At 45.3% G+C, this 143,156-nt stretch overlaps 5 protein-coding genes across 12 annotated transcripts; 1 reads left to right on the top strand and 4 right to left on the bottom strand.

Moving 5' to 3' along the window:
- Positions 1-5,213: 5,213 nt before the first annotated feature.
- On the bottom strand, positions 5,214-32,582 carry ADNP2 (ADNP homeobox 2). 3 transcript variants are annotated; one of them, XM_060310038.1, is made up of 5 exons: positions 32,034-32,053; positions 24,281-24,401; positions 13,680-13,769; positions 6,805-9,959; positions 5,214-6,335 (listed from the first exon to the last, which is right to left on the bottom strand). In XM_060310038.1, the coding sequence occupies exons 2-5, from the start codon at positions 24,386-24,388 to the stop codon at positions 6,254-6,256; spliced, it is 3,435 nt and encodes a 1,144-aa protein (XP_060166021.1). In that variant the 5' UTR covers positions 24,389-24,401; positions 32,034-32,053; the 3' UTR covers positions 5,214-6,253. The 3 variants fall into 3 exon arrangements, with proteins under 3 accessions (XP_060166021.1, XP_030724133.1, XP_030724134.1); XM_030868273.3 differs by lacking the exon at positions 32,034-32,053 and adding an exon at positions 32,452-32,582 and having other exon boundaries at positions 5,214-9,959; XM_030868274.2 differs by lacking the exon at positions 32,034-32,053 and adding an exon at positions 30,106-30,203 and having other exon boundaries at positions 5,214-9,959.
- Positions 32,583-73,030: 40,448 nt separating this feature from the next.
- On the bottom strand, positions 73,031-97,554 carry RBFA (ribosome binding factor A). Its single transcript, XM_030868258.3, has 7 exons — positions 97,211-97,554; positions 94,440-94,482; positions 92,999-93,175; positions 92,327-92,439; positions 89,090-89,174; positions 84,720-84,790; positions 73,031-83,649 (listed from the first exon to the last, which is right to left on the bottom strand). Exons 1-7 carry the CDS (start codon positions 97,525-97,527, stop codon positions 83,274-83,276), a joined length of 1,182 nt encoding a protein of 393 aa, XP_030724118.1. The 5' UTR covers positions 97,528-97,554; the 3' UTR covers positions 73,031-83,273.
- On the top strand, positions 97,519-131,416 carry TXNL4A (thioredoxin like 4A). Of its 5 annotated transcripts, none has more exons than XM_070047083.1 (4): positions 97,519-97,538; positions 119,235-119,475; positions 126,959-127,062; positions 131,010-131,416. In XM_070047083.1, the coding sequence occupies exons 2-4, from the start codon at positions 119,251-119,253 to the stop codon at positions 131,179-131,181; spliced, it is 501 nt and encodes a 166-aa protein (XP_069903184.1). In that variant the 5' UTR covers positions 97,519-97,538; positions 119,235-119,250; the 3' UTR covers positions 131,182-131,416. The 5 variants fall into 5 exon arrangements, with proteins under 5 accessions (XP_069903184.1, XP_030724127.1, XP_030724125.1 ...); XM_030868267.2 differs by lacking the exon at positions 97,519-97,538 and adding an exon at positions 118,860-118,938 and having other exon boundaries at positions 119,235-119,403; XM_030868265.2 differs by lacking the exon at positions 97,519-97,538 and adding an exon at positions 118,860-118,938.
- Positions 98,449-130,854, bottom strand: LOC115859363 (putative 2-hydroxyacid dehydrogenase SE_1879). The gene is given in 9 exon segments (XM_030868271.2): positions 98,449-98,903; positions 102,815-102,908; positions 104,351-104,365; positions 104,368-104,528; positions 105,988-106,159; positions 107,672-108,053; positions 113,396-113,485; positions 119,272-119,494; positions 125,553-130,854. Coding segments are annotated over 7 exon segments (1,047 nt in total). The 5' UTR covers positions 113,462-113,485; positions 119,272-119,494; positions 125,553-130,854; the 3' UTR covers positions 98,449-98,746.
- Positions 131,004-142,924, bottom strand: HSBP1L1 (heat shock factor binding protein 1 like 1). 2 transcript variants are annotated; one of them, XR_009566460.1, is made up of 5 exons: positions 142,481-142,924; positions 141,438-141,504; positions 140,313-140,431; positions 139,336-139,478; positions 131,004-132,436 (listed from the first exon to the last, which is right to left on the bottom strand). XR_009566460.1 is itself a non-coding variant. In XM_030868269.2 (3 exons), the coding sequence occupies exons 1-3, from the start codon at positions 142,529-142,531 to the stop codon at positions 140,322-140,324; spliced, it is 228 nt and encodes a 75-aa protein (XP_030724129.1). In that variant the 5' UTR covers positions 142,532-142,924; the 3' UTR covers positions 139,496-140,321. The 2 variants fall into 2 exon arrangements, 1 of the variants encoding a protein (XP_030724129.1); XM_030868269.2 differs by lacking the exons at positions 131,004-132,436; positions 139,336-139,478 and having other exon boundaries at positions 139,496-140,431.
- Between the last annotated feature and the right edge of the window lie 232 nt (positions 142,925-143,156).

Below are 143,156 nucleotides of genomic sequence, written 5' to 3'. Positions count from 1 at the left end.
ACGTAGTGAAAAGGCCTCTGCTAACATGCCTGGAGTCATGTGACTGGAGTGGGGAGGAGCCACTGGCCCGGCTAAACTTAGGCTTCCCCAGTGAGCTTCAGAAATTCCTGCATCAGCTGCCCTCCTTCTTTTGTGTAAGTTGTCTTATTGATGTACGTAGCCACTCCAGTTAGTTATTTGAAAGCACATATAAAATCTAGACAAAATTAAATTTTAAAAATAACCAAAAATTACCTTCCCTGCAAAACGCATAATTTCTTTAAAATGATCTCATGACTTTCCCAGTGTTAAGAATTCTTAAGTCATCTTCCACAAGACAACAGCAAACTGAGGATAAATCTCCTGTCCTTTTCAGGACCAAAGGTGCTTTCCTTGTAATGAGAAGACCTTGAATCTAAGTCTGCATGGAAACTCCTTCTAGAATCTGTGAGATGTAGTCCAAGTTTGATATCATATTAACTTGTGTGTGTGTTTGTGTGTGTGTATGTGTGTCAGTATCACTATTTCATAGTCAATGTAGGATTTTCCGGGTCTTCAGTCTAACAATTCTGAAAGCTGCTCCACAGAGGACTGGGGAGGCAGAATGAGTCAACTTATCTATAAACTCTAGCAAAACTGTTGTTTTTACGGATTTTACAACTCAACTAACGCTCAAGATAGATCTATATAGAAACATTGTTTTAAGAAAAACTACCGAATCATTATTCGTTGCTATTATTCAATTTTCTCCAGATTATGTTTAGGCAAATGGTAAATTAATATATTAAACTTTCCATATCGTGGACTGTAAACTGTAAGCAACTAATTTCTGAAAAAATATATTCATTTATGACAACTAATTCTGAATTTGCATTTGATAGTATGACCACATGATCTGTCTTAGTTTGTTCATAGCAAACATACCTATATAGCTGGTTTGATTTATAATTTAAACATTGATAAAATTCTAAATTTTAATTGTTAAAGTTTTCCTTCTGAAAAGGAATTTATGTAATTTTTTGTTTGTTTAAAAGTAAACGAACACTGCTCATGATTTTATGAGTCGGATAAAGAAAAGTGGTTTGGGAAGCACCTCCTTTAACGGGCTGTGGAAAACGTGTTAGCTACTGTTTAGCAGCGTTATATACATTTTCCCTCTCAAAACGTGAGCTAGGGGACTTCCCTGGCAGTCCAGTAGTTAAGACTGCCTTCCAATGCAAGGGTTTGAGCCCTGGTCAGGGAGCTAAGATGCCACATGCCTCCTGACCAAAAAACCAAAACATAATACAGAAGCAATGTTGTAACAAATTCAATAAGGACTTGGAACAAAAAAAGTGAGCTAGGCCATCTGAGTGAATGGCGTTAGTGTTTGTTTTCCACCTGCCAACATGGTGGCCTTAAGAGATCCCTGTCAGATACAACAGATTTGGATTTGGATTTTAATCTACTTTACAAGGTAACCCTCCCAGATATCTGATTTTTAACTTTTAAATTTTAAAAACTAAGTAGTAATTAGGACAGGTTATCAAAAACTAGAAAAATTCTAAAGCTGAGATTTAATAACTGCATAACAGAAAAAATAGATTCCAGAAGTATAAATCAGCAGGTGTGCTACAAGGTGAAGCTTTATGTTAAGGAATGCATGTTTAGATATTTACTCTCAGCACCTATGAAAAAGGAATTGGTTTGAGAACATTAAAATTATAACTATCAGTAAGAGAATGAAATTAAGTTTAAGTTTTTAAGACTAAAGAAAAGTGGGACTTCCCTAGTGGTCCAGTGGCTAACTCTGCGCTCCCAATGCAGGAGGGCCGAGTTCAATCCCTGGTCAGGGAACTAGATCCCTCATGCTGCAACTGAGTTCACATGCCGCAACTGAAGATCCCAAATGCCTCTGCAAAGATCCCGCATGCCACAACTAAGATCTGGCCCAGCCAAATAGATAAATAAATAAATACATATTTAAAAACTAAAGAAAAGTTTTCTGGCAGTACCTCATAGTTGGAATTTTTATTCCTTAGTTGATAGTTCAGCAGGGACTCTATTTAGTAACATGGGGAGACATTATAAGATATCTAAATAGCAAATCTGTGTGTACTTCTTTTATTGTTGTTCTAACCAGGACTTCCCTCCTCTCACTTTTCATTCACAACACATCATGTCATTGAGTTCATTACGCAAAGCATTTAGAACAACACCTGGCACACAGAGGGCACTGTTACTGTTGGTGCTGTAACCATCTAGGATCAGGATGCCCTGTATATCTCGACACCCTAAAGGGCTACGTGTGCGTCTAGAGAGAGCAGACAGAGATTTATTACAGACAGTACTGCATCAGTTAAGGGCCATGTCACCGTGGGGGGTGAACTGACCTCTGAGTAGGGTGACCAACTTATCCCCACCTGCCTGGATGCTCCCAGTTCGGGTACTGAAAGTTCAGAGAAATCCCTCAGTCCTGAGTAAACTGGTACAGCTGGTCACTCTACCTTGGATCCCATTTCTTCATCTTTAAAATGCAGGTAAAATAAACCCTACATCCTAAGAGTATTATGAGGCTTAAATGGGGAAATACGTGAACATAGGAATGAATCACACCAGCTAAGAGCATGGCGCTCGGCCCTCAGGTATCGCCCTAGCTCTTTTCACCTAACTAGCTCCCTGCCTTGGCCAACTTACTTAAGCTCTCCATGCCTCGGTTTCCTTTTAGGCAAAACGAGATACTACCGTTTACCTTGTAGGATGGTTGAGAGTTAAAATGCATGTCAGCTGTGCACAGCTGAGTAAGCGCTAAATAGATCCTTATCATTGTCGTTAAAATACTCAGCCCATTTCCTAGCAATAGTAAACTGTGGATAAATGTTTATTATCTACTAGGAAGGTCTGTTTAAAAACAATGTAAAAACTAGGTTAGTGTTTTGGGGCTGTTTTTTCTTTTCTTAATTGGTCGGGGTTGTTGCTTTCTTTAGTGAACTCTTAGAAAGTTGCACATAATCATCATATGTGAAGAGCTGTTGGAAAAGGGTAACAGGAGGTGGGCGACTGCCCTCCCTGGCCACACACCCCTGGGAACTCGGGGGCAGAAGAGCAACTGTCTACTGCAGGCCTGGCCCAGCTGCTGCCCAACTACAGCACAGCGTAGGATTTCCAGAGGTCTTATTTCAATACTCAATGAAGAACCAGAACCACATGGCTTCTGCAAGGGAGACTGAACCGGCCTGAGCTTGAGGGAGAGGATGATGTGTCCACAACACCAGGGAGGCCAACTGACAAGTCTCATATGAGCAACAGCCCTTTCCTGAGAACCACCCAGACCAGGAATTCCTGGGCGAGCTCCTTGGCCCGGGAATGCCAGTCCAGTGCGGTGGTGCAGAAGCCTAGTTTCTGTGGTTACCTGGTGGTACGTGGATGAGGGTCTTCTGGCCCCTGTGGGCTTTTCAGGACCGGCCTGGCCTCTTCACTGATTGGCTATGTTTTGTTTGATCTCATTGATGAGGGGGAAGGGGGAAGAGTGGGCGGACACCACCTATACCATGTAGTCTTCAAGCTACTGTGGTACCAACACTGCCCTTGTACCCAGCACTGTCCTCGACACGGCCACCTCTGCTGTCTGCCTGCCCTCATGCCAGCCCTGTAGCCCACATCACAGAAACTGCAGGCAGGTACTCCTGCCGTTGTGTCGGACTCCGAGGCCTACTGTCCTCGAGAGCTGTAGGGTCCACACTCAGCCCTTCCTACCTCACTCGCCTGCAGCTTTCTAGAGAAAACATTCATGGGCCTTAGGACAAGGTGAAATCAAAGCCAACTTGCTCCTCAGCTGAGTTGCTAAGGCAAAATCCGACAGACTGAGATTTGCTAGCAGTTTCACTCTGGAAGCAGCATGCTGAGGGATGCGTGGGAGAGCAGTGATCAAAAGAAGAAATAACCAAAGGTGTGGGTGGTGAAGGTGCTTATCCTGTCATTTGGTGGATGAAAAGCTTTCTGGAGCACTCCTGAATTACTGTCTCTCATTTATTAGTCACTGTAACAAATGAAGTGATGTGGTTCCTAGTTATTAAAAAATAACACATCCAAAACAAGGATGTGTTAACAGAATTCAGAAGCTAAAATAGTATCCTACATTCTAATTTGTCTTTCACTGAATAGACTTCAAATATGTAATCTGGGGGGGAGAGGGTAGGAGAAGGGAGGCTTTACTACGTGCAGCAAGGAGAACACGGAGGATCTTTCCTAAGCAGTGTCTCCAAATATGAAATATTTTTAGAGTTCATGCTACATAGATTACAAAATGTTTTAACGTATACAATTATTCGTAACTGTGGTAATAAAAAGGATTGTCTCCTTTCCTTCTCAATTTCTAATCTTTTAATGGAGTAGTTTAAAAAACCTCCACCACTATTAATCTATAGTTTAGTTTTTCATTTTCAAATTATACATTTAGGGACTTCCCTGGCAGTCCAGTGGTTAGGACTCCACGCTTCCACTGCAGGGGGCACAGGTTCGATCCCTGGTCAGGGAACTAAGATCCCACATGCCGCACAGCAGAGGCAAAAACAGTACTAAATTTACTCATTTTTTACATTTGCAAGAACTCCCATGTACTTTTTGAAGCTCAACTTATATCAAATTTTGATCCATAAGCCTAAAACATTATTTAATAACCAGTAACTAGCGTAGCATAAAAAGACTCCACATCGAAAGCTGAAATACAATTAGAAATCAGAATTCCTTCATCACAGTGGTTCTCCTCAGGGGCTGATGCTGCCCCACAGGGACACCTGGCAGGGACACATCTGCCAGCCCGGGGGGCCCGGGGGCTGGGTGGAGGTGCCACTGACTTGGAGGGTAGAGACCGGGGATGCTGCCCCGATCCTGCAGTGGACAGGACAGTCACCCGAGCAAAGAATGATCAGGCCCCAATGCCAACAGAACCCCTAACGTGCACAACTGAAGAAGGGAGGGTCAAACCATGCACACGGCAAGCTGCGCCGTTCAGCAGAGCACAACCTGGAGAAAGGCCGACTCCCAGCCGCTGCCAGACACGGCAAGGATCTCTAGCCACATCTATTTTGTGACCCTGTAATTAGTTAGCCCTTTTGGGTTGTGCTTATTTTCACAATGACAAGTAATGTTTTTTAGAAAATAAATATGGTATCTACTTCTACGTTTAGATTGTTCCTGAGTCACCGTGATGTTTTAACAGTTTAAAGAATTAAACAGTTCTACTTGCAGTGGTGTAACAAGTTTTAATTCAAAATAGACACTCTGAAAACAATAGGTAAAAAAAAAATAAACTTGAACAAGCTCTTTGAATTTACAACAGAGCACACCAACAATCACACACCAGTTTCACGACTGCCTCAGAAACGCACATTACAGCAATGACATGCAGCTATATTTTAAAAATCCATACGGTAACATTATCTTATTTCCCAGAGACTGTCTTATCTTCTGCGTATGTTGCACAGGTGCCTCTGCTGTGTATCACCAGCACTACGACTTAAGGTCTAAACTGGATGGTCTCCATTACTGCTTCTGGTGCTTTAAGTTATTTTATATTGTGTGAAAAAACCGAGGCTTAGCTGTCCAAAGGAGAGTAATACACTTGAGCTCCTTAGCAATACCCCATCCCAGTAACCTGGACAACTCGGCTATGGGAAAGCCCATTTCCCCCAAATGAATACATTTACCTCTAGGAGACTGTCAGAGATTTAATACACCAACCGGGAGACTAGCTCCGGTCTACTCATTTCACCTTGTCCCCTGAAAACCTGTGTTTATATTTCAGTTAGTAGCCACACCCAGGGGTCAACATTTTGTTCCTGAGTAACACGGTCCTTCCCTTTCACTGGCTTATGAACAGTTAGGTTAGGAGGAGAGCTTGTGTGTGTTTCCAGTGTTTGTTCTAAAGGCACTGAAGATTTACTGTCATACCTTTGAATGGAGAGAAGACTTATCAGCGTATCAAAAGGGGGAGTCTACACTGAGAAGTATTTTTGTACCTACAGAATTACTTTATTTGTAAAATAACTCTTGACTTATGAGCTTTAATACCAGACTTCAGGTTCAGTATATTTTTAACAAATGAAAACATTTGGTTTTCTGAGTTACAATCAAAAACAGCTGTTAGGACAAACCTGAAAAAACGTAAATCGAAAGTATAATCTAATGAGCAAATACCTTACAAGAAGAAATCAGCATAAGTTAATGCAGTGCATCCTTAAGGAACCAGACATGTCACAGGGGCTTCTACTCACTTCTCTAAACATTTACTGTATCATCTGCTGCTACTTGTGAAGCTGAGGGAGAGCAGTTTTAATTCGCAGTTAATCAAGTATTCTGAAACAAGCTGAAATTTCCTTAAATGAAAAACAAACATATATAGATTTCAGTTTTTATCATACGATACTGACACTACTGGGAAAACAAGGCATGCATGAAATATCAAAAGATTTAATTTACATGACAGAGGAAAAAATGAAAAACAACTGTTACAAAATCAAGCTGCAGGAAACAATAAATTTGAAAGAACTATTCAGTTCTTTATATAAAAGTCTTTCTGAGCACCTGAAATAAATCTAAAGAGCAGCATAAAGACCACTGAAATTGATTAGTTCAACATACTGTGAAGAAAATAACATTTTTAAAAATCTCAGTTGAAAAAGACTACTAAGTATCTAGTACTTCAGATTTCCTAATTTTTTTTTTTACAAGTTTTGTGGTTCATAGTCAAAGTTCAATCTGTGTTTAACATTTTTAAGTTCAGACATATCAAAGCCTAAAAGTACAGAAGGCTTGTGATTTTTTATTGCTTTCATGCAAATATACCTTCTTTTTCCAAAAAATGAAGCCACGTCAATTTTCCACACCCATAAGAGTGAGGATAACAGTTCTATTTCCTTTTTACTGGGATATGGTCTCTTGTGGAAATAATCTCTAAGAAACTGCTTTTTTTCTTCGTAAGAACGGTCTTCGTATCTTTTAGGATTTAACGCTAAAACCTGGAGAGCGTCGTCGTGAACAAGGGGCGCCTCCGTCCTGCTTTCGCTCCTCTGTCTTTTAGAAGGCACGGCGCTCGTCGCCTTCTCCGGGGATGGCTCTCTGTCAGCGCTCGTGGGGACAGGCCGCGCCTCGCCCTCCCTCTGCTCCTCAGCCCCAAACTGGCCGTCAGGCATCTTTCTCTTTACAGAAAAACTGGAGTCGTGTATCACCTCACCATTGACTAAAAGCAGTTCACTGTTCTCAATAAAATTGGGCTGGACCTGCAGGCCTGAGCTGCTGTCCTTCGGAGCACTCCGACAGCGCAGCAGGTGTATGGCAATGGCTGCCAGAGTCATGTTGCCCGTGTAAACCCCACAGCAGTGGATGCACTTGAAAGCCGGGGATTTCAAAATCGTGTGCACCGTTGGCATGATGTGGTGCCGCTCCTTCAGATGCAGCTCGTACGCCTCAGCCGTCACGAAGGTGCCGAAGCAAAAAGGGCAGGTCAGCGCCTGGTTGCCAGGCCTCCCGGGCGCACCCTCGGTCTGCGGCCTCACTTTGATGTACACGGGCACCAGTGACTTGGAGTGTATCCCAGCCAGCACGGCCAAGTAGACCTCCCGCTCACCCAGCTCCTCCCTGGGCAAGATGGTGATGAAGTCGAGGTGGGGAAACAGCAGGCTGCCATTGGCATCGACATCCAGCTGAAATCCTTTGTCGCTATAGTCCACGGGCAGTCTCCTCTTCCCTAGGTGCATAGCCCTACTATGCTCTGAGAGGCCTTTAATATCGTGGAAAGTGCACGGGCAGAACAAGCACCCCAGGCCGTGCACCAGCAAGTGGCGGATAAGCTCCTCCTCTGAGACTAAGCACTTACAGGACAAACACCGCACTGTTTTCTCTCTCATCCACTTTAGAAACGGTGCACATGCCGCCAGCTTTTCCGGCTCCAGTGTTTCAGCGGATTTGGATTCGCTGTGCTTATGTGCCACTTCCATGTGGACCTGGTAGACATTGGAAGGGAAGAGCTCGTTGCAAACTGGACAGGTTTTCCACTGCTTTGCCTGTTTGAGCACCTGATTTGCCTCTGCCACAGACGAAGAAGGCTGAACGAACATATTCTGAGTGGCATTTACCACCACTGGTGGGGAGGGCAGGCTGGCCATGGAGCTGGCCATCTGTGCAGCCGTGCCCGACTGCAGGAGCTGGATGGGCATCTGGGGGGGGGCAACAGTGGCGACACTTCCAGGGGGCACAGGCAAAGTGACAGATACTGGGGCAAGTGTGTATGTGGGAATCCCATTCACTTGTTTCCCTGTGGGTATCAGCTGTCTGAGAATAGAGCCTGATGTTAGGAAAGCGGTGTTTGGCGAAGCCCCGGGTCTGATGGGCTGATGAGCAGGCAGGATGTTGGTACTCACAGACTGATTAAGCTGCAGGACCCCCGGCCTCACTGGCTGGCCCACAGGAAGGACCCCTGACACGACAGGCTGACTGAGCTGAAGAACACCAGAGTTAATACCCTGGTTCACAGGGAGAACACCTGACGAGACCGTCTGGTTGGGAGGAAGGAGCCCAGGTGGGACTACCTGGCCTGCAGGGAGAACCCTCAGTGGGACCGTCTGGCCAGGAGGGAGGACCCGCGGCGGGACTGTCAGCCCAGTGGGGAGCACCCCCGATGGCGCTGTCTGGCCAATGGGGAGAACCCCTGACTGAACCACCTGGCCAGCAGGGAGAACCCCAGAAGTTGCTGTCTGTCCTGAAGGGATAACCCCAGCAGGGGTCATCTGTCCCGCAGGAAGGACCCCTGACGGGACTGTCCGACTCACAGAAATCACCCCTGGCGAGACCGCCTGAAGAACTCCAGGGGTGACAGAGGGATTGACAGGAAGGACACCGGACGCAACAGGTCTATTTACCGAGAGAACTCCAGGCCCGACTGGTCTGCTTATGGGCCCAACAGGCTGGCTGAGGGGCAAAACCCCCGGGCGGATGGTCTGCTTTATGGGGAGGACGCCGGTTCCGACCGACTTATTTACAGGTCCCACTGGCTGACTCAAGGGCAACGCAGGAGGGTTTGCTGCCTGATTAAGTGGAACTCCATGAGAGAGAAAGACAGGCTGAGGTGTTGAGGGCGGCAGAGTGAGGTTGCTCTGGCCCACTGGCAGAGGACTGGAGACCAGAGTCACATGAGACTGGGCAACGGCAGGCGGGGAGTGGGTGAGGCTTCCAGAAGCGCCCGAGGCCCCAGTCACCGGGGGGGGCGCACCCTGAACTGGCTGTACCACAGTTTGGCTCTGACTGTTCTGTGGCAAGGCCAGGTGGAAGCAAGGAGATGTGGCTGGGATGCCCGGAGCACTGCTGTTGGGTGGTACAGCCACACGTGCAGCTGGTTTTGGAGCAATATGCATTTGCTTCAAAAGTCCAGTCTTCTTAATATGTTCTGAGATCACAGACCTAAGCTTATTCTCCAAATCCCTGTGTATATCCGACGTCAAGATGTGGTACATTAAAGCATCCTGGCTGCTGGCGTTGGCGCTGCACTTTTTACAGTAATACCTGTCGGATGGGGGCATCTTCTCTGTAGAACGGGGGTCGTCAGCTCTTGGTTGCTCACCCATCTCCTCAGTTCTCAGGCCAAAGTAGGAATTAATTAAGTAGTGAAAATGGGCTACCAGCACATGCTTCTTCATGCTGTAGTACAGAGTGTTTGAAAAGTTACATTTTAAACATGTAAAACTTATCACATCACTCCTAGATGATTTAGTTTCACCTAAAATATTCACAGTGTGGTTCTGGGCTTTCCGAGCAGGTGCATGAAACATTCTGAAGTGCCTTCCCACAACTCTGGGTTGAGAGGAAAACACACAGTTTGGACAAGGGATCACCAGCTCTTGGTCAATTTCATCTTCATGGTAACGATGTAAATGATTTTTGAATGAAGTAAGCACTTTTGTGGAGTATTTACAGAGGCTACAACAGTATGGTTTTGTTCGATATCTCTGTTAAAAGAAAAGAAAGTCAAGCATAGTTTAATAAAACTATCAGATGCTACACCTTCTACAGTTGACAAGTATATGATTCTTTTTCTTCTAACTGGCTAGATCTAGTGCTGTGTTGTAAGGGGAAAGTACCCACAGATAACGTGTAAGTAACACTAGAGACCCTAATTCAAATTTTCACATGTCACAAAACAGTATTCTTTTCAATTTCTTTCCTTCTCAAACATTTAAAAATGTAACAACTATTCTCAGCATGTAGGCCATACAAACACAGTTTGGCCCCAAAATCACAGTTAGCTGAACCCTGTTTCCAAGCCAGCCATTAAACCACAAATCTCATTACTTAGTCCTATACTTTGAATTGATGCAGTCCTAACTGCATTAATTAAAATAAACTCAATTTTCTGCACGAAAAAGTTATTGTCTCCCCTTCTCATCCCACTTCTCTTAGTTCCAATGCTGTTTTTACTCCAAATTCTAAAACTTCTGGAATTTATCTAATATAACCAAACTTGCAAATTGTTAACCCCATCATCACTGTCTTCCATTTCCCAGATTCCTGGAGAAGGCAGGAGACACACAGACAGCGCATGGCACAAGCAAGTAGCCAATAAACCATGCGACAAGCACTGAAGAAAGAGGGGCTGTGCCTAACTCACTGTGAATAATCCTGAGGTAAGTTCAGGCCACAGACTGTAACTCTGACAGTACGGTATTTCTTTGTAAGGCAAATACGGGAAATTCAACAAGCTTGGGGCACAAGAACAGACATTTGTACAGCAGCTGGCCAACTGAGGAGCACAGTCTGTTCTAGCATCCAGGAAACCTTGCTGGTCTGACAACCTGGAGCAGTATGACAGCCTCCGGACCCCAGAGCTGGTGCCCCAGGAAACACGGGCCCTAGTTTCACAAAGGAGGGAGGTTAAGGTGCGGACAGGTTAAACACTGGGGCAGAGGCCTTCCCGTTCTGCAACCCTTTTTCCAGCTACTGTAGTGGCCACAGGCCACCCCGCTCCTTCCCAGATCTGTGCTCTCGTGACCGCTCTCTCTCATACACACATACACATACTCCCCTCCAGTGGGTTTTGTCACCTTCTCTCCTAGTCATGCAGTTTTCCTCTTGGGTCACTGGTCAGAGAAATCACCCAAACTCATTCAACAACATGTTACTACTGCCTTCCCAGCAATTAGAAATCCCGGGTTCTGGCACTTCAAGGAGGATCTATAATAAACCTAGGGCAACAGCCAACCACAGATCACAAAGTAAAAAAACATTTTTCACTAACTCTGACACACTCTTCCCCCCATATTTTAATATCTCTGAAATCTGAAAACACCTTACAACTGACAGTTCAATGCTGCAACACAGCTTAAGTGTGAAGTATTACTTTAGTTTCATTAGTGGTTCATTTTAAAATGGTGCATCTTATACTCCACAAAATGCTGTACTGAAAAACCAGATACTTAACGAAAATTACACCCAATTAAAGAGTCAATAGCACTTACTAACAACTTGTTACTATCTGTTAGTATTGAACAGATCTTTGGGCTAAGAAAAGATTTCTTAAATATGACACCATAAGTATGATCCATAATAGAAAACAATGATAAACAGGACTTCATCAAAGTAAGAAATCTGCTCTTTGAAAGACACTGTTTAAAAGATAAAAAGACAAACCACAGGCTAGGAGACAATATTTGCAAACCACATATCTAATAAAGGACTTGTGTCCAGAATCATTTTTGTGGACATGTTAAAGTCTCAGTAAGAAAACATATAACCCAATTTTTAGAAAACTGGCAAAACATTTTAAGCATCAAATGCTTTAAAGTAAAGAGGGTATCCAGATGCCAAACACACGAAAAGATGCTCAACATCATCAGTCACTAGGGAAATGCAAACTAACACCAGAGCAGATACCACTACAAACCTATTAAAATGGAAAATAAATAGTAAGTCCATAAGCACAAAATCCCTGACAAAATGTTCAGAGAAAAACTTGTATGTGAAAGTTCTAGGACAGTGACCAATCAGAAACAATTTGAGCGTGAGACCTTGGTTCACTGTAACAGAGTTAGAAAAAATAACCAAGGAGAGAAGCAGAAAAGAAGGGGAGTCAGGTGTTCTGGGTGCTGGTGGAAATCCTGTCCCTGTGATAGTCCCTGTCTCTCTGTCAGCCTAAGGCCTCGTCCTCAGGTCCCACAACAGCTGGGCTCCATCACCTGATATAACCTGAGCGTCTCAGTCCCAAACCCAAAAGTCCAACACATCTCACTTCTGTGCAGCATGAGCCACATAATCCAGCAGGGTCACACTTTTCTGCTATGGTGCCCGAAACTGTCTCTGTTCACATATCCTATTACCCAGAGACAAATTAAAGCAAGAAGCTACCTACGGCACAGAGAGGGGCAAGGTACTACAACGAGCAGACAACACAGCCTCCACCATGCCAGGCAACAGTGGTTTATTGGTTTTTTTTCTCAATATGGTATCTACTTAACAAATTCAATCTCCACTCTTTCATATTGTTATTTAACTTTTTATGCTAGGCCCTATTCACCCGAACAAAAACATAAACTCCCTGAGGAAAAGAACCCTAACTTTCACCTCTTTGTATCAAGCACTCAAAGTTTTACCTAGTTTGTAACAGGAATTCAAAATATGTTTATTGATGAAAAGCATAAATTATAAATTATATTGCATGTTATGTTACAGAATCTTTTAAGAATTTGGATGAGAAAAATCAGGGAGGCCCAAGAAAATATTCACAAAGCCAAGATCTTCAAAACAAGGCATATTTGAATAGCTATGAGCTGTTCTGAGCAGAATAACCAAATCAAAGCAGTTTCAAGGAACCCTGTATCTGTGGGTAGAGAGGGGAGTTTCGGGTTAAGGAGGATAAGAGACACAAAACAGGGCAGAAAGCAGGACTCAGGAGGACAAGGTGACAACGGAAATTTTTTTAAGTAAAATTCTGACGGAGAAATGACTCACTGGCTACAGGAATTTGTTGTTAAAGCCAGAATTCCCAAGGTCAACACGGTCTGGCCAAATGGGGTGGGGGAGCGGTGAGGGGAGGCAGTGACATCATATCTGGGACGCACGATCTGGCCAAATGGGGGTGGGGAGCGGTGAGGGGAGGCAGTGACGTCATATCTGGGACGTGCTGGTTTGACGCTGATGAAGGTGCTATAGTCCAGTGGCTGGGGGGCAGGAAGGGTGTTCCAGAAGAAAACACTTTAAGAAGGAGAATTCAGCGGTATGTCACATATTTTAGCTCGAATCTGCCTAAGTGTGAGGCTTCAAATTATTATAAACTGTGTTCCTCGATTCAAACTCCATATTCTTATTTTAATTTTTGAAACCAGGATGTACCTTCGTTACATATAAAGTCATGACATTTCTTTTTACTGAGAATAGTTATATAAATCAGAAGCCCTTCTTACATCAGAGACAAATAATAATCAAGGACAAATAATAGTTTCACTACATCACCTTACCAACTTGATAGGCGGAAAACTCTCAAAGCATCAATAATCCTATATCACAAAACGTTTAACTTTGTTTTTCTTTCTACTTCCCTGAATATTTACACTACACCTCCTCCTCCTCCCATTCATTCATCTGCAACCCCAAAACATATGATGTTCCTCAGAACTAAATTGACACTTACCCCCAAGTTCTTAGGAAACATGAAAATCAAAAATGAAAATACATACCACTTTCTTTCCAGAAGGTTCCCAGAGAGAAATATCTCCCCATGATGTGTTATAAAAGTACTTCTCTCCTGGATCAAAGCCTTTAAGGTCCTTTTAAAAAGGGAGAAAAAGAGAGATTATTACATAATTTCAGAAGATAAAGAAATATTTAATTAGAACCTGATGGGATTACTTGGCACCTAAGAAATCTACTTGGGAAGAGTGAAATGAAAATGCAGCCCAGGGCAAGTTGTGACAGAGTTCCCATCAAGTTGGAGACCTGGGGAAAATGTTGAAATAATCCAAGTTAATATTACAGTTTTTGTACCTCAGCAGCGGCCTTTTAATTTACACCAAGTACTTACTGAGTTTACACTTGAATAATAAATGAATATGTCTTCCGAGTTTTTACAGTGTCTTAAATTCAATGCACATTTTTTTCTTCCTTTCCCATCCTTTCTTGATTGTAGTTCATTAAACCATCCTATTACAGAGCTGATTTCCTTCCTGGCCGTACTTGTTAGGGTGCTGGATTTTTTTCCATGTATTTAGTCTTCCGTAAATTCAAAAATATATATATATATTTTTTTAAGTTACAGTTTTATAAGAAATAAACAGATGAGATTTCCACAAGTAAGTTTTGAAAGACAGAAACTGCATGAGCAGACACTGTCTTCCATCAGCGCGAGCACCACGGAGAAGAGTGTCAGGGTGGGGAGTGACGTAGGGGCTCAAGTGTGTGGCTAACAACACCACAGGGACGGCAAGACGGAAAGGGACGTGACTCTGAGACACTAAAGCCAGATGCAGCAGGGTTCAGACTGAATTCCGCTTCAAAGAGACAGAGTGTGAAAAATATCTGGGGGCAACTGGAGAAATCTGAATATGGACTGGGTATTAGATAGGATGAACATTTGATGACACAGAAAGATGAAGGTAACTGAAAAAGCATGCAATAAGGAAGAGTGACCGCTATGAGCTCACTGTGGTAAATACTACACGCATTTATATGTTTACACACACAGAGAAAGCTAAATCTCTGAACGGTAGGTACGTGGCATTTAATATTTCTATTTTCTAAAGAAATGATAACCTGTACTTTCTAACTTTCACAGTATATATTACTGGGTTTTTTTAATAATTAAAGACTATTTTAATATAAAATAAAGAATTAGTTAAGCCAGAGAATGACAATTAATATCACATCTGCCTTGGACTATACCTAGGCTAATACATTGCTACCAGGTCAATTCAGAACTAGAGAAAAGTGCAAATTATTACAAGGATTTAAATTGGGTATGGGGCTTCCCTGGTGGCGCAGTGGTTGAGAGTCCGCCTGCCGATGCAGGGGACACGGGTTCGTGCCCCGGTCCGGGAAGATCCCACATGCCGCGGAGCGGCTGGGCCCGTGAGCCATGGCCGCTGGGCCTGCGCGTCCGGAGCCTGTGCTCCTCAACGGGAAAGGCCACAACGGTGAGAAGCCCGCGTACCGCAAAAAAAAATAAAATAAAAAAAAACTGGATAGAACACTGCTTTTATTGTGAGGTTTGTAACATATATAGAGGTAAAATATATGACAACAATAGCACAAAGGCTGGAAGGGGAAATGAAAGCATGCTGCTGTATACTATATGTGAAGCAGTATTATATGAGGAAGGTACCCACAAAGTATAGCTAATAAGCCAGAAATGGAGATAATATGTAATCATAAAAATATTCATCCAAACGAAAGCAGAAAAAGAATAAAAAGAACAAAGAACAGATAAGATAGGTAAAAACAAACAGTGAGATGGGAGATTTAAACCCAATCATGTCAACAATCACATTAAATAACAGGGGCTGGTAAACTGTTTCTGTAAAGAGTCAGATGATAAATATTTAAGGCTTTGACAGCCATGCAGTCTCTGTTTGATACAACTACTCAATCCCACCATTGTGCACAAAAGCAGCCATAGACAATATGTAAACACTAATAAGCATGGCTGTATTCCAAGAAAGTTTATTTACAAAACGGGCAGCAAGCCAGATTTGGCCCATGGGCCATAGTTTGCCTACCTCTGGTCTAAACACTCAAATAAGAGGTAGAGAATGTCATATTGGGTTAAAAACCACGATCCAATTATATGCTGTCTACGAAAGTCTCACTTCAAATACAAAAACAGCAAATTTATCAATGCCTGCAACTTTCTTTGAAATGCATCAAACAATAAGATAAAATGATGAGTGTAGATACATATTCATGTTAATTTTGCAGACTTTACGTGGTAGGTACATGGGTTTTCACAGTACAAGCCTTTCAGTATCTCTGTAGGCTTAAATTTTTCATAAGAAAATACTGGAAAAGGAAGAGGGAAGCAGTAATGTTCTATGACAGGCGATGAGAAGGGTTTAAAGGAAAGAGTGCTTTCCATTGTCAGATGCAGGAAAAAAAAGAGCTAGTAAGAAAAAAACCACAATCATTAGGAAATAAATGGATTAAGAATATTTCAATATATTTTTGTACATGAGATGTAGAAGCATAGGTTAACACATTTTTAAAAATCTGTTTGTACATATATAGGTCTCAGAAGATTGACATGGGGTGGGTTCAGTGCACTCTTTTTGTTTAAGCTTCCCTAATTTAGATGCAGCAACCCCAAATTTGTAAACATTGGTTGAAATGTTCTCATCTAATCTGTAACTTGATGCAAAGAAGTGCACTAGTTGCCTCAGAAATGGCAGCTCTGAGCAGAAAGCACAGAAAGGAACGTGGTGCAGTGCAGTGAGAAGCAAGAGCTAGAGTAGTCAAGCTTTTGCACCAAAGGCAAGACTGGGAGGAAAAAAAGGCTTACAAGGTAATAACCCACAAGGTGACAAAAAGGCGAAAATGATCATGGATCCAAACTTCTACTAGACAGTCAACATTAATTCCTTCTATCTCTAACTCACTCAATAAATCTGATAGATACTTTGACACTCTAACCTAGGGACCTTCTTTTTTTAATCCCCTTTTTCCCTACCGCTTCTTCAAAGCTTTCTGGCCTCCATGTGACAGTATTTGTATCTCTGATAGCTGTTAATTGAGAAAACAGAGGATGACAAAAGCTGATAGGAAGAGTAATACTTTTAAATAAATTTGGATAATATTAATCACCTCAGTATCTATGAACATTTGATATATAACAGTAATTTAATGGGAGAGATTACTTTCAATTCTCAGACAATGCTTCATTTGAATTTGCAGCCACCAGAGAAATTGTAGTACTCCCTAATAACTTCATGATTCCTCAAGGGTCCACATCATACATTAGAAATCTCTCCTCTAAGCAACACACACATCATACACAGAAAGAACATCCAATGTCTCTTCCACTTTCCCACTGATTACATGTGTTTTTTTGTTTTTTTTAATCAAGCAACCCAGTACTAGTTTCCTCTACACTTTAATGAGATTCAAGGGATGGGCCTGCCTAACGAGGCTGACCAAGCAATGAAAAGGATGGTCAGGACCGATCCCTGATGTGGGTCCAGCACACTCAAGACATGCCACATACTCTCCTAGCGCGAGTTCTGAAAAAAAACTTCTTTTAGGGTTTTACATGGGGAAACCTGAGTAAAATAATGAAGGTAATCGAAAACACACTAAGGGCAAGTGCAGAAGAAACTAACACACCATTGTAAAGCAATTATACTCCAATAAAGATGTTAAAAAAAAAAAAAGAACAGAGTTGGAGAGCTCACACTTCCCAATTTCAAAACTTATCACAAAACTAGGGTAATCAAAAGTGTAATACTAACATAAGGATAGACATAAAGATTAATGGACTAGAATTGAGAGTTCAGAAATAAATCCATGCACCTATGGCCAAATCATTTTCTACAAGGCCGCCAAGTCCATTCAATGTGGGAAAAATTAGTCAAATAAATGGCACTGGGACAACTGGATTTCCACATGCAAAAGAATAAAGTTAGACCCCTATATCACACCATATACAAAATTAATTCAAAATGGATCAAAACCTAAACAAAAAGAACTACAACCATAAAACTCTTAGAAAACAACAAAGGAGAAAATCTTCTTGGCTTGAATTTGGCAATGGATTCTTAGATACTACATAGAAAGCATTGCAAACACAAAAATAAATTGGACCGGGCTTCCCTGGTGGCGCAGTGGCTGAGAGTCCGCCTGCCGATGCAGGGGACACAGGTTCGTGCCCCGGTCAGGGAAGATCCCACATGCCGCGGAGCGGCTGGGCCCATGAGCCATGGTCGCCTGAGCCTGCACGTCCGGGGCCTGTGCTCTGCAACGGGAGAGGCCACAACAGTGAGAGGCCCAGGTACCGCAAAAAAAAATAAATAAATAAACAAATAAATTGGGCCTCATCAAAATTTAAAACTTTTGTGCATCAAGATATTATCAAGAAAGTAAAAATGGGAGGAAATATCTACAAAACATATCTAATAACGGTTTAATATCCAGAATACATAAAAAACTACAACTCAACAACAAAAAGACAAACAATCCAATTTAAAAATGGGCAAAAAAGTACAATAGGCACATGAAAAGATGCTCAACATCATTAGTGGCCACAATGGTGAGGGAGGGAGAGAAAGAGGGAGAGACTGAAAGAGAGAACAAATGTTAGCAAGGCTGTGGGTAAACTGGACCCCTCATGCATGGCTGGTGGCAACTGAAAAAGGTGCAGCCACTGTGGAAACAGTTAGGTGGTTCCTCAAAAAGCTAAACAATTATTACATGACCCAGCATTTCTCTGAGGTATATACCCTAAAACTGAAACAGGGACTCAAACAGATACCTGTGACGCAAAGTTCACCACAGCATTATTCACAACTGCCAAAAGATGGAATCAACCTGTGTGTATCAACAGATGAACTGATAAAATGTGGTATATGTCTACGTAATGGAATATTACTTAGCCATAAAAAGGAGTTAAGATTTTGACACATGCCACATTGAAAACATTAAGCTAGTGAAATAAACCAGTCACAAAAGGACCGATACTGCATGACTCCACTCACATGAAATATTTTTAATAGGCAAATCTATAGAGACATAAAGTAGATTAGAGGTTATCAGAGGCTGGGGTGGGACATGGGGAGTTACTACTTCAGGGTTACTGAGTTTGTTTGAGATGATGAAAATCTAGTTGCAAAACAGTGTTAATATCATTAATGCTACTGAACTATACACTTAAAAATAGCTAAAATGCAGAATTCCTTGGTGGTCCAGTGGTTAAGACTTGGCGCTTTCACTGCCGGGGCCCAGGTTCAATCCCTGGTCAGGGAACTAACATCCCACAAGCCGTGCAGCGTGGCCCAAAAAAAAGGCTAAAATGGCAAATTTTATGTTATATATATCTTACCATAATAAAAAAATTCTATAAATACACTTGGAGGATTTAAGAGAAAAAAGAGGTTAAAATATTTCATTACTTATTTTATACTGATTACATACTGAAATAATATTTTCAACATGAGGTTAAATAACTAAATTTTTTTTTAACTAAATTAAAAAAATAAAGAACTGGGAAAGTTTTGAAAACGACCGATGCAGTTGCACAGAGCCCTGTGCTCAGACAGGCCAGTGCTGGGGTGTAATCCCTGTTGTCAGCATTTTGAAAGTGTTAATAATTTCACCTTTGAATTTATTTTATAAAGTGAAGTCTGATAGGACCGTGGAGCATGTGTCAGGGGCCTGAAGCGTCAGCTCACGCGTGATCCTACCTCCACTGTCCTGGGACAGATTCTGTCCCTGCCCTCAGTCTCCACAACCCTCCAAACTCCCCTCACCCTGCAACCACTCCTAGACTCTTGTCCACCACCTGGGGCAACAACCAAGTTGTCAAGAGGTCCATATTCCCCAGTCGCCCTGGTGGGAGCCAGGCAGACCTGGGGAGAGGAGGAGGAAGGTGGTAACCAGCCCAACCCTGGACTGGCAGCACCAAGGTGTTTGGTAGATAACTTGGGGCCTTGAGCCCACCCTGGATCCAGGCAACAGAAGCATCCTGGCACAGAAGTTGCAATCTCTTGGGAGTCACCCATCTGCTGTGGGTTGGGACAGTACGCCTGTGGGGCCTGTCCATGGCCCTGCATTATCGTTTTGCACAGTGTCCTCCAAATTATGTAGGTAGCCTTTAATTTAACTGATCAAATGTTAACTTTTTTTTGAGTATCTTGATCTAATTTATTTTATTTTATTTTATTTTGCGGTACGCGGGCCTCTCACTGCTGTGGCCTCTCCCGTTGCGGAGCACAGGCTCCAGACGTGCAGGCTCAGCGGCCACGGCTTACGGGCCCAGCCGCTCTGCGGCATGTGGGATCCTTCCGGACCGGGGCACGAACCCGCGTCCCCTGCATCAGCTGGCGGACTCTCAACCACTGCGCCACCAGGGAAGCCCTATTTTATTTTTTAAATTTTTATTTTATTTATTTTTGGCTGCATTGGGTCTTCATTGCTGCACGTGGGCTTTCTCTAGTTGCAGTGAGCAGGGGCTACTCTTCGTTGTGGTGGGCAGGCTTCTCATTGCGGTGGCTTCTCTTGTTGTGGAGCATGGGATCTAGGCGTGCGGGCTTGTGGCATGAGGGCTCAGTTAGTTGTGGTTCACGGGCTCTAGAGCGCAGGCTCAGGAGTTGTGGCACATAAGTTAAGTTGCTCTGCGGCATGTGGGATCTTCCTGGACCAGGGATCGAACCCATGTCCCCTGCTTTGGCAGGCGGATTCTTAACCACTGGGCCACCAGGGAAGCCCCAAATGTTAACTTTTTAAAAAACTCCTCAAGATACTCTAAGGAGTAGCAGGGTTTAGATCTATTTTTAGAAAAGGAGATAAGGTTCTTGGAAGAGCTTATTTCCCCTAAGATTCACTTTTCTCAGCCAGGCTTTTGACAAGAACTGTACAGCCTACGATTTGAGGGCCTAACTCTTAGGATAAGTGGAGTCATATATACCTTGGAAATCAGAGAAGGCAGAGTGATTTCTCACTACGAAATCTGAAATGCTGGCTAAGGAAACGGAAAGGACCACATGGACAGGTGTCCCCAGGGCTGACTCTCTGTAAGCACCCACAGACTTCAGATAAATTCCCTCTTGCTTAACTTAACTTGGTCAGTACTGGTTTTCGTTGCTTGAGACCAAGAGACTCTAAATAATACAATGGATTAAGAATAAATGCATTTGACGTGGAAAGAAGTTCTTCATAGGAGATTCAGAGAAAAGTAAGAACAAAGCTACTAGTATAGTATTTTATAGTTAGATCATGTCCTGTTTCTAAAAATCTGGAAAGATATAACAGTGTTTACCATGGAGATTCTGGGGTAATGGTTTACAATTGAGTCATTTTTTTCCTCTAAGTTTGTGTATATTTTCTAATTTTTCTATAATGAACTTCTACATTGCTTGAATTTTCAAAAATTTTGCAAAATATAGGACCAACTACAAATTAATAAAACAAAAATTTTCCCCCAAAAGAAATAGTAAAATTTAACCTAATAGTTAATTAACAATTCTGGTACGCCATTCAAATCTCTTACTTTTCTCTTGTGAAGTATGTATGTTTCTGTGTCACTATAGTCTTGGAAAGAAAAAGTAAACAGTCCTGAACAAATTCAGATGAGTAAACAATTCTTAGGCTGACTGAGGAAGCAAGTTAGTGAGGAATGTCCAGTTTTACGCCATGTCAAAAACAAAGGACTCCAGGATGAAAAATTTTAGTTGTTTCTGGCATTTTACCTAAAAATAAAACTAATTCTGTAAAAATTCCATTTAAAAAGTAAATTCACATTAAAGGAGACTAAAGAGAGATGACAACCAAAGGCAATACCTGACCCTAAATTGGGTCCACCACTGACAGGGGGAAAAAATGCTATAAACGATTAGACAAAAATGTCATATCCATGTTAAATTTACCTAAGTTCATAACCATCCTGTGGCAATATAAGAGACTAATCTTATTCTTAGAAAACACACACTTTAAGTATTTAGGTAATAAGGGTCATGAGATAAGCAACCTACTTAAGTGGCTCAGGGAAAAATACTACACACACACAGCACAGGCAAGAGTGTGCAAATATTAAAGCAAATGGGAGAAAATGTTAACAACTGGTAAGTCTGGGTAAAGGGTAATGAGTGTTCCCTGTACTATTTTTATTCTTGTAACTATTCTGTAAGTTTGAATTATTATTTCTAAATAGAACAGTTTTTTAAAAAACTGAATTCACTTAGCCTAGTGTGATGGGGATTAATCAACTGGGTTGTGATTCTAAATTCCATGTTCCTGAAATATTCTTTCTAATTCCACTGGAGAATCCTACCCTATCTTTAAAAACATGGGGACTTCCCTGGCGGTCCAGTGGTTAAGACTCTGTGCTTCTATCGCAGGGGGCACAGGTTCTATCCCTGGCTGGGGAACTAATATCCCTCATGCCATGCGGCACGGCCAAAAATAAATAAATAAATACACAAATAAAAACAAACAAAAAACAGTTCAAATCTCATCTCCTCCATAAAGGCTGTTCTAGCCTCCTCAGCTAGAAGTGATCTGTCTGTTTCTCACTATGACTGTTTCAAGTTTGTCTCAGCTCCTGCTAGACTGTCAACCCCTTTCAAGGGTAAGTATCCTGACTAATTCTCTACATTCCTTGGAACGAGGACACCGAGGCCCAAAGAGTCACAGATGTGCCCAAGGCCACACCGCTAGCTGCTAGCCAGGACTAAAGTGAAAGCCACGCCTTCATCCCCCAAATATTCCAGAGAGTTTCAGTCTGTTACTGAAGGCACTGCTATACCTTCAGGGCACATTTTTTGAGCATCTACTGCGTGCCAGGCACCATTCCAAAAATTTTCTCATACATTATCATTTGAAATTTCCTCAGTCTATATATATTGTGCTCTTAGCTTGTTATTTTTATATTCTCTGCAAATATTACTTAAACTCACATACTTATCTATTATTAATGGACTATGTGTCCACTATCTACCTTCTCAAACCTGTCTCCAAAAGATTATCCTGCTTTCTTCCTCATGCATAAAATATGACTTACAGACAGAGCTGCAGGAACAATGACCGTGCTCTCACTTTAAGACTGTTCTTGAACAACAGCGTCTAAGAGCTTCCAATTCAGTATCTCCTCCAACCTTTTATTTCCAAATAAACTTTCAGGCACAGTCTGTTATTGAAAGTACTTCTCTACTTGGGTTTTACTTTCATTCATTCACTTGAAAAATATTTGTTAAAAAAAATATATATGTTAAGCATGTACAGGTAATAGAGTGGATAACAAAACAATGTGGTCCATGCCTTCTTACATTCGAGTGAGGGATACAGATAAACAAATAACATCAGGTATTGCAGGAGCTCTGAAGAAAGAACAGGTAAGATAACAAAGTGAAAAGGGCAGCATTTTAGGGGGAAGATCTCTCTGGGGTGGTAATGTTTGAAGATAACTATTTGAGGTCTACCTTTGAGAAATTTTACTTTAGAGCAAAAATCAATTCTGACCATTAATGAGAATCCTGGTTACGTATTGGTCTTTCAGCATCAGAACACCTGAACACCTTTTTATAAATAAAAGTCAATCTGGTTCAAAGTCTGAGATTTGAAAATTAAGAAACTGAACTCTTCCCAGGCCAGTAACACCTTGAATCGAATTCTTCACAAGTCTGAAAAATTCAAAGCAGACACGGTCCCTATTTCAATAGCTATGCTATGAATTAAACATGCATAGAATTATAAGTGGCTATAAAGCTACAAAGCAAGCTTTATTTAACAATTTTTATTTCTTTATGCCAGCCATATATTCTCCAGTTATAAGAAAAGATAAAATTATATGAGACCATAATTTATCAATAAAGTGTGTGACTGTGACCTGAATTTTTAAACTTTTGTAAGACTGAATGTATTAAATTCACAAATCAGAAAAAAACAAAAGAAAACAAACAACCCTATCATACAAGAATGCATCCCCATTTGACGATCACTCTAACAAAATTGAGTTAGTTTTCTTCTGATAAAATAATTTATGTAATTCAAGACACTCCCCTCAAAGATCAAAAACAAAAATATGTTGCAACTAATGACTATAAACAGTCCCTCCTAAAAGTAATGTTAAAAACTGGAAGAGGGCTTCCCTGGTGGCGCAGTGGTTAAGAATCCGCCTGCCAATGCAAGGGACACGGGTTCAATCCCTGGTCCGGGAAGATCCCACATGCCACGGAGCAACTAAGCCCGTGCGCCACAACTACTGAGCCTGCACTCTAGAGCCCATGTGCCGCAACTACTGAAGCCCACGTGCCTAGAGCCCGTGCTCTGCAACAAAAGAAGCCCCTGTTCACCACAACTAGAGAAAGCTGGCGTGCAGCAACAAAGACCCAACGCAGCCAAAAATAAATAAATAAAATAAATAAATTTGTAAAAAAAAAAAAAACTGGAAGAGCCTAAAGTAGCCCACTTTAAGTCAAAGACATGAATAAAAACGAATGCTATTCCCACGCCTCATTTCAAGAGTCGGCAATTTCCATCTTGAGGCATCTTACCCAGTCTCCAAAACCTCCCAGTTCAAATCTCACCACCCCCAGTATCTCCAATATTACTGTCTTCTCTTAATCTGTTACTTATGTCTTCTTACCTTCAGCAACTCCTTGCAGCTGTCAAGCCCAATATCCATAAGAATGCTTTTCACCTTTTTCCGTACCTTCCTGATGTTGTCAAGATTCTCCACGGGAATTTGAAACATTTTTGAAATTTTCCTTAAAAGGGAAGAAAACAAAACTGTAATAAGTACATATACACATACACACATAAAATTTTTTAAAACAGGGCTGGTAAAGCAGAGTAATTTTTACTCTGGGACAATCAGATTTCCACATACAAAAGAATGAAGTTGGACTCTTCCCTTATACCATATACAAAAATTAACTCCAAATGGATCATACATGCACATGGTGAAATTTTAAAACTCTCGGAAGAAAACATAGGCATAAATCTTCATGACCTTGGATTTGGCAATGGATTCTTAGATATGACACCAAAAAGCACTAGCAACAAGAGAAAAAATAGATAAGTTGGACTTCATCAAAATTAAAGACCTACCTGCTTTGAAGGAAACCATCAAAAAAGCAAAGAGAATCCACAAAATGGGAGAAAATATTTGTAAATCTTATTTCTGATAAGAAACTTATATCCAGAATACATAACAATAATTAAAAGGCAAATAAAAAACCCAACTTAAAAATAGGCTAAGGGGACTTCCCTGGTGGCGCAGTGGTTAACAATCTGCCTGCCAATGCAGGGGACATGGGTTCAATCCCTGGTCTGGGAAGATCCCATAAGCCGTGGAGCAACTAAGCCCGTGGGCCACAACTACTGAGCCCATGAGCCACAACTAAAGAGAAGCCCTGGTGCCTCAACGAAAGCTCCCACATGCCTCAACAAAGATCCTGTGTGAGGGAACATTATGCTATGTGAAAGGAGCCAGACACCAAGGACCACATATTATATGATTCAATGTATATGAAGTATCCAGAACAGACAAATCTATAGAGACAGAAAGGAGAATACTGGTTGCTTAAGGCTGAGGTGGACTGGAAGGTGATGGCTAAGGGGAACAGGGTTTCCTTTTGGAATAATGACAATATTCTAAAATCGACTGTGGTGATGTATGCACAACTCTGTGAACCTACTAAAAGCCACTTAGTAAGTACACTTTAAATAGGTGAACTGGGGACTTCCCTGGTGGTCCAGTGGTTAAGACTCCACGCTCCCAATGCCGGGAGCCTGGGTTCGACCCCTGGTCAGGGAACTAGATCCTGCATGCCGCAACTAAAGATCCCGTGTGCCTCAGTGAAGATCCCACGTGCCGCGACTAAGACCCGGCAGAGCCAAATAAATAAATAAGTAAATAATTTTCTTAAAAAAAGGTGAAGTGTATGGTATGTAAATTACATCTCCATAAAGCTGTTTTAAAATACCTGAAAAAGCATAAAATTAAAATAAATCCTGTGGTACTTGACCATGATAAGAGGTATAGCTGTGACCTCATTATTTTTAACACATACATAGATTAAAAATAAATACATTTGTTAATGTGTCTGTGTATATTGTATAGCTCTGTCCACTGCAAGAGCCTGGAAGCAGTTACACACCCCAGTAGCAGTGAGCACTCCTTGGGCCCAAATCTTACTTTTCTTTTCTTTTTTAATTTTATTTATTTATTTACTTATTTTTGGCTGCGTGGGGTCTTTGTTGCTGCGCCCAGGCTTTCTCTAGTTGCGGACAGAAGAGGCTAGTCTTCATTGCAGTATGGGGGCTTCTCATTGCGGCGACTTCTCTTGTTGCAGGGCATGGGCTCAGTAGTTGTGGCACACGGGCTCAGTTGTTGTGGCTCACAGGCTCTAGAACGCAGGCTCAGTAGTTGTGGCTCATGGGCTTAGTTGCTCCACAGCATGTGGGATCTTCCCAGACCAGGGCTCGAACCCGTGTCCCCTGCATTGGCAGGCAGATTCTTAACCACTGTGCCACCTGGGAAGTCCCTCAAATCTTACTTTCTAAATACCACTTTCCATTAAAAGGAAACAGGGCTCCTTGGAAAAAACGGCTGATTCTAGGGCTGGAGCACATAAAAGACAAGATGAGCCTAGAATGTCTTATGCCAGAAAATAACGAAGTTGCTCAAAGAATGGTGAGACATGTCAAAAGGACTCAAAAGAAGTCAAGCGCTTGAAGAAGTTCCCACAAGCCAAATGTGGGACAATGTGGGTACCAAATAAGTAATGACAATAACAGATTAATCTGTGGCACTGAATTTTCCAAAGATAGCGTAACAGGATCTCCCATCCCACATGCTTTCCTTAAAATATGTCCTTGACACTCCTCCCAAAAAGTAGGGGCATCTATGCTCCCACCCTTAGAACCTGGGCAGAACTTTCTGGCAACCTCAACCAATAAAGTGTGGCAGAAGTAATGCCATGTGAATTCCAAAGGTAGACCATAAAAATGCCACATGCTTTTGCCTGCCCTCTGGGTACCATTACTCTTGGAATCTAGACTCCTTATTGTAAGAAGTTCAACTAGCCCACATGGAGAGGCTCCGCATCAACTAGCAGACACAAGAGTGAAGATGCTCTAGAGCCTGCAGCTGTCCAGTCACCCTGAGCCTTTGAGTCTTTCCAGATGAGGCCCCAGACATTGTGGAATATAAACAAGCCAGCTTCCCTGCTCCCACCTGAACTCCTGACCCAAAGAATTACTGAGTTTTTTTAATAAAATGTTTCATTCTACAAAGTTTTGGGGTGGTTTGGTATTCAGAAATAGTAACCAAAATATAACCCACTAGAATGTAAACTTAAGTCCATGGTAACATAAACAATTTAATAAATTGAAAGTTTAGTGAGGAATGGGATATTTTACATGGTTTCCAAGCATCTCCCCACAAAATACTTGTTAATAACCGAAGGGGAAAGTGTAATTCACAGAAGTCTGGCAGACATTCAGTTAAGAGACACTGTACAAAATATCTAAACTGCAATCTTCAAAAGTGTCCAGATGATACAAGGGCGCACTATTCATAATAGCCAAAATGTGGAAACAACCCAAGTGTCCACCAAATGTTGACTGGATGAACAAAATACGGCATACCCATACCACAAAATAGTATCTGGCAATAAAAGTAACTAGGTACTGATGCACGCTACAACATGAATGAATCTCGAAAACATGACGCTAAGTGAAAGAAGCCAGACGCAAAAGTCCTCATACTGTCTGATTCCATTTACATGAAATGTTCAGAAAAGACAAATCTACAGAGATAGAAGGTAGATTAGCAGTCAGCTGCGGGTGGGAACGGGTAGTAACTGCACATGGATAGGTTTTTGGGGAGAGTGCTGGAAATGTTCTAATATTAGATTGCGCTGTTGGTTGCACAACTCTATAAATTTACTAAAAATCAACTAATTATACACTTAGAAAAAGATCATGGAAGGAAAAACTAAGAACTGTTCCAGATGGAGAGAGACTAAAGATAACTGAATTCAATGCGCAATTCTAACTAGATTCTTTACTATAAATGATGTTATTGGAACAACTGGCAAAATTTCAATGGAGTCTGAGGATTAGATGGTAATAAATTGATCTCCTGATTTTGATGGTTGTGTTCTGGATATATATGAGAATGTTCTTATTGTAGGAAACAGACAATATTGGGGGTAATGTGGCATCATTTTTGTCAACTTAGTTTCAAATGATTCAGGGGAAGAAGTTCTTTGTACTGTACTTGCAACTTTCTATAAATCCGAAACTATTTCAAAAAAAGTTTTAATGTGCAAGCTATAAAACAAAATCAGTTAAACTCGAGTTAAAGAAATGCCAGGTAAAAAAATGAATGCCAATTTTTTATTATCAAAACAGTAACTTAAAGATTGATAATGTCCACTGGTAGTGAGGATAAGTAGAAAAACTGTACTTTCTGCATGTTTACAGGACAACTGGCAGTACCTCCCAAGATCTTAAATAATTTCTGTAAGCCCGCAATTCCGCTTCTATACCCTCTTATAACCCCTCCTCCCTCAAGGATAAGCTTGGTGCCCCTCCGAGGAATTCCCAGAGTGGCCAGTTTATACTTATTTCATTGCACTCACCTCACTACGTTGTAATTATCTACTTCTACACCTATTTTCCCTATTGGACTGAACTTCTTCAGGGCAGGAATCATGTTTTCTTTGCACATCTGGGCCTATCACTGAGGTTCAAAATGGAAAGGCTATGGAGGGTTGGTGACTTGGAGTCCAAGACATTCCAAGTGAATAGATCAGCATCAGAAAATGACTGAGGTAAGGTAGTAAGAGTCTGAATATACTGGGCAAAAGGTAAGTAAAACCAAAAGGTGGACTGGAATAAAACGAGAGATGAGCGGGGCAGGGAGGGTTAACAGTGGGAGGAACTTTTCGTGGGTAATAAAGAAACATGAAGTGTTTGAGAAGCTGATTTGGAACAGACACGCTTTTCAGACAAGTTATCTATGTGAAAAGTATATCTCAGGCTCAGTAGAAAGTGAGCTTGAAGGATCATTTAGCATTTTAGAACTGGGAGATATAAAAATCAGAGGAAGTAAAGTTAAAAATAATAAAATTAGGGCTTCCCTGGTGGCGCAGTGGTTGAGAGTCCGCCTGCTGATGCAGGGGACACGGGTTCGTGCCCCGGTGCGGGAGGATCCCACATGCCGCAGAGCGGCTGGGCCCGTGAGCCATGGCCGCTGAGCTTGCGTGTCCGGAGCCTGTGCTCTGCAACGGGAGAGGCCACAGCAGTGAGAGGCCCGCGTACAGCCAAAAAAAAAAAAAAAAACTAATAATAAAATTATTAACAATAAAATTCACTGAATTGGGTTCTAGCCTTCAAAAGCATAATTTAACAGAGGAGCTGTCAAGAACCTCGTGGTGGCATTCCTAAGTATTAAGCACAAGGTCACTTTCAAGCCCAGACTGGCTTCCTCGGCCAGAGCATGCCTCAACAAAAATCCTTCTTTATGCTTTCCACTCACTTTATCAGACTTGCCGTTATTTCCTCCTTAAAGTCCCACTATCCTCTCTATCCTTTGGGGTTCTTCTTTCCCCAAAGCTGGTAAATAGAACTGTCCAAGGTTAAGACCACCATCCACATATATCCAAAACAAAAAAGCTGAATTTTTTGCTTGCAAAGAAATCTGGCCTTACAAAGCAAGTGCTGATCTTATCACAGTTTTGAGAAGCAAGGAGTACAGGGATTGGTGCACTCTCAGAAGCAGTTTAGGGATTGGCCAATTTTCACAGGATGGTTCCCAAGGCTGCTACCGACAGGCCGACCCTCAGGAGGAAGGCACTGAAAAGAGGCTTCCAGTGACTGGGCAAGTTTTAAAAGGCTCGGCAGTTACTTGTTCAAGGCTTGGGAGGAGGGCCAAGGAAGTTTGTCTTCTTCAATTTGGAGAATCAGAGCTTTTTATTCTCAACTGTAAGTGCCCCATTCCCTCATCATCGCGATTGTGGTTCCCCGCCCCCTTCCAAAACAAGTACACAGATCCATGCTTAATTAAAAAAAAAAGTTTCCCCTTTTCAGCAGTTTGCTGTTTTAGGGAAACCAAGTAAAGATAATAAAAAATAAAACGTAGGTAAATCACAGAAGTTTCATAACCTTAAAACAATTCTTTCAAAATCCTTGGTCTACTGTTGCCAATCACTTTGGGGAACAGAAGGTGACTTTTACCATTATTTCTCCATTCTAAGAGATGCAAGATTTCATAAAGAGGACCTAGTGGATTAATTAACTAGGAAAGAAGTTGTTCAGTGCTTCCATATCTATAGATCCTTTACTGATGCTGTTCTCTATATATTCTTAGTACTCGGTTAAACCTGTATCTTCACCATTAGAAAACAGCAGGCTAATGCAGCTGCACTAATCTATCCACCTCTGTTCATAGTAAATTACCTTTAATTTCACAGTGTGTGGTAGACACGGGATTACCAAAAACTGTGCTGATGTGCACAAGAAAATATTACTTCCCAAAGAGGCACTTAAAGGGTTTCTTTTGTTGCTTTTTAGTATCATGATTATTTAAGAATATTCCATTATTGAAAAAATACACTGCAAAAAAGAAAATCATTCAGGTAATATAATACTTTTTAAAGCCACAGAACTTTCTTTTCAGTTCAGTTCAGTTCTTTTCAGTTCAGTTTCTTTTCAGTTCTAAAAAGATTTCACTTCAGAAGCAACCCCACACAATCATCTCACGAGCAAAAGATTCTGGAGCTGCACTGCCTGAGCTCAAATCAGCTCCACATCTGACTAGCTGTGTGATCTTCGACAAGTCACTTAATCCTGGGGCCTCAGTTCCTTCTGCACAACCTACTCTGAGAAGCACTTTTGAGAAAAGAACAGTTTAACACAAGAAAAGCACTTAGAACTGTGAGTTGCCATTATCTAACTCCAAAAAATCTACATGAAATGTCCCAACTATTGGAATACAGGTTTGTTGTTTTTTTGTTTTTAAGTAACTTTGAAAACACATAATATTCAGGGATTTCCCTGGTGGCGCAGTGGATAAGAATCCGCCTGCCAATGCAGGGGACACGGGTTCGAGCCCTGGTCCGGGAAGATCCCACATGCCGCGGAGCAACTAAGCCTGTGCGCCACAACTACTGAAGCCCGGGAGACACAACTACTGAAGCCCGCACGCCTAGAGCCCGTGACCCACAACAAGAGAAGCCACTGCAAGAAGAAGCCCACGCACCGCAAGGAAGAGAAGCCCCGGCTCGCCGCAACTAGAGAAAGCCCGCGCGCAGCAACGAAGACCCAACGCAGCCATAAATTAATTAATTAATTTTAAAAAGAACACACACAGTATTTGTACAATGCATGAAAGCAAGATTCAAAGGTCTGGGTTCAAACACAGGAAGACCCCTTCTCAGACTTGTGGCCTTCAGCAAGTCATCATCTTTCAGTCAGTCTCCCCACTTGTTAAACACTGCCCTAACAGGTGTGTGACATCCAGAGTGGCGGCCACGGCAGAAAGCTGGGGCGTGACCCCTCAAAGAGACTTCAACCACAAATTCACCAAAAGCACATCGCAAACCTGGGTTCAAGTTAAAAAGGTGTCCCAGATCTCTGCAGCTAAAAATCTTTTAACAACTCCACCTTCACCTCCCGTCACCGACCTTCAATTCCTAACCCTAAATCCAGCTCTCACGTCCTCACCACTGCTCAGACGGACGGGTGAGCATCTCCGCCCCACCCTCCAGGCCAGCACCAGTTCCCTTCCTGCACACAGGTCTGTCACTTCCACGCCTAAAGACCACTGGCTCAACACAGCTGCATCTCCAACCGGAATATCAAAGTTCGTTCAGCTCTAAATAAGTCACGCACGCATTACTTCACTTCCAAAGATGAACACGCACTTCCCAGAAGCCGCACTTTTCACGCGGTCCTCTCCCCACAACCTTGACTCCCCGCCCCACCTATCTGGCGAGACCGGGGTACCCGCCGCTGTCTGCCGGCACTTGCCCATCTGCATTGTAAATCACCACACAGAAGAGTCCTTCAGGTCTCAAGAGGCTGCCATCACCCATTCCATTCAATCAGAACGAGTTTTAAGAGCATTCAGGTAAGCCTCCCATTCAAATTCAAAGAAAATACTTTAAATATTTAACTACTTATCATTTTGCAACTGTGTACAGGGTGAACTGGTGGCTACAGGTTTGGACGTTCCAAAGCCAAGTGAGAGGAGAAATTCTGCACCCAGACTGTACGTCAACGCAGGAAGCGACGACATATGAAAAGTTAAAACGTTCATGTCAACAACTGCATGTGGTCAATATTCACACCAAACGCTCAGGGGTGAAGGAACTGGGCTTTGCTACCGGCTGTTCTCTCCTCCCGAGACAGCCGCCACAGCGCAGGCCGGGTGAGCTCGCATCCGCTCGGCCCGCGTCCGCACTCGCTCCGGGCGGCTCCCCGGGTCCCCGTCCCGCCGCCCTCCGCACGCCCGGCCCTCCCCTGCCGCCGCCCAGTCCCCTTGTCCCCCTCACCCCGGTCCCGTCCCCCCGCCCCGCCCCCCGAACCCCCATCCCCGCCCCCTCCCCACCCCCGGCCCCCACGTGACGCGGAGGAACGACGGGCGCCCTTCTGGCGGCTACCCCGCGCCGGGAGAACGTCGCGGGATTCATGAGGCGGCCCCGGGCCGCGGGGTGTGGGCGGGATGGGGCGGGGCCGCCGCCGGGACTTCGCGGGCCGGGCCGGGCCGGGCCAGGGGCGTCGGCGCAGGCCAGGGTTACCTACCGCTGGGCGACCGCAGCGCCGCCGCGTCCCCCGCCGCTCTCGCCGCGCCCGCTGGGGCCCCGCGCCCGCCCGCCTCAGCCCCGCGCGGCGGGACCCCGGCTCGGCGCGCGCCCACCCCGCGCGACCCCGTCCCCTCCTCCCAGCTCGGCCAGAAAGAGAAAATGGCGCTCGATTGGCCTCCGGAAGTGACGCGCGCCCTCATTTGCATGCCGGAGCAGCCAGCCAATGGGGGAAGAGTGTGCATGGGACCCCTGGGCACTGCCCCACAGGCCCCTAGGGGCCCCTGTCTTAAGCTGGACTGGAGACTCAGCAGTGGGAATGGGGGTCTGTATTGAAGCTCCCTCCCCTGACCCCCCCCCCTCCTGCCACAGTGGACTGGCCTGCCAGCCTCTCACCAGCATCTGTGCAAACTCTCGTGAGAGTTTGAGAGGGTGATGATGTCATTTGAGGGGGTGGGGCGAGTGTGTCGTGCCACGTGACCAATCACGTGGCTTCACCAAAGCTTTGATTTCATTTGCATGGGGTGGGGTGGAGCTAGTGGCAGCAGCAGGAATGGGTGGCCCCGCCCACATCTCAGAGCCAATGGGAAACCAGATGTGAGGAGAAGCCTGCCCTGCCATTGGAGGATAGAACTTGGACTATCAGAACTTTGACAAGTATGCCCTTGATTGACACATCTTGGTGAACTGACTGGATAGGGTCTCCTGACTTTGTAATTATTTTCTGAGAAAATTAATGTCACACCTTTTCTTGAGAATTCTGATTTTTAAGTTAGAGCTACTACATGTTGTGTAGGAGAAAAGTTAATTGCATACATGTGTTAAATCTCTTAAACGGCCTAGAAGTTCACTGATGCCCAACTCTTTAAAAAATTGTGAGGCAATAATTATTTTTCAAAATGAATGAAATCATGGAGTAGGAGGCTTTCAAAATGCCTTTGGGTCTTCCTTCGTGGAGTCAAGCGCCCAAGGGGGAAGAAAAGGGCCACATCGCCCTCAGAGAACTTGCAGTTTAACGAGAGGCCTGGTGTGTCTGCACACAGCTACTTTAATTTATCGCTCCTCAATAACTATTCCAGACCTTTCTCACTTCATTGAAGCTGCCGGAATAATCCTCAGCTTCCTTTTCAGCAGAAGACCAAGTCTCCTCCTTCTTCCAGAACACCAAGACCATCAGACCTGGTCTCCCTGGAACCCGCTCCTGGCCCCACGCACACGCCTGTTTCCTGAGCAACCGTCCTGATCAGAGGCTGCGTCTGCTCACACCCATGGCCAGCACCTTCACCCCTGGCCTGTTTGCCCTGCCCAGCACCTCATTGTCCAGCCCTCCCTCTCCCATAATTCCAGCTTCTCTCTTTCTACTGGTAACTTCTGTTCAGTTTAGCCCAGTGACTAAAAACATGACAGGCACTAAATAAATGTCTGAGTTAATTTAAAAATTGTGTTGAGGGCTTCCCTGGTGGCGCAGTGGTTAAGAATCCGCCTGCCAATGCAGGGGACACGGGTTTGAGCCCTGGTCCGTGAAGATCCCACATGCCGCGGGATCCCACATCCCACATGCAACTGAGCCCGTGCGCCACAACTACCCAGCCTGTGCTCTAGAGCCCGCGAGCCACAACTGCTGAAGCCCACGCACCTAGAGCCCGTGCTCCGCAACAAGAGAAGCCACAGCAATGAGAAGCCCACTCACTGCAAAGAAGAGTAGCCCCCGCTCGCCACAACTAGAGAAAAGCCCGTGTGCAGCAACGAAGACCCAACGCAGCCAAAAATAAATACATACATACATAAAATTTATTTTTAAAAATTGTGTTGAATGCTGGGCTGATGTTACTTAGCCACAATTTGCTTTTTTCCTACAGGAATACAGGCCATAATTGAAGGAGAATTTGCTCTTTATAGTTATTTATGAATCATGATTTAATTTGATAATAAATCACAGCAGTAAATGGGTATGACGTCCCTAGATATCCTTCTTCAAGTAATTATGGGTGTGATGAAAAGTTAAAGCCTTCCAGTCACCCTTGATCTAGACCACGGCGCTCCAGTATGGAGGAATTGTGTCACATTTCTCCCGATGCCTCAGCTGCTTCCACTCCTCACCCTGTGCTCTCTTGTCCCCACCCTCTGCACTCTGTAGATATCCCTTGGCTACCAGTGACCTCCCGACTGTTACACCCATGAACAGATTTTAGCCTCATCTTTTATTTGTAACCTCCTCCCTGTCCTGAAACACTTCCTTCCCAAACATGACCTTTAATCTTCTCCACCCTCTTTGATCGGTCCTTACACCTTTACCAGCTTCCCTTTCTCAGCCCATCCTTGAATGTTTGTCCCAGAATTCTTCCCACTTTTGTTCATATTCATCACCACGTCCTATGTGCCAGGCACTGTTCCAGGTATTGGAAACCCCATCCCTTTCAGTTATCACTCTCCATACTCTCCCTTGTTAGTCTCAACTGCAGATTCAAACTTCATTATTTCGATTCCAGTAATGAAGTGTATCCACCTCTTCCCTAAGTTTCAGCTTTGTTTTCTGGCTGCCAACTTGGCAGCTCCACTTGGGTGCCCCAGGTGTTCAAGGCTGAGCCCATCATCCCTCAACAGCCCCTCTAACTGTAAGCAGCGTGCTTACCACCCTTCATCTTTCCCATCTCCAGTTTTCTAATTTTACATCCTAATGCTCCTCAAATCTGTTCCCCCACCTACAGCCCTCTTGCCATGTGTGCATCTCCTGACAGGAACACCTGCACAGTCAGGCACCGACCTGACCTCCAGCTTTGGTGTCTCAGGGATGCTCTGCAGTCAGCTAGGTAGAGACGCAGCAAAAAGCGAATCTGACCCTGCCGTTTCCATTCTTACCTTCAGCCATTCCACCTCCCCCCACCACCAAGGAGCAAGCCCAGCTGGCCAGCTTGGAACACAAGCTCCCCAGAGCTGACCAGTCCAGCCCATCTCCCGCTGCTGCAAACACTATACAGGGTTTGTTCATGGAATTCCTTCCTTCCCTACTACCTGACCTGATCTCTATCCCATTGCCATTCGAGGCTGAGTTCTGGTGGCTTCTCTTCCAGGAAGATCTCCCTGACCAACACCACCGCACAAATACACATGGCGAAATGTGGTGGGTTCTTCTTGACACGCCCAGAGAAGTCTGTGTGTATCTATCACTTCACTCACCATGCTGTTTGATCATCACCTGCTGACGTGTCTGTCTCTCCCAGCGAGTGCTGTACCAAGAGGAGCCATGTCTTCTGATCATCACTGTATCCCTGATGCCTAGGTTACTTTAATAAAATTTATATTCATAAATATTTTAATAAATATCACAAGGTTTTAATAAATGTTGAATTTTCTCCCAACATCTTATGCAAAACTTTGAACATACTGAAAAGTTGAAATAAATGCACAGTGAACACCATCACCTAGATCCTTTTTTTAACAATTATTTTTAAGAGTATCCAGTATTCTTTTCTGTTTTTAATTAATTTATTTATTTTTTGCCTGTATTGGGTCTTCGTTGCTGCACGTGGGCTTTCTCTAATTGCGGCGAGCGGGGGCTACTCTTTGTTGCAGCGCGCGGGCTTCTCATCGCGGTGGCTTCTCTTGTTGCGGAGCACGGGCTCTAGGTGCGCAGGCTTCAGTAGTTGTGGCACACAGGCTCATTAGTTGTCGCTCAATGGGCTTCAGAGCTTGGGCTCAGAGCTTGAGCTGTGTCACACGGGCTTAGTTGCTCTGCGGCATGTGGGATCTTCCCGGACCAGGGCTCGAACCCGTGTCCCCTGCATTGGCAGGCGGATTCTTATCCACTGCGCCATCAGGGAAGCCCATCACCACCTGGATCTTATAATGAACAATTTTACTCTATTTGCTTTATCACCCAGCTATCTAACTATTCATCTCTTTCAATTCTTTTTTTTATTGAGGTATAGTTGATTTACAATGCTGTGCCAATCTCTGCTGTACAGCAAAGTGACTCAGTTCTACACATACAGACGTTCTTTTTTTATATACTTTTCCATGATGGTTTATCACAGGGTATTGAATATAGTTTCCTGTGCTCTACAGGAGGACCTTGTTGTTTATCCAACCTGTATACAACAGTTTGCATCTGCTAATCCCAAACTCCCAGTCCTTCCCTCCCTCACCTCCCTCCCCCTTGGCAACCCCGAGTCTGTTCTCTACGTCTGTGAGTCTGTTTCTGTTTCGTAGATAGGTTCATTTGTGGTATATTTCAGATTCCACATATAAGTGATATCGTATGGTATTTGTCTTTCTCTTTCTGACTTACTTCACTTAGTGTGATAATCTCTAGGTCCATCCATGTTGCTGCAAATGGCATTATTTCACCCTTTTTAATAGCTAAGTAATACTCCACTGTATATATATACCACATCTTCTTTATCCATTCATCTGTTGATGGACATTTAGGTTGTTTCCATGTTTTGGCTAATGTGAATCAACTATTCATCTCTTGTTCCATCTTTTTTTTGTTGTTTTTTGGATGCATTCAAAGGAAATTGCAGACATTGGTCTACTATGTCGCTAATGTCGCTAAACACTTGAGTATGCATGGATATGTGACAAATGACATTTAAAACTACAATCAAGGGCTTTGATGTTGAAAGGACTGTCCCTCCCCATGACAGAGGAATGAGCAATATGACCCAGAGGGACTCAGTCATCAAATCATTCAAAATCAGAAGGTAGACCTGAGGACTTATATGCTGGGCACGTCGTAGCACAAACAAGTTTGTTCTGCTTCTTCTCAACCTACTTGGTGTCAGTACGAGTACAGATGCTTTGATTTTAGCTTCAGTTGAGTCTACAGATGTGCTGGGCTTTTCCTACTCTCTCATCTGGTTCCTTCTATAAAATCAGCATCAGCTTTTGCAAAACTCACTGTCCACCGTAAAAAGAGCAAAATCTGGGTGACCACAGAACGGAGAGAAGTCTTAAACTGGCCCCAGAGCCTGACACGTTGGCCCACAGAGGGAGCCCTTGGGCGTGTGCTGCCCTGAGGGCCCCACCCAGCTTCCAGACAAAGAAAGAAAGAGAAAGGAGTGTCCCTTCCTCTGGGCGGAGCTGGGCTAGCACCCTCTGCAACTGCATCTGGCAACACACAGAGACAACTGTCCACGTGCTCACCTACAATAAAATTAATTGCTACGCTTAATCCAAAACCGCTGAAATGTCTATAGAAGGGGAGATGATATTCCTTGTGAACCCGACATGGGATCTTCCCTTTCTCACCTTGGTTTTACGTTTATTTGTGTGTCTACTAGACGCCAAGGAGACGGCGATGAGCAGAAAACAAAAGAAGCTCAATCCCTGCTTTCACAGAGCTTAGAGAACAGTGAGGGAGATTGTCATTAGTGAAATAAGTACACAGTGAAAGTTTAATTACCAGCTGAGTAGAAGGTAGGCTCTCCAGGTATCTATAGCCCAGAGACCTGATCCGGCTGAGCAATCCTGTTGCAGTGGCAACCTGAGGTCAGAGGGCAAGGAGGCATGAGTTGATCAAGGCAGAGAGAGGTGGTGAGGGGAGATGACTCCAGGCAGTGGGAACAGCCCTGCAAAGCCCGGTGCCTGGGGCAGGTGTGGCACAGGCTGACCAAGGAAACCAGAAGGACTGAATTACAGGTCAGGTCACAGGAAGAAAGTACATTACGAGGGGAAGCTAGGAGCCAGATCAGTAAACCATTTGGGTCTTTTTTAAGACCAGTGAGAAGCCAGTGAAGTGTTTTCAGTGAGTGGGATGACAGCGTGCGATTTGCTTTTGGAGAGTACAGCTGGCTCTAGTGTGGAGGAGAGCAGGTGTGGGAATCAGAGGAGAGTGCCGGAGAGGTGCAGGGGGAAGACGATGGCCATTTGGAACCGGGATTTGGCGGGTAGCCCTGGAGATGGAGAGCAGATAGCTCCAAGAGGTATTTAGGAAGTGAAGGGAACCAGACCTGACAGTGTGGACGGGGCTGTGAGTGAAGTGTCAAGAACGAGGGCAGTGAGGACAGATAGTGGAAACACTGGAAAGAGAATGAAGGGATCACAAGGTTGGTCTTGACATTGTTGAAGAAGGCTGTTGAGACCTCTAGATGCTAAAATCAAATAGTTGGAAATACAGGTCTGGATCTAAGAATGCAGGTCTGCGTTAGAAATATAAAGTCACCATAATACAGATAATAATCGAAGCTGTTACTGAACCAAAGTTGGGTCAGCCGGCCTACGCACAGCAAAGCCAATCCACTGCCACTGGGCTGCGGTGAAGGAAAGGGCAGCGTTTATCGCAGGCACCGTACAAGGAGTCCAGGGTAGCTAGTGCTCAAGAAACCCGAACTCCCTGAAGGGTTTCAGCAAAGCATTTTTAAAGGCCAGGTGAGGGAGGGAGTGGGGGTCGCAGGGTATGTGATCAGCTCGTGCACAATTCTCTGACTGGTTGATGATGGGGTACCAAGGTGGTGTCACAGGGGTTCACCTTAGGCTCAATCCTTAGGCTCCAGGAGGCCTGGGGGCTATATGCTCATGGTCATCAGGTAGTTAATTTCTCCCACTTGGTGGTGGTTTTAGCATCTGTAAAACAACTCAGGAAGCGTGCATCAGATACTATTATTCAGAGAGGAGCTGCAGCAGAGGATATGGGGGAGGGGTCTGTCCCGAGAAGACCCCATAGGGTCCTGCTCAGTTACAAAGCCATGAACATGGGTGAGAGAGAGTAAAGAGTGAACCAGCACAAAGGAATGTACTAGATGGGACTTGTTCTTGAAGTCACTTCTACCCTGAGATTCTATGATTTTAATATAATAATAAAGTTAAAATACAAAACACTTTGTAGACAACTGCCTTCCTAGGTTAGTTATGACAAATAAGATAACGGAAAAGTTGAACTGTACAGTCAGTTGGTGGTACTATGTAATCAGCGAAGCATTAGATCCCATACTGATAGAAAATAATTCTAGAAATAATTTCTTCAGAGGAAACGTTTCAGATATGTTCATTCAGATTATCTAGATAAGGAATTGCAAAACTACTGTGAGGGCTGATGGGATTAGGCTTGGTGTGGTGTATGACCACTATAATTTAGCTTACAGTTGAATGGTGAACACAACCAAATAATCAGCGGGAAAATGGTCTGTTACGGTAACAAGAGGAGGAGCAATTAACACAGGCCGGCATGGAGGCGAGCTGGCCAGACAAAGTGATGTCCGTGCGCACACCTGAGGGGCAGTGAGGATGCATCCAGTTGAAGAGAGAAATAGGGGAGAAATCCAGGTGGAAGAAGCTGCCTGTCCCAAAGCCAGGAAGGAAAAGAAAGCAAGCACGTTCCAGAAAATAAAAGGTCAGTTTGGTTACCAGTGTAAGGGAGAGAGGCTGGAAGCCAACCAAGATAGCTTAGAAGAGCAGCGGCAGGGGAGGCAGTAAAGCTCTAAAGCAGGGCGGGGGCGGGGATCTAAATAGCACAGGCTTCGGAAAGGCCACTCCAGGTTCAGTTGTCAGCATCCTTCTTTTTCAGACTGTTTCACAATCTACATAAGTCCAGTTTGTCACGTGGAAAGAAATGAAGATCCCCCAAATGAGAACAAACAGAGGCTGTTTATCTGGGTCTGGCTGTAGCAGGCGTGTCAGCCGCCATCACCTGTGTTTGGTAGAGACTCAGAGGCAGGCAGATGAGTGAGAAACCTTCGGAGCGAAAAGGGAAGGCTTCAGGCAGGTGCCCTGGGGAGCTGCAGGCGGCTAAGTAGAGTTGGGACCCCTCGTGTTTGTGGAGCAGACCGGGCTAGGGAGCGCATTTGGCTTTTTCTGGCTGGTCCTAAGTTGGAAGTGGAAGCAAAAAATAATAATAATAATAATAATAAGGAAGCTGGCAGTCACTGACGAAGTCCTGATCATTCCGGGCTGATCGCTGCAGAGGCTGTGAGTCAGAGACTGTCAAAAATGGTCTGACCCTTGTCCATTTGTGTATTTAGTCTCTCAGTCCCCTTCCCACTTGGGTCTCTGTCTCACCTGTGGGAAGCTGATCAGTTCAGGGAAGGTGAGGGATCCAGGTCTTCACAGCTTGGGGATTCTCTAGCTGTCTCCATCAACAATCATATCACGGGATTTATTTTTTCTTTTAGTTGTCCCGTCATGGCAATCATCTGAGCTGATGAGGGAGCAGCTGCACAGAAGCCTGTGAGGCTGGATAGAACGTCGTGACCACAACAAAAACAAGAGCCGTCAGTAGTCCCTGTAGGTTGCTTTGAACTAGGAATAGCAGCTGCCCAACCTAGGGCGAGAGAAGAAAGTCCCGTAGACCATGAGGATTAACCCTAAAGAGACAAATGGCTTTTTCTTTAAGGTGACATACCATGTGTTCTGCCTGTTTCATTGATCCAAGCACAGCAAGTACTAGCAGTGGCACATGACTGGCCAACCCGAAATCTAGAGCACTGTGGTCATCTCTCTCTGCCCTGCCAGTCTGCAGTTCCCGGGGGTGGGGAGGCGGGGGTGGGGGGGGGGTGGTCATAGCTTCCCCAGAGTTAATGGTAACTCTCTTAGAGCCTCTCTCTTTGTATGGTCCCACATTTGGGAACACTGTTCTGGTTGTTGGCATCACAATGAGTCTGATTCCTCCAGGAAAATTGTCTGAGTAATCAAGGTGGCCTCATTTCAGAGCTCATGTCTCAGTTAGAATTTCCAGCCTTAGTGACTTCTAGATTTAGGGCCTCTGTGTATAGACAAGTCTGAGAAACTCTTCCTAAAGTTCATGAGGATTTGGTCTGAGGCAGCAGCACCTAAGGTCCTGGTCCCCCAAAACTAGTGCCCAGGAGGGGCCCATGGAGACCCAGTTAAAGAGAAGTTGTCTGGGACGCAAGGCCTTACCTCAGCTGCTTACATGCTTTGGGCTCTTTCAGGTGGCAAGTGTTTGGCCCATTGCTCTATGAAGGTTGTTAAATTCAAATTTATAATTACCTAGAATCTGATCAATAGATTGTTATAGGGCTTCCCTGGTGGCGCAGTGGTTGAGAGTCCGCCTGCCGATGCAGGGGACACGGGTGTGTGCCCCGGTCCGGGAAGATCCCACGTGCCGTGGAGCAGCTGGGCCTGTGAGCCATGGCCGCTGAGCCTGTGCGTCTGGAGCCTGTGCTCCGCAACGGGAGAGGCCACAACAGTGAGAGGCCCGCGTACCACAAAAAAAAAAACTAAAAAAAAAACCCAAAAAGTTAGCTGTTTTCAGAAACCCTGAGGTCCTTGGACCAAGAGCACTCCAATAGCCCTATGGGCATATGGTTGACTCCTCCAGGGATACATCAGTCACCCTATGATCTGATAACAGGGAAGGCCGATGCATTTAGGGGTTTCACCTCCAACACTAGACTCCGCCTTCCTGCACACAGGTCACGGCGAAACATTGCAAAGGACTCTCTACTACACCCAGCCCCGTCATCAGCGGCTGAGGCCGCCTCCCCGCAGCATCATCCTAAGCCGTCCCTTCATGATCTTCAGCTCAGGGGGCCCGTCTGTTGGAAGAGACACCTGAGAAAACTGCTCCTAAATTTCACTGAAAGGCCCCTTACCACCCACTGTTAACAACAAAAGCCGGCAGTTAAACTCCAGAGTCCCATTTCACAGCTCGGTTCATGATTCCCAACTAGAGAAGCAGTCCGGAATTCCATCTAGCTGGAAGACTATTTCAAAAGGGACCTCAAAATCCAGGGATTCCTTAGAAGCAGCCCATTCAGACAAGACATTCAGAGTGAGCTGATGACCTCGACAGTGGAGCAATTCTGCCCAGGTCTCTAGTGAGTGATGGGTTTGCTGGTTCCCAGGACGCCGAGTTAAAATTCCAAGGGCTCGTCCAGACTGCTTCTCCGCAAACAGACAATGGGGAGTTTGTAGCCAGGATGTGCAGGGAAGGAGGCTGGTGAAGAGCTTTCTTCAGGTTCTGAATGCCTGTTGATGTTTGGCTCCAAGAGGAAAAGGACCCTCACTGAGGACTTGCTTCGTAAAGACATGATACAATCTTAGAAAGATTTGGCCCCCATTGTCTGCAACATCCAGTTAAGCCTAGAAGTCCTCCCCAGTGTCCTCTGGTGAGGGGTCTGGGATAAGTGCGGCCCGTCTTTAGTCTGCCAGGAGTGAGCCTTCCTCTTTAGATAGGTCATACCCTAAATAATGGACTGTTTTGGTAAAATTTGGTAACTTATCTTTCAAAACCTTAAGTCCCTTTCCTTCCAAAGCTGAGAGAAAGTGAATGGAGTCCTTCTCACAGGCTTTGTTCTCTGAGAAAAGTAGGAAATCGTGTACATGTTGCGCCAGCACTAAATCATGAGAGAACTTTAGATCCTTCAAGTCTTGATTCAGGATCCGGGGGGCAGCCTGAAAGGGGCAGAGGTTCACCACAGTGGCCAAGTGGCTTCCAGAGGAATTGGACGTAGGATGGTATCTGGGCTCTACTGGGAACTGAGAAATCACAATTTTGCTGATGGCCCTGAGGCCTTGAACAAAGCAGTGGCCTCACTCATTCGGCTCCTTTGCTTGCAGGACGGAGTGTTGCGAAGGCTAGCGCAGGATGTGAGAAGCCTGTGGACGTAAGGCCTTCCACAGAGGTTTGATCTCTTCCTTTGCTTCTTGCTTCAGGGAATATGGGGGAAGCTTAGGAACGGTTTGGTAGGTCTGGTCCAGTTATGTTTATCCTTGTCAGGTACTGCATCGAGACCTCTATCTGGGGTCTGCATAAATATCATGGGGGAGGCAAAGGTATACCCAGGGCAGACACAACTTGATTGTGAATACAGGAGTCTTTGGGGCTCAAGAAATAGTCCCTGTGGTGTGCATTTCACCTTCCAATTCCATTAGCAGAATACGTCGCTCCCTATGGCATTTGCTGGAGTGGTACCACAGAGCAGGAAGGAATGCTTCTCAGCCAATGGCTCAGACATTACAGTTAAGGGCTGAGAGATCTGGAAACTCTGGGGGTCATCAGAGATACCTCCCACCTGTTGTGATGTGTTGACTAAAAGGTAGCAGAGTTTAATGTAGGAAGGGTAGCACCCGTATGGACCGGGAACTGATGAAGTTGACCATAACCTCCGTGATCTTAACTGAGTTAATTCACCTTGTTTCAGGGCACTGCTCCCTCCTTGCAGCACCCTCAGGGATCTGAGTCGAGGCTTGGGCTTGGTCTTGGTCTTTCTTTTGCAAGAAGGGATGATCTTTGTTCGAGTGTCCCTCTGTGTACGGTATCTACACACGTTCCGTCAGGAGATGGTTGGTTGGGGGGTGGGCCAGCTGGCTCTTTGATCTGCAGGGTCCCAGGTTTATTCTGGGTCCTGCCTCATTTTTGTTCTAAAGCCAGGTGCTGTCGTTCAGGTGAAGGGCTATTTCCCGTTCTGATTTCTGTTCTTGAATTAGGCCTCCAATCTCAGGTCTAACTGCATAGACCAGATGAGACAAAAGAGCTGCTGTTTCATCAGCACCTTCTTTAACTCCAGAATGTCCTCAAAATCTCCTATAGTTTCACCTTTCTTTGTTTGCATGATGAATTTCGTCCAGTAAATTTTTACAGCAAATGTTTCCTGTATGGCTTTTAGGAAACTCTGGCCTACTTATCTGGCCTTCTTTGCACCCTCAGGTTTATTCTGCAGATCCCTCTCCAAGTCAGTCCAGTCAGCTTTTGCCATCCAGGATTTAGAACCTGAGGTTCTGTTGATATGGGTCAGGCAACCCTGGCTCATATGAGTCCAAAAGAATTTGTTTATTTTTAAAATATTTACTTATTTATTTATTTAGCTGCGACATGCGGGATCCAGTGCCCTGACCGGGGATGAACCCGGGCCCCCTGCACTGGGAGAAGGACCGCGGGGCCACCGGGGGGCCCCTGAATCTGAAAGAACTTAAATCCTATGAAGAGTTGCTGGTTTTATCTGGGTTCAGGGAAATCCTTAATTATAGTTTTTAATTTGGCTTGAGTCCATGGTTTACAGTCTACAGCTGCCTACATATTTGGCTTATGAAAGGTACCTGCCAATTTGGGGTTTTAGGAGAGTTTTGGGGAAAGGCAGGGGGCCTGGACGGGGGAAGAGGCAGGGAGAGTGGATGCAGGTGCGGAAGGGAAGTGATAGGAGTGGGGGAGGGAGACCTGGGTGCAGGAGGCCCCTCGGGACGGGGCTTCCTAGGGAGGTGAGTAGTTGGTGGGAGCTGAAGTTTGTCAAGTTGTTCATTAGCTTTGGCCAAATACACTTCCAGCGAAAGAATTTGGATTCAGAATTTAATTGGGAGGCCTCTACTAAGCAAACAGTGCTGAGATCTCTCAGCACCATTTGAGCCTGAGAAATCCGGCTCCCTTTCTCTTCTACATACCTCTCAAATGGACTTCTTTTCAAGCCGGATGTTCTCCAGAGGGGCCACTGAAGGCCCAAGTTGTCCTTGGTGAAGTGATGTCATTGAGAATGACAGGTGCAATAACTGTAGCTACAATGAGAGGACATGTAAGAAGCAGGGGTTGTCCTGGAAGCGGGGTGGGGCGGGGGATGTAGACTTGGATGAGCCACAAGAGCTGCTGACAGTCGGAAGGAATGTGATGCTCTTGAACATGGTGCCTTTAGCTCCCCCCTGACCGTTGGCCCCAGCAGGTGGAAACCAGAGAGAACCGCTGTCTCTGGACCAAAGCCAGGCTCTCAGGACACAAGCTTGAGATGAAAGAACAATCTCATCCTATGTCGCTGCCGACCCCAAGCAGAGTTTGCCCAAGAGGACGCTGGTCCACAGGAATCACAGACCGCTGGTCTGGGAGGCCAGCTCCAGCCACAGGTTCATGGGACCTATGCCAGGTTCTACCCTGTGATTATAATTATGACCAAATTACTTTTAGTCAGCACAGCGCAAAACAGCAACGCCAAGACGGCAAAAAGGGACAGAAAGGAATGGTCTGATTCCAGCAAGGATGCCGCACAGATGGGAACCAATAACAAGACCTGGGCACCAAGCGCAGTAAACGCTTAGGAACTCACATCAAAGAGAGTGGGACCTCCCGCAAGGGTTTCTGTGGGGACCACAGCTGGTCAGAGGCAGGGGTCCGCGGTGACAGGCAGGACAGACTGGAAATGAGAGCAAGCAGAGGCTGGGTATCAGAGCTGCTGTGGCCAGGGGTCAGCCGCCCCCGTCACAGGCTGGTGGGCCGTGGGAGAGCCTTGGAGTGGGTCAAAGGGAAGCCTCTGTGTGTTGCAAGGAGGCTCCGGGACCAGGGCGCAGCAGGTGGCTCCTTGAAGCAGGGCGCCCCGTGTCTCAGGCTTCGCCTTCTCTGAGCTGGAAGCAGGGTGAGCGACCAGGCGGCTGCATCACTGGCCACGTCCCACCTCCTCTCTCAGGCCCTGGAGCTGGGGCTGAAGCTCGGGGTCTTTGCGCTCACCTGACCTGTGCGCAGACAAAGGAGCGTAAGTCAGGGGAACCTGGCCTCCCCTGAGGCGTCTGTGCTTCAACCCCAGAAAGTCCTTAAGACGCAGGGAGTGAAGTTGTGACGGTGGACTGGTGGCTCTCGGGACCTGCTCACCTGAGAAAGGGTCCGTTCCTCCTGACCCCTAGGGCCGTCCAGGCCCCTTTGCGGCCACGCACTAACAGCCCGGGGACAGGCAGCCTCACCCTGGGCGTCCAGTCCCCCGCCTTGGACGCCCCTCTGGGCAGTGACTGCGGCGGGACCCCACTGCCACCGCCACATTTATGAGCTGGCGATCAGATTTATCTCAGGATTTTGTGTGAAGGTGGAATGAGATGTCGTTTCTAAGCATCTGGGCACAGTGCCTGAAACCAGCCAGCACTCGGGTGACCTGTCTCTCTGCTTGCAGACGTGTATCTGTGTCAGCTGAGTGCTATCAGCCTTACTTCTAGAGAATGGTAGCATCAAAGATAAGTTGTAATTGTCCATTACTGATTGGAAGATGGCAAAAGAGTCCCAATAATTTACTTTATTACCTGATTTTACAAGATTATGTAGATGGAGAAGGGAGAATGGGGGGGGCTTCAACACATAGCAATATGTCACGGCAGTGTGTACGTAGGGTCAAAAATCTAAGCGAAATTGTCATTTTTGAGTGAAGATGATGAGAGGAAGGCAGAGGGTGATCCACGGATCACTCATGTTTGCTTTCACTGTGGTGAAGTTTATACAATGTACACTGAATCATTTCAAAGTGCACAATTCAGGAGCACTTAGTGCATTCAGAGTGCCATGCAGCCACTACCTCTTTCTTGTTTAAAAACATTTTCATCCCCCCAGGATCACGTTCGTATCCATGAAGTAGTCACTCCCCCTCCCCCACCCCCAGCCCCTGACAACCACTGGTCTCTTCTGTCTACGGGTTTGGCTATTCTGGACACTCATATAGAAGGAATCAGACAATATGTGAGCTTTTGTAACTGGCTACTTACGTTTAGAATAATGTTCTTGAGGTTCGTCCGAATTATAGCATCTATAGCATCTATCATAACTCATTCCCTTTAACGGCTGAATAATATTCCACTGTACATATGCACACTTTTTAATCCATTCATCCACTGATGAACGTTAGAGGTATTACCATGTTGGGCTATTAGGAATAATGATGTTATAAACATTCATGTGCAAGTTTTTATGAGGATATATGTTTTTATATCTTTTGGTTATATATACAGGAGTGAAATTGCTGGATCATGTGGTAATTCTGTGTTTACCTTTTTGAGGAACTGCCAAACCCTTTTTCTATAGTGGTTTCACCATTTTACAACAATTTAGGAAAGTTCCAATTTATTCACATGCTGCCAATACCTGCTATTTTTCATTGCTGTTATCGTTGCTGTTGCTGTTTTTGTTGTTGTTACCATCCTCATGGATGTGAAGTTGTATCTCATTATGGTTTTGACTTGCATTTCATTAATGACCAGTGATGTTGAACATCTTTTCATGTACATGTTGGCCATTTATATACTTCTTTGGAGAAATGTCTACTAAGATTCTTGACCCATTTTTTAAAATGTGATTTATTTATTTTTGGCTGTGTTGGGTCTCCATTGCTGTGCACAGGCTTTCTCTAGTTGTGGCAAGCAGGGGCTACTCTTCGTTGTGGTGCACAGGCTTTCCCTTGCAGTGGCTTCTCTTGTTGTGGAGCATGGGCCCTAGGCACATGGGCTTCAGTAGTTGTAGCACTCAGGCTCAGTAGTTGTGGCTCATGGGCTCTAGAGCGCAGGTTCAGTAGTTGTGGCACACGTGCTTAGTTGCTCCACGGCATGTGGGATCTTCCCAGACCAGGGCTCGAACCCGTGCCCCCTGCATTGGCAGGCGGACATTTAACCACTGCATGACCAGGGAAGCCTGTCTTTACCCATTTATAAACTGGGTTGTTTGCCTTTTGTTGTTGAGTTGTTAGAATTCTTTATGTGTTATGAATACTAAACTTATCAACACATGATTTGCAAATATCTTCTCTACTCCGTACTTTTATTTTTATTTGTTTGATGATGTCGTTTGATATACGAAAGTTTTGATTTTGATGAAGTCCAGTTATTATTTCTTATGTTGCCCATGTTTTGGTGTCAAACCTAAGAATGCCTTTTTCCAAATCCAAGGACAAAGAGATTTACCCCTATATTTTTTACAAAGAGTTGTATGGTTTTAGCTTTCACACTTTGGCTGTTGATTTTGAGTTGATTTTTGTATACGGAGTGAGGTAGGAATCCAACTCTATTATTTCCTGTGTGCACATCCAGTTGCTGCATCACTATTTGTTGAAGAGACTCTTCTTTCTCACACTGAAGGGTCTCAGCACCCTTGTCAATTGGCCATAAATATATAGGTTTATTACTGGACTCTTCTATTCCATTAGTACATGTGTCTATCCCTATGCTAGTACCAATACCGTTTTGATTACTGCAGCTTTGTGATCAGGTTTAAAACCAGAAGTATGAGTCTCCCAAATTTTTTTCTATTTGTTGTTGGTTATTTGGGAACCCTTGCAATTCTTTTGAATTCTAATGAATTTGAGTAGTGGCTTTTCCATTTCTGCAAAAAAAAAAAAGGCCATTGGAATTTTTATAGGGGTTGCATTGAATATGTAGTTTGTTTCTGGAGTATTGTCATCTTAACAGTATTGTCTTCCAATTCAAGAATATGGCATATTTTCCCACTTATTTAGGTCTTCTTTACTTTCCTTCATTAATGTTTTGTAGTTTTCAATAAACAAGTCTTTTACCTCCTTGGGTAAATCAGATCCTAGGTATTTTGGAGAGATGCTATTGTAAATAGAATTGTTTCTTAATTTTCTTTTAGACTGTTCATTATTGATGCAGAGAAACACAACTGCTCTTTGTATATTAATCTACAAGCAACTTTGCTAAATTTATTTATTAGCTCTACTTTTTTTTTATTATTCTTTGGGATTTTCTATATGTAGAATCATCTGCAATTCGAGATAGTTTTACTTCTTTCTTTCCAATTTGGATGCCTTTTATTTATTTTTCTTGCATAATTGCTCTGGCTAGGACATACAGTACAATGTTGAATAGCAGTAGTGAAAGGGAGTATCCTTGTTTTGTTTCTTATCTTTGGGAGAAAGTCTTTTACCATTGAGTAGGACGTTGATTTTTAGTAGCTGTGGATTTTTCATAAATGTCCTCTATCATGTTAAGGAAGTTTCTATTTCTAGTTTGCTGAGCATTTTTATCGTGAAAGAGTGTTGAATTTTGTCAAGTGTTTTCTCTGCATCTATTAAGGTGATCATATGGGAGGGGGGGTTCCTTCATTCTATTAATATGGTGGGTTACATTGATTGATTTTCTTATGTTGAGCCACCCTCACATGCCTAGAATAAATCCCACTTGGTCTTGGGGTATAATTCTTTAATGTGCTTTTGGACTCAATTTGCTCAATTTTTAGGTTATGAATTGAATTCTGTTCCCCTGAAGAAAAGGTATGTTGAAGTCCTAATCCCAGATACCTATGAATGTGACCTTATTTGGAAATGAGCTCACTGCAGATGAAATTAGTTAAAATGAGGTCATACTAGAGTTGAATGAACCTCTAATTCAATGTTCCAGATGTCCTTATAAGAAGACAGCCATGTGAAGACAGAGACACAGAGGGAGAATGCTATGTAAAGATGAAGACAGAGACTGAAGTTATGCAGTGCAAACCAAAGAACACCAAAGATTTCTGACAAACCACAAGAGACTAGGAAGAGGAAGGAAGGATTCCTCTACAGGTTTTGGAGGGAGCATGGCCCTGCTGACACTGACTTTGGATTTCTAGTTTCCCAAACTTTGAGACAATGATTTGTGTTGTATTAAGCTACTTAGTTTGTGGTACTTTGTTACGGAAGGCCTAGGAAACTAATACACTATACTCATAAGAGACATTGGTCTGTAGTTTTCATTTCTTGTGGTATATTCATCTGGCTTTGGAATCAAGGTAATAGTAGCCTCAGAAAATGTGTTAAGAAGTGTTCCCTCTTCTGTTTTTTGGAAAAGTTTAAGTATGATTGGTGTTTAAGTCTTATTTAAATGCTTGGTACAATTTATCAGTGAAGCCATCTGGTTCTGGGCTTTTTTTTTTTTTAACTAACTAACTAATTAATTAATTAATTAATTTAGTTTTGGCTCTGTTGGGTCTTCATTGCTGCACGTGGGTGTTCTCTAGTTGTGGTAAGTGGGGGCTACTCTTCATTGCGGTGCGTGGGCTTCTCATTGCGGTGGCTTCTCTTGTTGTGGAGCATGGGCTCTAGGCACGTGGGCTCAGTAGTTGTGGCTCATGGGCTCTATAGCACAGGATCAGTAGTTGTAGTGCACGGGCTTGGTTGCTCTGTGGCATGTGGGATCTTCCCAGACCAGGGCTTGAACCCATGTCCCCTGCGTTGGCAGGCAAATTCATAACCACTGTGCCACCAGGGAAGGCCTGGGCTTTCCTTTTGGGGAGAGATTTTTGTTTATTGATTCAATCTTTACTTGTTATAGGTCTGTTGAAATATTCTATTTCTTCTTGAGTCAGTATTGGTAATTTGTCTGTTTCCATGAATTTGTCAAATTCCCCCAGATTATCTAATGTGTTGGCATACAGTTGTTCATAGTATTCTCTTCTAATCATTTTTATTTCTATAAGTTAGGTAATAATGACCTCCCTTAATTTGTAATTTTCGTTATATGCATCTTCTCTGTTTTTTCCTTTGTTGATCTAGCAAACGTTTGTCAGTTTTGTTTTTTTCAAAGAACCACCTTTTGGTTTCATTGACTTTATCATGTTTATATTCTCTATTTCATTTAAATCTGCTCTAATCTTCATTATTTTCTTCCTTCTGCTGGCTTTGGGTTTGGCTTGCTCTCTTTTTCCTCATTCCTAAGGTGTATAAGTTAGACTGTTGATATCTTTCTTTTTTTAATAATGTAAGCATTTGTAGCTATAAATTTCTCTGTGAGCACTATTTTCACTGCAGGCCATGAGTTTTGGTATATTGTGGTTTTGTTTTCACTCATCTCACATTATTTTCTAATTTGCTTAGCTATTTCTTCTTTGGTCCATTGGTTGTTTAGGAGTATGTTGTTTAATTTCCATATATTTTTGAATTTTCCAGTGTTCCTGTGTTATTGATATCTAGCTTCATTCTACTGTAGTCAGAAGAGATACTTTGTATGATTTCAACCTTTTAAAATTTATTGAGAATTGTTATATGCCTTACATATGATCTATCCTTGGAAAAGTCACTGTACAGATGACTGAACCCCTCAACAAGCAACATCACCAATCCCTGTGGAAGGGGAAGAAGTTGATTTTCAGAATTACCACATAGCAATGTTCAAAATATCCAGTTCTCAACAAAAAATTTACATGGCATACAAAGCAACAGAAAAATGTGGTGTATTCACAGGGGGAAAAAAGCAACTGGCCATAAACATCTCTGAAGAAACCAAGACACTGGATTTACTAGATGAAGACTTTAGCTGTCTTAAATGTGCTCAGGAAGCAGAAAAAAAACATGCACAAGGAACTAAGGGCAATCAGGGGAACAATGCACAAACAGTAGGAAATATCAATAAAGAGATAGAAATTACAAAAAAGGAACCAAATGGAAATTCTGGAGCTGAAAAGTACAATAGCTGAAATTAAAAATTCACTAGAGGTACTTCCCTGGTGGTCCAGTGGTTAAGACTTTGCCTTCCAATGCACGGGGGTGCGGGTTTGATCCCTGGTTGGGGAGCTAAGATCCCACATGCCTCGTGGCCTAAAAAAAACATAAAATAGAAACAATCTTGTAACAAATTCAATGAAGACTTTAAAAATGGTCCACATCAAAAAAAAAATCCACTAGAGAGATCTAGCAGCAGATTTGAGCAGGCAGAAGAAAGGATTAGCAAACTTGAATACAGGGCAACTGAAATTACCCAGTCTGAGGAGCAGAAAGAAAAAAAGACCTACAAGACATCAAGTGTATCAATATCCACATTATGGAGTCCCAGAAGAAGAAGTAGGATAGAAAGGAAGCAGAAAATATTTGAAGAAATAATGGCCAGAAATTTCCCAAATTTGAATCTACACACTCAAGTTCCATGAACTCCAAGCAGGATAAACTCTAAGAGATGTCACTGAAACATGTTACAATCAAACTGTCAAAAGACAAAGACAAAGAGAGAATCCTGAAAGCAGCAAGAGAGAAGCAACTTGTAAAAGCACTCTTCAATAAGCCAATAAGTCAATTTCTCTTCAGAAACCACTGAAGCCAGTAGGTAATGGGAAAATATATTTAAATTACTGGGGAAAAAAAACTGTCAACTAAGAATTTTATGTCCAGCAAAATTATCCTTCAAGAAGGAGAAATTAAGAAATTCTCAGAGAAACAAAAGCTAAGAGAATTCATCACGGGTAGACCTCCCCTACAAGAAATTCTAAAGGAAATTCAGGGTGAAATTAAAGGAACCTAGATGGTAACACAAAGTCATACAAAGAAATAAAGATCTCTGGGAAAGGTAAATATATACATAAATATAAAAGTTAGTATTATTGTGTTGTTGGGTTATAACTCCTCTTCTTTTTTTCCTATATGATTTAGGAGACACATGCATAAAACAATTATTCTACATCTATGTTAATGGGTACACAACATATATAGATGCAATTAGTGATGACAGCAACACAAAGGGGAGATGATGCTGGATCGGAGCAGAGTCAACATATGCTGTTGAAGCTAAGTCTGTGTTTATTCAGTCTAGAGTCATGTAAATTTAGAATTTCACTCTAATCCCCATAGTAACCACTAAGAAAAAACCTAAAAATTATACAGAAAAAAAAAGGGAACCAAAATCAATCCCAAAAAAAGGTGGCAGTATCAGAGGAATTAAAGAACAAAAATAATAACAAATATAGAAAAGAAATAGCAAATTGGCAGAAGTAAATCCATCATTGTAAGTAATCACTTTAAATGTAAATAGATTAAACTCATCAATTAAAAGGCAGATATTGGCAGAATGGATTTTAAAACATGATCCAACTATGTGCTGCCTACAGGAGACTCACTTTAGATGCAAAGAGAAAAATAGGCTGAAAGTGAAATGATGGGAAAAGATATTCTATACAAATATTTACCAAAAGAGCCAGGGTGGCTGGTTATACTAATATGAGACAGTAGATTTAAGTCAAAAATTATTACAAGAGACAAAGAAGGGCGTTACATATTGATAAAACAGTCAATTCATCAAGAAGATATGAGTAATATTTACAATAGCCAAGACATGGAAGCAACCTAAATGTCCATTGACAGATGAATGGATATAGAAGATATGGTATATATATAGATATAAAACGGAATACTATTCAGCCATTAAAGAGAATGAAATAGGTTGGCGCTGCTGCCGGTGGGTGACATGTAGGCCATGCCTGCTCCAATCCCTCCCTCCTCGCCAGGTCTGTGGATCTGTCAGCGGTCAGGCTGTCTTTGCGGACACTGCCCCATGACTGGGAGGGACCTGGCAAGCCTGGTGTGTGGTGCGGACGAGGACGCGGTGGGGCAGCTGCCTGCTGGCATTCTCTGCACTGCCCTCCGCCCCCCGACCTGGCATGGGAAGTAAATATCAAACCGAAAGTGAGGAAAGCACAGAGGCAGGAGCTGGCAGAGTGATGGGAAGTGCAAGAACCAGGGCCGAGAGCCACGTGGCTTACAGGGTCTTGGTGCTCTGGCCGGTTGTCAGGCCTGAGACTCTGAGGTGGGAGAGCTGAGTTCAGGACATTGATCCACCAGAGACCTCCCATTCCCTCATAATATCAATCAGCAAGAGCTCTCCCAGAGATCTCCATCTCAACACTAGGACCCAGCTCCACTCAACGACCAGCAAGCTACAGTGCTGGATACCCCATGTCAAACAACTAGCAAGACAGGAACACAACCCCACTCATTAGCACAGAGCGTGCCGAAAATCATAATAAGTTCACAAACACCCCAAAACGCATCAACAGATGCAGTCCTGCCCACCAGAAAGACAAGATCCAGCCTCATCCACCAGAACACAGGCATCAGTCCCCTCCACCAGGAAGCCTACATAACCCACTGAACCAACCTTGCCCACTGGGGGCAGACACCAAAAACAATGGGAACTACGAACCTGCAGCCTGCAAAAAGGAGACCCCAAACACAGTAAGTTAAGCAAAATGAGAAGACAGAGAAACAGAGCAGATGAAAGAGCAGGTAAAAACCCACCAGACCAAACAAATGAAGAGGAAATAGGCAGTCTACCTGAAATAGAATTCAGAGTAATGACAGTAAAGGTGATCCAAAATCTTGGAAATAGAATGGAGAAAATACAAGAAACGCTTAACAGGGACCTAGAAGAACTAAAGAGCAAACAAACAATGATGAACAACACAATAAATGAAATTACAAATTCTTTAGAAGGAATCAATACCAGAATAACTGAGGCAGAAGAACAGATAAGTGACCTGGAAGACAAAATAGTGGAAATAACTACCACAGAGCAGAATAAAGAAAAAAGAATGAAAAGAATTGAGTATAGTCTCAGAGACCTCTGGGACAACATTAAACACACCAACATTCGAATTATAGGGGTCCCAGAAGAAGAAGAGAAAAAGAAAGGGACTGAGAAAATATTTGAAGAGATTATAGTTGAAAACTTCCCTACTATGGGAAAGGAAATAGTCAATCAAGTCCAGGAAGCACAGAGAGTCCCATACAGGATAAATCCAAGGAGAAGCATGCCAAGATACAGGCTAATCAAACTATCAAAAATTAAATACAAAGAAAAAATATTAAAAGCAACAAGGGAAAAGCAACAAATAACATAAAAGGAATCCCCATAAGGTTAACAGCTGATCTTTCTGCAAGCAGAAGGGTGTGGCAAGACATATTTAAAGTGATGAAAGGGAAAAACCTACAACCAAGATTACTCTACCCAGCAAGGATCTTATTCAGATTTGACAGAGAAATTAAAACCTTTACAGACAAGCAAAAGCTAAGAGAATTCAGCACCACCAAACCAGATTTACAACAAACGCTAAAGGAACTTCTCTAGGCAGGAAAGACAAGAGAAGGAAAAGACCTACAATAACAAACCCAAAACAATTTAAAAAATGGTAATAGGAACATACATATTGATAATTACCTTAAATGTAAATGGATTAAATGCTCCAGCCAAAAGACACAGACTGGCTGAATGGATACAAAAACAAGATCCATATATATGTTGTCTACAAGAGACCTGCTTCAGACCTAGGGACACATACAGACTGAAAGTGAGGAATGGAAAAAGATATTCCATGCAAATGGAAATCAAAAGAAAGCTGGAGTAGCAATTCTCATATCAGACAAAATGGGCTTTAAAATAAAGACTATTACAAGAGACAAACAAGGACACTACATAATGATCAAGGGACCAATCCAAGAAGAAGATAGCGGGGCTTCCCTGGTGGCTCAGTGGTTGAGAGTCCGCCTGCCGATGCGGGGGAAACAGGTTCGTGTCCCAGTCCGGGAAGATCCCACATGCCGCGGAGTGGCTGGCCCCGTGAGCCATGACCATTGAGCCTGCGTGTCCAGAGCCTGTGGTCCACAGTGGGAGAGGCCACAACAGTGAGAGGCCCGTGTACCACACACAAAAAAAAGAAGATATAACAGTTGTAAATATTTATGCACCCAACAGAGGAGCACCTCAATACATAAGGCAAATGCTAACAGCCATAAAAGGGGAAATCAACAGTAACACAATAATAGTAGGGGACTTTAACACCCCACTTTCACCAATGGACAGATCATCCAAAATGAAATAAATAAGGAAACACAAGCTTTAAGTGACACATTAAACAAGATGGACTTCATTGATATTTATAGGACATTCCATCCAAAAACAACAGAATATAATTTCTTCTCAAGTGCTCATGGAAAATTCTTTAGGATAGATCATATCTTGGGTCACAAATCAAGCCTTGGTAAATTTAAGAAAACTGAAATTGTGTCAAGTATCTTTTCCAACCACAACGCTATAAGACTAGATATCAATTACAGGGAAAAAAAACTATAAAAAATACAGATACATGGAGGCTAAACCATATACTACTAAATAACCAAGAGATCATTGAAGAAATCAAAGAGGAAATCAAAAAATACCTAGAAAGAAATGACAATAAAAACACAATGACCCAAAACCTATGGGATGCAGCAAAAGCAGTTCTAAGAGGAAAGTTTATAGCAATACAATCCTAACTCAGGAAACAAGAAAAATCTCAAATAAGAAAGAAATTAGAGAAAGAAGAACACAAAAACACCAAAGTTAGCAGAAGGAAAGAGATCATAAAAATCAGATCAGAAACAAATGAAAAAGAAATGAAGGAAACAACAGCAAAGATCAATAAAACTAAAAGCTGGTTCTTTGAGAAGATAAACAATATTGATAAACCATTAGCCAGACTCATCAAGAAAAAAGGGAAAAGACTCAAATCAATATAATTAGAAATGAAAAAAGGAGAAGTAACAACTGACACTGCAGAAATACAAAGGAAAATGAGAGATTACTACAAGCAACAATATGCCAATAAAATAGTCAACCCGGAAGAAAAGGACAAATTCTTAGAAAAGCACAGCCTTCCCAAACTGAACCAGGAAGAAATAGAAAATATAAACAAACAAATCACAAGCACTGATATTGAAACTGTGATTAAAAATCTTCCAACAAACAAAAGCCCAGGACCAGATGGCTTCACAGGGGAATTCTATCAAACATTTAGAGAAGAGGTAACACCTATCCTTCTCAAACTCTTCCAAAATATAGCAGGAGGAGGAACATTCCCAAATTCATTCTTCAAGGCCACCATCACCCGGATACCAAAACCAGACAAAGATGTCACAAAAAAAGAAAACTACAGGCCAATATCACTGATGAACATAGATGCAAAAATCCTCAACAAAATACTAGCAAACAGAATCCAACAGAACATTAAAAGGATCATACACCATGATCGGTGGGGTTTATCCCAGGAATGCAAGGATTCTTCAATATATGCAAATCAATCAATGTGATAAACCATATTAACAAACAGAAGGAGAAACACCATATGATCATCTCAATAGATGCAGGAAAAGCTTTTGACAAAATTCAACATCCATTTATGACAAAACCCCTCCATAAAGTAGGCACAGAGGGAACTTACCTCAACATAATTAAGGCCATATATTACAAACCCACAGCCAACATCATTCTCAATGGTGAAAAACTGAAACCATTTCCACTAAGATCAGGAAGAAGACAAGGTTGCCCACTCTCACCTCTATTATTCAACATATTTATGGAAGTTTTAGCCACAGCAATCAGAGAATAAAAAGAAATAAAGGGAATCCAAATCAGAAAAGAAGAAGTAAAACTGTCACTGTTTGCAGATGACTTGATAGTATACATAGAGAATCCTAAAGATGCTACCAGAAAACTACTAGAGCTAATCAATGAATTTGGTAAAGTAGCAGGATACAAAATTAATGCACAGCAATCTCTTGCAATCCTATACACTAACGAGGAAAAATCTGAAAGAGAAATTAAGGAAACACTCCCATTTACCATTGCAACAAAAAGAATAAAATACCTAGGAATAAACCTACCTAAAGAGACAAAAAAACAGTATGCAGAAAACTATAAGACACTGATGAAAGAAACTAAAGATAATACAAACAGATGGAGAGATATACCATGTTGTTGGATTGGGAGAATCAACATTGTGAAAATGACTGTACTATCCAAAGCAATATACAGATTCAATGCAATCCCTATCAAACTACCAATGGCATTTTTCACAGAACTAAAACAAAAAATTTCACAATTTGGATGGAAACACCAAAGACCCCGAATAGCCAAAGCAATCTTGAGAAAGAAAAATGGGGCTGGAGGAATCAGGCTCTGGGACTTCAGACTATACTACAAAGCTACAGTAATCAAGACAGTATGGTACTGGCACAAAAACAGAAATACAGATCAATGGAATAGGATAGAAAGCACAGAGATAAATCCACATACATATGGTCACCTTATCTTTGATAAAGGAGATAAGAATATACAATGGAGAAAAGACAGCCTCTTCAATAAGTGGTGCTGGAAAGACTGGACAGCTACATGTAAAAGAATGAAATTAGAACACTCCCTAACACGATACACAAAAATAAACTGAAAATGGATTAAAGACCTAAATGTAAGGCCAGACACTATAAAACTCTTAGAGGAAACCATAGGCAGAACACTCTATGACATAAATCACAGCAAGATCCTTTTCGACCCACTTCCTAGAGAAAGGGAAATAAAAACAAAAATAAACAAATGGGACCTAATGAAACTTCAAAGCTTTTGCACAGCAAAAGAAACCTTAAGACGAAAAGACAACGCTCAGAATGGGAGAAAATATTTGCAAATGAAGCAACTGACAAAGGATCAATCTCCAAAATATACAAGCAGCTCATGCACATCAATATCAAAAAAACAAAAAACCCAATCCAAAAATGGGCAGGAGACCTAAATAGACATTTCTCCAAAGAAGATATACAGATTGCCAACAAACACATTAAAGGATGCTCAACATCACTAATCATTAGAGAAATGCAGATCAAAACCACAATGAGGTATCACCTCACACTGGTCAGAATGGCCATCATAAAAAAAATCTACAAACAACAAATGCTGCAGAGGGTATGGAGAAAAGGGAACCCTCATGCACTGTTGGTGGGAATGTAAATTGATACAGCCACTATAGAGAACAGTATGGAGGTTCCTTAGAAAACTAAAAATAGAACTACCATACCACCCAGCAATCCCACTACTGGGCATATACCTGGAGAAAACCATAATTCAAAAAGAGTCATGGGGACTTCCCTGGTGGCACAGTGGTTAAGAATCCGGCTGCCAATGCAGGGGACACAGGTTCGAGCCCTTGTCTGGGAAGATCCCATATGCCGCGGAGTAACTAAGCCCGTGTGCCACAACTACTGAGCCTGTGCTCTAGAGCCCACAAGCCACGACTCCTGAGCCTGTGTGCCACAACTACTGAAGCCCACGCACCTAGAGCCCATGCTCCTCAACAAGAGAAACCACTGCAATGAGAAGCCTGCACACCGCAACGAAGAGTAGCCCACGCTCGCCGCAATTAGAGAAAGCCCATGGGCAGCAACAAAGACCCAATGCAGCCAAATAAATAAATAAACAAACAAATAAATAAGTTTTTAAAAATTATAAAGAAACAAAGGTCATGTACCACAATATTCATTGCAGCTCTATTTACAATAGCCAGGACATGGAATCAACCTAAGTGTCCATCGATAGATGGATGGATAAAGAAGATGTGGCACATATATACGATGGGGTATTACTCAACCATAAAAAGAAATGAAACTGAGTTATTTGTAGTGAGGTGGATGGACCTAGAGTCTGTCATACAGAGTGAAATAAGTCAGAAAGAGTAAAACAAATACCGTACACTAACACATATATATGGAATCTAAATAAATAAATAAATGGTTCTGGAGAACCTAGTGTCAGGACAGGAATAAAGATGCAGATGTAGAGAACGGACTTGAGGACATGGGGAGGGGGAAGGGTAAGCTGGGACGAAGGGAGAGAGTGGCATGAACATATATACACTACCAAACGTAAAATAGATAGCTAATGGGAAGCAGCCGCATAGCACAGGCAGATCAGCTCAGTGCTTTGTGACCACCTAGAGGGGTGGGATAGGGAGGCGGGGGCAGGGAGATGCAAGAGGGAGGGGATATGGGGATATATGTATACGTATAGCTGATTCACTTTGTTATACAGCAGAAACTAACACACTATTATAAAGCAATTATACTCTAATAAAGATGTTTTTAAAAAAGAATGAAATAATGCCATTTGCAGCAACATGGATGGACCTAGAGATTATCATACTTAGTGATGTAAGTCAGAAAGAAAGAAAAATACCATATGATATCATTTACACGTGGAATCTAAAATACGACGCAAATGAACACAGCTATGAAACAGAAACAGAGTCACAGACATAGAGAACAGCCTGGTGGTTTCCAAGGGTAGGGGGGATGGAAGGATTGGGAGTTTGGGATTAGCAAATACAAACTATTATATATAGGATGGATAAACAGCAAGGTCTTACTGTATAGCACAGGGAACTATATTTAATATCCTGTGATAAACCATAATGGAAAAGATATGAAAATATATATATATATACAGAAATATATGAGTGCATATATATATATATATATATATAACTGAGTCACTTTGCTGTACAGCAGAAACTAACACATTGTAAATCAACTATACTTCAGTAATTTTTTAAAAAGATATAACAGTTATAATTATATATGCACTAAAAAGGTGGAGTCTCAAAACATATGAAGCAAATATTGACAGAATTGGAGGGGAAGAGAGACGGTTCTACCAGAACAGTTGCAGATTTCAATTCTCTACTTTCAATAATGGATAGAACATCTAAACAGGAGATCAATAAGGAAACAGAGGACTTGAACAACGTTAAAAACCAATTAAACCTAACAGACATATACAGAAAACTCCACTCAACAGCAGCAGAATACACATTCTTAAGTGCATGTTGGTCATTAAATTTTGAATCAACAGTGAATGTCTGTTCTTTTTTTTTAATTAATTTATTTTTATTTATTTATTTTTGGATGTGTTGGATCTTAGTTGCTGCACGAGGAGCCTTCCTGTATCACAGAACAGTCTAATTTTTCTCTCACCACCCTATGACCGCATCTAAAATGAGCACCTTCTCCAGAGTTCCTGCTACCCAAGGAGAAAGCAATAATGAGGCTTGGCTCTGATTCTGGATAAGAGACACCCACCCCAGGACCATCCTCAGGCTGAGGCAAGAGAGGCATCAAATTGTGCATGTGCAGCAGCATCCCATTCTCAAGTAGAAGTGGATTATATTAGTGTTCTCTTCATTAATATATTTCTCCATGCTTTGGTAAGAGTGTCTCAGTGCCTTCCTACCAGAACCTAGGGAGGAAATGTATAAGTGGGTCTTACTTGACATACCCATTCCATTATTTTTTAACTCCTTAAGCCAGGAGATTCCTTTGTATACATTAAATCAAGAAAGCTATGGATCTCAAATCCATTTAACGTGGCCACCAATTACTCTGGCTGTCAGTCAACCAACTAAGAAAATTGTGAGAACAACTCCCAGCTGCTGAGGCTAACGCTGAGTCCAGAATATCTGCTAAGTGCCCCATATCAATAGATTCTGTTCAACCCAACATTGTTTTCCTCCTCGTATAATATCAGTAAAATCCATTTTCAAACGTTATGCTCAGATATCCGTTGATAACAACTAGAACAAGCCTTTTGCACACCTCTCTCCCCAGGCCAGACTTGGTATGCATCCCCCATGCACAGGGATCTGACTGTGGTGGGTGGGTCTTGAGAATGGCATTCTCTTGAAAGCTAATTGCCTCGCTGAGAACATTGCAAAGTCTTCACAAGGGGAGGTTGGTCTCCTCGGATGGGAGAAGGACGCTGGACTCTAGCAGTGAGGGAGGTGCAGAGGAACTTGGAGATTCAAGCTTCTCATACTCATCAGAATCCACCCAAAGATCCCTATTCCACTGCTGAGGGCTCCTCTCTTCCCCAATCAATGCCCTTTTGGTAAAATGCCTGGAGAGGTGTGACGTCATCTTGTGTTGTTCTTCAGAAACCTGAAGGATAAGATTTGGGTCAAACACAGAGAAGTGGGCTCTTTTACAGCTTGGGGCCCAGCCCACCTCCTTTTGACTCTAAGTGAGAACAACTTAGGAAAATATAACCAACCTGGTGTCCTTGGGACTCTTGTGTGCAGGAAGTTCCTGCCCAGCCCATCAAGCCCCTTTCCCATCAGTACATCCAAGACCTCAGTTCCCGCACAGTATTCCTTGATTTCCTTTTGGCCCCTTTCCACAAGCCCTGCTTTTATTACTCTGAGAAAGTTTCTTGCTCTGAGCTCTCCTCTCTGGATCCTTCACCTCGTTTATGTCTTCATTACTGTTTTCTGTCTCCACCCTACCTGAGAGTTATCTGAGACAACCCTGAAGGCCCCTCACCCTTGAGGGGATCCTCACGGGCTTCTCTTAGAGATTGTAATGAGTTTCTCTTAGAAGCTCAGAAAAGCTCCATAATTAAAACACACACACACACACACACACACACACACACACACACACACCCCTTTTTAATGCTGTCAGTTCATGTTTTGTTTGATTTAGTGCTTTCAAAAGCCAGAATAAAGGTCTGACCATTTTAGGAGTCAAGGTAGTAAAATGAAGTGGCCCTGTGTGAACAAACTCCTTTTAAGAGGAAGTAGAGAAATAGAAAAATTCTTAGAAAGGTACAACCTTCCAAGACTGAACCAGGAAGAAATAGAAAATATGAACAGACCAATCACAAGTAATGAAATTGAAACTGTAATTTAAAAACTACCAACAAACAAAAGTCCAGAAGCAGATGGCTTCACAGGTGAATTCTATCAAACATTTAGAGAAGAGCTAACACCTATCCTTCTGAAACCATTCCAAAAAATTGCAGAGGAAGGAACACTCCCAAGCTCATTCTATGAGGCCACCATCACCCGGATACCAAAACCAGGCAAAGATACCACACAAAAAAAGAAAGAAAGAAAATTACAGGCCAATATCTATGATGAACATAGACACAAAAATCCTCAACAAAATACTAGCCAACAGAATCCAACAACACATTAAAAGAATCATACACCATGACCAAGTGGGATTTATCCCAGGGATGCAAGGATTCTTCAATATATGCAAATCAATCAATGTAATACACTACATTAGCAAACTGAAGAATAAAAACCATATGGTCATCTCAATAAATGCAGAAAAGCTTTTGACAAAATTCAACACCCACTTATGATAAAAACTCTCCAGAAAGTGGGCATAGAGGGAACCTACCTCAGATAATAAAGACCATATACAACAAACCCTCAACTAACATCTATCTTAATGGTGAAAAACTGAAAGCATTTCCTCTAAAATCAGGAACAAGACAAGAATTTCCACTCTTGCCACTCTTATTCAACATAGTTTTGGAAGTCCTAGCCAAGGCAATCAGAGAAGAAAAACAAATAAAAGGAATCCAAACTGGAAAAGAAGAAGTAAAACTGTCACTGTTTACAGATGACATGATACTATACATAGAAAGTTCTGAAGATGCTACCAGAAAACTACTAGAGCTCTTCAATGAACTTGGGAAAGTTCCAGGATACAAAATTAATACACAGAAATCTGTTGCATTTCTATACACTAACAACGAAAGATCAGAAAGAGAAATTAAAGAAACAATCCCATTTACCATTGCATCGAAAAGAATAAAATACCTAGGAATAAACCTACCTAAGGAGGCAAAAGACCTGTACTCAGAAAACTATAAGATGCTGATGAAAGAAATCAAAGAGGACACAAACAGATTCAGAGAGATATATCATGTTCTTGGATTGGAAGAATCAATATTGTCAAAATGACCATACTACCCAAAGCAATCTACAGATTCAATGCAATACCTATCAAATTACCAATGGCATTTTCACAGAATTAGAAAAAAACATGTTTACAATTTGTATGGTAACACAAAAGACCCCGAATAGCCAAAGCAATCCTGAGAAAGCAAAACGGAGCTGGAGGAATCAGGCTCCCAAACTTCAGACTATACTACAAAGCTACAGTAATCAAGAGAGTATGGTACTGGCACTAAAACAGAAATATAGATCAATGGAACAGGATAGAAAGTCCAGAGATAAACGCATGCACCTATGGTCACCTAATCTATGACAAAGGAGGCAAGAATATACAATGGAGAAAAAGAAAGTCTCTTCAATAAGTGGTGCTGGGAAAACTGGACAGCTACATGGAAAAGAATGAAATTAGAACACTCTCTAACACCATACACATAAATAAACTCAGAATGGATTAAAGACCTAAATGTAAGGCCGTATACTATAAAACTCTTAGAGGAAAACATAGGCAGAGCACTCTCTGACATAAATTGCAGCAATATCTTTTTTGATCCATCTCCTAGAGTAATGAAAATAAAAACAGAAATAAACAAATGGGACCTAATGAAACTTAAAAGCTTTTGCACAGCAGAGGAAACCACAAATAAAAAGAAGAGACAACCCTCAGAATGGGAGAAAATATTTGCAAATGAAGTGACCAACAAGGGATTAATCTCCAAAGTACATAAACAGCTCATGCAGCTCAATATCAAAAAACAAATAAACAAACAACCCAATCAAAAACTGCGTGGAAGATCTAAGTAGACAAAAAAGACATACAGGCGGCCAAAAAGCACATGAAAAATGTTCAACATCACTAATCATTAGAGAAATGCAAATCAAAACTACAACGAGGTATCACCTCACACCAGTCAGAATGGGCATCATCAAAAAAATCTACAAACAATAAATGCTGGTGAGGGTGTGGAGAAAAGGGAACCCTCCCACAATGTTGGTGGGAATGTAAACCATTATGGAGAACAGTATGGAGGTTCCTTAAAAAACTAAATATAGAACTACCATATGACACAGCAATCCCACTCCTGGGCATATATCTTGAGAAAACCGTAATTTGAAAAGATACATGAACCCCAATTTACACTGCAGGATTATTTACAATAGCCAAGACATGGAAGCAACTTAAATGTTCATCAACAGAGGAGTGGATAAAGAAGATGTGGTACACATATACAATGGAGTATTACTCAGCCATAAAAAAGAATGAAATAATGCCATTTCCAGCAACATGGATGGACCTAGAGATTGTCATACTGAGTGAAGTAAGTCAGAGAAAGACAAATATCATATGATATTGCTTCTATGTGGAATCTAAAAAACTGTACCAATGAACTTATTTACAAAACATAAATAGAGTCACAAAGGTAGAAAACAAACTTATGGTTACCAGGGGATAAGGTAGGGGGGGATAAATTGGGAGATTGGCATTGACATATATACACTACTATGTATAAAATATATAACTAGGACTTCCCTGGTGGGGCAGTGGTTGGGAATCTGCCTGCCAATGCAAGGACACGGGTTCGAGCCCTGGTCCGGGAGGATCCCACATGCTGTGGAGCAACTGGGCCCGTGCGCCACAACTACTGAGCCTGAGCTCTAGAGCCCACGAGCCACAGCTGCTTCACCCGAATGCCGCAACTACTGAAGCCCGCGAGCCTGGAGCCCATGCTCTGCAACGGTGGGGAGTCCACCATGGTGAGAAGCCCGCACACCGTGGCGAGGAGTGGCCCCCGCTCGCCGCAACTAGAAGAAGCCCGTATGCAGCAACGAAAACCCAACACAGCCCAAAATTAAATAAATAAATTTTTTTAAAAAAATAGATAACTAATAAGGACCTACTGTAGAGCACAGTGAAATCTACTCAATACTCTGTAATGGCCTATGTGGGAAAAGATTCTAAAAAACAAACCAAAAAGTGGATGTATGTATAACTGATTCACTTTGCAGTACACCTGAAACTAACACAGCATTGTAAATCAACTATATTCCAATTTAAAAAAAAAAAAAAGAGGAAGTACAGCGTCATTCAGAGAAGAGGAGGAGAAAGTTTCCAAAACTGTCTGGTGTTTCGGAAAACAGCAGCGATGGCTTAGAAGCAGTGAAGGCTTAGGAGAAGCTAAGTGGGGACCTTCACAGCACAGAGGTGTGGAGGCCGCAGCTCACATGTGCATCACAGACCAGAGCTGAAATACGCTGGAGGGTGTGGGGCAGAGGCCCTAGAAAGCCTAGGGCAGGCTCAAGGTCAAGAGAAGAAGCGAATTTAGAAGAACGCAGTCACTTTTGCTCCTTGAAGACTTTGCTGGGTTTATTCTGCTTTCAAATAGAAAGTAAAGGGGAATTCCCTGGCGGTCTAGTGGTTAGGGCTCGGTGCTTTCACTGCCAGGGCTCAGGTTCAATCCCTGGTTGGGGAACTAAGATCCCACAAGCCACGTGACGCGGCCAAAAAAAAAAAGAAAAAAAAAAAGAGTAAAAACTTGCTGTTACTAAGGAAGCTTTCTACCAGTGAGGTATGAAGTGCACATCCTTCCTGGGCCACCCAGCCAGCGTCTCGAGAGCGGCACCCTCTCTGGTTCCTCCCGGGAGCCTCGCAGCCTTTGACTACAGGGCTGATTTCTGAGTATCCGCCGCGTGCTCTGGACACCCTGACTTAGCTGACGTGGCACAGGCCACACTCTGCCTTCCTGTTTCAGCTCACAGGTACACATATTCTTTTGTGGTCCATTTAGTGACACTTTTTTTGCATTTTGGTGCCTTTTCTTTGTGTTTTCAGGGTTCCTGAGCCCAGGAGGAGAAAACACAGTGTTAGATGAGCTGCATTCAGGCTGAATCAGGCGCTGCTGGCCACAAGGTCAATGTTAATGCTTCAACAATATGTAGAAGAAGGGCATCTTTAAACAAAAGCACACACAAAGCAAGGTTCTGTTGGTCGGGTGAGGAGAATGCTGTGACCAGAGGCCTGGCGGAAGCTGCCCGGGTAATTCCCGAGGAGCCAGGCTTCAGGGTTCACAGTGGCTTTTTGTGCGTAAGGACCTCAGATCCTAAGAATCAACTGTATGTGCCCCTGTGGTGCTCTGCAGAGCATGAACCCCTGCCCCTTTGACGGAAGAGAACACAGCCAGCAATGCCCCACCACAGAGCAGACTGTTAACAGAGCAGAGTGGCTGCATCCCGAGCCCTCCTCGCTTCACCATTTCCTTTCGTGTTTCCAGTCTTTCCTCCAGTCATTTCCTTCTGCTTCTCAGGTTCCCCAGAATTAAGTCTCACGAGCTGTTTTAATCAGATTCATCCCGCCATAATGGAGAAATAGCAAAACATTGGGAACTTCTGGCCTCCCAGTGGTATTTTTAAGTTTTTATTAGAAGAGGGATACAAGTGGGACTTCCCTGGTGGTCCAGTGGTTAAGAATCCACCTTCCAACGTAGGGCATGTGGGTTCGATCCCTGGTCGGGGACCTAAGATCCCACATGCTGCGGGGCAACTAAGCCCGAGTGCCAAAACTACAGAGCCCGCATGTCACAATGAAGACCCAGCACAGCCAAATAAAAAAATCTTAAAAAAGAAGAGGAGGGCTTCCCTGGTGGCGCAGTGGTTGGGAGTCTGCCTGCCGATGCAGGGGTCACGGGTTCGTGCTCCGGTCCGCGAAGATCCCACATGCCGCGGAGTGGCTGGGCCCGTGAGCCATGGCCGCTGTGCCTGCGCGTCCGGAGCCTGTGCTCCGCAACGGGAGAGGCCACAGCAGTGAGAGGCCCACGTACCGCAAAAAAAAAAAAAAAAAAAAAAAGAAAGAGGAATGCAAGTATTTTTAGGGGGAAAAAGTCATCATTTAAAAATTGGTTTACACACACTTATTCCCAAACTAAAAAACAAACACACAGTTATCATAAAAGGTAGCAAAGGGAAAGGAGAATTAATACTTAATTCTCAAAAATCACAGAGATGTTATTTTCTCATTTTACAGGTGAGGCAACTGCAACTCAGAGAGACGAAGGAGGTGACTGAATTCACACCCCCAACTGTGTGCAGAGACAGGCCACCGGACTGCACACTCCTGGTCCTTCCCATTTTCCTGCACGACTGCCACAGGTGTCATAATCACCTCCGACACCGGAACGGAGCCCGCACGGCAGGTGGAGTGCAAACCCCCCATGAGGCGCGGAAGTTGAGCAGAGAACTACCCGAACACTGAGGTCTTCTAAACCGCGTTTTTGGTCATCTTCTCCCTCCATATCTAATTTAGGTTCACTTTCTGGGTTTGGTTCAAGTTCAGAGCCACCACTTCATGACACTGGGACTTGTCTGCCAAGTCATTCCTCCGCGTTCTCCCCACTGTGATTGAAACAGCTTTTACTGCCCGACACACCTCTCCACTCCCGCCTTTGTCACTGCCTTTCTTTTCTTTCATAAAGTGTTGGTCCCAACCAGCAGGAAATGGAGGTGATTCTTGTTCATTTACATACCAGAACACACTTTCTTTCAAAAAGCCATGGGAAAAATAATTTCTGAATTGTTTAGAGGAAAAGTTTATGACTGCGTTTTAAAATAAAATGTCAGTGAGGCTCACTTTGAGAACTCATTTGAACTCACTCAGCTAAGAGGATGGCTCTGCAGGTAACATGCATACAGTCACACCTACTCTGCCGAGCACCCTGGCAGGCGCAGATGAAATGGAATGCAGTGAAGGAAGCTTTAAAAGTAGACATTTACAAAAACGCAAACTATATATTTTATATAGAAAACAAAACAGTACAATACCTAATTCAGAATTTCTCCTTTATCGTAATTGTCATGTTTTAATAAATTTTACTCCTTTTCCTATAAAAGCAGAATGCTCACCATTCTTCAAACAGGCACAAAGCTTAAAACTTAGGCTTTAAGATAAAAGCAATCTCCCCCGTCCCCAGCATCGCATGTCACACAGAAGCTTGTCTGCACAATGTAGTGTAATTTTTATATGTGTCGTCTATTCACTTCTTTTTTCTTCCTTAGTGATCTTCTCCTATCCTTCTCCTTTGGGGTTTTACTGTCCTTTTTCTAACTCCAAATTATAAAATTAGAAGTAAAATTTGCGTCTGGCCTTGCCCTGCTACACTGCTAATGCTCAAAAATCATAAACAGGAACCTACATCGTCTGCCCTGTAGACAGTTTGGGTTTGCACTAGCTCTTGGCCGTCCTGGGGGACAGCTGCGCCCCCAGCGGCAGCTGCAGGAGGGTGAGGACCAGCGGGCAGTGCAGTCCTGTTTTGATGTCCTGCGACAGCGCCTGCTTCCAGCCTTTAGAGGGGCCTCCAGGGCCCCAGCCTCCCAAAGTCCCTCAGACTCAGAACGGGGAGGCACAGCCGCTGCCAACAGGAGTCCCTGGGCCTCCTGCGCCCCTTTCTAGTCCAAGACAGACGCTCACCAGGGCCCCTCCCTGGTCTCCCCCCACCAAAACAACAAGCCACCCAATTAAAAAACGGGCAGAGGACCAGAATAGACATTTTTCCAAAGAAGACATACAGATGGCCAACAGACACATGAAAAGATGCTCAACGTCTAAACATCAGGGGAATGCAAACTAAAACTACGAGATGTCACCTCACACCTGTTAGAAGAATGGCTATTATCAACAAGACAACAAATAACAAATGTTGGTGAGGGTGTGGAGAAAGGGGAACCCCCATGCACTGCTGGTGGGAATGTGAATCGGTGCAGCCTCTATGGAAGTTCTTTTAAAAATTAAAAATAGAACTACCATAAGATCCAGCAATCCATTTCGTGGGATTCACAAGGACAGCTGAGCAGAGGGCTCCTGGGTTTTGGCTCTCAGACCAAGAAAACGCAAATGGATGTTCTGCTTATAATCGTCAGCTCAGAAAAGACCACACTACCCCGTCCTTTGGCGCATTCCTTCCCAGGACGAATGATCCAGTCCCTTCAAAGTCGCTCAGGAATCTGGCGAGAGCACCAGAGACCGGGCTTCACACTTGAGGGGTTTCTAGCAGGTGGTCCGGTCCCCGCCCCCTTTACCTGCTGACTTTCACAAAACACAGGAGAAAACCATCTGCTAGATTTTCTTTTAAACAAGGGACTAACGTCTTTTCCCCTCGACCTTGCTTCCACGTTCTGCTTTACAAGCCTGCGAAGAACATTTAGCGGTTCTCCCACCTAGAGCCGCCGAAGCCGACAGGCCTGGGCGGGATCTGCGACCTCGCGGGCAGCAAACTCTGGGAGCAGGCTCCCCCCCAGCTGCCCCACGGCCCAGGGTCAGAGACTCCTCTTCCCGACCCCGCCCCGCGCCCCGCCGTCCCCCGCCCCAATCCAGGCTAAAGAGAAGGTCCGCTTCCCGGCTAAAAGGGGGTGGGCGGTACTTGCAACAGCTGGAGACCCGCGTCTCCGCCGGCACCCGCGCGGCCAGAGCACGTCGCCCTCGGAGTTGCCCGCCCGCGGTCAGGGGAGGGGGACAGCCCGGGGTCGCCGGCGCCACGTGTCCGGGGCATCGGGCGGGGCCGGCAGCTGCTCCCGCTCGGCCTGGGGGAAGGCTGCGCCGGCCCGCAGCGCCCTGCCACTGCCACTGAGCCCCGCACGCGCCGTGTCCCGGACCCACCCCGCGCCGCACCTGCGTGAGCTCCCAGGTCCGCCTGCAGGTGAAAAGCGCCGGGACGAGGGGGCCGGAGCGAAGGTCGTCCACTTGGCTCGGCGGCTCGAGTAGTTTCCTCCTCAGACCTCGGAGCAGGCGAGGCTTCAGGGTTCCCGCCCTTCCTTCCACCGCTGCAGGCGACCCCGGCCCGGGGCGCGGGAGAGGTGGACGGCTGCCGGGCCGATGGAAGACCACCCTCCTGAGAGCCGGGCGGAGCCGGAGCCGCGGAGCCGGGGCAGCTAGGCGGCCAGCCTCGGTGCGCAAGACCCACGCACGTGCATGGGCGCAGCCTGGGCGGGCGGGGCGCGGGGCCTGCTCTCGGCGCAGGAGCCAAGGACTGAAAGGTGCGGGAGGCGGTCGGGGGTCGCCCGGACTATAGCCAGGGGCTGGGCGGTAGGGAGGGGCTGGGGGCGGGGCGGCGGGAGGGGCGGGGCGGCGGGAGGGGGCCGGGGATGAGGCCCAAAGATAATACACCTGTGCGCGCTCAGGGGGCCGTCCTGGGCCGGGGCTGCGGTTCAGGGCGGCGCGGACGCGGCGCCAACTCCTACCCGCTACCTCTGCCGGGCCGGTATCGCTGGCCGGAGGCTGGGGGCCTTGTCCCCAGACCCAGACGAGAGACGGAGGTTCGCAAGGGGAAGAGGCTCGCCCAGGTCTCCAAGCCCTGAGCCTGGGTCCGGACGCAGGTGTGTCTCGGTCACTCCGCGGCGGCCCGCGCTGCGCTGGCGGCCCCGAGACGGCCAATGTTGCCCATGAGAGCTCCGGTCCACGCGTGCAGCCGGTCCGCGCGCAGCCCCCGTGGTGCAGCGGGGAACGGCGAGTGGTGCTACCTCCTGGGAGAAGTTCTCCTGGACATGCCTCGGTGGTTTGCAGAGTGTACTTCCTGGGCCGGCAGCATGCGTATCTCCAGCGAGCTCGACAGAAGTTCAGGTGCTCAGGCCTCAGGCCTGCGAATCCGGAGGGCTAGGGTTGGCCTGCGTCTGATCTTACCAGCGCCCCAGGGGTGTACACTGAAGCTTGAGAACCGCTGACCTATCTAACAAAATAACAGGCGCTGATACAATAGTTTCTCAGACTGAAACGCGTAGATTCGTTTCGCGTTTCAGCAGCCATTTCGCAGCGAGAGGTGTTTGCAGAGAATGGGTTCACGGATGTGCTCACAAAGCTAGTTTGAGGACTTCACTAGATCAGCACTTCCCAGCCTCTCGTGCTTACTGTGGACTGAGGTATCCGGGGGGCTCGGGAAACCCCCAGGTGTGGACTGTCTCGCAGGACAGGGAGCGAGGTTCTGCATCTCTAACTGGGTTCACTCTGCGAACAGCAAGATCTAGGACAGTATCTCGGAGACGTGCCCACTGCTGCCCTTTTGGAGACACTAAGCACTCGCTAGTAGGAGCCCGGCTCTGACCCAGACACTGGTCAGCTCCTCCGGCGCAGCATTTCACCTCTGCCTGGACCTGTTTCCCTGTTTGTAAGATGAGGACTGAGCTTGCAAGCCCGCGCCTTTCTGTCCCGCTCTCCACACCGACCCCCCCCCTTTTGCCTTTTCCCGTCCCTGGATTTCTCCAGTGTGCCGGCCTCACCGCCCCGGGACACACCAGTCCTGTCACACGCTGGAAAGGACCCCAGAGACAAAACGAAGGCAACAATATCTCTGGTAGCAAGAAAATAGCCTGCCCATCTTAGGTGTGTCCAGGGATGCACGCTTCCCCTACTAAAGGTGGCATCAGAGCGCCCTCTCCCCGCCCACAGATGAGGGTGCGCAGCGGAGGTCAGGACGGCAGGCTGCCTCTGGCTCTGTGGCCTTGGGCTGGTTATGTAGCCTCTGCCTCAGTGTCCTCATCTATAAATAAAGGCGATAATGGAGTCTGCCTCCGCGGATGCCGAAAGCGCTCTATTGTTACTCTCCTTGGCACCATAGGCTTCTGCTCTCAAATGTGGTAGGTTGTGTCTAATAAACTCATCACCACTGAGGTGTTAATGGCCAGTAGTGAGTTAGCCTATCCCCCTCCGTGCAGCATCTGGATTTCAGTTGGGGAATTCTCAGGGATTACATCTGTCAGGGTACGTCTGGACGCAATTGACAGGACAAGTGAATGTGCTTTAACAGTACAGATACTCTTCATCTCACTAACGAGAGAAAGGGGCAGAGTTGCCCAGGCCATGGTTCTCTGTGCTGCGTCACGTCTGCCCAGCACACCTCAGCCACGGCGTCCAGAGGCAGAAAAAGGGGCGGTCTCCTCTGGCCCCCACTTCTCATCGGCCGAGTGTCCATTTCTAAATCCAGTGCTGGCACGAAGAGCAGGGAACACATGCTGCCCCAGTAGGATTTTGGTTAGCAAGGAGGGGGGACCCCATTACCCCCATATGCTGTGATGTTTCGACCCCAAGAAGCCCACCAGGAACAGTGGGACTTTGGTCAAACTGGTGGACAGTCCAGACCTGCCAGTTACTAGCAGAGTTACTGCTACGAGTCACTGAAGCGCCCAGAGCTAAAGAGCTTCCTCTGTCATGTGGGGTTGCCAGCACCTGCATCCTCGGGTTGTTGTTAAGGAACACCCAAGACTGCCCTCGGTCAGAGTGTGGTGAATGTCAGCTGCTACGACTATCATTACGTCCTTTCTCCCAAGGGCCTTCCTCTACTTAAACTACTTAGTGTGGATACTTAAATGCTTAACTGCATAAATATTAATGTTTTGACCCAGTGTGCTGCTGCCTCAAACCTTAAGGATTTCAGATAAGGGATCACAGGCCTATGGGTACTTTTCAGAGGTGTTACTAGTATAAATAAGATAAAATTTTGTCTTTCTTGAATCTTTGTATGTCAGCTATTTGCACACATTTTCCCAAACTTTTTATTGTGGTAAAATATACGAAACCAAATATACCATCCTAACTATGTTTAAGTGTACAGTTCAGTGGTATGAAATATTCATATTGTGGTGCAACCATCACCGCCATCCATCTCCGTAACTCTTTTCATCTTGTAAAGCTGAAATTCTGTAAGAATTAAAAACTAACTGCCTATCCCCTCTCCCCTCAGCTCCTGGCAACCACTACTCTACTGACTGTCTCTATGATTTTTGAGCACTCTAAGTACTGCATATAAGTGGAATCATACAGTAATTTGGGTTTTCGTCACTGGCTTATTTCACTTAGCATAATGTCCTCAAGGCTCATCAATGTTGTAGCATATTGCAAAGTTTCCTTCCTTTTTAAGGCTGAATGATATTCCACTGTATGGACATACCACATTTTGTTTATCAATTCTTTGGGGTGTATACCCAAGAGCGGAATTGCTGTATCATTTGGCAGTTCCATTTTTAATTTTTTGAGGAACAGCCATACTGTTTTCCACAGTGGCTATACCATTTTACATTCCCAGCAACAGTGCACAAGGGTTCAAATTTCTCCACATTCCCGAGAACACTTGTAATTTTCTGTTATTTTTTAAAATAGTAGCCATCCTAATGGTTGTGAGTTGGTATCTTGTAGTTTTGATTTGCATTTCCCTAATGATTAGTGATATTGCGCATCTTTTCATATGGTTTTTGGTCACTTGTACATCTTCTCTGGAGAGATTTCTATTCAAGTCCTTTGTCTGTTTTTGAATTGTTTTGTTGTCCTTGTCATTGAGTTGTAGTCATTTTTAATATATTCTAGATATTAATTCCTTATCAGATATATGATTTGCAAATATTATCTCCCATTCTGTGGACTGCCTTTTTATTTTACTGATACTGGCTCTGCACAAAATTTTAAGATTTTCATGAAGTCCAATTTGTCTAATTTTTCTTTTTCTTTTTGGCCACACCATGCAGCATGCAGGATCCTAGTTCCCCGACCAGGGACTGAACCCGCACCCCCTGCAGTGGAAGCGTGGAGTCTTTTTTTTTTTTTTTAAATCTATGAACCAATCAGGATTCATGAATTTCTTTTTATTATTATTATTTGGCTGCATTGCGTCTTCGTTGCTATGCACGGGCTTTCTCCAGTTGTGGCAAGCGGGGGCTACTCTTCATTGTGGTGTGCGGGCTTCTCATTGCGTTGGCTTCTCTTGTTGCAGAGCAGGGGCTCTAGGCGTGTGAGCTCAGTAGTTGTGGCTCGTGGGTTCAGTAGTTGTGGTGCACGGGCTTGGTTGCTCCGCGGCATGTGGGATCTTCCTGGACCAGAGCTCGAACCCGTGTCCCCTGCATTGGCAGGCAGATTCTTAACCACTGCGCCACCAGGGAAGCCTGAAAGCACGGAGTCTTAACCCCTGCCACTGGACCACCAGGGAAGTTCCTATTTTTTCTTTTGTTGCCTGTGCATTTTGTGACACGTCCAAGAAATCATTGCCAAATTCAATGTTCTGAAGCTTTAGTCCTATGTTTTCCTTTAAGAGTTTTATAGTGGGTTTTGTTTGTTTTGCTGCATTGCACGGCTTCTGGGATCTTAGTTCCCCAACCAGGGGTCGAACCTATGCCCTCGGCAGTGAAAGCATGGAGTCCTAACCACTAGACTGCCAGGTTACTCCCTATACTGTTAAGTCTTACATTTAGGTCTTTGATACATTTTAAGTCAATTTTTGTATTTGGTGTTAGGTAAAGGCCCAACTTCATACTTCTGCATGTGGATATCTAGTTTTCCCAGCATCATTTACTGAGACGACTCTCCTTTCCCCATTGAATGATCTTGGCACCTTTGTCAAAAATCATCTGGCCAGGGACTTTCCTGGTGGTCCGGTGGTTAAGAATCCGCCTTCCAATGCATGGGACATGGGTTCGATCCCTGATCAGGGAACTAAGATCCCACATGCCACAGGGCAACTAATCCCGTGCACCACAACTACTGAGCCCACGCACCACAACTAGAGAGAAGCCTGTGTGCCGCAACGAAGATCCTGTGTGCTGCAACTAAGACTCAATGCAGCCATAAATAAATAAAAAGTAAAATATTAAAAAACAAAAATCATCTGGCCATATACGTGAGGGTTCACTTCTGGGCTCTCTATTCTATTCCATTGGTCTATATGTCTGTCTTTAAGCCAGTAGCACCCTGTTTTGACTAGTTTTTGCAGTAAGTTTTGAAACTGGGAACCGAAAATCATCCAGTTTTGTTCTTTTTCAGGATTGTGTTGACTATCAGGATCCCTTGAGATTCCTTATGAAATTTAGTATAAGTTTTACAATTTCTGAGAAAAAATCATCAGGATTTTGATCGGGATTGCACTGAACCTGCAGAACACTTTTGAGTAATATTGGTGTTTTAATAGTAAGTCTTCCAATTAGTGAACACAGGAGGTTTCCACTTATTTCTCTTAATTTCTTTCAGAATGTCTTGTAGTTTTCATTGTACAGGTCTTTCTCCTTCTTGGTTATTTCCTAAGTATTCTATTCTTTTTGGTGCGATTGTAAATGTAATTATTATTGTAAATGTAATTATTATTGTAATATGGTGGGGGGGGGTGCTTGTTTGGCTGCACCACACAGCTTGTGGCATCTTCATTCCCCAACCAGGGATTGAACCCAGGCCCTGGCAGTGAAAGTGCTGAGTCCTAACCACGAGACTGCCAGGGAATTCGCTGTAATGTCTTCAGATCATTCATTCCTCATGTATAGAAATGCAACTGCTTTTTGTGTGTTAACTTCTAATCCTGCTACTTTGTAGAATTCATTTATCAGATCTAACAGCTTTTTGCATGTGGTATCTTTATGATATTCTACACATAAGACCATTCATCTGCAAACAGATGAGTTTACTTTTTCCTTTCTAATTTGAGGCCTTTTCTTTTTCTTACCTACTTGCTCTGGCTGGAACGTTCAGTACTATGTTGAACAGAAATGGTGAAAGCAGGCACACATCTTTTGTCTTGTTCCTGACCTTAGAGGAAAAGTTTTCAGTCTTTCACCATTATTATGTTTGCTGTGGGTTTCTCATATACAGATATTATAAATATTAAGGTCTCCTCCTATTCCTATTTTGTTGAGTGTTTTTTCATGAAAGGCTGTTGAATTTCGTCTCATTTTTTTCTGCATGATTTGAGATGACCATGTGTTTCTTCCTATCATTTTGTTGATGTGGCATGTAACACTGACTTTCCTGTGTTGAACTTTGCATTCCAGGAATATATCCCACTTGGTAATGGTGTATAATCCTTTTTTATTTTTTTTTAAGGCTAGTTTTTTAAAGTTTTAAAATTTATTTACTTTTGGCTGCTGCATGTGGGCTTTCTCCTGTTGAGGCGAGTTGGGGCTACTCTTGGTTGCAGTGCACAGGCTTCTCATTGCAGTGTCTTCTCTTGTTGTGGAGCATGGGCTCTAGGCATATGGGCTTCAGCAGTTGTGGCACACGGGCTCAGTAGTTGTGGACAGTGGGCTCTAGAATGCAGGCTTAGTAGTTGTGGCACACAGGCTTAGTTGCTCTGTGGCATGTGGTAACTTCCCAGACCAGGGCACGAACCCATATCCCCTGCATTGGTAGGCAGATTCTTAACCACTGTGCCACCAGGGAAGCCCTAATCCTTTCAACATGCTGCTGAAACCTGTTTGCTAGTATTTTGTTGAGGATTTTTACATCAATGTCCAAAGGATATTGGTCTTTACTTTTCTTACTTTGTAGTGTCTTTGTCTGGCTTTGGTATTGGGGTTATACTGGCCTTCTAGAGTAAGGTGGGAAGCGTTCCTGCCTCTTCATTTTGGGGGAGGGAAAGTTAGGATACAGTGCTCTGTTATATGTACTACACTGCCAGCCTCTAAGAGTTACACAGATGGAATTCAGGCAAGATTTTGCAATGAATCTTTTGTCATTTCTCAATGGTTCTTTCTCCACTTTTCCTCTTCTGGTCACTAAAATACACTCTCACACAATCATTCTTGGCTTTGTGACCAAGATTAATATATCTCTGATGAAACCTGCTCTGAAGATCCAGTAGTTGAGCATGGGAGCCAGATGGGGCTTCTTGATCCCAACAGTGTGTGATGCAGCCATCCAGCCCACAAGCCAAGTTGCAAGTCGTGGGCCTGAGCAGGGACTGACATCAGGAATTCCACTTATCCAGATGGAAGGACCAGCCTACGCAACACAGATGCCACCATCATGCTGGTCACGGTATGAACACAGCTGGCTGCTCTTCTGCCATGGCTCAGCACCCGCCCACCAGCCCCCACCCCACATCGAATGTTTGCCAGCTTCAGGGGCATCTCTCCCCATTGCATTTCACTAATTTCTGCAGAACCTGCATCAAGCACGTTTCCAAAGCCAGTGCATGAGCCATCTGCATGCAGTGGAGGCACAGAGGGGAATTTTATGTTTGGGGCTGAGTGAAGCAGCTTTATTGGACATTTGAGAGTTCCTTCTATACACATTCTTCCCAGAACAGCTTACTTTAAAAAGCTGTACTTAGTAATGTCATGCTCCATGTTGAGAGGTGCTAGGCATAAGTGAATTTGAAAATATGTACAGAAAACAGTGTTGCAGGGACCTGCATTCTATAAAACTGGGAACCGTTGTCCAGAGCTAAATAAAATATATTGTAGGCTACATTTTTTTCCTTCAGTTACTGAAAACCTATTTTTTTTAAAACAAATGTAAATTAGATTGCTTCCACATTTACCAGGAACACTTGGATTCTGATCTCAGCAGTTGTATAGTGACTGCATGTCATCTTGGATTATGTGGCACAATGAGACGTCCCACATCCGTCTTCCATCAAAGATTCCTCAGAGCTGTGAAGGGAAGGGAGTTCTCTTAACACTGGTCTGATTACCTGTGTGCACTTCACGGAGGGTAAGGGGAGACGGTGAAAGGCTGAGTCAGAACTGCTTCCCACACAGCATGGCCAGCAAAGTGCCTCGTTAGAGCTTAAGTTTTCTCAGGGAAAGAAGCTGCTGCTTGGATGTTTCTAGAGGTGAGTCGTTGGGCACCCAAGCACCCACCCCCAGGGGAATGTGACAGTACCTTCCATCTGCCCTCTGCACCTGGGGGACAGAGAATTCACTCCTGACACCTCACATGGCCGAAATCTGGAAGATGGGCCAATCTGCATAGTTCCTGTTCTAGAAGGGAAAGAAGCATGATTCCCTCCACCCTGCCTCCAACCCTTGTCGCACCAAGATTCAGAGTTTCAGAAACCAAGGCCTGGTGGCAGGGAAGGCTACCAAGACGCTTGCACTAAGACACTGCACTAAGAGTGTGTGTGTTGGAGGGGGGGATTAAAAAGGGAAGGTGCCCCGATATCTAGGAAAGCTGGAATTCTGCTGCCATCCTACTAGACTTGGCCAGCTTGGTGCTGTTACCACTGCAAAGCAGGGGTTCCTCCCAATGCAAGCAGAAGACATGTTTCTTCAACATGAATGCTACTGCAGCGCCATGAATTTTCATGCAGAACTGAGACGTCATCTCTTCAGCCTCTGAGGGCATGAGTGTGAGGTCTGGTCTCGGCCTGGCAAGACAGGAGCGTCAGAAACGCCCAGGAGGCACCCAGAAAGACAAGGCAATGTATCCGAGCACGTGGAGCTTGAGGCCTGCAAACGAGCCAAGCTGGGGAGGGAGGTTTGGAAACAAAACAGAGAAGTCCCTAACGGGACCTGGTGGGTCTTCGTTGACCACTGGCCTTGGACTGTGTGATGCTCTGTTGCATCTTTTCATCTCCTCCATACTGTTTATCCTGGATGTCTGAGTCCCATCTCCTCCGAGGGGGCTCCTGAGACCCCATGACCGGCTTAACTGGGTGGACTGTGGCCGCAGCTTGGGAATCTCAACATAGGAGGTTATAAGGAATCCACACCTAAGAATCACACTAAGCTTCACTTTCCAGAATGAAAACAACTTGTCAACATTCAGCTTCCTGTTCGGGTGTTATTCAAGTCTAGTGCTGGACGGTATTCAAATTAATGCAGAAGAGCCACACAGGGGTACTCACGTTTCAAAGACAAAACCTGAGAGAGAAGGCTGTTTGTGCTTCTGCTTTCCCAACAGGGTTTATTTTGGGGTTGCAGAGATGTTTGCATAAATAAGGCTCTTCAGGTGTATCCTTGGTGCTCTGGGTTCTGATCAACAAATTTCACTTCTAACAGGCAGACTTTGATCTCCTCCTTTCATCTTCACGTCCCAAAGACATGAAAACCTGGCCACGTGTACCATTCGGTCACGTCTGTGGGCCCACCCTGCAGAGGCCCAGCCAGCTCCAGCCAGGGGCACCTACAGTCCTGCTCTGCCCGTCCTCACGAGGTAGACTGTGTGCATCTCCACCAAAGGACATGACGGAACCAACTGCCCCCCTCAGTCCCTTTACTTGTCACTGAAACCAAAGCCCTAGGAAGGCAGCACCGAGAACTGGGACTCGTGGAGCACATACCATGTGCCAGGCTCTGCTAAGTGCTGCCACACGTGCCACCCAGGCAGTCCTCCCAGTGACCTCTGAGGTAGATGCTACCAGTATCCCGACCACGGAGAAAACGGAGCAGAGGCCACTCCGCCACCAAGTGTCAGATCCAAGCACTGAACCCAGGGCAGCAGGTTTAAGAGTCACATGGCTGGAAAGCCCTTCTCTGCAGCACACTGCCTCTTCCGCCTGTCGGACCTGGATGACCCGGGGCTCCACCCTCCTTGTATGCAGAGAATCGTGTCTTGTCTTCTTTCTGCTTCTCCCACTCACCCTCAAACCCGGATTTTTTCCAGTGATCCTAATGCCCAATGTCTGTCTGGTTTCTTGGCTCCGCATCTGTTTCTTCTCTGCTTTTCTCAGGCACAGGGTGAGAAAGAGCCTCAAAGCCACTCCTGCGTTTGCTGCTTGTCTTCTCCTTCCTCTGAGCAGCAAGAACGTCTGCCTTCGACTCTGGGGCAAACCTGCACGGCAGTCCACTGCTGGCGGATCGGCACGTGCTTCACTCTTGCCTAGCAGGTCTCGAGGACCGTGGCTCTCCCCGAGAGGCTGACGCTCACATTTCAGGGCCTTGGGGACAGGGTTATGGGCATGTGGGCTCTTCACCATCGAAGTCCTGTTTAAACTCGGCTCCAGGGTCCGGAGCCAGAGTGACAGCCACCCCCGCCAAGCCGCAGCTTCCATCCACAGCCCCAGCAGCGCGCCCGCCTCAGCTCAGCCAGAACTCAGTGGGACCACCAGACCCTTTTCACCTAACCCACAATCCTGTAGCTTATTAACATTTTAAATCTCAAACACAGGAGTTTGTGTGTATTCCTGTCAAATTTCATCTGATAGATTTTGGTTCTTCATCTCGAACTGTCTTTAAAAGGCAAATTTGAGCTCTACTTTGTCACATGACGCATTATTCTTTCCAGTGTTCCATTCACACAGCTTTGATAACCTTCAATTAAGTGTTGAGCAAATTCTGAAACGCGACCTTCGGATACGGGCGTCCACACCTCTCAACAGGCTGGTGTCGAGCCCACAGGCAGGTAGGCGATGGGGCAGTTCACTTGCTCAGGCTTTCCCCATCTTTTACTCTAGAGCTTAGATACGACACAGTTTTGATGGTGATGACTTGAATATGCTTTTTAAAACATATGATGAAAACTACTTACTCTTTTTATTAAAAAAAAACAACAGAAAACTATACGTATCACAAATTCTTGAACAGAAGATGCCGTAAGAAAATTTTAGGTATTCTGAACTTTACCGATAGGACTTGGAAGGCCAAGACATCAGAGGAAAACTCAAGGCAGAAAAACCCTTTTGAAGAACATGAAGTTTTTCAAGACTGAAAGTAACTTTCGTGGGCAGTGCTCCCCTGGAAGACTGTCAATTTTTCTTTCCTATTGGCTGTTTTCACATGCTTAATATTCGGTCATCTTCAGCTTTGTTCTTTGGCTGCTCAGAGGGCCCTTTCTAAGATATCCATAGTCAGAGTCCCTTTGTTCTGTCTTCAGTAAGTTTAAGTTGTAGGACATCTGGTTGCTAATGAGCTCCACCTGCAGGTCACTGGTTTACTATGACAGGATGTAACCCGGGAACAGCCAGATGGAAGAGGTGCACAGGACGAGGGACGGGGAAAGGCACGGAGCTTCCCCCCATCTCTGAGCGGCCACTCCCAGCTCCACGTGTCCAGCAGCCTGGGAGCTCCTTCCATGTGCTCTGAGGAAGCAAAGTTCTATGCCCTTTGAATAAAACGAAAGGTGAGCTGGGTGCGTCCTGTATTCAGTTTTGTCTCTTTTCACATCAAATGAGCAGCGTGCTTGCAGCTATTACACGGCATCTGCACTTGTGGTGAGGTGCCTGGGGCAGGTGCAGGGCTGTCAGGGATCAGCCGTCCCAGCACCGGCATTCCAGGGCCTGTGGAGGACATCCAGGGTCATGTCCCAGGCTCCTTCCTTTTACACCGTCTGTCTGACTCCTGGCCCCTCTTGTACCCTTACAAACCACTGTAACTCCTTCCTGTAAGAGTATGGAGCAAAACCAAAAACTCCTGGTCTGAGCAAAAAACTCCTGTTCCTGCCACTTAACTTCATAGAGAACTTAGGCTGGGGCACAGGCAGGAAGAAGGGCAAGCGGCATCGTGCACCCGCCTCTCCTACGGTCCCGGCTTCTTGCACTCACAGGGCCGGTGCACTCATCGCCTGCCACCACGCTTGCCCCTTGCAATTTGGGATCTGGGCACTTTCTGCAGTGTAGGCCCAGACGCAGTCAGTGGAGAAGACTGCTCAGTGCTGTCGGGTATTAACCACGGTGTTTATTTTCTGTAATGTTCTGACATCCTGGGGGCCTGTGGGCTGGGGAGAGACCCCTCCGCAAGCTGGCTAGCTCCCCGTGAGCGCACCACTCACACGCAGACCAGCCAAGCCCGAGCCCTCCCCAGCCAGTGTCTCCTCTGCCCCAAGTCACCCCAGGGCCAGGGACTGGACAACTGGAAGCCACCCCTAGAGCCCGGAGCCTGCTGAAATGACCAAGCTGTCCGACCCCAGGCCTGCCCAGACGTGCTCACCCTACCTGGCCCACTCCGTCCTCCAGGAGCCTCGGGACGGGTTCAGCCACGCTTCCTCCTCACCCTCGGCCTGCTGACAGACCCTGGCGCTCCTCGTGGGCCCTGTGCAGCGTGATGCACCCCTCCTCTCGGGAGCTGTGAGTCAAGAACTCTTCTTTCAAGGTAGCAGTTTCCAACTCTGTCATCTTACCACACCTGATCAGGACACATCCCGTGCACATTTTAACACAGGTCAATCCTCCCTCTGGACATTTCTTCTCTGGTCGTAAGAGGCTGTGTAAGCAACCCACACTCCTAATGGAAACAGCCCCCACACAGGCTACGTGCACCCTTCCGGGGCAGGATCCCACAAGCACCACTCAAACAGCAACATGCCTGGAGCATCCACAGGGCGGCCCGTGATGCCGTCCCTTCAGAGGGGGCCAGTGTCCCGGCAGAGACGGAGCTTCCCGGTGCCATATCCCTGCTGGGGCATCACACCTGGTCCCAGATGCCGACACGGAAAGTGGCATTTGGGGCTTGCCACTGCTGCAGAGGCAAGGCAACGCTTTCCTTCCTGAAACAGTTTACAAGCAGGGAAATTACACTCCCTGAAAAGCCACGTTACAGGTTTCCTTGCTTTAGCTTAATAGTGTACCTTTCTCCAATCATCTGAACTTTATCATTTTCAGTGTTTCAAGGTCAATGATAGTTGGGAAATGGAGATGCCCCAAGCCCAGGACAACGTTTCTGTGTCAGAATTAAATGATTATTTATTTCCTAAAGAGGCTCATCTAACACGTGCTTTCTCTAGGAAACACATCACGGCCTCTTGCACTTAGGCACCATGAGTGAAATCTCTGTCAGAAGGCACTAACGTGGTGCTAACCCGATCAGAGAGGGTGGCTGTTCACAGCCCAAGATGAACAAAGCAGACAGAGCAGTGCCTGGTGTGACCACAGGCCACATGTGCATCCCACTGGTCTGTGCGTGTCCAAGAACGACCATGAAAGTGCCACAAGTATGGATCTGGGGGCCGTGGACAAACTCTAGTGAGCAAGCGAACATGCAAGCCTGGAACCCCAAATATGGACGGCAGACCGCACGCCATTGACCTAAGAGATTTCACACCCTCTCCACAGCCTCACCCCATCTCTCACTGTAGCACAGCAATAGGTCTGAAGGGCTCAGAGGTGACACCCGCACAGCTCAGCCTGCACCTGCACGAGGGCATCCCGGGGGCACCAGCAGCACGGGTCTCTGTGTGCTCACGGGAGCGGGTCAGGACCCGCGATCCTTTCTCTCTGCCTCTGGTTCCCCTCTGCCCCTGGAGCCCCCTTGCGTCCTGGGGTGTGCTCCTCAGGAAGGGCCCCGCCGTCCAGGGGCCCGTCACTCCCCGTCTCCCACAGGCAGTCCTTGGGCGGGAGGTCGTCGTCCACGCAGGGCCCGGCCTTCCTCTTCCTCATCAGCTCAGCCGTGGGCTCCAGCCACGCTGGGCCCGTGCTCCCACACCCCTTCTCTCTCCTCCTCTTGTACTCCAGGATCTGCTTGTTGAGAGCCTCGTGGTCGATCCCACACAGACTTGACGGTGCGGCAGGGCCCAGGGTACCACGTGGCGATGTAGTGTCCAGGGCCTCGGGGGCGCTGGAGGGGAGAAGAAATCCACACCATGCACAATACGTCCTAGAGCCATTTGCTTATGCACTGTCCTAGCACCTCTCTAAGGGAAACTGTGGAAACTGGACAGAAGGGGAGTTTGGTCTGGCGTTCTCCATCCAGAACCTCTCGGCCAGCACTCTTGGAGCCCGTGTGTGGCTCAGGCCAGCACACTTCTGGTGCAGCCACTGTGTACTGACATTAAATGTGCTTTCATTTCCCCACTTAAACGCGGCTAGTACACTAGGCTAGTTAAACAGAGTTACTGGGGGGACGGGGGGGTTCTTTAGATCTGTCGCTCAGGTTACTTGATGAACCAAAAGAGAAGCATCTATTCTGAGAGCAAAACCAGAGCAATCTTTTCAAAACCCAAATCTGGCCACATCCTGCCTCTAACCCCAACTCTCTGATCTGGAAGGGCTCCCCACCCGCCTCTCCCCACGTCCACTCATTGCTGATCTGGAACCCGGAGACTCACTGCCGCCTGGGGCCTCTGCTCTAGCTCAGGGGTCTGAGTGCTGCAGCCCATCCCTTGGCAGGCTGGCTGGGGGTCCCCACCCCGAGGCCCTGACGGTACCCATATGATGCTGACACAGTTGATCTATGGAACTCAGGCCAGACACGTGGTGCAGCTGCTTCCTCACCTGGAATGGGGCTCCCCCCACCTCCGAATCCTCACGTCACCTTCTCAGAGGCCTAACCTGACATTTACTGTTCACAGATGTTCCCTAAGTATGAGAACAGGGCCTGCCAGGCAGCAGTGTGCCAAGGGAGTGGAGAGGATGAACCGCTACTGCCAGCACTCAGAGTCCAGGCCCCAGCACTTCTGTGTGGACCCCCAAGGCCCTCCTGACAGCCTCGCCCAGCTGCTGGGTAGCTCACCAGTTGCACGCCGACACCGGGCTGGGCCCCAGGGCAAGAGCCAAGCGCACAAAGCAGGACCTGCTGCCCCTTAACACCTGGCTGGGGATAGGCAGGACTGTGCAGCTTTTGTGGAGACCAGCAAGTCCACACCTGGGTGTCTGCCCGAATCAAAAACATATGCCCACACATATCACCTGAAATCATTTTGCTCAAAGTCTTTTTCATCCGGGGGTCCAAAATCAGCGATTGCCAGTAACCGATCAACCTGAAAAGGAACAGACAGAGGGTGTTTCTCGACGCACTGCCTGCGTCGGAGCCGGGCGCCGGCTGAGTGCGAGCATCTGCTGCCCGGTGCCAGCCCCACCACGGCCTCAAGCCCGCCCACCACCCTTCCTCCCTGTGCCGCTGCCCACACCCGCTGCCTCAAGCCCGCCCGCCGCCCTTCCTCCCTGTGCCGCTGCCCACACCCGCTACCTCAAGCACACTTTCTCTGATAATGAACTGAGGCTTCTTGAAAACTACACTTAAAACTTGTAAATGTCAGTCAAATTTACAAAGAAACCAGTTAAATATTAGTTGAATTACTAACGCTTACTGGTTTCTAACGAAGTTTCATAAAATGCTTCAATTTTGCCGCAGAATTTGCGGGGAAACCCCCCAGTGCGGTAACGTGAGTGTCCCAAGTCTAGCGTGTGGCTCCGGTCCTGCAGGGGCTGAGGGTCCTACGCTGGGGACAGACCCTGCTCCTCAGCAGGGCCCGTGAAGGGCCTCTCCAGCTTCACGCGTCTCTTCTGACTGCCGCCAGGTCGTCCTACTGGGGCCGTGCACTGAGACCCGACCTCCTGCTTCAGTGCAAGCCCCGGCGAGCCTGGTCCACAACTGGGCCCTGTCAGATGCAGGAACTAAAGCATCATCACCAACCGGTGACACACCAATCAAACCACAAAGGTGAAAAGAAGAACTGGAGACAAATCAGTCCACAGAAAATACCAGGAACAGGACTGACGATGCTACAAAACAAGGACAAAGCGGCCTCCTCCAAAGTTAAAAGTGGGAGAAAATATTCACAATGAAGATTTCTGCCAACTGACTTGTACCAGATATACAATGAACCTACACAACTCAATAATAAGCAAACCTTATTAAAAATGGGCAAGAGACTTTAACTGATCCACAAAAGGAGGAATGACCAGCAGGCACATGAAAAGACGCTCAATATAATTAGTCACCAAGAAAATGTAAGTTTAGGGGGCTTCCCTGGTGGCACAGTGGTTAAGAATCTGCCTTCCAATGCAGGGGCTGCGGGTTCCATCCCTGGTCGGGGAACTAAGATCCCACATGCCACGGGGCAACTAAACCCGCACGCTGCAACTAGAGAGAAGCCTGCAACGAAGAGCCGGCACGCTGCAACAGAGACCCAGCGCAGCTAAAATTAAAAAAAGAAAAAAAGAAAAAAAGAAAATGCAAGCTTAAGCCATCAGGATGGCAACGCCAGGGGCTGGCGAGGGCGTGGAGGCCCAGGGACCCTGACGCTGTGGTGGGAGTGCCTACAGCACGGCCGTGGTTAAAGCAGCCTGGCAGCTTTCTGACAGTTAAACATACGCCTGCTGCTCCTAGGAACTGACCTAAATGAAACAAAACATACATCCACAAACATCTGTACGCAAACGTTCACAGTGCTTCACTCTTTATAGCCAAGGAGTGGGAAAAAAGACAAATGTCTATGAAAAAGTGAATGGGTTAGTAAACTGCAGTACAGCTGTACAATGGATGCCGCTTACCAATAAAAACGGAACCACTTACACGTGAAACAACGTGGATGAATCTCAAAAACACTGTGCCGAGCAAAGCCAGAGGCAAAAGACAACATCCCGATTCTATTCATGTGAAATTACAGAAATCTCAGCAGGCAAAACTAACCTACAGTGACGGAAACCAGACGGGTGGTAGGGGAGAGCTGACCGGGGTGAGCAGGGGTGGCGATGACACAAAGGTATGCGTTTGTCAAAGGAGGCGCAACTCAACATAAATTAAGCCTTGGTAAAGCTTATTTTATTAACAAAGAATTAAATCCAAACACAACCTCAAACTCTAACACTTTAAACACAGGCCGCCGGGCTAACTTCTTGTGGAAGGGGAGCTCTGAGCTCAGATGGTGCGGGCCAGACCATGCGCAGTGGGGCAGTGGGTGCCCCTGCACGGTGGTCACCGGCTGCCCGACACCTGCTCTCGGAAGCCTGACCGTCAGTGGGGAGACGAGTGTGCATGTACCACAACACTGGCGTCAGAGTTTATGTATTTCCCTTAAAAATTCAGATAAAAAAGTTGTTTCCTCTATAGTTACAGTAAAAATCAACATTTTAAAAACCTCTGGACTGAAGTGCAACATCTATGGGAAAGGTACACAAACCATGAAGCGTAGCTCAGTGACATCCCACAAATTGAACACACGTGTGGGCACGGCCGCGACACTTAGAAGGTGAAGCCCAGAGGCCTCCTCAGGCCCCTCCTGCTCACTCCCCTCCCCGTGACAGCCATTACTTTTACTTCCAACACCAAGGATTAGCCAGGCTCTTCCTGAACGTTTTATGAACAGAAGCTCTCAGCGCGTGGCCTTTCCTTGGCTCCACGGCCGGAGGGAGGTGGGTCAGGGGACTGTTCCAGAGCACGTCCGTCCATTCTGCTAACTGCACTCGCCAGAGACCCTGTGCCAACGTTCCCGGCCGAGTCCGTGGGTACTGCGGGGGGTGGGGGTGGGGGGCCTCGAGGGTCACAGACTCAGCTTCCCTGGGGACGGCCAGTCTCTAGCGCGGCACTGTGAGCCGCCCTTCCGCCAGGCCCCACCCCTCGGCGCTCACACCCTCACTCCTGTAAGGAAAGCCCTCACAGAGGGGTGCGCGCTAGAATCCGGTTTTCGTTCGCGCTCTCCTGACGAGCGCCTCCGCGTGTGTTTACTGCCAGTACCATCATATTGCTGAATTACTCAGGGTGCAGTTTGGACAGAGCTCATTACTAGTTCTCTTTCAAATGTCCAGACTGGTGACCTGAAGATTATCCTGAGGATGCAAGGTAAGCTGCTGAAACTGGTAACATGTTAGCAGTTGCAACTACCTGTGATTTTTGGTGCAACCAACATAAGACAGAAATAAACGGACTGATAGAAGACTCGAAGTTTCGTCCAGGACTCCCAATTTCAAATGTCTGTCTCTAGCCAAGTGCTTTATCAACAGCTGACTTTAAATCTATTAAAAACATACACAGTGTTTGAAAAACACTGCCCTGACTTACGCCAGGGGAAGCAATGACCACGTCCTCAAATGATCACCTACCCAAATCCGAAACCCCTCTGGTCCAGCCTTCACTTCTAACTACAGTGAGGCGGAAACTGCAGGACTCTGAGGCGCCAGCCGAGGCCTGACCGACCCTTGGCCCCCAGGTCAACAGCTGAGTTCTGGGCACATGCAGGACCCACCATCACCGTGTGGCACGTGTCCGACCCTTGGCCACTTCCCCGGAGCACACGGGGCAGGACAGACACTAGAGGTCTCCAATGCAAACACCCATCAGCACGGCCCTCCCAGAAACGCTTAAACTCGCATGCACCTCCCTCCCTCCAGTGACTCTTTCTGGAAAGGAACCCACACAGCCAGGTAGGACCTTGCAGCTCTGAATTCTTCCTCCACAGAGAGAGGGACGAGCCAGCTGAGGGCTCATTCTCTGAGACAGGTGGGTCCTCCCACCAGCCCCACCCGACGTGCCCGGGGATTCCTGCTGAGTATCCGCACAGCACACCCATGACCTAAACTCCACTTGAGCTGGAAGCGGCACTGCAACTTCACTCCTGTTCCCCTTTCTAGCTAGGAAATCACACATCTATCAAAGTTATCCACATAATGTTTTCAGTATCGCTTGTATCATGAATAACAAAGGACGACAATATACAATTAGACTTTTTCTCCCCCTCTGTGAATCTGAATACTACCTAGTCCTACAGTGAGTAACAGCAACCTAATCATAATCCCGTAAATGCTACTGTTTCTTCGGTAAACTTTTTAAAGGTATAACATACCTTAATAACCACGAAGCAACCACCACCCAGATTAAAACGTATGTATGTTTTAACAGGTTTTTAACCTTTATAATTAACCTATACTTAAAACAAGGAAAATAAGTATGAAACAATTACAGTTACAGGACAGAACGTAAGTGTGTCAGCCTTAACAGTGTAAAGTAACCAGAGACAGACTGAAATCTAGGGAAGTGAGAGAAGGAGGTAAGCACAGGAGGGCAGCTCTGACTGCTTCAAGTTTGTAAACAGAGAGAGGGATCTGCTTTACTAGTTAGGGCTATACTGACAAGCATTCAAACATTAAAGCCATACAAAATGGTTACCTCTGGGGAACAGGGCTGAGAACAAGGCACAGGTGCCTTACTTTTCATCTGTACTCTTCTATTACCTTTTAAAAACTGCATACGTTATCTTTTGAATATTTAAAAATTAAATTTAAAATCTTACCCATATAAAAGTTTACATCATAAACAGGTAATTATGTAAAAGCCTTACCTCCACTGCAGCTGCATTTTTTTTGTCCTGAACAAACACTATTGGCGGCATGTTCCTCAGGGTCTGCTGGGACATCAAAAGGTGCCTGGAGAGAAAAAGAGATTTGTGCAGTCACAGGTGACACTTGGTGGAGGGGTGACAGTGCCAGAAACAGAAAATGTCATCTCACAAAGAGGTGAGGCATGATTTTTTTAAATTAATTAATTAATACATTTATTTTATTTATTTGGCTGCATTGGGTCTTCATTGCTGGGCGTGGGCTTTCTCTAGTTGCAGCAAGCGGGGGCTACTCTTCGTTGCGGTGCACGGGCTTCTCACTGCGGTGGCTTCTCTTGTTGCGGAGCATGGGCTCTAGGCACGCGGGCTTCAGTAGTTGTGGCACACAGGCTCAAGAGTTGTGGCTCGTGAGCTCTAGAGGGCAGGCTCAGTAGTTGTGGCACACAGGCTTAGTTGCTCTGCGGCATGTGGGATCTTCCCGGACCACGGCTCGAACCTGTGTCCCCTGCATTGGCAGGCGGATTCTCAACCACTGGGCCACCAGGGAAGCCCTGAGGCATGAGTTTTGCTTATCACATTCTTCAAAGATGAAAAGTCTTCCTTAGCCAACTGCCACATTTCAACAGGGATACAAAATGCATGATCACAATTGTTTTTAATTCTCTAAATGCAGCTTCTGAGATCCTTATAAATAGTCTGACGTGAACTTGGGACATTCCTGGGCATCACTCTGGCCTTGGGCTCTGTGGTTTGGGCACCAACAACCTGCCAGCATTTCGTCCCTCCATCCGACCAACACTCATCGGCAACAGCGCCACAGAAGTGTGGCTGCCGGCTGTGCTTCCCAGACGTCAGACACAGAAACGATCTTCATATTACCCAGTCATGCAATACATGCGGATCCAGGGGCAACAAGCATCCAGTGAAAACACTGCTGTGACACACAGCACATCTGCTCAGCGACGCAGTTATGGGAAAACCTTTACACTAAACCTTGGTGATCAAGAGAATTGGGAAAAGGGACATTCTGTTCAACTGAATTTTCTGCTACCTAAAAACTAATCAGAAAACAGCAGGAACTCCAGTCCCGAGGGCTGCTCTGCCAGGTCTCTCTGCGTCTTTAAGACTGAGGAGAAAACTGAGTAGCTTCTTTACTCTCACCCAGCTCAGCGGTTCTCAAAATCCTTGGTCTCAGGACCCCCTTTATACTCTTAAAAATTATTGAGGACGCCAAAGACCTTTTGTTTATGTGGGTTACATCTACCAATATATACCAGACTAGAAATTAAAGCTGAAAATATGTATTTATTAATTCATTTAAAGTAACTTTTTTTTTTTTTTTTTTGCAGTACGTGGGCCTCTCACTGCAGTGGCCTCTCCCGTTGCGGAGCACAGGCTCCAGACTCGCAGGCCCAGCGGCCATGGCTCACGGGCTCCGTGGCATGTGGGATCTTCCTGGACCGGGGCACAAACCCGTGTCCCCTGCATCAGCAGGCGGACTCTCAACCACTGCACCACCAGGGAAGCCCACTACTATATTTTAAAAGAAATTAATGAGAAGAGTGGCATTGCTTATGTAGTTGCAAATCCCTTTAATACCCAGCATAATGGAACAGCTGGATTCTCATCTGTTATCTGTATTCAATCTGTTGTTATTTTGTTTAAAATAGAAGAAAATCTGGCCTCACACAGATCTGTAACTGAAAAGTAAAGAGTATATGAACAGCCTTTCAGAAAAGTGTAGATCTTCTCTGATGCTACACAAGAACTCAACAAAGAGTAGTTTATTAAAGATTGCAATGTGGAATCTGAAACCAGATCCATGAACAGCGTTCTCTGAACATGAAAATCCACCGGCCCTCTTGCCCTTTGAATCGATCTCTCCCTGTGTGTGATTTTGTAACCTCATGCCTTGGTCTTTTAGAAAATACTGGTTCAGCAGGTCACACAGATTTTCAGAATGATGATGTATTTTACAATACGTCACCTCCAATCTCATCAAAAGGGTCTTATGTACCATGAGGCTGTCAAACTCAGAGTGGTGGATACAAGTTTTCTAAAATTCTGATTTTCACTGAAAGCTTAAATTTTACCACTGGCAACAAATATGGTCAGCTGTGCCCCTGAAGTGACAGGTTCACTTTGCTCACTTTGGAGAAAATGTCTGTCCTATACCCACATCTGAATAACCATACTTATGAATGGATAAAGAAGATGTGGCACATATATGCAATGGAATATTACTCAGCCATAAAAAGAAACGAATTGAGCTATTTGTAATGAGGTGGATAGACCTAGAGTTTGTCAGAGTGAAGTAAGTCAGCAAGAGAAAGACAAATACCGTATGCTAACACATATATATGGAATTTAAGAAAAAAAATGTCATGAAGAACCTAGGGGTAAGACAGGAATAAAGACACAGACCTACTAGAGAACGGACTTGAGGATATGGGGAGGGGGAAGGGTGAGCTGTGACAGGGCGAGAGAGAGGCATGGACATATATACACTACCAAACGTAAGGTAGATAGCTAGTGGGAAGCAGCCGCATAGCACAGGGAGATCAGCTCGGTGCTTTGTGACCGCCTGGAGGGGTGGGATAGGGAGGGTGGGAGGGAGGGAGACGCAAGCGGGAAGAGATATGGGAACATGTGTATATGTATGGCTGATTCGTTTTGTTACGGAGCAGAAACTAACACACCACTGTAAAGCAATTATACTCCAATAAAGATGTTAAAAATGAATAACCACAGTTGGTTCACTTGTTCTTTGAAGTGAAGCGTCTATTTTGGGCCACAATCGGCAACTGCAGTGTTCCGAGACACCCCCAGAGCTTCTTGCACACTTCCCACCACAGATACTAAAGAGATGTGCCAAAGGGTCGAGATACGCGTCACGGGTGCTCTTAAATAAAGCTGGCAGCGCACCACCACAAGCATGTGCGGAAGCTACAGTGACCACCAGCACATCTGGGCCAGCAGTTTTACCCCCACAGCTTCAGTACAACATGTCAACACGGTGGGAACGGAAAACCACACCTCATTGTGAAGAAGCTCTCACCTCATCAACCTCTTCCTAGAAAGGACCCGGGATCACACTTCAAGAACAGCTAACCTAGGTTATGGCTTATATGAAGGCGTAAGTTCTGCTCTGAAATTCAAGAAAATGCTTCCCAAATTTTCCTTAAAAGCAAAAATAGTGGACAAAACCAGCTGGAAGGCAGGGTCAAGGAGAGGCCTCACCTCATGTGCGCAGCGCTCCTCTGCAGGACGGCCCCCACGTTTGCGTTCTGAGCCTCAGAGACAGTCGTCCTCCAGTACACGCGGCAGGTGGAGAAGTCTGAAGTCAGAGAGACCTGAGCCCAGCCCCAATTACTCTCAGCTCACCTGGGCTCCTGGAGACAGAGCGCGTCACGAGAGGCGCACTAACTCACGGGCAGTCCTGGCTTCAGGCTCCCACTGCCAGGGCCAGCGCCCCAAGCACACCGCTGGGGACGGGGGAAACGTCCCCTTCCCCGGGGGGAGCCCAGGCTCACCCCACGCACAGCAACGCCTCAGCTGCTGGTACTGCCCCTCCTCCTTTCCCTCTGGCTGCACACACTCTGCTCTGGGGGCACAGACGGCAGAAGCTGCCTCCCGTGTCTTTACACCAAGATGAAGGCAGATCACCCACCGCTCACCTGACCCCCAGACCTTCAGACGCCCCACTTCATCACTTACTGGGCTCTGAGCACCCTCGGTGCTGTCTGGCCAAACACCAGCCGTGCACAGTGAGACACCTGCTTTTGCACCCCACAAGCACCTTCCTCTCCTTAATACCCAGACGGCCACGCTGAGCATCCCTTCCGCCTTTTCTAACTGTCAGGCGACGACAGAGGCGCGAGGCCCGCAGTCCCTCCCTGGCCCCAGGCCTACCTTGGAGAGCTCCACATTCAAGTCGCAGAGCTCCTGGCTCACTTCCGGGGTGCACAGCAACTCAGTCAGCGCTTTGTAGAGGAGGCCGTTCAGGGCCCTCAGGCGCACGTGGTCTTCCCTCCTGGCTCTCTTGGAGGTGCTCTTTGTCAGGGATGCCAACTGAGACGGCTTGTGAGTCTCCGTTAAGAAGAAAGGCAGACACACAGGCAACATTACAACTGTACATAAACTTGTACTAACTGACGATAAAGGTCATTCTCGGCCATCTTAGTTTTCATGAAGATACAGTTTTTTACAGACCAGGACCCTTCTAGATTTCACCTACCATTCCTTAAAGATCAAGAGTACTGCCAAGCATATATTTTTTCCCAAAAAAAATTTTATTGAAATATAATCCACATAGCATAAAATTCTCCCTCTTAAAAAAGTACAATTCGAGGGGCTTCCCTGGTGGCGCAGTGGTTGAGAGTGCGCCTGCCGATGCAGGGGACACGGGTTCGTGCCCCGGTCCGGGAAGATCCCACGTGCCACGGAGCGGTTGGGCCCGTGAGCCATGGCCGCGGAGCCTGCGCGTCCGGAGCCTGTGCTCCGCAACGGGAGAGGCCACAACAGTGAGAGGCCCGCGTACCACAAAAAAAAAAAAGTACAATTCGGTGGTTTCTAGTATATACAGTGTATTTTTTTCTATCAAGAACCATTCATTACATAAACTCTCACAGTACAAGTATATTTCAGAGATATTGCAGGTTCATTCCAGACCATCGCAATAAAGCAAATATCACAATAAAGTGAGTCACATGCATTTTTTGGTTTCTCAGTGCATATAAAAGTTATGTTTACACTATACTGTAGTCTATTAAAGTGTGCAATAACAATGTCTAAAAACAATATACATACCTTAATTAAAAATATTGCTAAAAAATGCTAACATCTCCTGCTAACGCAGGGTTGTCATAAACCTTGTTTGTAAAAAACACGGTATCCGGGAAATGCAATAAAACAAGGTATGCCTGTGTATCTACACATATCTGTGTTATACATATATATACACACACACACACACACACACACACAATGGACATTACCATATTAGAATTTGATAACAGATACGACATCCCGTAAATTTTGTTTTCTTTTTTCTCCGGCCGCACTGTGCGGCATGTGGGATCTTAGCTCCCCAACCAGGGATCGAACCCACGCCCCCTGCAGCGGAGGGTTAACCACTGGAAGTGCACAGTCTTAACCACTGGACTGCCAGGAAGTCCCCTAGTGTAATTTTTTTTTAAAGGTAAAAATTCTGTGGTTCCAGTGTATCTAGTCCCGCCTCTACAGACCGTGTCCCCTCCAATATTGAAATGGAAGGGCTGGAGAGCTGCCGCCTTTTGGAGCCTCACACCCACCGAGATTCTCAAGCGGCTCATCGCTACTACTCTATACTTACCAAGTGAGAGCCCAAGGAAGGACCTTCATACCAAAACTTCTTCCTATGGGGAGAAAATAAGAACTATGCTGGATACTGACGGCAAATCAATAACAAACAGTTACAAAAGCTAACGTCGTAACTGTTTCTAAGGGGCTAGCCCTGGACATAGAAATTAGGTTACTAGGGGCCTAAAAGATTTAGATACCCAATGAACAGCAGCACGGGTTGTGGGGACAGACAGACAACAGTTTCAGTTCAAGCTCGTAACTTTTACCTAAAGTCTACCTCTAGTCCCAAAGGTAGAGAATGAGGACCTTAAAAACACACCTACCAAACTGCACATGAGCACTGTCCTCTACTGAACAAAGCTGTTTCCCAGGGGAGGGTTAACGACTGATACCGCCACACATCAACTGGGACTGAACAGCTAAGTAAACAGAAGGCAGATGGGGGATCCAGGCCCCTCGCTATTGCAAACAAGCAAGGGAAGGAAGTGAGAATGATTCGTGTGCTAGTGGATTAGGGCTGGAGATCAGTACAAACTTAAGTTTCACTTACTACAGCTACAGGTGGTGACACTCAGAAACGTTTGTAGATAAGCACAGACACAGGGATTAACATAAACACTATTTTTTTTTTGCTTTGCCAGCTGAAAGGGTCTAAAAGACAGACACCCCAGTAGCAATAAACATACTAAGCTCTCAGATCATGGTTTCTGACCCCTGTTTCCAATCAAGGAACCAGAGCTCCTTGGAGAAATGGCTGATTCTAGGGCCGAGGCATCCTGTGGTGCCAGAAAGTAAGGAAGTGCTAAAAAAAAAAAAAAAGTTTTCTAATTTAAAAACTACTTCAAAACCCCATAACAACGGGGTGTGTCAAAGGGATATAGGAGCCACCTGAAAGAGCTCGCAATGGTCAAAGCTGGAACAACTCGAGCAAAATTAAGTAGTACTGGATTATAACCCGTGAGTCCATCCTGCTGAGTTAATAAATGAAGAGACACATCTCCCCTGCAAAATCTTGAATAATTCATGAATTTCGAATAATTCCCCACTCCTTAGGTGTGAGCTGCATACGGTGACTTTCTCCCCAAAGAAGACAGTATGGAATTGGGGAGCTGGGCGGTAACTTTACAGTGCATAAACCTGACAGACACAGATGACCGGTCATCAAGACCAGCATCAACAGTGATACACCATGTTGAGAGCATGTGTGTGTCCACAGGATGTGATGAAATGGCGCTTCACACCTGTGGTCTTCCTCCCCCAAACCAAACCCCAGTATCCTCAAGAGAAAAACATCACGCCAATCCCAACAAAAGGGCATCCTACAAAATATCTAACCGGTACTCTTCAAGCTGTCGAGGTCATCAAAACAGGGACAGTTAGAAACTGCCACAGTCAAGAGGAGCCTAAAATGATGACGACTAAATGTAATGCGGTCCCTGGATGGGATACTGGAACAGAAAAAAGACGTTAGGGAAAGACTAAGGAAACGTGAATAAGACATGGCCTTTAGTTAATAATAATGTGTCAATGCTGGCTCATCAATTGTAACAAATGTGCCGCACTAACATAAGAGGCTAAGAAGGGAAACTGAGTGCGCTTACAGGGGGCTCTGCTCATCTTTGCCAATCTTTCTGTAAACCTTAAACTTTTAAAGAAGTGTATAAAAACATACATATATACATATCTACAATTAAATGAAGATGATATGAAGTCAACATATTTTATTATACTTATGTCTCGTCATAAAAAAACCTATCGTGACAAGCTTTCTTTATTCCTCAAATTAACCCCACAGAGAAAGCACTAATATGGAAAGGAAATTCTTCCTTCTCTCTTTACGTGATGCAACTACTCTCCCGAAAAACGCTTCTAGTAACAAGACTCATCATCCTTCAGTATCTGCGGGGAATTGGTTACAAGACCCCAAAGATACCAAATTGGAGGATGCTCAACGCGCTGTATTTGCATATAACCTCCGCACACCCTCCCGGATACATTAACTCATCTCTAGGTTACTTAATGCTATGTAAAGAGTTGCCAGCAAGGCAAGTTCAGGTTTTGTGTTTTAGAACTTCCTGGAGTTTTTTCGGAACATTTTCAATCCAAGGTTGGTTGAATCCGAGGATTGGGAACCTCGGACCCAGAGTGGACTGTAAATGTATACATCACTTTGCTTCATAAATTCATGACGCACTCTTAGCTTTTAGGAGACTTAGAACTTTACCGTCACAGCTGTGTGAAAGAACAGAAAAAAGGCTGGGTGGGAAAAACGTTAACTGTCAGAGGTGGGCTCCCTGGTGAGCTTTCAACAGCCATTAACCTAACAGGCAGCGGCTGCGCTTACTGACACGGCTGGGAGCTCTGGCGCCGGCCAATGCGTCGGCGGTGGAACCCCTGAGGACCCCCCGCCCGCGGAGCCTCCCGCTCCACGGAGCTCCCCGCCCGCGGACGCCCCGCCCCGCCGAGCCTCCTGCCGACGGAGCCCCCCGCCCCGCCGAGCTTCCCGCCCGCGGAGCCCCCACCCCGCCGAGCCTCCCGCCCGCCGAGCCCCCAGCCCCGCCGAGCCTCCCGCCCGCGGAGCCCCCCACCCCACCGAGCCACCGCCCCGCCGAGCCTCCCGCCCGCCGAGCCCCCCACCCCGCCGAGCCTCCCGCCAGCGGACCCCCCGCCCCGCCGAGCCTCCCGCCCGCGGACCCCCCGCCCCGCCAAGCCTCCCACCCGCGAAGCCCCCATCCCGGGCCACCGTCCCCGGAGCCCCCGCCCCCACTGGGGTAACAGTACTTAGTTTTCGAAGCAAATTTCTTGAGTAGGTTCTTGCCGCAGGAGACAGGCGAGCTGTGCAGGCCTCGAGCGCCGCCCAGAAGGAGCCCCACGTGGAGACCCCCGGCCCCGCCGAGAGCCGCCCACATCTCAGCCGAGCGACGGCCTACCGCGTGACGCGAGGCGGGCTGAGGTTGGCAGTGAGACGTGGGGCGGGGAAACGCGGGGCGGAAAGACGTGCAAACGGAACGACGTGAGGCGGCTCGGGGCGACGTGGGGCGAGGCGACGTGCGAAGTCGCCGGGAGACTGTGGGCGGGACGAGAGGACGAGGCGGCATCTGGAGGACAGGTAGGCGGGACGTGAAGCGGCGGGGCGGAGCGACGTGCGGCTAGGGCCAGGGACAGGCGTGACGACGCGTGAGGGAGGGGTGGCTAGACACGGCGTGGGTGGGGTAGTAGGCGGGGCCGGGTGACGTGAAGGACGGGACGCCTGTGGGCGGGGCCAGACGACACGTGGTGGAGAGCGGGGCCTGATGACGTAACTGAGGAGCGGGGACGGGACGTGGTGACGTTTGTGCGGGGGCAGGGCCAGCTGGCGCGTGGGCGGAACGAGTGGGCCACGCACTGGCCGTACTCCCACGGCGAGCTGGGTTCAGCCAGATGCCGCCGAGTGCAAGGGAGGTTGGGACTCTGTGGTGGGGAAGCGCACAAACCACCCGGATGCGGAGATTGCGGAGCGAGGAATACACTTTACGGAAACGCACGAAGCTAACAGAGTAGGGTGCATTTCAACTCCCTTGCCACAGAATATCGAATGAAGAGCAGGGAGGTAAGAGGTCTTAACTGGGTGGGCGTCCCGGAGCAGAGCTCCTTCTGCCTGCACCACTAGGAAGGACTGGAGTTTCTTCCTCTTTACGCTGCCAGTTCGTTTGCTCACTTCCTGTAATACCTCCTCACCAGTCTACGTGGAGAAAGACACAGCTTCCAAACTACTCCAGAAAGGAGGCATAGTCACCTCAGACCCCTCTTCATGGTCATCCCTGATAATTCCATACTGGGCATTGACAGTGGGGACTTTTTTTCCTATAGCAGCCCCAGCACTTAGAACAGGACTTGGCACATAGGAGGTGCTCAGTAATCCTTTTTTTTTTTTTTATGATTGAAACAAAGGGATAGTGATTAGAGTATCAGGGGGACTATGTAATCCAATAAAGTATCAGAATTTATCAGGATCGAAAGCAACATAGCTCACTGGGAAATCCGTAGACCTAGTGCAGGCTTTTGGACTTTGGACAAGTAATTCTCTGTGCTCAGTTTCATTACGAATCGTAACAACATAACTTCCCTCATACAGCTGCCTTGAGGACGAAGTGAGAGTGTAAGGAAAGAATTTAACAAACTTTCAACGGGTGGTAACTATGATTACTATTCCTTAAGTTTTTCATCTAAGTAGTATTAATTCAATCTATATAATGGACTCTTAACATACAAAGTTAGTGTTTTTTGTCCATTTAATCTGCCATGTTTTCATCCCATTGAATTCTCAGCCCACATAAATCATTTAAATAGCACTTCATTAGGAATAGGAAGGCCATTGAGAGAAGCCAGGATGCTTTCAACCAAATTTTCCATTGTCTGTCGTCTTGCTTGATGAGTTGCACTTCCAATGTGAGGTGTCAGAGTGACGTTCCTCAACTCCAACAAAGGATGATCTCTGAAATACAGATTAATTGAGGAAAACTATTCAGAGTTGTTTCATTTCTTTAATGTCATGTTATGGTTTCCTATCCCCTACGCTGAGATGGGGAAGGCTGTGGGAGCCTTATGGCGTACTCTTAATGACACCTAGGTATGACCACTGCTCATCTAACCCTGGTTTGGGTGACCCAGCATTTCTGGGTGGAAAATACGTATCCTAACTGCACCCAGGCCATTAGTTCACAATTGCACAACATGCATGATGGATTAAATGACACTGACCCACAGGACAAGAAAGGGCCTTGGGGAATTAGGTGTTGATCTAGGCATCTTGGGACAAGCTGAATGTGCCTTTCATGGGAATAGCATTCAGAGGGGAAAGATTTATTAACTAGAATTAGCAGATTAGAGGGAGCTGTCGTCCAGGAAGAAGGCAAAGGATGGGAGTTAGCCTGGAAAGATAATGAGGTTTTAGTGAAGTGGGTCAGGCAGACTCAAGCATAATGATGGATAATATTAGCACCCAGGATTGGGAAAGTGCTATGACCTGGCCCAGCGGGCATCCTGACTACTTTAACAGAGGCCAAAGTAGACATGTGGCAGTGGTCCCCCATCATAGATACTGTGGCTCAAGGGGCACACCCTTGAGAATCTTACAGACCCCAAACCTATGGAAGTTCTCTGGGGGCACCTGTAATTTATATCAATGCAGTTTGACTGCCCTCACCTCCAGGAATGACTGAAGTAAGACATATCCTGTGGTACAGTTAGCAGTGGTAGAAACTATTCTGAAAAACACTCATCCTCCCCTTATGAAGGAGGTGGGTCCTACTATATAACATCACACGCTGGAAAACAGTACAAGGGTGCGAACTGAGACAGGGTGACTGGCTTTGTCCCAACTGACTTGGAACCCAGAAAGAACTGAATCACGGCCAACTGTACAATACCTGCCCATAATAATATCTGGTGTATAGGCAAGAGACAATTTTGTTGAGAAGGCATAGCAAATACCTCTGCAATTGTTATTGATTTGTTATGTAATGAAACTGCATTGTACCACGACAATACTGCAATATGGTATAACACTGGCATTGTTGGTAAGATTTAAGTACCTCATGTAAATAAGTCAGATGATAATACTGACATTGGCGATCAATGGGAAGTGACTGGCCTGAGGAAATACTGGATTTAGGTCAATACCAGCTAATTTATACACTAAATAGTGCTACACAAGTTCATCATAATGTACAAATAGTGGTAGATCCAGAGGTTGGGGGGAACAAGTAATCATATTGGTACAAAAATACAATGGGTTAGTTTCTTTAAATCTATCCCTGCCCCACATTGGCTCCTCCAAATGTTAGGCGAAGTCATACTGTATCTGTCATATAAATACTGTAATAAATGTAGATAATCCAATAAACACCATTTTGCTCTGAGACAGCTAAGGCCAAGGGCCAGTGGCTGGCCTGTGTAGTAAAGAATTAACTCAGCAGGCAGGCTTGGAGTTCTTGAACCCTGCACATTCCAAAGATAGGACTGGCCTTTGACTGGCCTCTGGAAGATAACCTGTGAGCCCTTGAGATACACTGCCTGGTAAGAGTGTCTTATACTTGGGGCCTTGAGCAAAGCCAGATAGTTTATGCTAGTGATTTAATTTGTGGTGAATACCTGTTTTTGTTCGCCTAGGGCTCTAGGCCAATCTGTATCAGTTTGACCTCTGCAGGGTCTGGAGACGACGAAGCCAGTGTCAGACATGTGGGCACTCCACACCTACATGACTGACCCCCTGATACCAACACTGGGATGAGCTTCCCTGGTTGGAAATACTTAACGTGTGTCGTCACACACCATTGCTGGAGGTGGTAGCACTGTCCACACAACTCCATTGGGGGGACAACTGGAAGTGCAAGCCTGGTTCTCCTCAACTCCCCTATGAGTTTTCTCCCTTTGCTGATTTTAAACTATATCATTTCACTGTAATAAGCTGTAACTGTGAGTAGAAAAGCTTTTCTGAGTTCTGTGAGTCTTGCTAGCAAATCATTAAGGCTGAAGGTGATCTTGGGGACTCCTGGCGCTATTGGCAAATGAAGTTTTTCTTTTTAAAATAATATGCAGGGGGCTTCCCTGGTGGCGCAGTGGTTGAGAGTCCACCTGCCGATGCAGGGGACGCAGGGTCGTGCCCCGGTCCGGGAGAATCCCACATGCCACGGAGCGGCTGGGCCCGTGAGCCATGGCCGCTGAGCCTGTGCTCCGCAACGGGAGAGGCCACAGCAGTGACAGGCCCGCATACCGCAAAAAAAAAAAAAAAACACAGTAAATCCTTTTGTAAAGCAAAGAATACTTATGTAGTATGACTAAATAACCACAGGTTTCCGACTTTTTAAATTACTTTTTTCACAGTAAGTGGCATCAAAATGTCTCCCTGAAAAACCAAGATGAAAACTCAGACCTATCTGATAAATATACAGATTAGAAATTAACATGGGATCTGAATATAAGTTATTCATAAAATAGTTGTTAAACCTCTTGGCCACAAAAATGATTTCACATGGGACACTGGGAGTGCATCACCTATTAGAATAAACTAAGCTTTGGGATATAACCCTAGTATTTGCCTTGTGACTTGTGAGTAAAAGTTCATTTTAGCAGGCAACAGGGGTGATGACATGACTTCTCCATTTTTGAGTAAGTTGACAACTGTCTAAAATGGTCATGCTTCTTCATTTATATTGAAATTATTTTCTGTTCTAGATTAGTTGCTCTCTTATTTGGTCTTTACGCTCTTAAAAATTGAGAACCCCAAAGAACATGTGTTTATGAGGGTTATGCCTATCAACATTTATTGTATTAGAAATTAAAACTGAAAAATTTAATACAATCATACAGAAGCACACATTTCATTAGCTGTCAGAGTGATGATGTCATCACATGTCCTTAAGTCTCTGGAAGACTCCACGGTACACTTGTGTGAGAAAACATGAGTGGAAATAAATAACGTCTTACAGTATCATGAAAATAGTTTTGACTTGGGAGCTCCTCTCTAGTTGCTAGACAGGATGCTGCCTGATTCATGAATTATTAAATAAATCCAGTTAGACCTTTAAAAAGAAAAAAAAATTAGTTTTGACTTCACAGACCCCCTGAAAGGGTCTCCAGACCACATTTTGAGAAACTCTGCTCTGAATAAATTATTGTTTTTCTCAGAAATGTCTGTAAGTTCTATGACCAATCTTGATAAACTTAGGTATTAAATTTGGTCATAATGTCAAACATTCATCTGACAGTAGTTTGCTTACTGGATAGAAATCAAAGCTGGAGGAATCAAAGCTAGGAATAGCTGGTTTAATGAATGACAGCATCAAGATTCCAAATAAGTGACAGACCAAGACTCCAGTCCCAACAGGCTGGATCACTGGGTCAAAACACACAAGCAAATGAAATTAAATACAAATAAATGTAAAATTCCACACATAAACTTAAAAAACAATTGAGAGAATAACAATTTCAATTTTAGCTGACTAAAAACTTAACGAGTTAAGGTGCAGTGAGGCTTCGAGGAAGGGTGCTGCCAACACAGCCTTTGTGTAATTTCTCTACAGTGGTCAGGCCACAACATGAATACTGTGTGCCATTCTCAGGAGCACATTTTCAAAGGACTGTAAAATCTAAAGTGCTGGAAGGCAAGGTGTCTGGAAATGACATCATTTAGGCTGCAACTGAAGGATAGGAAGATACTTAGCCTCAAAAAAAGAGAGACTAAGATGAAATGTAGTGGTTGTCTTAAAACACATGAAGGTTTGTAAAGAGGAGAATAATCAGAGCTCGCCTTTGATGCTGCAGAAGGCAAACCAGGGTCGGTGGGTAAAGGGAGGACTACTTGGCTTGATCTGAGAACGGCTGTCCTGTGCAGTCTCCATCCACGGCAGGGGTTCTGGGTACGTCACATCCAGTGCTGCTGCTTTAATGACCCCGGTCTGAAGGGCTTCCACCAGGGCGTCTTGATCAACTAACAGACCTGGGTGGACGAGACCCCTCCTCGGTAGGTCCCACAGACAGTGCACTCTGGTCACATTCACTACTGTTCAAACATGTCTTGATCTTGTCACAGGTTTGACAGCATGTGAACTTCATTCTGCCATTTCGTTCTCAGACACTGAGAGCCTGCTACATGCCAGGCGGCGCACTAAACCCTTTACAGATGCTGTCTCGCCACCTCCTCCACTTACCCAGCAAAAGTCAATACTCTTTTTACACGTGAGGCTTGTAGGTTACATGCTCAGCCAAAGTCACATGCTTCTAAAGCATCTACCCAGATCCGAGGCCAGGTCTGTCTGACCCTGAGCCTGGGCCCTGCCACTTCACCACACCGCCTCCCAAAGCCACCGCAGGGTTCCGGGAAACAGCCCCCAGATAGTAGTTTTAGGTACACGTTAAAAAACCAAACAGCCACAAACATCACCCATAACTGCATTTCAAATACAAGATAGCAGCAGCAGCTGAGAAGGAAACCCCTTCCTCCCAGCAGAGACCTTCAAGGAACCTCCTTCCCGCTGGCGTGCTGAGCCGCCCTACAGGTCAAGACACAGCACCCAGCCTGCCTGTGCTGCTGGTGGAGAAACCTAGTCCCAAGCTCCTACCTGGGGTGTTTGTTTTTCCAGAATCTTTACTTCGTCACCGACCTCTGACATTACCAAAAGCATATGATGCACTGGTCCTTCCTGCTCATCTACAGGGTCTGAATTTTCAGAAAACCTTCAAGCATACTAGCTTGGCCCTGTGGGGTTTCACGGCAAGCCCTGTTTTCCTTGTTTTACAGATGAGACACAGGTGGCTGCTGGTGTCACCAGCTCTCACATGTCTTCTGCCCCTGATCCCAAGGGCAAGCCGCCTGCACGTTTGAGGCCAGCACCGATCCTCCCGTGTGCTGGCACCCCCAGCGTCGAGCACTCCGATGCTTTCTTCTTCACAAATGCCACACCAACGCACCAGAAAATCTGGTTATCGCGCGGGGCCTAAAGCCGCCTGTAGGCAAACACACAAAGCTCTACGAAAATGTCAGAGAACCAACCAAACAAACTAACACAAAGTTATTTTTTTAAACTGAGGCTCTGAAAATTCATCCCCATAAATTTTGCTTGATTATACGTGGAAGGTCAAACTGATTCTGCTACCTGAGGAGATGCCCGTACTTGGATCTGAAAACCCCACAGTGTACGATTCTCATTCTTTTTGTTACTAATTTGAGGTTCAAAATGATGTGAAGACAAAAATCAGACGTATTTCTACATATAAAGTAAAACCCCTTTAACTCACCACCCAGCAGTCTAAGTGGATTTTTCAGACCATTCAGGGAAAAGCTTGCCTGGGAATGCTGAGAGGATGGCCATGGCTGGGGGCGGGGCCCTCCTGCACAGCCCCCACAGCCCCCCAGCCTCCACACAGCGGTGGAGCGCGCACCGCTGCCGATGTTGAGAGAGTAGCAGTGCGCTCCATCGCACTCAGCTCGCGCTTCCCGATCAGGCCCCGGGCCTGGGGCGTCAGGCTCACAGCCAACATCACAAAGTCCGATCGCTGAAGCAGGTCATCCAGCCTCTCACAGCAAGTGGCCCCAATGGCTTCCTCCTCCTCCGATTTTCTATGAAGGGAACAAGGGAGAAAAACCACGTTCTCTAGTTAGAAATTCATCAACTCCCGGAAGGAGTTTCTGAGAGGAGCCATGGACTCAGTCTGTCCTCCCGTGGGCCAGACCCCCACCTGGGTCCAGAGGCGGCTGGACCCCGAGGCCAGGGCTCACCCATGGAAACGCCGTGGGCGTCTCTGGGTGCTCTGAGCCCCGTGTCTGTGGGGTGTCACACCAGACTGCGAGCCCCTTGAGGTCAGGAGCTTCCTCTCACTCAACTTTGAGCCCCCAGAGTCTGGTACAAGCCCGATGGTGTCAGACATGCTTTCAGTGACGTCCAGCATTGCTGCATATGAGCAGACATATCAGAATTTCCAGAGAAAAATAACAAAACGGGAGAGAGCCTGGGAGTGCCATCTGTTCAACAGAGAGCAAGGATCCAAGGGTCTGGTGCGGGCAGGATTGAGTGCTCTGTTTTGGGTCCAATCCTAACTCCTGCTCTGGGCACCCCAGACAGCTGATTATTCAACAGAAATTCCAAGCTCCAGGAGGTCACAGCATCCCTGGTAGCCGCTACTGCCCTACAAATATGGAATACAAAAATACATGAATTCTTTCTACACATCTTGGCCACAGAGCACCTGAAGGAAAGAGGAACGACCAGCACACGCTGCCACTGTGAAAGCCCTGCCCACCTCACACGCCTTGTCCTGGCCTCTGCGGCGGCCCTCACCGCACTGGGAGCGGTGACAGCTACCGAAGCCTCGCCACTATCCACTGTGCAAACAGGGTGACTGAAAAGAGGGCAGTCCTGATGTGAAGTCTCCCAGCTCACCCTGCCTCTGGGAGTGGAAATCTATTCCGTGGCAACAGAAGCCACTGAAAGGCTGCGAACAGCGCCATCATCTGGCCGGTCTGCAGACGGGGCTGAAGTTCGAGAGCAGAGAGCAGCCCCTTAGAGGGCAGGGCAGGTGAGAAAGGCCGGGGCCTAGGCCGGTGGCAGGTGGCAGCGATGAAGTGAGAGTGAACAGGCAGGTCTGAGGGTTGTTCTGAGACAAAATTAACAGGACTGGGTGTTGGGCTGAATGCTGCTGGTGGAGTATGAGGAAGAGGGTTTCAGACTGAATACTGGGGGGGGAAGCATACACCTGTGTGTTATGTGTGTTCAAGTGTGGACAGCATCTCCCATGACCAGAAAGAATCACTGTACAAACTGAAACAGAGCACAGCTGTAGGTGAGCCAAAATCTCTTTTCTCTCTGGTGAAATTTTTTCAATGAAGAGAAGATTATCTGCTGCATTTCTGGGTGATCATAAAAACACAACAGTCCCTTCCTTGATCATCAGTCCTTTTTGGAGAAACAGAATAGGGGAATTGTATGAAAAGTGGAGGAATAATATATCTAAACTATATTTAAGGCAGTGATGGTGCAAGTTCTGCTCAGTCAATTTCAACTCCATTTTCTGAATTTTACCTGCGTTTCCTACTGCGGTAGAGAATCTCCATTTCAAATGCTCTGGCCCTCTGAGCGATCTTACAGCCAATGCTCCCCACGCCGATAATTCCCAGAGTGGTCCCTGTCACTTCTTAACCCATCCAGCTTGTAGAAAAGTTCTCCGTATGTGGCGAAATGGCCAAATGATGACCTAAAATAAACACGATGCAGAGTGGGCAGTGTGGACAGCACCACACACAAAATCCCCACAACCCTCACTGGGCCGCCAGAAGGGGAGACGAGGCTACAGGAAGTCCAGGGCGGACACTGGGCGCTCACTCATTCCTATCCGACAGCAAAATGTTTCTGCAAGGGAAGAATGACAGGAACAGGGCAGTTTCCTCATAACAAACCCCAGCCTCCTGGCAGAATGCTTTAAAAGAGCAACTTCTGGAACTTCCCTGGTGGTGCAGTGGTTAAGACTCCAGGCTCCCAATGCAGGGGGCCCGGGTTCGATCCCTTGTCAGGGAACTAGATCCCACATGCATGCCTCAACTAAGAGTTCATATGCCACAACTAAGGAGCGCATGTGCTGCAACTAAGGAGCAGGCGAGCCACAACTAAGGAGTCTGCCTGCCGTAACTAAGACCCAGTGCAACCAAATAAATAAATATTAAAAAAACAAACCCAGCAACTTCTTTCACATTAAGGGAGGATTTCTGGTTAAAATTTGTTGGTTTTGGCGTGTGCAAGTGTCTGTACATTTGTTACTACATGTATGTGTGTGTGTGTGTGACTGTGCATATGTTTGTGTGTGCATGTGTGTGTGTCTGTGAGTGTGCACACGTGAACCAGCAGTCAGAAACAGAACCGGCTCGGACTTCCCTGGTGGCGCAGTGGTTAAGAATCCTCCTGCCAATGCAGGGGACAGGGGTTCAATCCCTGGTCCGGGAAGATCCCACATGCCGCGGAGCAACTAAGCCTGTGCACCACGACTACTGAGCCTGCGCTCTAGAGCCCGCAAGCCACAACTACTGTGCCCGTGTGCCACAACTACTGAAGCCCACGCGCCTAGAGCCCGTGCTCCGCAACAAGAGAAGCCACCGTAGTGAGAAGCCCGTGCACCGCAGCAAAGAGTAGACTCCGCTTGCCGCAGCTAGAGAAAGCCCGCGGGCAGCAACAAAGACCCAACGCAGCCAAAAATTAAAAATTAAAATTAAAATATTGGAAAAAAAAAAAAAGAAACAGAACCTGCTTGGTTCTTGCCTCCTTTCCTCAAGCCCCTTCACCCCAGAGCTCCACCAGGACGACGGCCAAGTGCTGAAGTGCTGCGCTGCTCCTCGTGGGGTGCGCCCAGCCAGGTCCAGTGTGTGGGGAGCTGGGGTTCTGCCTGCTCACTTGGGGGCCTTCACCCCAGGGTAGCATGCTGAACGGCCAGTGAACTACTCCAAGGGCATTTCCGCAGTGGTGCTGAAAGTACTTCACACGTTGCGTAGTTAGTGGAATTTGGTGGAGGAGAAAACAGTGTATCAGACAGATCACGTGGACTGTATGAGCCTGGGTGCCAAGCTTGGCCCTGACTAGGCTGAAACAACCAAAAGTCGCTTCAAGTTCAGGGCAACAAAGTCCTGGACGCAGTGTGAAGAGATCAGGGCCTTATTAGGTGTGATATTAAGTATCTGTCATCTGATCTCTGGAAAACAAGCGTCTCCTGCCTGTTTACCTTCCACGACTCTCTGAGCTGCGGCCAGCAGCAAGGCCATCCCCAGGTCTGCCGGGGGGTTGGAAACGGCGTGTGGCGTGTTGGCCGCCTTCACACCAAAGCTGGCAATAAGTCCCGGGTCCAGGTGGTCCGGCCCCGCCCCTATGCCAGCGACGATCTTCAAGCAGGTCGGGGTGCGCAGCTCCTGGCTAACGGCCGGCCTTCCGCCCCAGACGTACACGGCTCGGGTCTTTGGACCCAGCTGTGTTTTATTTTCCAAAAATTCTTGCATGGTAATGAGATTAAAGCGTTTCTGCAGGTCTCCAGCATGATCTTCACATATACCATACTGTCCTTCAAGTCCAGACACCAAAACTCCAGGTAGGTCCTGATCGCCCGTGGCCTGCAGAAAGATAGATGCAATTTCTGCTGTCAGAGTCTTCAAGAGAACAACCCATATGCTCTTCTACTGCTCTTCAGATTTTCTAAATTACAACAGGACTGGAATTCATTTTATTTCCTGGAAAAATTCCTGTAAAACCTGTAACACAGCAGAGCTGGACTCTGAAGGTACCCATGCTCCCATCACTGCCACTTTCCTCCCCACCCGACGGGGGTCTTTATTTCTGCCCTTCGGCTGCGGTGGCAGCCTCCGGGCCCCCTCCGACGGCACTCCTCGTGATCAGGCCCTCGTGAGACCCCCAGCCTGGAGTGCACTTCTCGTGAAGAGAACGCAGCAGAAGCGAAGGCGGGTCCTGCTCTCCCCTGCTCCCCGCTCTCCCGGGGGGCCAGGGCCATGCTGGGAGGCAGCCCTGTGCCAAGGCCCAAGTGAGTGAGAGGCAGGACTTAAGAGGCTGGCCAACGGCCTGGGAGCCTAGGGATGACCGCAGCCCTGGCCAGCGCCTTGACTAAAGTTTCCCGAGGGACCCTGAGCCAGAACCGCCCAGGTAAGCCACTCCTGGACTCCGACCTGAAGACATAGCGGGTAACAGAAGTTTATGATTTTCAGCCACTAAAATTTAGGGTAATTTTATGCAACAATAACTAACAAATAAAACTGACCATCTTTTACTGTGAAAGTAAAAGATACTTTTTACTGTCTGTCAAACAAATAATGTTTTATGTTCTTTGTTCCTAATTAAAAAGAAGATATCTTTAACATTTTATAGCTTTCTTCCAAAAAGAAAACCAGTTGCTTTCAAGAGTTGAGGCTAGTGAATGTATTTTATCTTTGGGTCACAAACTTAGCTAAAAATGTTTACAATGTGTTCAAAGCTCAGAGCATAATGGGCTAAAAAACTTGTTTACTTTTTGGACTTTCAGTAAAAGATTAATAGAGTTTCATTCAAGATAAGATCTCAGCTATTTTGATAGAAAGGAGTCTCAACTCCTGACTGCTTTGACGTTGGTTATGGAGCAATGGCACACAGCCATCACACCATTATTGTCAGTGGTCGTACATGGAAAAGATCCAAGATCCTCCAAGTGACTCGTGGCCGCTCCACGAGTGAAGAGGGAGACAGTCCCAGCCGGGGCACATAGACGCAGCAGGGATGGGAGCACCGGGCACGTTCAAGAGCTCGCTCCATCCTTGGGCTCTGTCTCTTGCTCTATAATTCCTTTCACGAGCACCAGCCTCTGACCATCTCCACTAACAGCCAGGAGTCCAGCAAAGGAGCACGAGACCGGAAGTGGGACCCGCCGTCAACAGCTTCCTGAGAAGGAGCGTGAGCCCTGTTCGCTGCTGATGCCGAGCCCTGTGCGCAGAGGAGCGGGCAGGGCCGCAAGATGAGAACTTTGGCTCCGGCACAGCTCTGCGGCTGATCAAATGTCTCCCGGGCTTCCTGCGTTCTTGGTGAAACCGGAGTGATATCAACAGGTAGTGCTTTATAGTTGCACCGTAAGATCATATTTCATTCTTCTCCCCTAATTTCTGCATAAAGAGAGCTAAGTGGACATGCCTCTGGCAGGTGTCCTTGCATGCACAGTACTGACATGACGGTTAGGTCGGGAACATTCTGACCACAAAGGAACTCACCACAAAGTAGGTGTATTTTTACACAACTGCATTTCGTCTAAGTCAAAAGATAAACCCATGTGTGAAATTTGGAAAAGTCAAAAATTTTACAGCTTTGTTTTTGGTTAACAGAGTGATAGTTCAGACATGAAAATGCAGTTAGACTACGTTTTCTAACTGCTATGTGCATTCTCCTTACACTGTTTAATTTGAACTGCTAGCACAGATTAAAAATTAGTTTTCTCCTTGCGAAATGATTGCTTAATTTAAAAATAAAAGAATATGTATTAACTTTGTGGAAATTGCCTTCAACAGACCCAAGCCTCTAAATTCAGGGTTTTCTTCTTTTAAAGTCCCTGTAAAATTGAGACCCAGAAAGAAAAATAAAGTAGAATGAACTTCCAACCTCTTCTTTCAAAGGAAAGTAAGACCGACGTTTGTATAGCACTCACGAGAGGGAAGTGTGGAGGGAGGCATGCAGACCCGTGACCAGTGACTATGACTGCCCAGCGGGACTCTGGGCCCAGAAGAGGACAGGGCAGGAGGAGTTCTGGGGTAACACAAGCACAGAGAGAACAAATTCAAATCACAGAAGGGGCAAGGACGGGGGCAGGCAAGGGGCAGGGGAGTAAGGAAGGTATTTTTAACTTAAAAAGCAAAAATGAAAATAAAAACCAACTGCAACCAATAAAAATATGTTTTAGTTTTTGGGACAAAGAGAAAGAAACAAAGACGGGGTGAGGGCAGCAAGAGGGCAAACAGGACCGAGTGCAAAGGAGGAGCTGGGCGTTGGGTTCAGGCTGCTCGGCCTGGCTGTGCTTCCCTCTGAAACCCGCTATCCTCCAACGTAAAGTGAGGGGAACAGACAGCCTGGCATGGTGGCGTTCGGTTCGCGGCCGGGAACTCTGGGCGCCAGGAGTGCGCATACGAGAAGCCACCCGGAGGGAAGGTTGCCGAGGCCCCGCGCCTGGCGGGCGGGCTTGGGGTGGAGCCTCTTTCAGGAGCGGAGTCTGGGTGGTCGAGTGTGGGGACTGTGTGGTGGGGAAGGTTACTGGCCTGCTTCAGCGTGAGGAGTGTGAAAATTAATACACAGAAACCTCACTTAAGATGGAGCCGGGAGTCCAGAAAGGATAGCTCTGGCACCACTCCCCCTCGATTGGAGATCCAGCAGGAAGAACGGCACTACCTCGCTACACGCGAGGAAGGAAGCCTTTCTCCGAGTCTGGAAACAGCCCAGCCAATGGGAAGCTACTACACTTCCAACTCGGGGTTCCCTCCAATGGGCTCTTTGTTTATAACAAGCAGCCACGCCCAACTCCCCCTTCTCTTCTATAAAAGGGTTTCCCCTGCGTTGTTCTTTGCCCTTGCCTGTCGTTTGCCATAGGTTGAGCGTTTTAAATTGCAGTTTTTTGCTGTTCCTGAATAAACCCATTCTGCTGGTAGAGTAATCAGCTATTTTATTGTTTTAGGTGGTCGGGTGGGGGGACCTTGCGGGGGCGCATTGTTGGGCAGGGTCTGCACGCTGGCGCCTGGCTGGCTTCTGTAAAGAGCAAGTCTCACCCTGAGATCAGGACTGCCTTCTTCCCGGGAAAGTGGGCAGTGGATGACGCAGGCCCTCCCTGCGGCAAGAGGCCTCCTCCTTTTTGGCGCTGCCTAGGCCCTGCTCTAAGTCACCCGCGAGGGTTTACTCCTGTGTCTCCACGGTTCTGGGTCAGTGTGTCACAAATTCAGTCATTTTTCATAGTCACACACCATCTGTGTTGCTATTTACTAATTTTCTCCCCTAAGTAAATTAAAAATCAACTCAAGTTGATTTACTTACTTACCTAGTCAAAAATAATACTATCTGGGGATATCTCCGGTATTTAGACTAGATGGTACTACTGAGAGCAGGTAATGAACAGGTATAGTCCTCTTTAGGAAACACTGATGAGCGTTTCAACCAGTGTCCTGGCTTCACTTGCTGCCTTCTACTCTGATGGCTCTCAAACTTTTATCTCCAGCCCAGAACTCCTCTCTGGCAGCTTTCATTACCCTGATGCTAGTCTCCCTACTTCCCTCTCTTCAAGTACTCCCTTTGCAATCCTTTCTCCTGTACATGGCAGCCTAGATGCCTGAAGGACATATAAATCTGACATGTTAATCCCCTCTTAAAGCCCCTTGTTCATATGGTAGAGTACAAAATCCTAAGCACAGAGGTCCCATTATCTGGCCTGCCCACCCAGCAAACCACTTGTGTGTGCTGATCATTTCAGCTGCACATTTACCCAAACTGCCATGCTCCTGGCACTGGACTTGTTCCCTGGCTGCCCGGACTGGACCCCAGCTCTTCCCCTAGTTCTCACTCATCTTGCAGGTCCCCATTTAAGCGTAATATCCTCAAGGAAGCCTTTCCTGAACTCCTTAAACTAAGTGTGTTCCTGCTAAATGTTCTCTTAATACCCTAAACTCTACCTGTAGGACTTTGCTGTGAATCCAAATTCAGGGTACGATCTCCTGTGTAACGTCAGGCCTTCTGCTAGACTACACTCCATGAGGGCAGGGACTCAGTCTTGTTATTGTTCTATTTCCTGATAACAGCACCTGATATCCTGTCTGGCACATGTACATGCTCAATAAATATTTGTTGAAAAACTAAAGAATAAATAAAATACAAATAAGGGAGGAAAGCTTCTTAGAACTGTTTGGAAAGTCTAGACTGAAAGAGGATATAGAGTTTTACTATTCTATCTCAAGATCATAAAAAAGCTCTTGAGAAAGCATCGCCTTGCAAAAGTGAATACTACCTGTCACAAAAGATTATTTGGAGTTTTATTACCATCCAGCTACCTAGCCAGAGGGCCTCTATTGAATTTGGTCCAGCAAGAAGAATTCACAGATTGCCAGAATCCCTGCTGTGTTCAGTTGGGAGTAAATATAATGAAAAAATTAGAATTTGATAAAACTGGCCTTAATTTTTAAATTAAATACATGTTACAAATACACAATGTTATAAAATATGCATGTTATGAAAACAGCAATAAAATGAGCCCCTGGTTATATACCACCAAACTTAAGAAATATACCATTACCGCTGCTTTTGAATTTCCCTGTGCCACTCCCTGCTGCTCCAGATATAACTCCTATCTTGAATTTTATGATATAGATAGATAGATAGAAAATCTGCCTAAATAATATATTGTCTGGTTTGGCATATTTTTGCATTTTATGTTAATGGAATTATACCTTATGTAGTCTTTGGTAACCTGCTTTTTTTCTAAGCTTGTCAGTATGTGAGATTCATCCCCGTTTATACATGGAGGTGTAGTCATTCATCTTTACAGCTATATAATATCAATAAATACACCTCAGTTTATCTATTTTTCTGCAGTCAGATATTTGCATTGCTCTTAGGGTAAGTAAGGTTGAGCGCTGGCCACTTTCAAAGAGAGCACACTGCATAAATTTGAGGGTTTCTCCCAAGAGTTCAACTCTGGTCCCTTTAGCAGGCCTGGATGTAGAAATTTCTTCAGCTAAGCATACAGTCCTGGGTGACAGGGTCTTTTGCCTCCTGACCATTTCCCACCCAAAGTGAGGGGTTCTTTTAGAACTCCTTTGCTTGGCTTGAGGCAGGATGGAAGCATCCCTCTCTTTCCGAAAGAGAAGAGAATGAGAATGGAACTGTACATCACTCCACAACTTCCTCCAGAGAAACGATGTCACAATTTTTCCCTAACACATTTTCTTACCTCCTCTGCAAAATCTGGAAAAATCTGGTCTGCCTTCTTTATTTGGAATATGGCATTTTCAATCATTTAATCTTCAATTTGGGGCCTCTGCTGAAATTGAGAGGAAAGTCTCACTGTAACATTGTCTTACATATGACTTAAAACATTTCTTCTTTTAAAAATGCAAATCCCTCTAGAAAAGTTATAAGCCTCTCCAGTGATTTTTTTATTAGTAACAATTAGTTCAGTCAAATTGCCGCCTTCTCAACTTAACTCAAGCCAGTTGCTCTGCAGGAATGGGCACTCTGTCCGGACATGTGTATCCTTTCCCAGTTAGGAGACACAGGGACATCTTCCACCAAACATCTGTCTTGCTCTTACTTGAGAACATGAGACTGCATTATTTAATGCTTATGTTTAATCATTTTTTTAAATGAAGAATTCAATTTCTAAAGACAAAATGTAATTAAAGGAACTTCCCTGGTAGTCCAGCGGTAAAGAATCCGCCTTACAATGCAGGGAACATGGGTTCAATCCCTTGTCAGGGAACTAAGATACCACATGCCCAGGGGCAACTAAGCCCGTGTGCCACAACTACTGAGCTCTAGCACGCCTCAACTAGAGCCCGCCTACTGCAAACTACAGAGCGCACACTCTGGAACCCGCGCGCCACAACTACAGAGCTCATGCACCCTGGAGCCTGCGTGCCACAACTAGAGAAGAGAAAACCCGTGCACCACAACCAAGAGCCCGCGCACCTCAATGAAAGATTCCGCATGCCACAAGGAAGATCCTGAGTGCCGCGACGAAGACCCGACGCAGCCAAAAATAAAATAAATAAATAAATAATAAATAAATCTTTTTAAAAAATGTAATTCAAGAAGTTTGATTAACTCAGAGATGATTTAGCCTATTTATTCCCATTCTCTAAATGATCAGATACTTTTTGAGGAAATGGAAGTAGAAATGCAGAGTCTTGGTCAAATAATCGATTTTTCTTGTCTGGGCTGGCGACTTCAACTCATTCTTTGAGGCCACTATTACCAAAATCAGACAAAGATACCACAAGAAAACTACAGACCAATATCCCTTGTGAGTTACAGACACAAAATCTTCAATAAAATACTAGCAAACCAAATCCAGCGACATATTTTGAAAAGTTACTGTGACCAAATAGGATTTATCCTAGGAATGCAAGACTAGTTTAACACACAAAAATCAATGCGGTACACCATGGTAAGAGCATAAAGGACAAAACTCACACGATCATCTCAACAGATGCATTAGAAAAAGCATCTGACAAAACCTAACAACATTTCATGATTAAAAAAAAAAAAACACTCAACAAAGTAGGAATAGAAGAGAATTTCCTTAACCTCATAAAGGGCATTTGTGAAAAGCCCACAGTAAATATCATAATAGTGAAAATCTGAGTGCTTCCCCCCTAGGATCAGGAACAAGACAAAATGTCTACTCTTGCCACTTCTATTCAACATTGTACTGGATGTTTTAGGGCAGTTAGACAAGGAAAAACTAAAAAGCATCCAGATTGGAAGGGAAGAAGTAAACTGTCCCTATTTGCAGATGATATGATCTTATATATAGAAAATCCCAAGGAATCCACTAAAAAACTATTCAAAATAATAAATGATTCAGCAAGGTTGCAGACTACAAGATCACTATACAAAACTCAATTGTGTTTTGTGGTATACAGAAATAGCAAATCACGATGTCGTGCACCAGGAACTAACACAGTGTTGTAGGTCAATTATACTTCAAAAAACAAACAAAAAATTCATGGAAAAACAGATAAGATTTGTGGTTACCAGTGGTGGGGGGTTGGGGGGAGGGGGAATCGTAAGAAGGTGGTCGGAAGGTACAAACTTCCAGCTATAAGATAAGTACTAGAGATGTAATGTACAACATGATTAATATAATTAATACTGCTGTATATTACGTATGAAAGTTGTTAAGAGTATACATCCTGAGTTCTCATCGCAAGGAAAAAGTATTTCTTCTTTTTCTTTTCTTTTGCAGCTATATGAGATACTGGATGCTCACTAAACTTACTGTGATAATCATTTCATGATGTACGTAAGTCAAAGCATTATGCTGTACACCTTAAACTTATACAGTGCTATATGTCAATTACATCTCAATAAAACTGGGAGAAAAACAAAATAGATAAAAACAAATGAAAAAAATCGATTCTATTTTGCAGTCTCCATATTACTATGTTTTTTCAGTGTAATAACATAGATTTGTAAAATCTACAAGCATGCCAACATCACTTTCCATATACATTCAAAGATCTTCACATTGACCTCTACCTAATAGATTCTTAGGAGTAACTGCATTTCTTCATTCTCTTCACAAACCAAGCTGAATGCTCAAGCGGCTCCCTATACATCTGTGCATTTTTGCTGTCACCAGTTGAATTATATGTGATCGAATTTAATCCCAAACCAGTTTATGCAAATTTTGTGGATTATTGAAGTTACATAATTTAAATGTCCCGTAAAACTATGAAGTATGAGTGCAAAAGGCATAGAATGCTTATATCTATGACGACTAAGTTATATGCTTTAGAAAGGCACTAAAGATGTGTCACTAAAAACTTCCATTGAATTATGTGTGGTTGATACAACTTTAAAAGATTCAAAAAATAAAATAAAAATAAAAAATGATTGTTCCCTCCCTCCTCCAAAAATCTATTCTATTTCTATACACTGATTACGAATAATCTGAAAATATTTAAAATAACAATTCCATTTAAATAGCATCAAATGGAATAAAATATTTAGGAATAAAATTAATAAAAAGGGCAAGACATGAATACTGGAAACTATAAAAGTCATAAAAATTAAAGAAGGTCTAAATAAATGGAAAGACATCCCATATCCATGGATTGGATGACTTAATAGTGTTAAGATGGCAATACTCCCTAAATTGGTGTACAGATTCAACACAATTCCTATCAAAATCCCAGATGCTTTCTTTTTTTTTTGGCAGAAATTGCCAAACTAATCCTAAAGATCATATGGAAATGCGAGGGACCCAGAATGGCCAAATCAATCTTGACAAGGAACAAAGTCGGAGGACTTACACTTCCTGATTTCAAAACTTATCACGAAGCTACGCTAATCAAGCCAGTGTGGTACTGACATAAGGCTAGACATACAGATCAATGGAATTGAATTGAGACTACAGAAATAAATCCTTATATTTAAAGTCAATTGATTTTCAACAAGGGAGCCAAGGCAATGTGATGGGGAAAGAAAACTCTTTCCAATAAATGGTGCTGGGACACCTGGATATCCACATACAAAAGAACAGAGCTGTCAATCCCTGGTGGGGGAACTAAGATCCCACAAGCTGCGTGGCACCGCCAAAACAAAACAAAACAAAAACCCAAAAGAATAGAGTTGGACACCTACCTAACACCGTGCATAAAAATTTATTCACAATGATCACAGACCTAAAAGTAAGAGTTAAAACTTTAAAAGTCTAAGAAGAAAAGAGGAATAAATATTCATGATCTTGAGTTAGGCAATGGTTTCTCAGACACGATACCAAAAGCACAAGCAACAAAGGGAAAAACAGATACATTGGACTTAATAAAAATTTAAAAGTTTTATGCTGCAAATGATACCAATAAAAAGTGAAAAGTCAATTCATAAAATGGGAGGAGGGCTTCCCTGGTGGCGCAGTGGTTGAGAGTCCATCTGCCGATGCAGGGGACTCGGGTTCGTGCCCTGGTCCGGGAAGATCCCACATGCCGCGGAGCGGCTGGGCCCGTGAGCCATGGCCGCTGAGCCTGCGCGTCCGGAGCCTGTGCTCCGCAACGGGAGAGGCCACAACAGTGAGAGGCCCACGTACCGCAAAAAACAAAAAAAAAAAAAAAAAAAAGGGAGGAAATATTTTCTTATATCTGATGAGGAATTTCTATCCAGAATATATGAAGAACTCTTCCAACTCAATAATAAAAAGACAACTAATCCATTTTTAAGTGGCCAAAGGACATGAATAGACATTTCTCCAAATTGCCAATAAGTACATTAAAAGATGCTCTATATCTCTAGCCATTAGGGAAATGCAAGTCAAAACCATAATAAGACATCACTTCACAACTACCAGGATATCATTGTAAAAAAACAAAAACAAAAACACACAAATAAGAGTAGACAAAGATGTGGAGAAATCCAACCCCACCACATTGCTGTTGGAAATGTAAAATGGTATAGCCGCTTTTAAATACAGTGTGGCAATTTCTCAAAACAGTAAACATCACATGATTCAACCACGCCACCTGCATACCCAAGAGAAATGAAGACTTAAAATCCATACAAAAACTCGTACACAAATGTTCATAGCAGCATTTTTCACAACAGCCAAAGAGTGGAAACAACCCTGATGTCAGTTAACTGATGGAGAGATAAAATGCAATATATCCAAACAATAGATTAATCAGCAACAAAAAGGAACCAAGTACAGCTGACCCTTCAACCATGACCCTCTGTGAAGTCACAAATCCACGCATAATTTTCCGGTTGGCCCTTCATATCCGCGGTTCCCCATCTGCAGATTTAACCAATTGCAGATCATGTAGTACACATAGTACATGTATAAGTTCAAACCCCTGTTGCTCAAGGGTCAAGTGTGCTGATGCCTGCTACAGTGTGGGTGCACCTTGAGAGTATTAGGCTAAGTGAACAAAGTCAGTCACAAAAGACTACATACTTATGCTTCCATTTACGTGAAATGTCTAGGATAGATTAGTAGTTGACAAAAGCCAAAGGGATGGGAGGAGTATGGTACTGACTGCTAATGAGTACAGGATTTGGGGTGATGAAAATTTTCCATAATCAGACTGTAGTGTTCCACAACTCTGGGAAAAACCATCTTATTTGAAATGGGGGAATCACTTTATGGTATGTGAATAATACCTCAACAAAGCTTTTTAACAAAAGAAGTATTTGGAGTGGTGATGGCTGTACAAGGATGTCAACGATGCCACTGAACTACATGGCTAAAATGGTAAATTTTATATTATATATATTTTACCACAATAAAATATGTTTAGAAATACTAATTTAAATAAATTATTTGGGCGCGTGTGAGTCTTACCAGGACTCTTCTGTTAATTACTTGCTTTTGACAAGTAAAGCAACTGTGTTTACGTCTGGAAAGCGTGACCGCCAAAATGATTAATTTGGGGGACTTCGCCTGGGGGTAAACGGGGACGAGCCCTTCCTCAGCGATGCCATCCTCTCCGTCCAGCCCGGGGTCCCGGCGGGCCGGTCCGTCCACCCCGGGCCCCGGTGGCACCGTAGGAGCTCAGACTCCGATGGACCAACCGGAGAGGCAGCAGGTCTGGACCAGCCCTACCCAGCCGAACCGCCTCCGAGTCTCTCACCATTAGGACCTCCCAGCCACGCCCGTCACTGCGGCGCCCAGTCGGCCCCCAGGCCCCTGCCCGGGGGCGCGCGCACGCACTCGCCGGCGCGCACGCACTGCGGGCGTGCGTACACGCCCGGAAGGAACGCTGAGCCGCAGGGCCCAGTGTGCGTGCCGGGCCGGGCGCCGGAGCGGGTGGCGAGGGAGGCGTGGGTGCACGACCGCAAGGGTCCCTTCGCCCTGGGTTCTGGGCCGCGGGGCGGAGGCGATCCGTTGGTGGGGTCGGTCGGGGTCTGGGGTCGAGGTGGAAGCGGGCCTGGCCTTCCCGGCAGCGCACCGACTGCCCCGCGGGGTGAGGCTCCGTGGGGTGGGGGCCCCGCGGGGTGAGGCTCCGTGGGGTGGGGGCCCCGTGGGTGCTCCGCGCTGGAGCTGGGAGGAGCTGGCCGGTGGTTCCCTCCCGCAGACCCGTCGGCCCCAAGATGTCGTACATGCTCCCGCACCTGCACAATGGCTGGCAAGTGGATCAGGCCATCCTCTCGGAAGAAGACCGCGTGGTCGTCATTCGGTTTGGACACGACTGGGACCCTACTTGTATGAAGATGGACGAGGTTCTGTACAGCATAGCTGAAAAGGTAACGCAGCCCCGCCTCACAACGCGTCCCGCCTTCCGTTTGGTCATTTCATCGTGTTGGATTGCTTTGCCGGTAAGATTTAAAGAAGAACCTAGGGGTAAGACAGGAATAAAGACACAGACGTACTAGAGAATGGACTTGAGGATATGGGGAGGGGGAAGGGTAAGCTGTGACAAAGCGAGAGAGTGGCATGGACATATATACACTACCAAACGTAAAATAGATCGCTAGTGGGAAGCAGCCGCATAGCACAAGGAGATCAGCTCGGTGCTTTGTGACCACCTAGAGGGGTGGGATAGGGAGGGTGGGAGGGAGGGAGACGCAAGAGGGAAGAGATATGGGAACCTATGTATATGTATAACTGAGTCACTTTGTTATAAAGCAGAAACTAACACACCATTTTAAAGCAATTATACTCCAATAAAAAAAAGAATAAATGTAAAAACTAAAAAAAAAAAAAAGTGCGGCACGTTCACCGGCGAAAGAGAAGCAGTAGGATTCACAAACGGCCAGTCTTCCCTTGGGATGTGAGGATGGGCTCCCTGAAATTGGTCAGAATAGCTTATGTTCTTTTCTGGGAGAATTTTCCATAGATTTTCAAATTTTTAAGAAGTTCATGATCTCTCCCCCCTAAAGAAGTTCATAATTCCTATTAACTTACAGGGGTTTTAACTGAGAGGGTGTTTTCAAAAATTTTCATCTGTAGTGCCCAGAGCAAAACACATTTGCAGACTGGCAGGAGCTTGGGAGCTTACTTTGAATAGCTTAGTTTAAAAGGATTGTCCTTGTTTTGGTGCCATGTTTATCTGTTGCGTTTATAAAGCGGGACATTTATGCTGATAGCATAGTAAATCCCGTGCTTTTTCTTTGGGTCGTTTCTTTACCCCACCGGTGCTCTTTTAAGTGACCCGATTTATAGCTTAGAGTGACTCAGATGCAGGAAACATTGGAGAAAGTAGAACTATACTTGTTAGAGCTAATTTTCCTAATTCTTAAATGTAGTACACTGGATTGTCTCTGGCCTTTGTTTGCTGACAGTAAAGTGCAATTGTAGGGCACTGTTGAATAACCAGGGCTTAATTCTTTTTCTATAATTGTCTCATAGGGATTCTAAGATAACTTTGATTTAGATTTTTGCAGGTGTAGCAATAGGGCAAAAGGATGCTAATAAAATATTTAACTTATTAATATTCCATAATAATTTGAGAGGTTATTCATTTTAACGAAGAGTAAAAGTAAGAAACATTGAAGCCATCTTTTCTTTCACAGGAGTAGGATATGCTAATATGGGCTGAGTTAAAATAACGCCTTTGAGTAAAGAGTAACAGGTGTAAGGATATATTTTGTATTTAGGAAAGGAAAAATGATCTGACCTGCCATCGGTAATTTCCACTGTCTCCTATTTGGTGGGACAGGCAGAGTTGGGGGAGGTGGCCTTGTGAACATTAGGGACCGTTCTTCTGTGTCTGTCAGCATAAGTATCGCTTGGGATACCAAAGTGCATCTCAGAGATCCTGATTCTACAGGTCTGCCGCGAGGTCCAGAAACGGCTTTTTAAAGAAGCTCCCCAGGGAATTCTGACATGACTTTCAGAATCCCCTCAACGAGGTCAGGGTCAGAGTAGGAGTGCTGTGATTATAGCCGTTCCCCTCTTCTTCCTCTTGGGCGCCTAGACATTGCGGGAGCTTGAGGAGGTGCCTGGGGAACTCAGGAGAGCAGGGTTCTCCCCCGGGGGTCCTCCCAGTCCCGTCAGAGGTCAAGAGTGAGGTGGTGTCGGGGACTCGTGTCTGCATGGCTTAAGCTACGGTAGTCAAGGGCAGAGACTGCAGGCTTCAGTGAAGATGGGCAAAGACACTGTTCAGTAAGCGAACCACTGCTGTGTCGACTCTGAAGTAACTTAGGTGTGTGTTCTGGATTCTGCCTTGCAGGTAGCACCAGGGGATGTCCAGACCCGGTTGCCCCCAGCACGAGGCTAGGATGGCAGAGGCGTGAGGGTTGTTTGCTCTTCGTATCTGAGCAAAACTCAGCAAGATACTCTTAGCTAGGAGGCAGATTTTGTGTCAGCGTAAGTTTTTAGGGAGTTTTACTGGAACTGTTCCTTTCTAATCCCTGTATATCAGTGAGAGAGCAAATCGCTGTAGTACTAGCAGACGTCCTCTTTTGGTACAGTTTAACTGGGCTCACTTTGAGTGCTTTTCTTTGGTCTTTTAAGTTCTTCCATTTCTTTTGTCCAAAACTTGGATTTCTATTTTAATAAACTTTCAATACTATATTACAGTATAGTTATTCAGAATGCAAGCTTGAAATGCATTACAAGACTATTAATGTTTTATTTTCTACTTAGTATAAGGGCAGAATATGAGTTTATAATTCTGGAAGCCCTTTCTGGGGAAGCACAATAGGAATTTTTGAAATTTAAGGTTTTAGTATAAAGAACAATTTAACTGTCTATCTCCCTCTGCAGAAACGGCAGATAATGGGGCATCTTCCTCGTCTTGTTGCGAGCCCTGTTTGGATACCCCAGCTGTGTTAAAGTGAGTAAGAGTCCCAGTGCTGAGGCTGGACTTGACCGCTCTGTCCCTCCTGGAACGGGACTCACCGACTCGCTGCTTGGTAGCCCCAGCCCCGCCGCGTGCTGCGCTCGTTTTGAGCTGTATGGAAAACCTAGAGATATGTTTAAAGTTGACAGATGCCTGGAGTTTGGTAGAGTGATAACCAAAATAAAGGTTCCTGTTGAGTGGGTTGATTTTACGCACAGCTTCGAAGCGAGACTACTGTGTACTTCTGAGCTGTCTTGCCATTTTGTAGGAACGCACTTCGCCACAGCTCACTGCTTCTAAATCCCATTATATGTAAGAATAAGTGGGATGTTTAATTTTGGTCTGTTTACAAAGCTCATACAGATAGAGTTTAAAGTATGCAAAACCTCAGTGATGCCATCTCGTAGCCATAAGTGCTAATTAGATTGTACATAAGGTAAATGTATTCATGGAACTACGTAGGAATGACTTCAGGGGGTCATTCTTAAGCATGAGATAAAGTAGGTTGAATCAACAGAAATTTATGCTCAAATGAGGAATGTCATAGGAACCAACAGCCAATCAGGGCAAACAGTAATTTGAGGAAATGAAGTTATCATGCAGTTTTTTGATGGCTTTGAAGTGAACTATCTAAAAATGTAAAAATTGACACTTCAAAAATACATAGTGCCAATTGACAGTCAAGAACATTTTTTCCAGAATCTTAGGTGGGTTCTTAGCTAGTGGAGGAGCTCTGTACAGAAGGGTGGAAGCGTGGCTGGCAGCACCGACGGCCTTCAGCCTTGGTGACTTGCACGAGTTACATTAACCCGGAGGCACCTGGCAGCATGCAGGACCACTGAACTGCGTAATCACTGACTTGCTGAAGAAGCAGCCTGCTTGTAAAATGTATGGCAGCAGGGTTGGAAAGGACAGTTACTAGTTTAGACAATCAAAAGGACATATACTAGAAAACAACTTGATAATAGAAGGGAAATTTGTACATCTGGTTCTTGATTTAAAAAAAAAATACTATTCAACAGCTGCTTAACATTACTGCAAATCTAGTGGGCAAAATATTATTGCAGATACTGTAGACTCCTGCAGGCCAGTTTAAAGTACCATTTAAAAGGGTAAGACCCCTGTGGATAAATGGGCCCAGAACTGGAAAAAAAGAGGAAATTCCAACGGTTAAATAAACTTCAAAGAAGCACACGTTAAAATAGTGTACTGTCATTTTTCAGGTGTATCAAAGGTCTAACTCTTAGGGCGTACGTTAAAAGCAGACCTAACACTCAGGCAGAAGTGGAGCAGGTACAGCCCCTGGGAAGCAGCTCGGCATTGGGTGAAGAGCCCTAAGGACAGCCATGCCTTAGGCTCCCTGAGACTGTTGCTGTGATTGATAGCAAAACTGGAAAGAACCGTGATGCCCAGTGAAGGGGGAGCACGCTTATGACCGTAATCTCCAGTGTGTGGCGCGTAGCCCCGTCACGGTGATAGGTGGGAAATGGACTCCCGGCGTGGTCCTCACGGCAGCTCCCAAGAGACAGGTGCCACGAAGTAGTTTGTCGGGGCTCAGAAATGGGGCGTTAGGATTTAAAGTGGAGCATCTTCTCCCCTGGATGGGATATTATTTGACCATTAAAAATGATTTCCTAAGAGCTTTATTTAGTAACGTGGGGGAACATTGGTTAATGACATTAGCTGGAGAAAAGCAGAATGTATGCAGTTTTCTCACAAGAGAACATGTGGGTCTGGGGAAAGGGAAACATTTACTTTTCATTTTAAAGCACTTATATACTATTGATTTTATTTGACTGTCATATACTTTTTTTTTTTGGCCGGCTGCGTGGCTGTGTGATTTTAGTTCCCCAACCAGGGATTGAACTCGGGCCCTGGCGGTGAAAGCACCAAGTCCTTAACCACTGGACCGCCAGGGAATTTCCTGACTGTCATGTACTTTTAAATTATATAACTTGTTTTAAAAATACTGGGCTGGAAACAAAGCAGTGATGTTTCCATTCCATTTCTGTGTTTTCAAAATGGACATTTTTTAAATGGAGAAAAGATCATAGACACCTAGCTTATTTCAGTTTTATATAAAAAATACACAAGGGTTATAGTTAATTGCAGATTCATTAATGGATGTGAAACATTCAGGAGAAATAGTTCAGCCCTTGTAGAAAGCATCATGATAGAATCCGTGCAACCCCCTTTAGGACAAGCTCTTCCAAAGGAGAGAAGCTGGGAGGGTCACAGAATTAGAGAAAGGCCAGCTGGTGCTGTGGGCCTTCTCCTCCCAGAGCTGCAGGGGCTGGAGGACCCGTCAGGGCACCTCCTCTAAGGAAGAAGCGGGACCAGACCATCTCTTAATGCAGGTCTGTTTGAACTCAGGATTAGGTAATTAAGTCCATAATGACAATAATATATTTCCTGAATTTTGAAATATAGGTTTATTTCTAAAGTTCATTCTTTAATAAATATCGCAGGTGTGGTTCCCGACCTTGTGAGGCGTCATGATGTGGTTTATGTGGAGGGAAGAGAAAATGAAATCCTGTCCTGTCAGTTGTTTTTTGCTTCTGAATGAGCTACGGTTTTCTTACTCATCACTGAAGGCAAAAGAAAATAAGGCCTTTTTAGAAAGTCTCACATAAAAACCAGTGTTTACAGTGTGAAAATTATATGACATTGAGTTGGGATAGTTGAATGTCCTCATACGTGAACTAGTTGAGATATATTCTAGTAACTTTTAAGAGAATGTGGTTTCTCCGGTCGATTTCTGCTTTAACTTGGGAGATCTGGAGGTTCTAGGAAGCAGAACCAATTGGCTTCCGTTGGATTGAAAGGTGTCTGGGACTCCTGTTGGATTGTCATCTTATGCTTTAGGAGGCAGATGTGTGTGTGTGTGTTTGTGTTTGGTTATACTGTGATGTTAGTATCTATCTTTTTAATTATAATATCTGTTTTTTATATATATAATATCTGTTTTATTATGTGGGAAGAAATAAAATATGTCTGCTTAGTGAAATTGGATGTGGGCAGAACCTTAAACACTAGCGGGGTGACTTTTGCAGGAAGCAGTTCTGCCAGCGCGTGGCTGGCCTTGCCCAGTCCTCCACCTCGGTGTCTGCTGTGGCCACGTGAGCACGTGGTGCTCAGCTCACTCTCCACCTTCTGCAGGTGTGTTCTCTCCTTTCACCAGGAAAGGGGCATGTGGCTGGGAGAGACACCTGTTCTTCCCCTACCTCAGCACCGAGGTCTGTCCTCAAAAGGAGTGCCCACTAAATGTAAACTTCCTTCCCTCCTTTCTCTGGGTGATGGTGGTTTAAATTTCCATATTAAATACTTCTTCATATTCCCAAGTGAGGGGGAGAGAACAGTGAATTCCTCTGTACCTACTGCAATCACCAATATTTTGTCAGTCTTGTACCGTTTAACCCCTCAAACGCTTTTCATGCTGCAGTATTGAAAGCAAATCCCAAATACCGTATTATTTCATCTGTAAATTACAGTTAGGCTTTTAGAGTTAGTTTTATATGAAGAAATGTTGTGCATTTTCTATGAATTTCCGGGGGCTGCTGTAGCAAAGCGCCACAAACCGGGCAGATTAAAACAACAGAAATTTATTACCTCACATCCTGGAGGTCAGAAGTCCGAAATCAAGGTGTCAGCAGGGCCGTGCTCCCTCTGAAACCCTCAAGGGAGAATCCCCTCTTGTTTCTTCCAGCTCCTGGCGTCTTCCGCGATCTGTGGCACTCCATGGCTTATAGGTGTGCGTCACTCCAATCCTCCGTGTTCATGTGGCTTCTCCCTTGGTGTGTTTTCACATGGCCCTTTTCCTATAGGAACACCAGTCAGATTGGATTAGGGGTCAGACTCCAGGATGACCTCGTTTGACCTTCACTGATGAGCTCTGCAGGCACCCTTTTCCCAGATCAGGTCACATTCTGAGTACTGGGGGTCAGGACTTCAGTATATCTTCTTGCGGGGTGAAAGGGCATAAATCAACCCATGATATAAATCGGTATAACTTCCTAAAAGGCGTTGAGACAGTATTTACAAGGAGCCTTTAAAATGTCATGTCTTTTGTTCTGAAGATTCTATTTTAGGTGTTTATCCTTAGGAAATAATGAAGTATGTATATGAATTTAAGGGTAATAATGTGCACATGTGAATAATTGATATCAGTGAAAATCTGAATTATTTATATTCATGAAAAGTCAAAGAAAATAACAAAAGAATGGTAAAAATAATGGCATAGCCACTTGGTGAACTGTTATGTAGCCATAAAATTTTGGTTTTGTCTTTCTCTTATGTAAAGTATACGGTTCATATAAGAGGATGCTCACAATTAAAGCAGGATGCAAAATCTTGTAGTGTGATCACGCTATGATCACATTTGTTAAAAGAGTAGAAACATATATACCAGAAGAAATGGGAAAGAATATAGTGAAAGTATATTCTCAGCAGTCAGCTCGGGGTGTTGGGGTTGAAGGTTGTTTTATTTATGGTTTTCTGGGTTTTCCAGATGTTCTCTGATGAGCTTCCAGCTGTGGAAGAAATTAAAGAACCTTAGTTACCTGCAGTGTGATTTGGGGTGTTAGGCCGTTAGTATGTGCAAGTGTCCAGACCTCAGTAAGAGGGGAGTGTGTGGCTGAATCCCAAAGGCATGTTTTAAAGCAGTTGTTTAATGCGTGTAATTCAGTATTTGTGAAAGTACAAATTGGAAAAGTTCACATAGATTATTGCTAGATCAGCGTGCATAATGTATCTGTGGACGTCTTCTGCAGGATTCTCATAACTTGCTGTTCTGAAAAACATTAAATGAGATGTTAATGGACGGTTGCTCAGGACCCTGATCCTCTTGAAGTAATTTCCTACATGGCAGCTCTACTGGGAAAAAATGTTGCAGAGTCAGTTTGAAAATTGTCCTGTTATACACAAATTCTTCTGTTTTTGTTTTTGAATGTGCTTTTACAGAATAAAAAGTTGATTTGTTATTTTAGTTTTTTTCCCCCAATCTCCTTTACTTTTAGGTTAAAAATTTCGCAGTTATTTATCTTGTGGATATTACAGAAGTACCTGACTTCAACAAAATGTATGAGTTATACGATCCGTGCACTGTCATGTTTTTCTTCAGGTATGTTCTCTTATCTTAAAGTTGTTGTTTAAATTGAATAGATGGTCTGGAAGTTTAATGAGATCAAGAAATCTTTAGATTCTTTTATTTAGGAGGAAATCAGTTATGCAGTCATATTATAATATAGTTTGTATCACCAGGCAATCAATCTTTTAAATAATTTTCAAAGTAACAATTCCAGTTTTAGCATTTACTCAGTAACAAATTACCATTTTGAAATAACTGCCCAGGAACCTAGGGGAAGTGTTATTAAATGGAAGACATTCTTACTGAAATTTAAGATACCTTTAAATTTAATCTGTTGATGAAAAATGTCTTTAAAATAACTCACTTTTTAAATGTATCAGTGACTCTATTTAGCATCCTTTTGTGATATCCAAGAGGAAAACCTGTACTTAATTACTTTGCTTATAAATACAAAATCTTGTAAAAAATCTTTTATCAGCTGAAAAATTCTATTGTGTACCCTAGTCAGTCAGTCATGGGCTCAAGGAATAGACTTTCCCTAATCACCTTAAATTAATTTGTACCCATGATTGGCAGACTTTGCATGAAAGGAAAATGCGGAGTTAGGTACACAAGAGTCTGATGCAGACGCAAATACCTTTGATGGTATTTATATAATAAAGTTAAGTAACATCATGAGTGAAAAAAATTCTGTTGTGGAGGTTTAATTTGGAAAGAAGTCACCATTTTTTAAAAAAATCACTGTTTTTACTTGTCAAAATTGCGTACTGTTTATTGTTTCTACAAAAGTTAGTAAGTAGCAATATAAACATTAGGCCGTACTGCAGAAGCGGAGCTCCCTAACGGTCCAGGAAGGTCTGGGTGGAGTGTGCAGGGTGTGTATTCGGTTTCTATTTTCTGTAACAAACTTGGTGGCTGAAAACAACACCATTTATGAGCTCAAGGTCTGTAGGGCAGAGTCCAGGCAGGCTCAGTGGGTTCTGCCTCGAGGTCTCACAAGGCCAGAGTCACGGGCTGGGCTGTCATGTAGGCAGTTGGTCAGGGAAGAATCCACTTGGCTCACCGGGGCTGTGGGCTGGATCCATCTCCCGGTGATTGGGGGTCTGAGGTCTGTTGCCGCCGGGGCCGCTGTCTGCCTCTAGAGGCCCGTCTGTCTTCGAAGCCCTGAGCAGCGAGTTGAGTCCTTTTCGTACAGCTGCTCCAGCTTCCTGTTCTGCTTTCAGAGGGCACTTGTGATTGGATTAGACTCACCCAATAATCCAGGAGAGTCTCCTTATTTTAAAATCAACTGATGAGTAACCTTAGGGACATCTGCAGAATTCCCTTTGCAGTGTAGTGTAACTGATCAGAGGCATGGTGTCCCATCATAGCACCGTCCCAGGGATTAGGGCGGGAAGTAGCAGGAGTTACTTTAGCATTTTGCCTACTGCAGCCTGCCCTCCGGCTCCCAAAGATTCACATCCCTCCCATGTGCAAAACTGGGTGTGGATGAGGCTTCCCAGGTGACCCATTAAGCACAGCTTCTGCACACAGCTCCGTATCTGTGGCCCCCTCTCCAGGACGCAGTGTGGGACAGGCACAGGAAGCGATTTGGGTTCACCGTGGGGCGTCAGGGTTCGGAAGGGGGCTCTGATGCGGCACTGGGACCATAGTCCTGGCCCAGTGCCTCCCCCTGGGAGGGTTCTACCCAGTTTTTCCTGCCTTTTTTATGAAAGGCATTTGCAGCTGGTTCATTTTTCAACGTGCTTCCTGCCAGCAGCATTTTGGGGTTGCATCAGCCCCTCTCACTGCGTGCTCTGTCCCTCTTAGCCTGAGCCAGTCAGGTTTCTGTCCTGGGCACCGGGGCTGCCCTCTGCCCGATGGCTGCTTCCTGGGGGAAGATCCTGTCCTGTGACTGAACCTTCTGACTTTTAGGTCTTTACTAGGTTTCAGCAGAAGGTGGTGTGGCCTCTGTGTCAACAGCTCAGCAGCCATTTCTGGATTTCAGCATCTTTTGCTACCTGGAGAGGCTGAGAAATCTTTTGGGTTAACGGATCTTACTCCGGTTTGTCTCCCTCCTTTTACTATAAGCAGTACGAACCCAGGCAGTGCCTTCAAGACTTTGCTTCCGTGTCCTCGGCTGGTATCCATGCTCATCACTTTGCAGCGTCACAGACATTCTGCCGCTGTGCAGCAAGGATCCCTTTCCTCCACTCCCCGAAATGCATCCCTACCTCCTTCCAAGCCACGTTTCCACTAACAGGCTGTTTAAGGCAATCTCGGCCTTTTCTGCCGTGCTTCTCACGTTTTCCCAGAGCCCTCCAGGTGGGCCGTGGGCACCGCACTGTGTAGGGCCCACCTGGGCGGGGCTGCCCTGACGGCGAAGGAGGTTGCAGAAAGGAGTCAAGTGGCGCTGCGGCCACCGTGTGTTTGGATAGTTTAGGACTGATGCTGCACTTGGAAAAGGGGACAAAACCTACTGTTGCTGTGACCTGGGATTCCAGGATTCTAAGACAAGTAGTAACAGTATTTTAATTAATTTATTCACCAAGTATATCTACGTATAGAGTCCTGCTGGCTTTTATGTCTAGTGCTGGGACATTAAGTCAGATAAGACAGGCTTCCTCCTATCACAGACCGTCATCTGATGGCGACAGCTGAGTAAATTAGCACAAGGAACCAGGGAGATGCAAGGGGACAGGTGATAAAGGGGTTCCCAGGCCCAGTTGCAACGTGTGTGCGTGTGCGCGTGTGTGCAGCCTTCCCTACGCCAACAGGCGATTCTTGGGCACCCTGCTGGTGGGATCTAGAAGTCACCTTCATTAACAAACTCACTGTGACAGAAAGGGTGCTTATGCACCCGTTTCACCTTTATGGCCCTAAAGTGTCTTCAGGAACGGAGGACTAGAGTCCAAATATCCCATCACTCTTATTGCAGGAAATTCCGAAGGTTTTGCAGCTGTGAGCCAGGATCTGTGGGTGAAGACCAAATGCATATGAGAAATATATTCTTCTGAGTGACCAACTATATATTTTCCCTATAAATCACAGTATTGCAACAGGTGTTTACAGAGGCACAAACACTGAGCGTAGCAGGGTGATGGGGAGTGCCCAAAGGCTGCTGGGTAAGGTTGGCATGAGCCACGTGCATCCCAACGGGCGAGCGCAGGCAGGGGCACAGGGCAGCGCAGGCCGCATGTTTGGGGACCTGCAGGGATGAGGGAGGACGGACAGGTGAGGGCTGGGGAGTGGCGGGTGCTCAGGGGAGAGCGTGGCGGGGCCCAGATGCCCGGTTTCCTGGACCAGTGTGTGGACTTGGAAGGTTCCTGGAAGTGAGTGTTTGCAGCAAGAGAGAAGCATCAGGTCTGCCTTTTGGAAGCTCGCCCTGGCTGAAAGGAGGCCACGCTGTGACCTCAGGATGGATGGGGCACGCACCATGGAACAGCAGCCGGGGGCCAGACGCACAACCTTGCAGAAACAGGAAGCTAAATTGATAAAAGTCAGTGCAGCTGGTACAAGAAGCGTTAATGTCTTTCTTTTATGCAGTGCCCGTATAAATTCATTTCAGAAAGAAGCGTCTTGAAAGGTCAGTCTACGAAGAATTATAGAAATGCAAAATATCATTTATTTCACAGTTAGTATGGCTTTCAATAAAATTTACACCAAGTGCTCACAAGGACACCGTGACAAACGCACACACTGCCTTTTTCAGGTAAATTAGTGCAGCCCTCTGGAAAACAGTTTGTCTTTCCAGGTGACTGAAGCTGTGTCCTTTGGCCTTGATTGCCCTGTAGGTTTTTTGTCTTAGGGTGTGCGAGCACGCGGAAGGAGCTGTGTGTTTCTTTAAGCAGCATTTAGGTGGTTTCCAGCCTGCTAAACAGTGGCGGACCCGCTTGATTGTGTGTGTCCTCGTTCGCAGTGGGAGATACAGGTAGGTTTTCCATGGGATTCTGCTTCAGAAGCATTTTCACGAGCACGGACCCCCTCTTGCCCACCTACAGGAACAAGCACATCATGATCGACCTGGGTACTGGCAACAACAACAAGATCAACTGGGCCATGGAAGACAAGCAGGAGATGATTGACATCATCGAGACGGTGTACCGGGGGGCCCGGAAGGGCCGCGGCCTGGTCGTGTCCCCGAAGGACTACTCCACCAAGTACAGATACTGAGCCCCCGTCCAGTCCTGGTGCATGCAGTGCCGTGGGGTCGTTCTCACGCGGAAACATTTTCAACTATTTAAAGCCTGTGAGAAAGCGTTTGGGAAAGTACACAGAGCTCAAGGAGCTGGAGGGTTCTGCAGTGAGGATGGCATTGCCTCAACTTTCAGTCTGCCTGGTCCTTGCATTTTTGTATCAGCAAATATCTGTAAATATCTAGCTGAAATAAAATACATGGTGATGGGAACAGTCAAAATCATTTCTTATGAAAAGTAGTGTATAGATTAGTGATTTTGGTAGTCAAGAATTAACTCTTCACTGTTGAGTGAGGTTCAGGTGTGGGTCCCATGGGGCTGCTGTGGTTTGCACACTTGTCAGAGTCTGTCTGAGTTTCCTGGGTCTCCTGTAATTAGGGACCTCAGACTGGTGACGCGACACAGTTCTGGAGGCTGGGGTCAGATCCACGTGTCGGCAGGGCTGGTCCTCCAGGGCCTGACGGGGAGTCTGTTCCTAAACCCTGCTGGCCCTGGTGGTTTCCGGCATCTTTGGGTCCCTTGGCTGGTGATGCCTCACCCCAGGCCCAGCATTCGTCTTCACGCGGTGTTCTCCCCGTGTGCGTGTCTGTGTGCAAGTGTCCCCACTGGGTGGGGGCCACCCTGCTCCAGCATGACCTCATCTCGACTAGTTACACCTGCAACAGCCCCGTCTCTAGAAAGGGCACATTCTGAGGTCCTGGGGTGAGGATTCCCAACATGTGAACTTTCAGGGGGCACAGTTCGACCCACAGCAGAACCAAAGGCTTGAGTTCAGGAAAAGGGAAAAATCATCTTTTATTCTTCTGGTTATAAAAACAGTGCAACAATGATTTTTGGACTCCCTTTAAATATAAAAAGTAAGAGGTGTTTCTCATGCCTCCTAAGATTGTATCTAACGCACTTAAATGCATCGTATTTTCCATAGCAACCATGACCCTTCAGTCCGTGTAGCTAGTTTCCTTATCACAATCTCAAGTTTCTCTCCTGAGTCTCTTACCCCAGCAGCGTGTTGTTGGTTGGGATCTTCACAGGCACATCTCAGGGCACACAGCCTCTGAGGTGAAAGAGGGGGCATACGGCGTGGAGGCAGCCCGGGGCCTGTGGGGGGCACACCCTGGAGCCCCTACCTGGTTTCACAGCCAGGCTCTGTCGTTACTGAGGACCTTGAGCGAGTAGCCCCCAGAGCTCCGTTTCCTCCCATGTGAAGGGGATGATGGTGTCTGCTGTCCAACCTGTGTTACACGCAGATCAATTAGAACAGGGCTGGTGGGCCCTCCGTGATGTGAAAACACCCACTGCCTCGTCAGATTGACTCATTGTTGAAACATGAGGAGTACATACCAAAGAATGAAATTAACAAATACAAGAAAAGCTACACACTTACTCGAAGGAGTGTACTTTTAAATGGATATAAAATTCAGATGTAAATCTGCAGTTTAATATCTCTAGCTTTAATTTTCCCATTTACAAAATAGTATAATACCATATCAAATGAAGTGCTAATGAAAAAAGTCAACGTGACCCCAAGTACCTGGCATATAAGAGACATTCAATAATATATTTCCGGGACTTCCCTGGTGGCACACTGCTTAAGAATCCACCTGCCAATGCAGGGGACACGGGTTCGAGCCCTGGTCCGGGAAGACCCCACGTGCTGCAGAGCAACTAAGCCCGTGCGCCACAACTACTGAGCCTGCGCTCTAGAGCCCACGAGCCACAACTACTGAGCCTCCGAGCCACAACTACTGAGCCTGCGCACCTGGAGCCCATGCTCTGCAACAAGAGAAGCCACCGCAATGAGAAGCCTGCGCACCGCAACAGAGAGTAGCCCCCGCTCGTGGGCTACTAGAGAAAGGCTAGTAGCTGCAGGCTAGAGAAAGCCTGCAGGCAGCAACGAAGACCCAACGCAGCCACAAATAAATAAATGAATTTATTAAAAAAAAATAATATACTTCCGACACTTACTCAAAACAAATACTTTAGCCAGTAATCACCTGAAAAGACGCTCACCGTCATTTCTGTGAATACTTCCGACACTTACTCAAAACAAATACTGTAGCCAGTAATCACCTGAAAAGACGCTCACTGTCACTTCTGTGAATGTACCAAAAATCATTGAATTGGATGCTTTAATTGGATGAATTGTACGGCATGTGAATTATATCTCATCGATAAAGCTTTATTAACTGTTAACAAAAAATAAGCAAGCAAAAAGCTTACACTTTACATTTGTAAACTTACTGTATATTTATCGTAAATTTTATTTATAAGTTGTAATAAGTTCATTCACATTTGACTTTAATAACTATCTTTTTCACTGGTGCTTTGTAACTGCAATATTGTTGAATTTATAATGATTTGGCCTCTTCATTCCAAGTTTATATCTTACTGTTATAAGCTTATCATTGTAATAATAAGCTTATAGCTTATCACTATCTACCTCACCCTGAACCAAGTAACTTATAAGCCATTTTCTCAAATCCGTCCAAGCACCTGCCACGTAGATAGTCTGCAGAGAAGGAAACTAAAGCATAGATTGCCCAAAGTTACAACTAGTCGCAGAGGACATGAATTCAAAACCTAGATCTGCAGGGCTACCAAACCTTACCTCACCGCTGTGCATACTGCTTTAATCAAGTTGAAATTAACTAGTAGAGAAAGTATGCTGATACCCCTGGTTCTCTGGGCATCGAGTGACTTCTGTTTCCCAACCTTCCCAGGATGGCTTTTATGCAAAGTCCAGGAATTAGACATGGCAGCTGACACAGAGGCAACCAGCCTAGGAGGTACAGAACATATTCAGGAATATAGTAAGTTACCAGGTACACTAGAGGGACTGACATACACACAGCAGGCACGCAAGAGTACTCACTGCAGCATCATTTGGAAACCAATGGCAGAGTCAAAGGACTATTACACTGAAGTTAGTTACGTTGTCTAGACCTATACATATCAACACAGGCGAATCTCCAACTGCTGAATGGAAAAGCCAGGTCCAGAGGACACTACGGCATGATGCCATTCATATAGTTTTAAGACACTGAAAACAAGATGTGAAACAGTAAAACAATCAGCAGCCACAGTGTTTGCACTAGGCTGTTACGTAGGCGTCCAAGGGTCTGTGGGCTTGACTGCCCTATTCTGCCTGCGCCGAGTCCGGACGAGACCGGGAGCTTGGGGCACCAACAGAATCAAAGCATCTCCCATGTAAAACTACCCTAGAAAACCGCAACACTGATGATTCCAAAGACCACACTGAAAGTTTGCTTTCTCGGGTTGCTCAGTCAAAATGCAGGGTGTTCTTGTGACCTCCCCAGATTGCCTGGGAAAGTCTGAGGTCTTGAAAATCAGACCAGGACATTTTGGAAGACTTGCTTTAAGTGGGTATCATTTTGAATTGTTTTTCCTACATTGTTTTTATTAATGGCTTTTAAAATGCATCTGATCGTAGCATTCTTCTGTGGCATTTTTACATTTATCATCAAAGGTTCTATAAGAACCACCGCAGCTCCCCCAGGAGCTCAGCATCACCTCCCCTGCTCTCTGGGGGCCACACCACGCTAGTCTCCTCCAGTCATTGCTGTTGTCCCCAGCCCTCCCTCTGGCCTCTGGTTTTCTTGTTCAAAAAGTGGTCAAGTTTTCACACATCTCCATGGACAAAAAGATTGCAAAGTATTCTGAAACTCTCCAAATTCATTCATTAATTCAAAGAAAATGTTTGAGTAGCATCTGGGCACCTGGGGTGAACAAAATCAATCCAGTTGCTGCCTTGTGGAGAAGACAATCAAATGATCACATAAAAGTAAAATTACAACTGTGATAGTCAGCAAGAGACCCCATAAAATTACTTCAGACCCGGACAGGCGCTCAAGGAAAGAATCTCTGAGGAAATTATTTTCAAGCTGAGATCAGATATAAAAAGTGCTAACTAGGCGTGTGTGCGTGTGTGTGTGCGTGTGCGTGTGTGTAACTCCATTCCAGAGGGGACCTCAGGAGCCAGTGGTGGGAGGGAGCGGGGCTCGTCTTGCGGGGAGAGTGTAGTGGGATGCGGGGCAGGCGGGGGGGGGGGGGGGGGGGAAGGGGGTGCTGGCAGCTTCGGAGGCTTTGCTTGGGGAAGGAGGTGTAAGGTGATGGAATTTCAGTTCTGAAAAGATCTTTCTTGCCCAAGCTTGGAGCGGCTGAAGGGAGATTTGGGGGGAGTTAAAAATCTATGGTAATAGATTGGGCAATTGTAAAAAAGTAAGTGAATTTAAAACTTCAGACAACTGCACCCAGAACTTCTGCCTTATAGATTCATCCCTTTATTATTAAGCTTTATGTTTTCATAAGTTTCATAACAGATACATGAATGCAGGATTTGATATTGAAGTAACTCCATTTTACTTAAGTAAAATGCTTTCTACTAAAATGTTGTGTTAGTCCAATTTAGATTAGAATAAGAGTATTTAAATACATGTAAATCCATCTGTTACTTTCCCTCTTTTCCCTATGAAAACATTCTCGTTTCTTTTGAATATATGTAACAGGGTGCTGGAAAAAAGCAATTCTTTATAAAAACATTAGGAAGATATAGAAACAGGTATGATATTATGAAATGCCAAATAATCTCTTTAAAGCTAGATGTCTGTGGTTTGAGTGAATAATTGAGATGTCAGTCAGATGAGCCAATAAAAGGGGATCAGCCTGGGACTTTCTTTAGAAAGAAGTTAGCATATTTTGGACAATATCAATGTTTTTATTTTAGTTAATAACTAATAGAAGCTTTCTTTTCTACTTATTTAATTTCTTAAAAATCCTGGACTCTAAATTGTGTTCTGTATTATTGATGAAGGCTCAAATCTGTTTAGTTTACTTTAATTCAAGTATTTGCCCCAGTTTCTACTAAAATTATAATTATGGCTAAGATGCTTTGAGATTTTTCACATAATCAAATGGAAATATCGTGATTTTAAACCACCAAGAATATTGAATTTAAATGATGCTATTTTAAAACTTTGGGTTTAAACTTTGGGTTTGCATCACTGTCGGGGGTGTGAAATGACCCTTCTTTTCTTTTCTTAGGTGCATTCTGCCAATGTGCTTGGCCTGTGGTCATACTTCTGGCCCTAGTGAAATGTGCAGAGAATTCGTGGATAACAGTGCTCATTAAAGCATTATTTATAATAGCAAGGAAGTGAGAAATAACCTCAAAGTCCAAGGAATAGTTAAGGGGATGGTTAAATTATTTCAACCACATAATAGAATATTAGTAACCATAAAAAGTGGGTATGAAACTTTCACCTGGGGAAAAGTGTTTATGATATGAGAGCAGGATATTAGATTATAAACAATATGATCAGCTATATAAAAGTCCCTGCATAGAAAAAAGTATTGACAGTGGTTAATTCTAAATTGTAGAATTATGAGTGAGTTTGACTTTTGTATAAAGAGTATGATTTATTTTATATGCAGGAATAATGTTACTCTTTACAATGAGAGCCTTTTTAGGTGATCATAGCTCTATTCGTACTTTGGCTCAGAGACAGGTGAATTGAACAATTGTTTGAAAGCATCTCTAACTGACAAATTAAACTTAGGTGCAATCTTTGTGCATCTCCTTGGTAACTACCTCTGTGGGGGCTGGAGCGGGTGAGGGTGTCCCAGGAAGCAATCATGGAGCTCCTGCATCACCTGTTTCTTTGGCTGTCCTTTGATTGGTTTCCTTTGATTTGGAGAACATACTGTTAGAATTTGCTTGGACTGGGCAGATTAAACCAAGTCTTCCCCAAAACTGTGTGACTGGAATTATTGAATTGGAATGCAGTTATTAAAAAAGCAACTTCTGGGATTTCCCTGGCAGTCCAGTGGTTAAGACTCTGCACTTCCAATACAGGGGGTGTGGGTTCGATCCCTGGTTGGGGAACTAAGATCCCACATGCTGCAGTGGACAAAAAAAAAAAAAAAGCAACTTCTATCAGAAAACTTCTTGTGGTATTTTAAAGAAGGATCTATATAGAACTTAATTCTGGAAAAAAAATTGACCTAATGTAACTCGTGCTTTTCCTCCATGATTTACAAATGTTAGGTGTGCATTGAAAAGTGTTCTGCCATTTTACAACCATCTTTGTTAAGTGGTTAATCACCTTCTTACTTACATTCTTATTGCATTGCCTTTGTTCTTTTAATGCTTTATTTTACTAAAATGAATTCTTAAATACTAAAAATAAGAACTCGTGTTATGTAGATTATTACTCAAAAAGTACAGTTTTCACTCTTTCACATTTTCAAATGACTGGTCTACTGTCCTCAAGTCTGTAAGAAAAAAGTGGAAAGAAGTAACGATTGATTTTATATATCAGTTAATGTACAGTTACGTAAACTGGAATCCAAAGCTATCAATAAAATTAGCTTACTTTCCCGTAATTACTAGAACAGTTTTGTACAGGAAAAATTCGGAATATAGAAAACCCTAAATGTTAGATGATGTTCACTTTAGTCAGATGGAGTCTGTGTGGATTCACAGCTTAAGGGGTGTGTTCTTCAAGTGACAAAGCATCACTTTGCATCAACAGTGTGGAGAGGTTCTCCTCAGACAACAGCGTGCCTGCTTCCTCGCAGCAGGAAAGGTGTTCAGATGTCGGGGCGGCGGGCCAAATCCGCTGGCATACGGAACAGTAGCTCCTACCATCTGGGGGTCATGGACTCCCCTCCCCACAGCAGGAGCACAGCAAGTTTAGGGGGTTTGCCGAATCCCCTGAAATCCACAGCGCTGTGCTAGGAATCCTTGACCCAGCAAAACCAACAAGCACGGGTTTAGATTCACTGAGGTCCTTCTTTTAACTTAAAAGGCATTATCAGCTTTTAAACACGCTTTTAGATATCTGACCTTCTCTCATGCTGCTTTAAATAATGGCTGTACGTGCATCAAAAAAGTGAAGTTTTGGGGCTTCCCTGGTGGCGCAGTGGTTGAGAGTGCGCCTGCCGATGCAGGGGACACGGGTTTGTGCCCCAGTCCGGGAAGACCCCACATGCCGCGGAGCGGCTGGGCCCGTGAGCCGTGGCCGCTGAGCCTGCGCGTCCGGAGCCTGTGCTCCGCAACGGGAGAGGCCGCGACAGTGAGACGCCCGCGTACCGCAAAAAAAAAAAAGTGAAGTTTTGATACCTACTCATCCATTTAATTTGATGCCTAATATATGGTGGGTTTTGACCAAATTTAAAACAGCCAGCTGGAGTCTGGGTGATGACAGGAAGGAACTAAGTTACTGGCCGCCATCCCCTTCCTGGCAGCGTGCCCAGAGCTGGGCTTGGTGCCCTGCAGAACCTGGTCCTCAGCACCCAGAGGGTGGAGGCAGGACAAGGCTCCAGGGCAGGTGGACCCGTCTGACGCAACCTCCCTGGGTAGAGCTAAGTATTCATCCTGCAGACAGAACTGGAGCGCCCTCCCCGAGATCTGCAGCTCGTGTGTGCAGGACACAGATTCCAATGACCCTTTCTACCAGAACAGCGGATGTAGAAATTGATAAATAAGTCACTGACAGGTGAACGCACTCTGATTCAGCAGGATAAGCACAGATGATCTGCCAGCTGACTTGGGATAACAGTTGACAGAGAAATAGGAAAGCAAGGAAAACAACAGCATCTAACTGTTCAACTAAAATTAGAATGTGCTCATAGAATCAGAATATTATGTCAGTGAAACATGCTTGAGTATCTTCACAAAAGACAAAAGGTTTGTGTCTCCAGGTATGTCACACAGATACATATTCAGTCCAAGACCTGAAGCCAAGCATTTATCTGCATCTTCAAGATGAAGTGCAGAAAAAAAACCAAAAACACTAATTCGAAAAGATACATGCACCCCAATGTTCATTGCAGCATTATTTACAATTGCCAAGATACGGAAGCAACCCAAGTGTCCATCAACAGATGACGGATAAAGAAGATGTGGTGTGTATATACAATGGAATACTTCTCAGCCATAAACAAAGAATGAAATTTGCCATTTGCAGCAACATGGATGGACTTGGAGGGCATCATGCTAAGTGAAATAAGTCAGACAGAGAAAGCCAAATACTGTATGATTTCACTTATATGTAGGAAATCTAAAAAATATAACAAACTAGTGAATATAACAGAAAAGAAGCAGACTCACAGGGCTTCCCTGGTGGCGCAGTGGTTGAGAGTCTGCCTGCCGATGCAGGGGACACGAGTTCGTGCCCCGGTCCGGGAAGATCCCACATGCCGCGGAGCGGCTGGGCCCGTGAGCCATGGCCGCTGAGCCTGCGCGTCCGGAGCCTGTGCTCCGCAACGGGAGAGGCCACAACAGTGAGAGGCCCGCGTACCACGAAAAAAAAAAGAAGCAGACTCACAGATATAGAGAACAAATTAGTGGTTGCCATTGGGGAGAGGGAAGGGGGAGAGGCAACTAGGGGTAGGGGATTAAGAGGTACAAACCATTATGTATAAAATAAGCTACAAGGATACATTGTACAACATGGGTGATACAGCCAATATTTTCTAGTAACTATAAATGGAGTATAACATTTAAAAATTGTGAATCACTACATTGTACACCTATAACTTATATACTATTGTACGTCAACTACAATAAAACCTTCAATTAAAAAATAAAACTAAGACTAAAAATTAAAAATAAAATAGTAAAAGAAAAAAGATGAAATGCAAAATTCCACTGGAAAAGAAATATTTGCATTCTGGGGGGCGGGGTGGGCTCCTCAGGAACCACTCATGAAATGGGGTGAGAACCTAATGCACTTGTGTCTTCTTTAAATCCTTCCATGAACGTCTCAAACAGAAGCCACTAGTTGTCATCCCCAAGCACTCATTCATCATGACTTGTGTTTTGATTGAAAACTAATTTGAGGGATGAGGGTGAAAAGTACTTTAACAAAATCCAATTTTTAAGTAATAGTTTTCCTTTAAAATGTGCACTTTTTAAGGAACAATGACAAAGAGTGTTTCTGTTCCATTTAGAAAAGAGCATTTGTGAATTTTTTTTATTATTCCTGAAGGTTTTTCATGTAGTGCAGAAGCAGTAGTTCCCTTAGTGAACAAATATGGGCTTAAATGTTTCAAGATGAAAGCAGAAGATATGTAAACGGTGAACACCTGAGTGCCTTAATAACGCCTCGCCATTTGCTCTTGAGCAGAACTTTCAATCCCAGCTTGCACCATCAAGTCGTTCACATTCTTCTGCAAGTCTTCAATGCGGCCTCCCATTTCTTCCAGTACGAGGTTAAGGAGAACAGCACATGGAATACGGGCACCTACCCAGGTCCCTCAAAGCCTCCACGTAAACTGCATCACCAGGGCTGATAAAAATGCCCTGTGGTGCATCTAAAATGAGGGAATCAAAGGCAGCGGATGTGTACTAACACCTTAAGTCAGTGCACATTAATCACATCCCTGAGGGTCTGTACGTGCCTTTAATCTTTGCACGCTGAGCCCGGTTCTGAAACCTTGGCTCCCTTTCCGTGGACATGGATTCGGGGATATGAGGTTGTCTGGTATGTTTAACTATGTTTTAACCAAACTCTAATCAGTATGTAAATACAATGAAAATTAACTGTGTTTAAAACAAACTTTCCTACTGTTTATAATTTTATCCTGTTTCAGAATCTCTTTTTCCCTGTGGGAGCCCATCTACATGATCTCTCTGCAAACAATTTGTACACATTTTAAGGCAGGAGTTTAATTGTGTGAAGTGAGTTCACTTGGGCAAGTCTTAGGGCAAGTGTCCCTTTTTCTGGATTTTCTTAAACCGGAAACAAACATTCCACCTAACTCTGTTTGAATCCATGGCTTACCAAATGGCGAGCTGCTGAAGTTACAAAACAAAACAAGGCAAGGAGAGCCAGATAGCGTACCCTGCACTGGAGACCTAACCAGTACCTGTGCAGGGTTGACTGTTTGGGGGAGTATAAATGCTATTTAGCAGACTAACCAGATTTCTTTAGGGCTTGCTGGGAGGCCCCACTGGGTAGTATGTGTTGTTCGTGTGTCCTTGTGTTTTATCCTTGCCTCATGAAATGCCCTGTATTGCTGGTCAAGCAGGAAGTAATTACCTGTGAGCGGTAATTAATACATCAGGATGCCATGTAAAGGCACAGACGTAACCACCAGGAAGTCTTAGGTCAACAAGTATCCACTAATACAGAAAACAACAAGATAGTCCACGACAGCTCAATAGTCCAAAAGCAACCGCAGTGTTTGTTATGAGACAGAAAAGGATATTTCTCAGGTTTAACGTTGCAGTCAGAGCTTGAAAGTGTTCTTGAAGTTCCTGAAATAGATTTTCTGCCTGAAAAATGAACCACAAGTGAATATATATTTACTTGTGATGCAGAGCATTCTAATTCTAAGCGCCATGGAAGAGAACCATCTATATATTCCATTAGTTGATTCCCGACCAGGTGTTAAGGCCTTCCCACTCAAAGGGTAAGGAAGGTCTAGTCAACCAACAGCACTGAACAGTGCTAGCCAAATGCGTTAACTCCCTAAATAAGCCGGCCCGACCTTTACCGCACACCACTCACAACAAGTAACTCAAAATGATCGTACGCTTAAATATAAGCGATAACCTATCAGACGTCCAGAAGATAACGTAGGAGAAAGTCTTATTAACCTTGGGCTCCTCAAGGACTTCTTGAGAAGGCCTGAGACAGTCACCAGACGCACCCACCGGGGGCCTCTTGCTCGCCCACACTTGTGGGGATTTATTAGCTGGGATTGGGGTTGCAGAAATTGTTTACCAGGCCGTACGGATATATCATCTATGGTGACTGACAGCAGGCGGTACTGTAAGTCGCCCTACAGTTTACAGATTTAAATCTCATACCATTTACGACACAGTTCACTCCTGGCACCCGTCTATTATCTCCATTTTAGAGCCCAGGATATGGAGGCGGATCTCCACCTGGAGCCTGCGTTTACGTATGCAGAAGGCCCTCTGTCAGGAGCTCTTCCCCTCAATCATGTCAGGAAAACGTGGATTCGAGTGTGCACAGCTAACCAATTCTTTTTAACGAGGCAAACTGATCAGTCCTGACCACTGGTTGTCTCCTCTCGGCGCTGCGGCTCCTTCAGCGAACGGGAAGCAGGACCGCTGGCCTCCCGGCGCTGGGCGGGGTGGGGGGGGGAGGGGAGGGAAGGGATGGGAGGGGGAGGGGGAGGGAAGGAGGAGGGGAGGGAGGAGGAGGGGGGAGGGGAGGGGAGGGAGGGGAGGGGAGGGTGTCCAGCCCGGGAGCGAAGCTTGGCGCGCGCGGGGTCCGACTTACCGCGTCCCGCAGCGCGCGCCCGCTGGGGGCTTCGGGGCCCCGCGCGGCCATGGGGTTGTCCCCCGGGTCCGGGGTGCGGGGTGTCCAGGTGGGTCGGCTGGTCCCGGGGCCGGTGGCTCTGTCGGCTCCGCTCCGCCGCCCGCGGCTCCCGCGGCGATGGCCGTGGATCCACCCGCGCGGCCCGGGCTGTGCGCCCGAACTGGGCCGAGCAGCCTGGCACGGAGGTGAGGCCGTAGCGGGGCGCAGGTGGCCGTCCGGGCGGGGCGGGACCTCGCCGGACCAGCCGATCCCGGCTACGCTGTTGGCTTCGTTTTCATTGCGTCAGAGCCCAGAGTGAGCACGACCTTTTCATTATCATTGTGGCAAAGAACACACAACCTACAAGTTGCCGTTCTCGCTGTTTTTCAGGGCGCAGTGCGGTGGCGTTAGGTACGTTCACACTGTTGTGCAAACCACCACCCGCCCCCCCCCCGCGACTTCCTAACCTTCCCACACCAAGCTCTGCATCCAGGAGACACCGGCTCCCCAGCCTCACCAGCCCCCAGCACTCGACCTTCCCCTGTGTCCCGTCGTGTTTTTGCAAGGCTGTCACCCGTCTAATGGGGGATCCTGGAGGCAGGGGTGGGGATGGAATGTGGCTGCAGTCACCACACAGCCCAAGTTCGCACTGCGGTCC

Source organism: Globicephala melas, chromosome 13 (assembly GCF_963455315.2).
Source record: "Globicephala melas chromosome 13, mGloMel1.2, whole genome shotgun sequence".
Lineage (NCBI taxonomy): Eukaryota > Metazoa > Chordata > Mammalia > Artiodactyla > Delphinidae > Globicephala > Globicephala melas.
The sequence above is the reverse complement of the archived record's forward strand: the minus strand, read 5'-3'. Positions and strand labels throughout refer to the sequence as shown.

What these genes read in the sequence shown, in the direction of transcription:
- ADNP2 (XM_030868273.3), bottom strand. Translation starts at nt 24,388, where the DNA reads ATGTTTCAAATTCCCGTGGAGAATCTTGACAACATCAGGAAGGTACGG. An exon ending in GCTGCAAGGAGTTGCTGAAG is followed by an intron (nt 13,770 to 24,280) that starts GTAAGAAGACAT and finishes CCTTTTTAAAAG; the next exon opens with GACCTTAAAGGCTTTGATCC. An exon ending in AACCTTCTGGAAAGAAAGTG is followed by an intron (nt 9,960 to 13,679) that starts GTATGTATTTTC and finishes TTCTTTTAACAG; the next exon opens with AGATATCGAACAAAACCATA.
- RBFA (XM_030868258.3), bottom strand. Translation starts at nt 97,527, where the DNA reads ATGCCGCCTCGTCCTCTCGTCCCGCCCACAGTCTCCCGGCGACTTCGC. An exon ending in CTTCCTTGGGCTCTCACTTG is followed by an intron (nt 93,176 to 94,439) that starts GTAAGTATAGAG and finishes TTCTTAACGGAG; the next exon opens with ACTCACAAGCCGTCTCAGTT. An exon ending in AAAATGCAGCTGCAGTGGAG is followed by an intron (nt 84,791 to 89,089) that starts GTAAGGCTTTTA and finishes GTTCCTTTTCAG; the next exon opens with GTTGATCGGTTACTGGCAAT.
- TXNL4A (XM_070047083.1), top strand. Translation starts at nt 119,251, where the DNA reads ATGTCGTACATGCTCCCGCACCTGCACAATGGCTGGCAAGTGGATCAG. An exon ending in CGTGTTGGATTGCTTTGCCG is followed by an intron (nt 119,476 to 126,958) that starts GTAAGATTTAAA and finishes CTTTACTTTTAG; the next exon opens with GTTAAAAATTTCGCAGTTAT. An exon ending in ACTGTCATGTTTTTCTTCAG is followed by an intron (nt 127,063 to 131,009) that starts GTATGTTCTCTT and finishes GCCCACCTACAG; the next exon opens with GAACAAGCACATCATGATCG.
- HSBP1L1 (XM_030868269.2), bottom strand. Translation starts at nt 142,531, where the DNA reads ATGGCCGCGCGGGGCCCCGAAGCCCCCAGCGGGCGCGCGCTGCGGGAC. An exon ending in GGCGCGCGCTGCGGGACGCG is followed by an intron (nt 141,505 to 142,480) that starts GTAAGTCGGACC and finishes TTCATTTTTCAG; the next exon opens with GCAGAAAATCTATTTCAGGA. An exon ending in TGCAACGTTAAACCTGAGAA is followed by an intron (nt 140,432 to 141,437) that starts ATATCCTTTTCT and finishes TTAACCTCGTAC; the next exon opens with TGGAAGAAATGGGAGGCCGC.